This window comes from Syngnathus leptorhynchus, chromosome 21, assembly GCF_054491065.1.
Source record: "Syngnathus leptorhynchus isolate UIUO chromosome 21, UIUO_Slep, whole genome shotgun sequence".
NCBI classification, from domain to species: domain Eukaryota; kingdom Metazoa; phylum Chordata; class Actinopteri; order Syngnathiformes; family Syngnathidae; genus Syngnathus; species Syngnathus leptorhynchus.
This window is the reverse complement of record NC_141215.1, coordinates 5838316-5982494: the sequence shown is the minus strand read 5'-3', so window position 1 is coordinate 5982494 and position 144179 is coordinate 5838316. Positions and strand designations below refer to the sequence as shown.

Sequence of the window (144179 nt, the reverse complement as noted above, 5' to 3'; positions counted from 1 at the left end):
AGCAGGGGGTGAAATGGCTTGCGTTATAAGGGTGGTCGTGTGTGTGCGGCGAAAAGTAAATGGAGCCCTGGTGGGGATGGAGGGCGGAGTTGAGGTCTGATGATGAGGTGCCGTGTAACCATGTGAACACCTGAAGTTTCCAGTCATAGGTTAGGTTTTAATTTGGATTACATCGACGGTTTTTGGTTTGGGTTAGGTTAGGGTTTGGTTTGGCCACGTTAAAAAAAAAAGAAAATATCTGTCTATATGGTTTGCGCTCCCGTTTGTGTTCAGATGTACATTGTTTCTAGATGTGGGACTGTTGATGCTAACTGTTAGCATGTTGATGTTCTTTGTTAGCAAGTGAAATTCCCTAAGCTATGAGGTTTTGTTTTGAAACACGGAAGTTGAAATTATTTACAAATGTTGAGAAAGAAAAGTCAAAATGCACAACTATTCATTTTCACAGGGTTAAAAAGGGGCGCCAACAGCAGCCTTTTGACAGTCAACATTGCAGATATATTTTTTTTCACGCCTCCTCAGAGCCGCAGAGATTGGGAGGGGTGCCGGCAGATCTAAAAACTGTGCCGGTGACAGGAGGATTGAGCTGTAACTCGGCGGCCCTAACCGCGACTATTCGGAGGCCCGCAGAGAGAGCGAGCGCCAGCTAGCTAGCGAGGGCGTGTACGAAGAGACAAGATACACATCCTAATGACAAGTCCAAACACAGGCGAGGCTTTGTCGCAGCACCGCCAAACACTTTTCGCCGGGACAGATTTGGCCTCGCAATCAAACACTTCAAACGCGGCCTCCGACGAGAGACGGCAAGCCGGATAGGTGCGCGTCTCCTGCTAATAGCTGCTAGCGCCGGCGTGTTAAGCAGCTTATTTCTGACATAAATAATGCATCCGGGCAGATGCGCTCCGACTTTGGCGGAATACGAATCGCCGGCGTGATTGACGCGGGGGTTTTGCCGAGCTCCGGCTCCGATTCCGCCGCCTCACCTTTGCAACAAGGCCCCTTCTCATTTAATATCCCTTATGTTAACATAATTATGACAACCTGCACTGATTCATGCGTGCGACTGTGTAATATCCGTGACAAAATTAGGCTACTACTTTTTCTTTGAAACGGGCGGGGTGGCGGGTTAGCGTATCAAAGGCAACTTAGCGCGTCTGCCTGTTCTACAGCTAAAGCAAATAAGAGGATATGACTTTAAATCGGGATACCTTGACAAGACTCCCACCCCCGAACCCTGCCCCCTCTTAGCGCCCCTTTTCATTGATTCCGATCAATCAACCCTAATTAGACAGGCTCCTATCCACATATATGTCACATGTTAATAGGGTAATGATATGGGCATTTAGTTGCTTCTTTAATCTGGCTACTTGCAGCTAATGACACTCTTGCAGCCAGCCATGGGAATATTTATAAGGGCGGGCGCTGGGAGCCAGCGCACCGCACAAATTGGCACTTCACACCGCATGGCCGCGTTCAAGCTTATTTACAAGCTGCAAATGTTAGCCATTTGCCGACGAAAAAACGTATTAGGTCCGGACGGGCCGTCGGTCGAGTAATCCGCCACAATAAATTTCTAATTTGTGTCAATCTCACGGGCGAAAAAAAGAAGCACGCGTAGCTCATCTGCAAACAGATGAACATGTCTGAAGATACAAGACGTCCCCCCCCCCCCTCGCCCATGCTATTCACACCTCCATGAATCAAGGAGGAAATATTTCTCTATTTTTAATCCAACCTCTCTAATGGTTAAAGGGAATATCATACTGCTGAAACATTTCACTATTTGTCCTTAAAACGTAAAACCCCTGAGATTCATTTAGTCCTCCTGCTTGACCCAAAGTTGCTCCTGTACAGTTCTCCACCCCCCCCCCCCCCCCCGAAAAAATAAAAAAAATCTGGATTTAGATTCAAGTCGCTCATTCCCCCCAGTGAGCCAGCAGGCCCCAGCGCTGTATTATTTATTTTATTTTGGATTCCATGACAACATTGTGGAGTGGTTCTGGAGGGAAAAGTGAAGAACTGGCTGTGTTCCAGCAGGAAGCACTCCACTGACTTTGCCTGAGTTGTTATGACGGAGCGCGGCCGTGTCCGTGCCACAAAAATTTTGACGGACAAGATTTACCCCATCCAAATTAGGAAACTTGGAATTCCTGCCTGGTAGAAAAACCAACAACAAACTCATCTTGCCCTTCCCCAACGACCTGCCTCCTTCCGTCCCCCTCGTGTTGTGCCGAAAGAAGCTCGCCGCTGTTTCTACGCCTCTCTCGCTCTGGCTCGCTCTCTTTTGCGACTCCCAAGTGATGATTATTTGATCTTGTTTGCTTCATTATTCATCTGGAGGGAGCTGTGCTTGTGACTTGTGGATAAATGCCATATGAAAGGCATTGTGCATCCTGGCTTTTATCTTCATTCCCACAACAGATCAATTAGTCCGACTAAACAGTAAATTATTAATCACGTTGCTTTGTGTCCCCGTTCCATCACCGGAAGCAAACAGTTCATTAGAGAGAAGGGGAGAGCATAGCAGGTGGGGATGAAGGGAGGGGGGGGGGGGGCTGCATGATTGAGAGGGGCTTTAAAGTGATCTGATGCTATGTGAACATTTGGAAAAAAGGAGAGGGGGGGGGGGAATTATCAAGCGTGTCCATCATTCCAGGTAACTTGCAATCCTCTACCGCCCCGCCCCTCGAGGTCTTCTTCCAAAATGACATAAAATGAGGTCAAGCAGTGGAGGGAGTTCAATGTCAGCATTGCCCGTCGGGAACGAGATTAAAATAACATTTCATGTCGTGGCTAGAAATCAGACCATATTTGCAAAAAAAAAAAATTCAGAGCAGATGAATTTTAATGAGGCGTACACTAGAGGGGGATAGCGGCCGCCGGTTGGGAGGGGGCGAGAAGGTCTGTCACCTTATTTGCCAGAAGATACAAGGTACATAAATTAAAAAAAAAATAAAAAAAAAAATCACAGGTTCACCGTGTGTCAGATTGCTTTGCTGTTCCGAGTTGGGCAATTTGAATAAATTAGCGAGGATAAGGGGGAAAAAAAGTCAGTGGGATCTTCTTTTTTGTTGCAGGAAAGGTTAATTTTGAAGCGAGCTAGGATGGTCGGGATCTCCGGGAACGGAGGCATCCAAAGAGGGGATGGAGGGATGGCGGGATGGCGTGGCAGTTATTAAAAACGATTGCATTGCCTCCCGGATGTCTCGGGAGAGCCGAATCAGTGGAGATGTTAAACCTTGCTTGACACCCCACTTGGATAATTGTGGGTGTGGGAGCTAATCAGCGGAAGATGTCTCCTCAATTTATATCTTGTCACTTAGCCAAGATTACCCCCCCCCTATCCACCTCACCTCCCCCGTCCCGGCCACCATTAGCTTTGTTGCATGTCAATGCGCCGGTGAGTGTGTCCGCCTGGTCCGACTGCACCGCTAAGGAATCATAATAATAATAATATCTTCTTCTTTTTTTTTTTTTTTTTTGCATGATAGAAACTGATATTTATTCCAGTACGCCATTTTTGAAAATGCATTTGTTACTAGTGACCTAACAGGGGAGGCTCTGTGGAATAAGAAATGCAGAGCTGGGATCAGCGCCACATTTTTTTTTTTGCAGTATGATGCAAGGCGGACTGGGAAGCCGATTTAAAAACAAAACAAAAAAACACGCATTTATGGGAAATGATTCAATTAGGTCACGGAGGAAGTCGATTTAATAGCTTCATCTGGGGAAGGTGTCGGAATTGGTCTGATTTGTCGGACCTCTGCCTTTTCTCGATGGAAAACGTTCACGGCAGTTGTGTAAACACTCTTTAAAAAGCTAAAGCTCCAAACCTGATTGATTCGGATCTGAAATAGCAAATCAATCATGACAACTTTACATGAAAGAGATTTGAATCTAAATAGTGGTCATTTTGCACATGAGGATAACTGCGCCGCTGTGGGAGTGGACAAAAGCAACCTCCCAATACTTGAATTCCCTTTAAACATCAGATGGTTATTTTATTATTATTTTTAATGATTGATTTTTGATTTATATGAAGTGCAAACTCCCCCTTAAACAAAATCAATGACTGATTCATGTCCCATACTTTTTTTTTTTGTTGACATAAAAGGAACTAATAATCATCTGTCGTTATACATTAAATTACATTCAAAAAGGGGGTCGGGCGGGTTGTGAGGCGGTCGACATTCCGTCCCCCTGGTGGCAAATATTTCCCGCCTTCCCCCCCCCGTAGGACAATGGCTCCTTTCAGCCAGCATGCGGGGCGTGTACAAGCTCATACGGCGAACGCGAGGGTCAGGCCAAATAAACAAGGCGGTCGTGCCAATGTGAGGGCTGCTCGGCGGGACCTCGGTGTAGCGGGCCTCCCTTTACACCCCCCCCCCCCCGCCCTCCCCTCTTGAGTGCTGACAGATGTTTCAAGCCCTCCCAGCAAAGCAGCAATTCTTACCTCAAGTCGGAGGGCAGGGCCTGTCAGCCTCCCACGCACCTTCAGAACCTGCAACAAAAATCATGAAAGGAAATCCTCATCAGGACTATGTTGAAAAAAAAAATTGTGGTCAACAACCTCTGAGTGATTCTTGAAACGAGCCTTCGCAAAATATTAGCTCTGGCTAGGCAAATCTGCAAAAATATATTCTTTGCACTGCCAAAGAGTTGATGAATACAAATAAATGTCGAAATTAAATTACTCTCATTAACACGCCGAGCTCAGTTTAAAGTATCAAAGTGGAGAAGACGAGAGACTGGCGTTCCATCTAATCTACGTTCTAATAGTTGGAGGGACATTAATTATTGATAAGGCTGGCAATGGATTGGTTAATAAGATAATGTAATTGAGAAATGAAAATTGTCAGTGTGTGCATGTGTGTGCGTGTAAATGGGGGTGTGTAGAGGGGGGGGGGGTCGTCTTAGGGGATTGCCCCGACATAGGCCTCCATCATTACTGCCACACTATGAAAGCAGAGTGGTGATTAAAAGGACTTGATTGATTTGACTCTCATTGGGATAAGTTGTCCTCATTCCGTCACTGGGCTCCGCCAGCACGTTAAAAAAAAATAATAAAAAATTACGTGTTTTTTCGTGCATGTATGAGCTATAATACAATCGCCGGTCATAATATTAGGGACACATGTAAAGTCTAATATTATATCCAAATGAGTACAAATCAAATTCATGGTCCATTTGTAAATATAAATATAAGAACGTTTGTGTGTGCGTAAGCTCGACGAAAGGAGAGAAGTGTGCGTCAGAGGGTGTGCGATTGTGTGTCCATGTCGTCAAGAGGTGGCCCCACTCCCTCAGTTTTCACTCGCCTTTTGTCTGCACCGATGCTCACACACACACACACACACACACACACCGCTGGCGCCGCAACCCACCCAGAGAGAGCGCCCGCCTGCCCGCCCCGAACACAAAAGCTATCGATTTTACTATCAGCCGCAACGAATGATCTTCCTCAGCCAATTTTGGAATTTAGAAATGAGTTCAATACTAAATATGATCTTGGAGGAGGGGGGGGGGGGGGGGTCTTTAAACTTTTCTTGCCATGAGTGAGATTAAATAAAGATGCCACAGATGGTTTTAAAACTACGAATGACGACTGCTCACGTTTGGTGCTTCGATTTGAATTTTTTGTGGCGGTTTTCCCAATTTTTTTTTAATGCACGCTTTCTCTGGTGCTTTTTACGACCTTCATTTATGACATGCGCCATAAAGGCGTAAGGATTTCTCTTTCTGTTGTGCGCCACAAAAACCTTTCATAAAAACACAATTGAAGGGAGAGAGGCTAAAAACAGACATAAATATTTATCACGCTTTTTGACAAAATTTGACGTCAAATGTTTCCTTTTTTTTTGCAGCTTTAGTGGCGTTTAAGTAGAAAGAAAACAAAAGCGAGTCCAGTGTTTGACAAGCGCGGGGGAGTGTTTGGTGAGGCAGCCGGTGTGTTGCCTCCCCCCGTTACCTTACGCCCTGGCGAGGTGTTAATTCAAAGCCTTGTTAGAGGGAGGTGAAGATGAACAGATAAGGAAGGTCTGAGCGAGGGTCAGCGCCGCCCGTGTCGGCCCGGCTTGTCAGACACCTGCCTGAGATTAAGCCGCCGCTCCCTTGCCCCCCCCCCCTCACGTTTTCTCTCTTGTGTGCAGGTGAGAGGTCAAGCACTTACCCAGTTCACCGGGTGCGACGTGGTTCTGCATAAAAGGTCCCGGCACCTGCGGGCGGAGGTGCTGGGTGAGGTGGAGGTGGGAGGGAGGGGGGCGGGGGGGTTCTCCATGCAGCCGTGATTACATACTGAAAGGCAAGATGTGAAGAAGAGTTAAAAAAATTTTTAGATCCAGGAACAGACACTTTTGTTTGTTGCATGTATTATTAGAGTTTTTGCATAATTTGGTAGACTGTATTAAACCACATTACATCAATACAGTAGAATTATAATATTTGCAAGATTTTGAAAATAAATAAATCATCAAATAATTGTGTGTATTTTAATTGTGTTGAATTTCAGGAATTTCCCAGAAGTCAAAAAGGCGGGAAATAATGCTTTGGATGTTAACAAAAAAATATAATAAAAAGAAAGACGTGGAACTCTGCAAATTTGATTCTACCAAGCAAAATGACACCCCGTTGTCATTGGAATTACGGCTGCCCTCTATAAAGGTGTCTTTTAGGTGCATTAATTGAATTTCCACTATTTCCCCAATAATGGTCTCCAAAGTTCAGCCGTCCATCCTTCAGGAGCTCCCCGCCGCGCGGCCCACCACTCTCCATTTCAGCGGCTTAATTTATTTTCATGATTCGCCCCATAATGACGGCCATGCAGGCTGTACATCAGAATTAACCTTCATGGCGGCGAGGTATATTACGATGACAGTCGCCGACACATTTCACCTACACAAAGGGCATCCTCCCCCTCGCCCCCCCCACTCGCCGCATAATCAGCCCAAGACAGTGCCAGATTGTTTGATAGCCGATTAATTTTCATAGGAAATCAAGTGGCCACCTCTTTGGCTCTTTTTCTTCGTGCGAGCTCTCCCTCGACAACAATGCCTAATTTTTTTTCTTTTTGCCTCGTCAATTAGGTGTTTTATTTAATCTCATCTTTATAATAAATTGCAACCCCTCCTCGCCTCCCTGTTCCTGATATCTCCACTGCGGTTAATTTATTTTTGGGTGACGCCAATGTAACAAAAGTGCTGTAAATTAATCAGGGGACATCAAGCGAAAGGCGTGGGGGGGGGGCATGATGGCCTCCTTGTGTGTCATTTCTATGCAAAGCATTAAGTGTCAGATATAGATTCCACCATTTGCTATGGTCGCACTCAAAAGATTTCATTAGGGGGGGCCTGACGTCACGTTTATGAAGGCAGCGCCGGATCATTTCTGTCCTATTTTCTCCCTCATGAGCTCTTTTGTTCTTTCCCGTGCCCCGATCCCGCCACAAAAAGGACCCCCCCCCCCTTTACCCATCCATGCAAATGGCAATAATAATAGATTTCACCGAGCGTCACCGCCAAACCATGATAGCCTATTTAGTAAAGGGAGGGGGGAGCATTCAATTTGTGGCCACAACTAGGCTGGCAAAAAAGTAATTAAGAAATTACAGAATTGGTCGCCCCCTTCTTGAAGTCCCCCAACCCCCGCCGCTCTCCGGTGGACACGGCATCCATAATGAGGAGGGCTGGTAATTAGAATATTCTGGAGAGGTGAGCCCGGCTGGAGCTGGCAGCTAAAAGAATGATCGTTCTCCGTCCCTTTCTACTCTCCAACTATTATTTCTTGGCTTTGTCAGAAGGGCCGGGACAGCTGTCTACTTGAGTGTAGTAGGTGTGTGTGTGTGCCTGCGCCTGAATGTGTGTGCCTGCGCCTGTGTCACTCACAGACAGCAAATAAATATAATCAATCTGCCATTTACATACAAATAGGCTTCTCCTCTTCATCCCCATCATCGAGCCGGCATCCTCCGAGAGGGGAAATAATATTCACTCCACATACCAATTTCATATTTATCATTAGATGCCTTTATTGATTGTTTTTTTTTCTTCCCCACCCTCTCCAGTTTCTTCTTTAGATCATTCTATTGGCCCTCCACTTCATTTTACGAGAGGATATTGAAGGCTTGTAGGACTGACACGTAGCGCACGCTTCATTATTTCCCGTGCCGAGGGACGATTACCGTCGCTCCGGCTCGTCATCCGTCCAAGACGGCGGTCGGGGACGTTATCACGAGCGTTTAACGGCGATTGCGCATGTTGCTAATGCGCTTGATTCCACGCCGTGTCATGTATACGCCGTTGGTGTCAATCCTACTTTAGGGCAAATAAGCATCACTTTGATTACCGACGGTCATTCATAACGAGAACAAAATACGGGAAAGGAAATTATACGGCGAGTTATTGCATGTTAGTATTGTTCTAACTTGAGTTGTATTTTTTTCCCAGATTTTTTTTTTACATGAATAGGTTTCACATTATGTTAATCATTTGAAGAGAATTTCTTCGTATCACATGATATCCTGGTATTGCTATTCAACTTTTTTTTTCATGAATTTTTTTTATAGCAAAGTGCAAATAAATAACTCCATTCACACCTTTTAGGATCCTCACAAATACTCGAGCGGGAATCACTTGGATGTCGAGTGTATTTGTGTCAACTCGTTAACTAACGAAGCAACACCGTCGTCTCACTTTCACACTTTTTGCTGCGCTGAGAATGTTTTGCTTCTATCAAAAAACTTTTTCATTCCATCCCTGCAGACATTGCAAATGCTAAAATGCTCAACTTTTTATTAGCATTAACATTTCCTTTGAAAATGTTGCATGAATAATCACCTTTTTTTTTTTCCCACCATTCAAATTGCTCGATAATCAGCAGACAACAGGTCGCAAGTATTCCCCACCAGACAAAGCGTTTCATGCGTTGCTCTCGGACCGGGTCGGCCTCTTGCGCAACATCCGCTAGCGCCTGGGCCTTTGATCGCCATTAAGATCATTTGCTTAAACTTTTCAAATGTGCTTCCGTGTGTTTAATTAACATCTTGGGGAATTATTTAGCCAAGTGGAGATTAGCCCAGACTTTTGGATGGGCTAATGATGGAATTGTGATTGCCCAAACGCATCACTTGGGAGCCAATGAGAATCAGGGAGGGGGGGGGGGTAATATTTCATTTGATCTGCAATATTACTGTTGCGCATATTGGACAGTTCATGAAACTCTGTGTATTAACTTAGCCCGTGCATTCAAATATGCACTTATAAGCCCTGGGTATTAATATTCACATTGGGTAGATTTGAGCGTACGTTTCAGAGCGCTGCGTGCTCCACATTGTAATTTCTTAGCTTATCTAATCAATTCTGCAAGCTCCACGGGCCTCATGAAAGAAATCAGCTCGGTAGCACCTTCAGAACACTTATAAATAATGAAAAACAGCATTTAAAAAAAAAGAAAGAAGCGCTTGAGGAGAAAAAAAAAAAAAACGTTGATTAGAAAAAGTGCCTTTTATCCGGGGCCTTCAAATCTTTCACATTACGAAGATGCAGAAGACTTTGGGCAAAAGTGCGGCGCCGAGAAGTAGCTCTATCTGACCAGAAAAGTAGTCTTTTTTTTTTTTTTTTTTTTTAGATAAAAAGTGCTGACAGCACAAAAATGATCCAGGTTGCTTTTCGGAGAGATGAGAACTATCAACTTTCATCTTGTCCTTGAAAACTTCTCCCCTAAAAAAAGCTGCCATGTTTGGCAGGGCGGCCATTTTGACAAACACGTTGGAATTTAATATGACAAATTCATTTGAAAGTTTGAGTAGATTGTAACTAGTTTATGCCGACTATGCTGAATTGTAATTTGATTTGATCAGATAATAATAATATATATATATACTTAGAAAAAAAAAAAAACCACAACAAATAATTTTATGTATTATAGTGTCCTATAAAGGCTTTAAGTAGTTTCTTGGAAAATGTTCACTCTTTCTTTCCAAGTGTGGAGAACCTAGCACAGTTAACAGCTTGTGTCTTATTTTGTGGCGCTGGTGCGACGCAGGCGAAGGCGAGAGAAGAAAAAAAAAAATCACGGTATTTTTATGCCCCTCTATAAATTAGAGGCGGTGGGTTGATGAGCAGTGAAGGAGAGTCGCGTCTTCGCCCAGAGACAAAAGGGGAAGTGCCACATTTCACATGCCTTCTCGGCGTGATGCATCAAGGCGGTGATGAGAGTTTTATAGAGAACACACACATACACACACACACACACTTGGAATGGGAAGGATTTGCATTCTGCTCCTGGCAGGTCGAGTGACAAATTACCCAAGCGTCCACGGGAGGCTTGAAAATCAAACCTCAGAGGCACGACCAGTGTGCTGAGATGTTTACGGAGATCGGAAGGGGGTCGGCGAAGGACCTGGGCTGGACCTTGCCTCCCCCAGCGACGGGCTCCCCGGCCGGAGTCCCGGCGCCAGCCCGCCTCGGGCCATCAGCCCCGAGGCAAGCGTTCACCAATCGGGCCCAATCAAAGACTCAAAGCGGGCGAGAAAGAAGTGGCCCAAAGTGCTGCTTAGCGCCTTGAATAATTCAACCAACCAGAGGGGAGCAGAAGCGCAACCTGACCATGCTCGTTGCGCAAACATCTATTAGCACGGACGGGCTGACTTGCAAAGATGAGCAAATACGGAACTGCAAGCGAGCAGATGATCAAAAAAAAAAAAGTATCTAATTTTTATATGATTAATGATTGAGGTCCAGAGAAATGTTGAAACCGGTGGTAATTTGCTTCATGTGCAATTTTCTCTAAAAAGGCGTAAGAGAAGACTCAGACCAAATTGATAATTAGGATTTCTAACCACTACAGTTCACTTTTAAATGGTCTTGAGCAGACCATAACAGGGAAAATAACAAATCTGAGCGTAATTGGTTGGGAAAGATTTAAAATCGGTGCCACTTGGCAATGTGATTGCGAGCGTTGTTACCCTCCGCAACTCCTCTTAATGAGGTTGGACGCATGGCTGCTTCCGCACCTGCCGTGGGTGGCCACAGGGTTAATCCCACCTGGCTGGGCTACGTTCTGCCTCTGGGCTGCTGACGGCAGCAGAGACGGCGGGCCTGGATGAGGAGGGAGGGGAAGGTGACAGGAGGCGCGCTATACCCCGGGGTTCCTTTTACTCGCCACCCTCCAGCGTAGCGGAATGAGTCGGAGCAGACGCCGCTGGATACCTGACGAGCGGACGCCGACATAAATTAGCCGACGAAGATTGATAGCCTCCCTCGACTTAAAGATATACAGAAAATAGCGACGAAAAGATGTTGATGTCGTTCTTCCAAGGGGACATCTTGTAAGTTGCTTACTCAACAGACCTTGTTACGGCGCAGGCGCTTTACTGCCGCCGAGGAAAAGGTCAACTCTCGTCGCAGCCGTTCCGACGACCGGCTCGAAGGACCGCGGTTCTGCTCTTTATGAGGCGGCCCATTTTCATAAGTGGTGCAGTAAAGGATGATGGGAAGGGGCCATGGGGTGCAAAAGGTAGGATGGCGTCCGTGTCGGACATATCCTGTCTACGGAAAACCAAATTGGCTGATGGACAGCGAGGAATCCCTCCTTAAAGAAGTCTTTCTTACACGTGTAGATACACTAGAATGACTTGAGGGGCTGTCAGCGTGAGGCTGGGAAAAGTCAAATAAATCTGACTGATGCCCTCTCCCATCGGTGGGCTAAAATGCCAGATGAAGCGTAAATCACGACGCTCCGGCAGTCCATCCCCGGCCTGGCTGACATTACCCCAGCAGCTCGGCTATTTGGCCAGTCATCTGATCCGCCGGCGTAGGCGTAGATTGATGTTTATTCAGAAGCGGTGGACATATTTCAGCTGTACAATGAGGCCCTCAAACATTAGTCGGGCCCTCTGAACTCAAGCCAGACTAATTGAATGCGTCCACGGATGTCAATGGATCCATTCACGGCGGAGGGAAAAAGTTCACGCTCGCTAAAGCCTCGACTTCATATTCCACTCAAATATTAACACTGTTTGATTATCGCGCAGCTGCTCCAACGCGACATGAAGGGCGCCCAGTCAGGCCTCACTGGTTCTGTGTGTGGGGCGGCTCGGACAGGGTTGTCAAACTCATTTTTGTCACGGGCCGCATTGGAGTTATGATTGTCAATGTCTTTATTATACAGTATAGGCTACAAAACAAACGGATGAATAACTCGTTTTGAAGTCAGAGACTAGTAAAAACTGACTGTTCAAATATTGTAAAATTCAATGCAACATAAAATGATGTGGCGTGCCGTATCTGGCCCTCGGGCCTTGAGTTTGACACCCATAGTCAAGTCAACCAGTGCCACATTTCATCAACTGAATTGAGGAAATCGTAGTATTATAAGTCTATGCACACACCTACATACAAAAATATAAACATAGATATATATGCATAGATTGGATTATCCCGACGTCATGTTACATATCGAAATAAACTTAAACTCCTCCCGGTAGAAATAAGCGAGCGCTTTAAATAATAGCGAGCGAGCGGCTCGGCCAATAAATTCCCGCGCAGAGGTTAATTTAGTGAGGGGAAACCCCAGCGCAATTACCTTGTTCGATGCCGAGCCTCCGCATGCCCTCGGGGCCCCGTCGCAAATGTCACCCAGGAGGAGGCGTGCGGCGTTGAAGCTTTGGCAGGATGGCGAATCCGAGTGGAAAACAAGGTCATCAGGAGAGGCTAAACGTTAACAACAATGGAGGCCTATTAGCGTCCATCACCCGAGTTGGACAGGATCAACCTCTCCCCTATAATCTGATTCACGAATTTAATAAATAAAAATACAATATTTTCATAAATTAATTTAATTTACAAATTTTTACAGTATGTATAATTAATATAAAATATAATTATATCTATTATGAATTAGCAAAAAGGATGTAAATAAGACAATAAATTCTTTTTTAAAATTCATTTTAAATCTATGGCTGTGGTATATTTCTGGGGGTGAGTCACCTGGAATCCCGTTTTATGTGATTTTGTGCATCGCCGTCTTCGCCGCTCCCTTCATTATCGGCGGCGCTCGGCTGCCAATACTTTATCGCCTCCCACAACGGCGCCGAACTGGACGCTCTGGCTATATCTGCGGCGGTGATCGGGGATGTCTGTAATTACCGCGCCGTCCTCATCTACTCAAATCATTCCGATCCAAATCTTTTATTTCCCCAGGGGCCCTCCTAGCCGTCGCTCTTACCTCCCAGGAAGAGGCGACCCCGGTGTTTGTGCTTTTTTTTTTTTTTTTTAATCAGACCTCGACTCAAGCTGTTCCAACTGAGCGGGAGGAAAAAGCCCGGTCAAGCTGTGCCGGCGCCTTTCAGAAGGTGTACGCTTCCAAGTAAAGTTACGGCCAAACACAAACATTGGCGGGCTTTTAATTCAAACGTCGCACAGTGTGCAAGTCGCCTTGGACAGCGGGGAGGGAACTAGCTAATTTGAATTAGCTCCTGTTGCCCAACTCTGTCACTTTGTAGTTAGTTTGCCGGTCATTAGTGAGCTCGCCTTCTTGGCATCATCTTCTCGAGCTACATATGAAGTAATTACGCCATCATCTAAGTGAATTCTGCACATGTGCTTCCTAATATAAACTGAAATAAACATCTCAACCAACATAGAGAGGAAGCGGCTCATTTGCACATCAGAGCTTCACATTTAATAATCTCTGCAGGCTTTTGCTTATTTGCCCGTATGCCGCTCCCCCCCCTCTCGCCCCCTCGCCCCCTCCCTCGCCCTCTTCGCCATGAAATGCTAACAAACCCAAAACTGCAGGAGTCAAAAGGCGGCCGCATTAGACTTTATAAACAGTTTATAAAAGACACACAAACGTTTACACAAACAGCATCAATATTTCACATCGGCTAACGTTCGCCTTTTCATGTACGTTTAAACGCTCGTCGGGAAGTAAATGGCGCTTTCAAACGAGCCGCTCGACTAATTGATTGTGACTTTTTGTAAAGTGCAAAGACGCCCCCTCCTCATCCGCAGGGAGAGCGAGAGAGGAAAAAAAGATTTCCACTGAGCTGTTTTGCAATTGCGATGTGTGTGTACTAACAAAAATGTGCTCGTTTAATCCGACTTCAGAACCACGTGGTGATAATCTATTAGCAAGCCACGGATGCTAACTAGGAAAGATTTTCAAAGCCGCCATCTTTTACAATAAATAAATAAAAAATAAAAAAATTATATATTACAGGAGAAGCCTCCGTATTTTGCAATAAAAAAAAATATATGAATAAATATTAAAGTAAATATTAGTAAATATATTGATGCAACAATAAATAAAGAAACAAATATATGATATATTAGTAAATATGACAACACAAGCCTCTGTCTTTTAAAATAAATAAAAATAAATAAATAAAAGCGTGGGGTGAGCGCCAGACGGGGTTCACGTAAAGATGTGTACCTCCCGCTTTGCCAACATCTTCCCCAGCGTGTCCGCCGTGTGATCGCATTGCTCATCAAAGTCAAAAACGCTTGAGCCGAGAAATAAGGCCTTCACATCTTTCAACACAGGTGGGAGCGTTGAAGTATTAAAAAAAAGAAATGCTTGCTTCGGCTCCTCGGGCCGTCACTTCTTTTTTTTCTTTCAGGTGGAACGCTCATTAAAAGACGGCCGTACAGCAGGTGTTTGGTCACGCGGCGCTGGAGGAGCTGCTGCTTCAAGGAGCGGGAAAAAAAAAAAATCACAAAAGCGAATCGGCGTGCCGCTGCGGCGTGCCAAGAGCCCAATGCTCACACAATCGAGCCTGCATAAAGATTAGAAACACCGGAAGCACAAATATAGAATTAACCCCGAATATTTCTCCAATGACTGACAAACAGATGAGGACAAGAGTCGGAGATAAAGGGATGAATCAAGTTTGCAAGAAACAAGAATGGAAAAGGAGTCCGAGAAAGACTTCACGCTCCCTCGACACATTATGATAATGCAATAAAGCCGCTAGAAAGTCACAATAGTTGTCATTTCCTCTCTCCTGCTCCAACTTCATGCCAATCCGTGAGGGGAGGGGCGGGGTGGCGGGGGTGTGCAGCCGCCTACACTCATATAATAGCAAATGTGTTTGCAGGGGGTTACTATTTTTACCCAGGGATGCCACGTCCCCTTTCCTTGGGCACATTCAATTTCTCTTCCGCTCAGGACTTTTTTTTTTTTATACCTGATTATTTCCTCGCCCGCCGTCGCAAGCCCGCTTGATTCAATTAATATTCAGGAAAAGTAGAAAAATCAATTCATCATGCCGCAGAACACAGTTGACGCGCTCCGGTAAAACGGCTCGTCTCGGCCTCGTCTTTTCCGACGCGGTCCGACTCCCGCGGAGGATGTCGGCGCCGGGCCGTGCTGGCTTGTTATTCCCCGGGTTAGAGCTCACCTCGGCCCGCATCTTTATGTGTTTACAGCTCTGGGGCCTTTGTTGCCTCCCTGACTACAAGCGAGCTTGATGAATAAATAACATCTCTACCGGCTTCCTTTCACTCGCTCCACAGGCCTTGAAGTTTGTGTGTGCAAATGCGAGTTCCAGGCCGGGGTGTGTTGTTTGTGCGCCTTGTGTTTGTGACCGCCGCCAAGCGCACCCCCCTAAAAAAAAATAAAAAATGTTTGTGTCTCCGGTATCTCTCAGCGGACCGAGACTCGCCTTCATCTGGCGGATTCCCCACCCCCCCGTTGGCTAGGAAGCCGTCAGAGTATTCCGAACACACCGACAGAGGGGAAGCATTCTCTTTATCTTCCACATCAGTTGGAATATGCTGGGGGACTACGCAAACTCTACAAACAAACGGGGAGCAGAGAGCGGGATGCCTTTCGAGTCCCCCCCCCCCCCAACACCCCATGGGGGTTCTTCATTAACTTAATTCAAGAGCCCAAAGTAGCCTTAATGGGAAACAAGCAAGAAATAAAATGATTCCCGCATCGGCAATGAACGACTCTCCAGTTGGTACTATAGTGTTCATTTGTCTCTGGCGGCTGCTTAGAAGGGGGTGGAGGGCTTGGTTTTATTTACACGGCATTATGCTCCATCAAGTGGTTGTGCTCAATTAAGGAAGCTGCCACCATGGTTTTAAGTCGACTAATTCAGCCCCGCTGAAAGGGAGCATGACTTGCTAATGGGGTGTAATTCCTTTTGTATCTGTAGCCATGTGCAGCGGTAGGGAGGAACCAGACGAAGGGGGGGAAATCTGTATCATCAGTAAAAACAATGCATCAATTAAGCAATTAGCCAGGAACAAACTGGGCAGTGTTCCAAGCCTGCCAACGAGGAGGCACCGTGCCAAGGGGGCTTGTCGCCTTCATTACAGACCAGAGAGGGGAGGCTTGCCTTTTCATTTGTGAAGTGGAGGCATTTGACTGCCAGCGTGGAGACGTTTTGTTGGGCCAGATGTGCTTTTTAGTGAGGCCACATGTTCGGTCAGGGTGGCGGCGGAGGCGGCGGAGGCGGCGGAGGAGGTGTGCACGAATGCCAGCTGCCGCCAGCAAAGAGCTGGTGGGTGGGGGGGGTTGTAGGGGGCATCGAACGGCCTCTTCGCTGCCATCTGATTAATTAAGACTTGAAAGGGGCCCAGTGGCAGCAGGGTTTTAATTGTGGTAATTGGGGTTAATAAGGTGCCATTACACGCACTGATCACAAGTATTGTTTCATCCAGACGGGCAAATTGAGCGAGGTTAAACACTGAGGATGAAGGAGGGGGGGGGTGACTTGGCAGTCATGTGCCACTTGTTTCTGCATGTTAACACCGTGTTCGCCCTGTTGGGAACTGCACGTGATGAATAGCAGAAAGATGGCGGGGGGTCATAAAGACCCGGACCCCTCGGAAAAAAAGGTGAGGAAAGTCAATGGACACCATATGGGACTGAAAATTACGAGCCGCTTCGGCAATGTGTTTCCAAAGATTCAATTGTCGACTAGTATGGCGGAGCTGCAAATTTCTTAACGCGACTTGAATTCAATGGTGGCATTGAAAACAATGCGCCATCTGTCACTGTAAGAGTGCTTGAGTGATTTGAGCAGACCTGGCAAAGCTCTGTGGAGTGTGTCTTCTTCACCTGCTGACAGTCAGCAAGGAAGCAGGGAGGGTGGGAGCAAAAGCAGACAAAAAAAGGAAGCCCCACCCCCCCCTCGTCCCCCACCACCACCCCACCTAGCCTCATTCCTCGTGATGTCCTACAGTCTAGCTTCCTGTCAAGTCACCCGATGGTGAGACGGAGGGATGCCAGGCCAATTAATCAAAGTCAGATGTGGATGAATGCCTGGGGTCTGTCATGACACACACACGTACACACCCATCGCTAGCTTGCGCACACAAAATGTAGCAAGACTAGTATTCCACTTTGGGGAACTTTATTTGCCCATTGCAACTGACTATAAAGTCAGGCATTTACCCTCAAATTTCCGCCACACTCCTCACCAGGGAAACGTATTTCTATTCTTTCATGCAAAAGTGCCCTGGAAATGCACAGATCATCTCCCTGGCCTCTCCTTAAATCTGTCATTTTTTTGCTTCAAAGGACAATTTAAAGGTTTCCCAGGCATCCTGTCGCCTCTTGATGTATTGCCAGACCAAGTTGCTAACCTCCACACTTTTCCTCACAACTGGGGTCTGACTGCCACTTCACTCATTGAATCCTCCAGAAGGATAATTGAAAGGGTTAAGGGTTACAGCCGTACTGATAAGTCCAGAGAGGAGCTGTGACAAAAAAAAATTCGGATGCTCAGAATGTACGACAGAAGAACTGGGGAATAAAGTGAGGTATAACAACCTTTCAAAGGTCAAAAAGACATTTAGTGCTTTTAAAGAGTGCCATGAATACTTTGCCATCAATCCTTCCCATTGCCTACTGTTTTTTAATGCTCTCTGGCGCCCCCTACCTCCCCTGACGAAAGAGTGTATTTAGCATATCTGAGGGCAGACAGGCATTTCCTTTCTGGCTTCTGTCCCACCGAGGGCCTCCCCCTATAGGCCCTCCAACACCCCTAAGTCCACATCCGTGGGATAAAGCAACCCCCCACCCCCGCGTCTGGCTCTGATGTTTGCCAGTGTTCGACAAGCTCCCATCTTTTGTCAAAGCCTTTGCGAGAGAACTGACAGCAGCTCGTGCCCGGCTGGCTGCGAAAAATGTTGACGTCCCTTCCCTGTTGCATCCCGAGTGGTAAAAAACTATTCCTCTTTCGTCCATCCCCTTGAGCTCAAGCGGCGGAACAATAGCGAGCTATTCCGACTGCGGCCTCCTCTAGATAGAGTGGGGTCGTGCTAAACAGACAATGACCTTTAAAAGACAATATGCTAATAAATAGCCGCGGCGAGGGCCGAGGCACTCGACACAAAGGGACCTTGGGAAAGCGGCGGGGTTTTAATCAGGTGCGGGTCTTTTTTTTAAAAAGAGCCTGTGGCCACATAATTGATCCCAAAAGGTAGGTCCTCCCGCAGAACCTTGGGATGGCGTTCCATTACTATAAAGAACTAATGGTGTTCTTTGTTTTGCTCTCTAGGAGGATGGAAGGGGGCGGTGGAGAAGGGTGAGGGGATTTAAATCTACTATAGGTTCTCATTCTCCAAAGGCCACAAATGGTGAGCATTTTAATGATGTAAATGTTTTGATGTCTGACACCTACTGAATATGGAAAAAAAAAAAAAGAAGGGTTAGTGTGTATTTAGCCCCTCCAGTGACGATGCATAGGCAAACAGCCCGGGACAAGATAAAAAGACAAAGACGGGAGGGGAAAAAAAAAAAAAAGTCATTGAATCAGTGTTAATAATGACACGGCTGGAAACAATCGTGTGCGCTCTCTTTGGTTAAATCTGCCTGGAGATGTGAGGGAGAAGCCCATGTGTTAAAACGATATTATACTCAGCCCTTCCAATTACTGCAGTGGTAGTAGGGCCCACTTGTTGGATTTGGAAGGAGTGAGGAAAACAAATGGATCCTATCGACTGAAGACCAAGACTTTTGGAGGACAAGACACAGAGTAGTTTCATGATCAGATCTAAAAAAACAACAACAGAACTACCTTGGGTTATAGCCAGAGACCAAAATCTTGGTAAACTAGCTTGTTCACCTTCTGGTTGAGAAGAAGCACCTGTGGCTAAAACCGATCTGTATCAGGGCTTTTACTTTTGGCCCTGGATTTCCCATCTCTGGGTATACCAAAGTTTCACAAAGTAAAACGCCTTGTCCATCCAGAAATGTTTTATTTCCCCTTCCAGGACTACCAACGATTCCAAGATAGGGATGAGATAAACCAGCGAGGACTTCGCCAGCGGTTACGATGCCTGCCAAGGTGCCGCTCTGGACGGCATTTGTCAAAGCGACCGCAACGTATACACATATAAAGCGGAAAACACAGCTCGGCTAAACTGCGGTCTGCGCTGATTACAGGACTGCAGATGCTGCCGATTCGGTCGGAGGAAAAACATGACAAGGAGGCGGGATCGTCTGACTCGCAGCTGTCAGGTGAAACCGCAAAAGAGCGCTCCTGGAACGCTGGCCTCTGGTTTATTTTGGATCTGGTGAACAGTGAAGTCAGTCTGCTTTATAGTACTTAGCATCAAAGTCCAAACAAAAGAGCTTCTCGAGTTCCCGACTCCGATACGAGCGTCTTGCTGCGACTGACTTAGGTAAACTCGGAGGGGGGAAAAAAACAATTATGTACTGCGGTTTTAAATGTCTCCAACCGAGGGAGTGGAAAATAAATCAAGTAATTGCGTTACACTTTCCAATGCTGCATGGAGATCATCTTTCCCCAGCTGGGTAAACACATCACACCCGGCACAAACATCCAGTTATATGTGAAATATTACACCGACGATGGTGAGATAGTCACGTTGGCTCCCGAAGCGAGAGCGGCATCGACACAAAGAAAGTAAGACATGAGGACACTTGAGACTGATGTGTACGATACAACTTCAAGTCCTGCCTTATGGATGTCTCATCAGCTGACAGGAATGAAACCAAAAATCCAAGTGGCGGCACCATTAAAAGACAACACAATATTCTGCGGGTCGATGCTATAAAATGGCTGCCACGGGGTTACGATCATTGCAAATGGCTTGCCGTTGAATTAGTTAAGTCCGACGACATTAACGTGCGATGTTTTTACCAAGGTTGTCGTTAATTGTTAAATTGAAAATCCAAAGATAGAGCACGCGTCGGCTACGCTCACCTTGCCTGCAAAGCGTCCCATAAAATCCCATCACTACACTTAATTGTTCAATATGAAGCCAAAGCATCGGAGGTAATTCAAATGTCTTTCCGCGACGGATATGCGCAATTGTTCTCTTTCCCGATTCTAATTTAATGCCACGCGGGGAAGGTGATTGGCTCTGTGTTGCCACCGCCACCAAGCGGGGTCAGCCGCGCCATCAAGCGCTGTAATTGAGTAGTTAGCAGCAATTTTCTCCCCTAATTTCCATCTGCGGGATCCGGGGCCGGCATGGCAAATAGCACATTACGCCGCCACCATTGTGGCAAAGTGTAATAACATTGTTTCCACAGTTTGAAAACTTCCCCTGAACAAATGAGAATCATTCACGACTTCCCATCTTTGATCACACGCGTGAGGACGCACGCGAGCTAGCTAACTCGCGCGCGGCATCTCGGCTTTGGCGGAGTAACCGACGCGGGGGACGTGCTATTAACATATAGATAATTAGCTGCTCCGATGGCGCCCCGCCCTCCGACACCCTAATCCTCCCGACAAAGCCCTTTGACGAGCGCTATCACAAACACCATGTTGACGCCGCCGACGCCGCTCTTTGGAGGCCATCTTGTTTGGCTTATTCCCCGTGACACGCTTCGACGGGAGGAAGATGAAGGAGGCCGAGGATTTACGAGGGCGTAATCCGCGAGCGGCGCCGCTCCTTGTGTATGTTCTGGGAGAGGAGGCCCGGGCGGAGCCGTAAACTAATGGAGCGGGCGGCGTTCTAACTCCAACCGGGAGAATTATGACCATCTTAAAGCTGTTTCAGGGACAAAGACGAATATAAAATTAGGATTCGGACCACTAATAGCTGCTTTATTGCACGACGGGAGCTCATATGTCAAGGCAACTCTCCCCAAAATTAAAAAAATGCTTTTCTGGCCTTCATGTAACATAACTGTAATTTCATAACCGTTGTCTGCCCCTCTGCCTTACTTTCTTTTTTAATTACGTGCAGGCAGTACATCAAAAAATGGAAGTAATAATAGGTGTAATTTAATCACTTTTTCCCGCCTCGGCCATCTTAATGTGTGTTTCATTCATTATTGATGGCACGCTGATGATGTGCTCATGACAAGCGTCAGCGCGGGGCGCTTGGTGATTCAAGGTTTTCATTTCTGAGCGTCCAAACAAAAGATAATTAACGTGAGGCGGGACGTTCACCGTACCCGCCAGCCTGACGTCACTTCCATCCACTCAAGCTTCAGTGCATCCTGCGCCATGCCGCCGGTCAAACAACATAATTACTCAAGACCAGATAGAGGAGAGGAGGAGGAGGAGGAGGGATTTAATTTATCCACCTATATCTCATTTCTCTTCTTTCAAACTATCGTCTCATATCAGGCTTCATGTAGTCTGTCTGCAGATGAACACGGACACGCGACCACAATCACAGCCTCCGGGGTCGAAGGTTCTTCAAATGAGACGGAAAACATGACAAAATCATTTCATTGTATGCGCCGATCGAGCGGATCAACATCAGGAACCGCCTCGGCCAAATGTAAATATTTGACACATTACGAGGCTGATAAGAATTTTAAAAAATGGAATTGCCATTTTTCTTTCCTACCTCAATAATGTGATTGACTTGGACAAATACTACCAAACAAGTCTGCAAGTCATAAATCAGATATATGATTTGCTAGCTAGCTATGGGCAGCAAGCTAGCAAGAAGTAAGCAAGTCTGCAAGTCGTAAATCGGACGAACGATTAGCTAGCTAGTGATGGACAGCAATCTAACTAGAAGTAAACAAGTCACAAGTCGGATGAATGATTAGCTATCTGCTAGCTAGCAAGTATTTATCGTCGACAGCCCTCGTCGTCTGCGACTGTCTCCTCGCGAGTAAAAGCCAAGTATTTTTATTAAGGAGTGGGGACAGCATTCATTTTTTAAAACCTCGTCAATAAAATATCATACGGGTCGCTCCACATTCCTCAGAATTATAATGACATGAATATTTAAATTTAAATGCATTCCGAGCACGCTGGTTTTCTCTTCTTCGTGACGGCATCAGATCTCATTTTCTACTTAAGCTCCTCCATCATGTTTATGCATATCCACATGCATGATACATATCTCACTTTTCTTTTTTTCTTTTTAATGCGGACCAGATAATTTTGCTTGACTTTAATGGGGAACGACTCGTTATTGGCACGCTTTTCTCTTTACGACAAAAATAAAAAATATATGATCAAATGACCCTTTCATCTGGAGCAGAAGCTGTTTTTGAAACTTCGCACCGTCGCGGCGTCGCCGCCTTGCTTGCGAGTAAATAGATCAAAAAAGGGCGCCACTTTTGAAGCGCTTGGTAATTGGACACATTTAATTGATATCCTTCAAAACAATCATTTGAATGCAGGGGGAAGACTTCTCTGATGGAAATGGCATTTTTCCGTTTTAAATGAATGAATAGTTGATGAACTAAGCGGCAAATTAAGAGTTCACGGCGTATTTTAACACAAGTGCCGATTGATAATTTGAACGTGTCGTATCACGTTCGATCACTCAGCCCTTGTGAGGCTGCGGCAGACCCTCGCGAGCACGCCGCTACTCTGTGATCCTGACAAGGAGTTATCTCTATCCATCGCTTCCTTCCCCTCGTCGAGCGGCAAAGCTCCGCAGACGCGTCGTTGGCGGCGCATCTTTTGCACTACGCCAGACGTCGCTCGCTTGGACTTTCTGGAAGGAGTTAATCGAGGCGGACGTGAAAAACTCACAGCTGTCAGTCCGAATCTGTGATTTCTGCGCATTGGATTTTTTTTTCCCTCAGATCCCATGATGGGCACTGATGATGCAGATGGAAAATGAATGTGAGTATTTGGAGAGGGACTTAATTTTAGATGCATCGATATGATCAAATGAAGACTAATGTCGGAGTAGATTGTAATCAGCTGCTGTGCGTACAACTAATATCCGCCATATTCCAAGGCCGGGATGATGGATACACATGCTAAACATGTTATTAAACCGAATACTTCCATATTCTTGACTAGCAACCTGTGGAGGGACACTACGGCGCTCTCCGGACCACCCGCTGAGGAACCCTGAATCGAGCCTATACTTAGTCAGGCTTCTACGGGTCGATTCCCATCCCCTTGATCCCGTGACCCCCGGAGCACCGAGACTCTCCGAGGGAATTCCGGCTTTGAAGTCGGGTCAGGGGAGCTCGCTACCTCCAGACCGGTCGAGTGTGCCGAGGAGTGGGAGGGTTCGAGGTAAACGACATGTGACACTGTCACATGCTAGCGGGGGAAGACGGGAACACTTGGCATTTGCGCGCTTGGTGACGCCTGCTTGTTTGTTGCCTGCCTAACGAGCTCTTGGACTCGGTTAATGAGAGGACTGCATCCATTAGCGTCGTTTCAAAAGGAGGCGATGGCTGGAAACGGCTCCCCCAAGTGCCGTTTGATCAGCACATGCAGTGACGGGGGGTTCCTTCCTTTTTAAACAAATTCGCATTGACACGAAATTCGTCAAAGAATGGGAATACCGAACCGAAGAACCTAACGGATCAAAACGATCTAAATCACTAGCGTACAAACGCAAATAGCAGGGATCGATATCGGGACGATACCAGGTATATAAACTTTAAGGTATGGGTATGGTCTTAAGGCAAATTTAATTTCAATTGCTTGTATTTTATTTTTGCAATTTTAAGGAAAATTCCCAAATTTGGGATATATTAATTTCTCAATGGTATCAGTATCAGTGTCTATATTTAAAAATAAATTATGAAAGCGTGAAGGCCTTTCCCTCAGATGAACATGCTGGAAAAAAAAAAGGTGAAAGATAGAGAGAAACGTCCGGCAGCATGAAAAGAAAATGCATAATAGGCGACACCTTCCATTTTCATTACCTTCGACACCTTTTGCGACGCCATCAAAGGACCAATTAAGGTGCCAGTGAGGCTGGCCGTCAAGGTTGCGGCGGAGGTCCTGTCAGCGCGTACGCCCTCCGAGTCACAACCACCTCTTGCGTTTTTTCCGACACCATCACTTTTCATATTTCATATAAGATACATTTGTAATATCTACTTTTCCGCTACCTTTATTGATGGAGTACAGGAAGGGCCAAGACAAAATGTCTCCCTTTGGATCCAATTTTTTTAGATGCAATTCGCAGGTATGATGATTTTTTTTTTTTTTGCTTCCTGTGACCTTTTGCATTATCGTCTTTGCCAATACGTGAAGACGGCAACGGTCTTCCTTTTTACTTGGAGAACTTCTTGCTTGCGTCGCTCCGCCTAACATGCCATCGCAGCCATCGACTCGTCGTGTATCTTTGGAATTACTGAAATGTTAACACGCCTTGGCTGCCTTTTGATATTTAAGAAAAGGGTACAGATGCGCGGGGCTACACACACGCCCGCCGTGGTCCGACAAAAAAGGAGCTTTAATCTTATTCTTTGTCAAGCTCCAAAGAGTCCCACCTCGCTGTGTATTTTTTTTTCTTTTTATTTAGGGCGGGGGGGGGCGTCCATTTGGTTCAGCGGCCCGCATGCCCTTTTCTTCCCACATTTATAATGGTGACCATCAAACAGCGGCTGCTTTTTTTTCGGTATTTTTTTTTTTTAAAAACACATTAGAAATTGAAAGAAAGGATCCCGACACTTTTTACAGAGGGATTTGACGCCAGTGTATCGGTGGCACGCGCTTGGCACGCCTCGCACCCAGAGGACAACAATGATAGCGTGACACAAAGACAGCCAGAATATATTTTCTCCCCCGGCGCCACCTCTCGTCCTAATCTCGCCCCCCCCTCCCTAAAAAAAAAAAAAAAAACACCATCTCCCTCTCGCTTGGTATCTTTCGAGAGCAGTGGCCTCCGTTTACCACCCTAACCCAAATTAGCAGGGCAGGCGTTATCCTCACCATCGTGCCGCGCGTTCCGAGGATGGGCGGGCGGGGGGTGCGCAGATGTGGCAGAATTTCCTTTCTGCCTCTGTGACAGCGCTATCTGACAGCATTTTACATCTCCCCTGCTCTCCCTCACTCCACTCCACTGTCAGACAAAGAAATTAATACCCCCAGTGACTGTGTTTTAATTAAGCAATTTCATGCAAATTACACATTTTAGATTGTCAAATAATATACTGCGCAAAATTGTAGGCAGGCTGATCTGATATGCATGGAGTGTTATTCTTCCAGGCACTGTGCATACATGGAAAATGAACAAAAATGCTAATTTCTAATCTATTATGCAAACAGTGGAGATACTTACATAGATTTGCACGCCTTTCTCGGATAAATGCCGCTCTTAAATTCTACGTAGGTAATGACTCGATTTCTCAAACAGTCTTTTTTTTTATTTAGTGAGTTTAGAACGCTTCGATCAGTCTTTGTTGCAATGATATTCTTCTTTCCAAGTATGGGGGGGAACAAATAGCGACGGAATACATCTGCCAGGTGTAGCTACAACACTTCAAGATCTTATTGTCAATGAATAATTAGGAACAAAGAAGTTGACACCTAAAGGGGGAAAAAATTCCGTTTAAATATTCTTTCTTTTAATAATGAAACACAGAAGCCCTAACTAATATTAGTCATCCACACATCTTTTTCCATTAGCACAATGAATTTATTTGGAAGTCATTATATTCCACCAGCCTTTTAGCACACTCCAATCGGTAATGATGACAAAATGAATATAACATTATACTTTATTATAGCTGACTTGATTTAATCTCAGGTTGCCAGCGTATGAGTGTTCACAAAATGCCCCTCTTGGAAACGGCGGGTGTCAAAAGTCAGCATGCCTGCGTCACCGTTCCAAAAAAGAAAACCTTATTAACTGAAATCTCCACCAGGGGGGGTCTGGCCCTTTTCTTTTGTCATTCAAATGCATTTAATCAAAGGTTTGTTGCCTCGCGCCGCCGCCACTTAATCGTGTACATTACGCCGTACAATTGCAAAAGCCATCCAGAAGGAGTTCCACTTTTCCTCTTGAGGAGGAACAAATAGGCAAAGAAATGGCAGGATAAGAGGAGGAGAAGGCGGAGCTAATAGTAGGGTACAGAGGCTTGTTGACGTGCCTGCTGCGTATCCAGAATCCTTTGCCTTTCTTTCACTGGCATACATACAATAACGAAATTATCCCTTTGCCCTTTTGTACGATACAATTGAGCAATCTTATGCCTTGTGGGGGACTTAGTCTCAAACTACATCAAAGTCACTCTTTTCAACTTTTAAATCCCACAATGACACACAAATTCAAAGAATAGTTGACTCTTGGCAACATTGGAGTGGTCGCCGTGGCAAAAGATGTAAATATGTGCGTCCTTTTTTCACCTGCCACACGGAGGCGCTCTTCCCTTCGAGTAACCTGACAGGCAGGACCACTCTGAGATATCTGAGAGATGGCTCTCGAGTCAGAGGGCATCACGTCCAGGACTGGATAAGTCGGCAACTAACTCGGACTGATTCGAGGAAGGCTTGAGGTAATATAATGCAGGGGGGGGGGATGACGCACTGCATAATTAAAATTGTTTTTACATAAGGCCAAAAGACGAAAGAGCGACAAGGTCCTGCCACAAATTCAAAATGGACACAAATGGACTGATGAACATCCCAAGATGCAATTACCATTCTCATTCTCCCGCCATTAATACACGGAAAACAAAACCCGAGCGACATCAAGCAGGCTTCACTGTTGCTCGCTCTCATTAAGTCCGACCGCGAGGTAAGCCGGACGATTGATCTGCGATTCATTCTCGGCAGCGTTAAATCGATGGCGGGCGACGTGAAAGGCCCGAGTTTTTTACGACTTCAGTCAAAGATTCATTGTTTCATTCATTCATCGCTTTGTAACGAGGGGCATAATGGCGATGTGCCTTGTTTGTGACTCGAGGCTCAGCAATCAATGGTTGGGGGGGGGGGAATAAATAAATAGAGGAAGTTCATTGAAATAAAGACAATGGAGCGTTTCTACCTGTTTGCTTGGACTCTTTCTTCTCGGCTGCTTTTTTACGGGCCGAGCGGAGCCACTCGCAATCCACTCCAAGATAAATGACGGCGCTCATAAACCTCATCCACTTAAACGGCGCACACTAATTACAGCCATTCCTCGCCGGTGCCTCGGTCGCACGTGGCAAACAAACGGAGGCTAGCGCTACCAAGACACCTAAGCGATCCATTACGACTCGTATTGATTGACAAAGCAGCAACATAAAGTAATTATAATTGATTCCAGATGAGGCTTACAGCATGCCATACACAGATCCTCCCTGGTCCGCCTCCTCCTCATGGTCCTCTCTCCATCTCGCTTAGCGCATGCCATCTGAATAGGGAGCTCGGGTAATTAGGTCACGCTGTTAAATTTTTAATGATCTCTGAAATCATATTCATGCTCACAGTGTGTCAGGTACACGTACAGCCCGCCCGGAGTGATACATCACCATTCCTATGACACCAACAGAAGGCCCGAGCCATTTAATTGTGTGACCTTTTCAACCAAGAGCCCGAGCGAGAGAGGGGCGGGCTATTTAGCGAGAGGATGAGTGATTGGTCATCGGCGAGACGTCATCATAAAACAGACATTCTTGGGTGGCGGTGGCGTGCCGCCGCGCTACGAGGCTGGCGCCTGGGCCACGGTCAAGTCGAAGGGTTGACGGGTGGAAAAGGTCAGACGCCGAGACAAACGCAGGGAATGAGCGACTCCATAATTTGCCATGACAGGTGATCATCGACGGGGTGATGGAAGAACGAACATGAAACAGATGGGCGCAAACACACCATCCATCCATCCATCCATCCATCTAGTATCTTGTATCTATCTAGTATTTGGTATTTCTTATGCAGTATCTAGTATTTGGGATCTAGTATCTGATATCTATCTGGTATCTAGTATCTATTTAGAATCTATTTTCTGGTATCTATCTGGTATCTAGTATCTATCGAGTATCTGATATCTATCTGGTATCTAGTATCTATCTAGTATCTGATACCTGGTATCTAGTTTCTATCTAGTTAGTGTGAAGGCGAAGGCCTTCACACTATTGTTTTTCTACTTTTTTGACACCTAACTACTCCCACATGCTTTAACCGATTCACCCCATTCCAACTTTCACACGCTCCAAAAATTCACGGCATGTTTGCTACCATTTTTTTTGTTCATAACATTTACCGTTTTTGCGTAATTAACAAATTTGTTCCTTAAAATCCCCCATTCATTCTTAATGGCACATTCAACACGAGCCATTTTCCCGTCTGGGTTCGAATCTCACATTGGCCGTTATTTTTATTCATTCATTTATTTATTTAATTTTAACACATCATTTATTTTATTAATCATCATAAATAATTTACCATTTTTATTTCTTTTAATCATCAATAGTAAGTCACTGTTTAGCTCAGTAGGTAGAGCTTCAGACTTCCACCCTCAATGTCGTGAGTTCGAGTCCCGAGTTCGAGCCATTTTCCCGTGTGGGTTCGAATCTCACATTGACTGTTATTTTTTATACATTCATTTATTTATTTAATTTTAATACATCATTTTAATCATTTATTTTATTCAACATCATCATCATAATTATTTACCATTTTTATTTCTCATTTAATCATTTTATTTCCTCATCATTTAGCATCATCAGACTTCCACCCTCAACGTTGTGAGTTTGAGTCCCACAATAGTGTGGTGTCTTCGCCTTTACATGCAATTTCTCCAGAAATTGCAAATTCTAGTATCTATCTAGTATCTGATATTTGGTATCTATCTGGTATCTAGTATCTATCAAGTATCTGATATTTGGTATCTATCTAGTATCTAGTATCTATCAAGTATCTGATATCTGGCATCTATCTGGTATCTAGTATCTATCTAGTATCTGGTATCTTGTATCTGGTATCCATCTAGTATCTTGTATCTAGTATTTGGGATCTAGTATCTCTAGTATCTCTAGTATCTGGTATGCATCCATCCATCCATCCATCCATCCATCCATCCATCCATCCATCCATCCATCCATCCATCCATCCATCCATCCATCCATCCATCCGAATACATAGATACTACTTAGGCATTAAAAATATACATGTACAAACACACACACACACACACGTTATTGGGACAAGGCAAACCTATGTGTGTTTTTTTGTTTTGTTTGTTTCTCCACGCAAAGTAGGAAATGGAAGTGCTGCATAATAGCAATAGGCGCACGGAGATAGAGCGCAGTGGAATTGAGCAGAAGCACCTTGCTCACCTCAGCCATGTAAAAATCCTTCATTACTGAGCGATTGTCTCATCCCGCTCCAGCATCTGACAGCAACGCGGGCTTTATCCCCCCCATAATTACCCCTTCTTCTGGGAATGATCGCATCTGGAGTTTGCAAACTGACAAGTCTATTTGGACACAAGTAATCCGCTTTCTGCGGCTGCGGCTTGATACCTGAGCATAATCTGCCCAGCGGAGCGACAAGGAACGCCGGCGCACCGACGCCGCCAGAGCCTCCTCGCTCTTGCGCTGGTGTAATTAAGCACATCCCAAAAGTCTGTTTTTCCAACATTTCTTCTTTCATCACCAGGGCTGACGTAGTGTCGCCGCCGGTTTGTCTAAATACCTCGGCGGCGTGCGCTGTGATCTGCAGATTAGCCCGCTCAGGCTAATTCACTAAAAAGTGCTTACTGGATTAGAGCCGATCTCAAACACTGTCACAAATCGGGCTACGTGAGGAGTCCGTTTTATTCCGGCGTGTAGAATAATACATCCCATTTGGCTACTTTTTCTTTTTTTGTGTGGTCAGGTTATATTATATAAACACATCTATAAATTGCAATTGAAAGGAATGATGGAGCAGGGTCGAGAGAACATAAATAACACCTTACTTAAGAAGTTGCTGCTTTCTGCCAATAAGGACAGTCAAGAGATTTACAAGGAGGAAAGTATGGCAGGGTGAAGTGAGGTATAAAAAAAATAAATAAATAAATAAAAAAATGAGGATGCCGAGGCGGCGGATAAATAACAGCGCGTGCCTCTCATTATAAGAGTTTACAGGGCCATTAGCCGCGCCGCAGGCAACGACGGCGAGTAAATACAGTGTAGCCATTTAAATCTCCGCTGCCGGAGATGAAGCGGCCGCGCCATAAACAATTTGCGTTCTCATTTGCAGTCGGAAAATAACATTTCACGCACGTCTCTTGAAGCGGCACTTGGCCGCGAGAGCGTTTTATTTTCATCTGCCGGGGATTGGTGGCAAATCAACAGGGACTAGCGCCACGAGCTTGCCTGTTTATGTATTTATGTATTTATCTATTTACGCCGCCGAGGGAGTCGTGTTTGGCGGATTTGCTAATAAGGCTAAGCCGCTACGTAAGAGGCCGAAAGCTTAGCGCTCGAAGGCGTCAAAAGGAAATCAATTGACTAATAAGAGCGAGTGTCACACCGTCGATATCGGATTTTTATCGGATTAAGACGCCGAGGCGGGTTAGTTGCACTCGACAGGCCCGTCGAGCTTCCAATATGCGGCCAGTGAGACTTTTAAAGATCTTATTTCTTAGGGCACTCAAGGTCACTAATCAAAATGTGTTTATGCGAAGTACGCGAGGATTTTGCCCCGCGTCCTTCTTTTTCACTTTTTAATTATTTACATTATTTGAGGGGGGAGAAATAAGTAGTAGTAGAGCTTTTGGACATTCGTGATGCTATGCTGCACTCTCCCGTCTGAAACATCATGCATATTTAAACTTAATAAAGCATATTCCTTACCTTTTATCTAAGCCTTTTTTTTTTTTTTAATGCCGGGTATAAAGTATACTGAAGTGTGTGTGTGAAATCTACTGGACCGACATTCCTCAAGCAACATTTTTAAAAGACCTGAGAATCACCTAAGTCATGTATCTTGTGAATACGCAACAGGAAATAAAAGATTTGATGAATTCAATGGCAATTTGGGAAACATTCACAATATTTAAGGGCTACGGAGGTCAAGGCGAACCGAGGCAGGCGTGCGGGATGCGGGTCGGTGGGCTTGGCTACAGGACGGAGGACTCGGGATACGGTCTTAAGCGCGGGATCGTCGTAAATCAGCGAGCGAGCGGCTGGATTCTGACAAGTCCGCTGTAGCTTTATCTGCCTCCACTGTTCGCTCATCTCCTGTTTATGCATATCCACTGGATATCCTCCACCGCTTCATCTCAAGCTCTATTTAGAATATCCTTCAGCCTTTTCACCGGCTCACTAACTTTATCAGTACTTTCCCCGAGTACGGGTGCAACCGTGCCACCGCTTTTCCCTTCACTCCTGCTGACAGAGCTCCGATGGATATTTTCCAAAAGCAGAGGGTCAGTACTTTCCTCCTTTGCACACTTAATTGATTCTACTGGGGCAAAAAGAAGACGAGATATATCCCTCATCACTTATTTACGCCGCCCTTTGATATGTGTGATATTTAAGAAGGGTTAATATGTACAGGGTTAATCCTAGAGGAGTGAGCCGGGTGAAATTTTCATGAAGTACTGACCAAAGAGGCAGTGAAGAAAATGATTTCTTTTTTTTTTTTTTTCCCCCAATCGCAGTGTTTGCATACTAAACACTCAAATTTTGTGCAATCGCCAAACTTTAACCGAGGAGAATAAAATAAACCGAGAAGAGGGAGTAGCATTATTTTTATCCCGATCCGGAGCAGGTGTACCATCTATATGTATGTAAACGCCCACGCAACACATATGTATAGTCTCGGGTGCTGACAGAGGGAGGGGAGACGGCGCTGGGAGGACGGTCCCAGCATATTCATAAATCAGCTCTTTCAGGGAGCTGTCAGAAGCTCCATAATGAGGGTCATTACTCAGGCAGGGTGTCAAAGCAACTATCACAGGGACGCGTCCCTGGAAATCACACTCACTCTGCTCCTTGTTAAATAAACAGCGCCGTATACAAAATGGCAAACAAGCTGAGGGTCAATCTGATGCGGCGTCGGGCCAGGCGGGCCTCCAGAGTAATTTACCCTGGGGGAATACCTCTCAGCTGGCGAGATGGATTATAGAGAGCACTCCAACAAAAAAAAAAAGAAAAAGATGAATGTATAAAAAAAATAAATAAAAAAAATCGGAATCAGAAGTCAGTCGGTGAGTGACACTTTGCCGCTTTATCGTCTCGGAGCATTCCTTTGCTTTGGGAAATGTGACGACTACATCCCCGTAATTGTCACAAGTGGTTTTACTGACGTGAGGAAGTGGCGTCTGTCTCCGGTCTGAGCTCACAGAGCTGATGTAACGGCCGAGTAATAACAGCGCGTTATCAAATATTCATCCGTTTAGCGTCTTGCTAATATATAACGCAGAGTTTGATTGGTTTTAGAAAGGAAGGAAGTGGCCTGGTGCACAAAGTCACAAGAAAGCACCACGCTTTAAAAGCGTTTGTGATCTTACTTTTATCTGGCCCGCACATGCATCAGTATGCAGGCAAAACTAGCAAGTATGGAATATTTACTGATTATCCTTGCTCGGCACTACAAGAACACTTCCTATCGGAGCAAAGATGTGCCCTTTTCTCTCTGTTCTCCCCGCTAACCAAACAGCTATGGGGGTGCTTTTTTTTCTTTTCCTTTAAAAAAAAAAAAAAAAAAAAAAGACACCCACTGATTTCCAGCTCACCTACCTGAAGGCAAAAATATTAATCTTTTACATGTGTGAGTTTTTTAGACGGGCACTCATGCTGTGCGAGACGACGCACCAAAGCGGGGCAGCCTTTACGCAATACCAATTAATGATTTTGTCATTATAGTAAAGGAAGAGGTAAAAACAACGTATCATTTGGGGCCATCTGTTTCGGGGAAGAGAAGTGTGATATTATTATTATTATTTTTTTTGGGTGGAGGGTCTGTACGGGGGTGAGGTGTGTGTGTGTGTGGGGGGGAACATATGTTGTTTTAGAGCCCCAGGGCTGACATTGAAGATGAGGAAGGACAGGACTTGAAGGCAAACGGCTTCCAACACTGCGGTGATGATTATTGACAAGCCTCCAGTGCAAGAAGACAAAATACAGGAAATGGAATACATGCCCTAAAAATGGGGTAAAATTATGGGAGGGGGGAGATCATTTAATCAGATTAGCCTGGAGGAGATACATAATCGCGCGTGTTACTCCACACGCACCTGCGGCTGTGCTCGTAGCACTCGGTACCGCTGTGCACAGTTTATGAGGTCACATAATGCTAAAGTCGACATATTCCGCCCCGCCGCAAGTACAAACGCTTGTACTTAGTCGGGTAAAATGGAAGTACTTTAGTGACACTTTGGAATGTTCCTTGGCGGTATTTTTCAATTAGCACCAATCAAAAACGGAGCACTAATATATAGATATAAGTGTGCAGGCTTCATTATTGGTCACTTCTTTTCAATATTAATGGAACCATCCCCAGTGAGTCTAATGAATCATATGACTTTAAGGATTGATTTTAAGTGCAAGACAACTAAAAGCTGAAGAAAAGTTTTGCTAGCACTTTGAAAAGCACTTCTGCCATATTAGTTCAAGCGACGGGGTTAATGTGTATCTTTTTCCTCGCTGAGTTGGACTCTCAGCGCTTCTCCACTCAAATGGAGGGCCCAGCGCCTTGATGGCTGGCTGAGAGCGACATGATAATTGACCCAGCTTAATATCGCTGAGGTGTTTGTAGCAGAACACGAGCGAGGTCCTAATGAAGGCGCCTGGCTCGTGTTCTCGGGCCTAAGTGTCTCACTCGCCTTATCTGGCGCTGAGTCGCATCGGAGCCCATGATGAATGGCGGTAGAGATGGACCGCTGCCGAGGGAGAGCGCCTGACGGGCCCGGGCCAAGCCTTGGATGATGAATAATGACTCGGTAGCCGCGTTCCCCGCAGGAAGCTCCTCGGACTGCTTCTACAACGGAAAGGCGGTTGACAAGCGCTCCTTAACCAGAGAGCCAACCCGATTGCGGGCAGGTGTGGCTGGGGACCGGAGACAGCCCCTGCTTAAGTGATTTGTTCTCATCATTTGCTCATAAATTCAGTTAGAAATCAAGAAAAAAAAACAACTGCATGAAAGGGATAGTCGTTACGATGTCAATCCTAACAATGGCGCAGCGCCAACAACCCTCGATACTTCAAATCCAGTGTGTAAACCTTCACAGATCTGCAATAACTCGATCCTCACAGAAAACCAACAAAAGAATGCAGCAGGTTCTGCAGGACCATCACAATTTGCACCGGGGTGCCACAAGGTTATATGCTCAGCCCACTGCAAGTTCAGCTTCTAGACCACAACTGTCCTACAACCTTATGAAATGTGGACATTACAAAAAACGATGAGGCCGCTTAGAAGACAGAGATCAGGAATGAAATTCAGATGAACTCGGCCTGCTCAACAAGGAATGTGCGCATTTGACAAAGGATGGCGATGATCTGATTTAGCAACACCAGCTGAGAGGCAACACAAATTCAATCATGAGGAAAACCTTACCAGGTCACCACCTTAAATCAATTGCACACAAATGCAACCCGATCTCGCAAAGTGACACGGGGGGAATAAACAGTAGCTTTCAATTTGATTCAGCCCGCCCGGCGCCACGGGAATGGCAAACTTGCATCCATCACTTTCATGTGCCTCGTTCATGTCTCTCTTTGCGTTTGAAGCGCTGACAGTCGGGAATGGTAAATACATCTGGAGGAGCAATTTTGTGCGTAACAGCAATATCATCATTTGGCTAATTAGCACAGCCTTGATTAAAACTAATTCGGATCGTGACGACGGGTGGCAAAAACTATTTTTGACAAAGCCGGAGAAGCCCGTGTGCGGTGGTCTATGCCGAAAGCTGTCTCGGCGTATTGTCTTTAAGAGACGCCGGTTCCTCGCCAAGCTAGCTGAGCGCTAATCCGTGCTGACTGATGATGAGCATTAGCGTACAGCACACAGCCACTAAAATGACGTGTTTGCGCGATGCACAATGCATGAGTGCAACTTTTTACGCCTTCATCACTCACTTCCTGTCATTAGGACACACTCAGGCTTCCGTGTTTTTTTTGTTTTGTTTTGTCAAACCAGTAATAATTGAATTGAGCAGGACTGGTCAGGTTGAGACTGCCATTAGTTTGGAGGAGCTGATTTAAGATTGATGACTTGTGTCCCCTGAGAGCCAAACGCTCGTCTTAGGTGGAGTTTGGACCCGCACTGTGTGTGTGTGTGTGTGTGTGTGTGTGTGTGTGTGTGTGTGTGTGTGTGTGTGTGTGTGTGTGTGTGTGTGTGTGTGTGTGTGTGTGCGTGCGTGTGAGCCCTCCAACGTCCGGGGCTTTTGCGCGAGTCGTCGGGCGAATTAGGCTTCCGAATTGATTTCCTCCAAATTTGAGCTGACTAATGTGACAAGCGGCAGCTGCGAGCGCCCCCGCTGCCACGTGGCCTCGGCTGTCTCCTCCGGGCTCCTCACTGTGACATCGTGTCGAGTTGGAGGTGGCGGCGGCGGGAGCCTTCTCACAGGTGCACATATGGGGACATAGTGGCGGCAAAGTCATCCAGAAGGTGTGTGCGTGTGCTGCCACTCCGCCCCGGTGACACTACGTTGCACGAAACTGCTCACCCATCAAACTCAAGTCAGTGACACAAATTACAGCCGAAGACTGGATGAGGGGAGCGTTGCTCGGCCTTGACACACACACACACACACAGACTCCACTGACAAGGAACAGGTCAACATGATGACACTAGTGAATAATTCAAGAGAAAACAGTGAAAGAGAGCCCGTAGTGAGCTGTAAGGACTGCGAGACAGCTGATATATGAGATGTGTCTCTCTACGTATATAAAATAAAGTGTGGAGGGAAGGCATCAGTCACATGTATACTTTACACGCCGTCTTCTTTATAAATCATCCATCCTGTCACAGTCCATCACATGACTCTTCCTACCCAAGAAGTCATTTATCCAGGACATCAAGGCAACCGGAGGATCTACAAAAGACTCTGCGGCAATGTAAGCAAAAAATAAATCAATTTAACTTATTCACAGCCAACCGTCAATGGCATTGAACGAGTTAAGAACGAGAAAATATATGTTTGAACTCGCTCGCCCGATGAAGTGGGTTTTTGTTACAAATCATCTTTTTAAATCATTTCGGGCTTGGTACTTTTCATCAGGCTGAGCCGGAGCCTCGATGGTCCAAGCGTCAAATCGAAAGCAGGAGGCCCTTATCTCCTCGTACGCATCTTTTTATTCTAAAGCCAACTTGTGAGCGTTCCTCTCGACTGGCCGGCAGGAAAAGCCCAGCTCGGACCGGAGAGTTAATGAAGCCCATCTCTTCCGTGGGCTGCTACGGCGACCGGCTGTGCCGTCCGCCTTTCTGCTCCACGTGTCCGAGGACGTCTGGCGGAACCGGACTTCACTCGCGCATTCGTGTCCGCGGAAGCATTCGCTCATTACGCCGGGAAAAGTGTCAGAAGCCGAGACGGCTCAGGCTCCTCTAAAGTAATCTGGACATTGAATTTTTTTTTTTCATCCTTAATGATCGAATAGCCGGGGCCTTTCGTTTGAACGGGCCCGGAATTGTGGCTGGAATTCTTTGTAGAACTTCAAACAAAAGGTTTGCGACTACCTCCACGCCAGAAACCATCTTCAAACAATTAAAGGCAGACTGACGCAGATTTAAAGCCTAATCTGAGATGTTTCCTCCTCCTTGGGGGGTCGGAAAGGAAAGGTGAAATCAGTTATCCGCCATTATTTGGTTTCAAATATTCCCAGCAGTATCCAACATCTCAACCTATTTGATTCACTTTGAGCATGTCTCTCTCCTGGATGCATTCATCCCTCCCTAAACTCCTGAGTTGGAGTGCTTCGCCTCAGGCAGAGGAAGCAATAATGTGAACCCTGGAGAGCTATTCAGACTGAAGAGGAGTGCGGAGAGAAGCCTCCTCCACTGTTCTCCTCCAGCGGGCCGTTTGGGAGGCTAAATGGAGCCGATATCCCTTATTAAACCATCTGGCTGATGCTAATTAGATTATCAGAGATAAAGAGAAGGAGTTTTCTTTGTACATTTTAATGAGATAATGTGGCAGGCAATTGCACGGAGAAGTGGAGGTGGAAAGACTCTTCAGGTGCGAGCGATGGAAGGGGGAAGATAAATTGTTATCCGGCAGCATCTTGCCTATGCCGTGTGAAAAGTTCATTGTAAATGAGTCGGACGAAAAACTTTCAAGAAACTTGTCAAAACTTGCTGCTAAATTGGACCTCCAAAGCTGTCCAAGCTCGCCGACGGACGTTCATGCAAGCTCTCGGCCCTAATGAGGGCACGGAGGGTGGCTATTGATTAGCCTTGTCACCAGAGAAGAACATACAAGTACACATTCAATAAGGGACTTCATATCTCGTGTAAAGGTTAAGTGCTGGAGAATATCACTGGGATCAATAAACGTCTGCAACTTCACTTTTGTGGTGCGGCGGTTGGACCCTGGAATGAAATGCAAAGCCTTTTCCAAACTGGAGGATGATTTTCACTGAAAAGCTACACGGTCAAATTGTTCATGGGCTTTTTTTGGGAGAATCCGTAACTTAGCAGCCGAGCCCTCGATACATTGTTAAGAGTCCAAATTGGAGTCCATTAAAATTTGATGGTACATAACTGCTTCTGCGTACCGAGCCATTACGATAAATAAACTGAATTTCCCAGTGGTAATGGACAGAGAGAGACAGAGAGCAAACGAGAGAGAGGCTCCTTAAGAAAGACAAATGGACGCTTTGCAGCACTAAGTAATAACATTAACTGGCTAATTAAACAACAATAGAGGATGCAGCTGCCCCCTGCCATAATTACATATTGTGGTTTAATGAAAAAGGCTAACTGCGCAGAAAAGAGTGAGCTATAGCGGCTGAGGACTGCTCGTTTTGTAGCGACCGGACTTGACGACTGGAAGCCATCTTGTGACGGGAAGATGTTGCAACTAGCTTGAACTAGCTGACAGATACTCAAAAAGAGTTGGAATTGATGGTTTCCAGTAGTCAAGTTGCCTCATTGGATCCTACCCGGCGGATGTTTGAAGTTTGATTGCCCCGAGTCCTCCATGTTGTACCTTGGTGTACCGCAGGGCTCAATTTTAGAACCCCGAATGTTCTTTTGCTATCCCTGGATTCTCTCAGATGTCAGTCAATGTCACACTAAACAAAAAAATATGCTTTCAAGGCTACTTATCTCCTGTCTCGTCGTCGAATAATATTTCGCCTGTGTCGCCCGCCATCGCCAAATAGGTTTAAGTCCCAGCATGAAAAAATGATTACACCCATGCTCTTACAATTTATAACGGACAACACAGATGTAGCACCGGTTTTCCCCCTTTTGTGGTCGTGCATTTATTTCAGATCATACAAAAAAAAAAAACGTTTCTCCATTAGATATGCTTGTGATTCTAATTTGACTGGGATAGAGGTCACAACTAAGAGCTGCAGATGGATTTGATTCAATTTCCACATGGCATGAAAAGAAATACAAATATCTATTCAACAGCTCCGATAAGTACAGTAACAGGCTGTGCAACCCTCGCTGCACATAATTCATTCACCACATGTTGTACTAGTGGTAGATTTGAAAAACAACTGTTCTGATCAATAATAAAATTGGTTGACAGAGCATGTTGTGCACATGTTAATTATTCACCAAACAAAATGACAAAAATCCATTAGCAACTCTGAGCACGAGGCCAATCGCGAGACTAATGTTTGATTGGTGCGTTACTTGAATAAATGCATGAAACAAAATGTTTATCCTTCCTTTCCAAAGGGCTCGGGATGCAAATCTCCGACGATGAGCCCTAAATGGATGGCGTCTTTTAAAAAATGTATACACCGCCGCACAAAGCCGTCTCCCAGCATGCAAGCTTGAAAGGCTTTTTTCATGAATTTGTGATGAAATGTTGGTTGACAAATAGGAAAACATGAATATTGAAGACATTTACGACATGAGTTGACACGTGTAATATGCTGACTAAAAGCCCGACTGTTCCAAAAGGACAGCTCGTGGCTACGCTGTGTTGTTTTGTCTGCAGAGGAAAAACTCACTTCAATTAGACTCATTGCTTTCATTAAAACTTGAGTTTGGTTTTCCGACTCTAATCTTAAACAATTCTGAAAATTAAAAAACAGATTTTTTTGACTGTAAGGATAAATTCTCAAAATGTCTGAAAAATTAAAAAATAATCATATTGTCACTAAAATTTGGGAAATTGGGCTCAAAATTCCTAAAAAAATAAAAAAAATTATATGATATATATTATTGTGTTTGCGATAGAACGTGGCAGAAAAAAATATGAGAATTTTATTTTCTACAAGCCGTCCACAGTCATTTAGAAAGCTCGCCACTTTTTATTGGGTAACAAACCTCACTGCGGGGAGTTCCGCTTTTTACTTTTTGACTATTTTAATATTTAGTGTTTGACATTAACCCGGAAAAAAAAAAAAACCCTGCACCGCTTTACTCCAAAAGAAAACTGATAGATTGTCAGAGAAGAGAACGATAAATAGCACTACAACTAGCGTGATTGAACCTTGTTGTGTGAAGATCACAGTCCCGAAATCGCACCTGACAATTCAAACACTAAAAGTTATACACACACACGCACACACACACTTCATGTCTCCCCTGTCTGTCTCTCAGGGGTCCTGCTTTATTAATGAGTTTGACACATAAAAAGCATCCGGGGGACGGGAAGTGTCACTCATCAAAAAAGGCTGGTTTTGAACAGTCTTGGCGCATGTTAAAGAATTATTCTCTTTCATGAGGACAAGAGACAATCACTGATTGCCTTTTTTTTTTTTTTTTTTTTTAACTGATGACCAGATCGTGAATCCTCATTCTCAGACAAGGCATGAATATTGCATGGAAATTGTGCAAAGTTGGCTTGGCAGGTGAGAGCGCTGCCGCTCATGCTCGCTATTTGCAATGTGAGCGTTTGATTAAGTTCATTGACAGAATGCAATGTTTTGGGTAAATACAAATCGGGGTGCAAAGCACAAATGAATTCAACCAATCAATGACATTGATTTTGCTTTGCTTTTTTTTTTTCCAGTGAATAAACTTCCCGTCTGGCTCGATATACATAGATGCTCTGTGATGCTGCCAAGGTTGACAATAACAAGCCACTACCGTATAAATGATGCATAAAAGTCTAACTACAATTTGGACATTAGGGAAAACTTTTATTTTTAATTTATTAATTTTTCTAACTTTAAGGACATTTACATGCGGCTCATATAAGTATAAAACTAAAAAAATCACGGATTTTAGCTGGTGCGGCTTATAGTCCGGTGCGGCTTATATCCCGAAATTTATGGTAACTTTTGTAGTACAATTTTAAGATTGGAGGAAAATACAGTGCCTTTATAAATAAATAAATGAATACATAAGTAAATAATATGCTAATTTCCTCAAAAATGAATTTCCTTAAAAAAAAAATGGGCAGAGTCAAGAACAGATAAAAGCCATTTCCATTCATTTCAATGGGGGGGACAATAATTTGAGATTGGTCACAGTTGACTTTTTGTAGGCGATCCTACAAAATACTTCCAAACACATAGACCCGCAGGAGTATTCTCCATTCACCTGGAATTTTGTTGTCCCAGTCCTCAAAATGTGAAGCAGTGACACACACACACACACACACACACACCTGTGAGATCCCGCCAGTGTCTGGAACAAATAATAGGGGCAAAGTCGACCGTGGGGTTTTGAAGCACTCCCTGTCAGTGACACTGTGTCAGTCCTGCTATCTCTGTCTTCCAAAAACACACACACACCTTTGCTCCCCCTTACTGAAACAGCATTGGAAAAAAGGCCTTTGAATAATAAATACGTCCAAAGTTTCACCGTGGCGCCCCGGCCAGAGATGCCCGTCCGGCAAACAATGTTGATGTTGTAGCCATGGAGCTGAGCCCGGATGAATACAGGATACATGATCACACGCAACACGGGACCTGAGCAGGTAGGGGGAGGGAGGCGGGGGATTTTCGGAAGTGAGTGCTACCTACCTCAAACTTCCAACATTTCTGTGTACACAAAGACATCTAACATGCCTTTGGAGGACGGGCGCAACTGCAGAGTAAGCAAAAAAAAAAAAAAAAAGGTGGAGGAAAAATCCCATAAGACATTGCGAAAAAAGAAGGAAAAAACTACTTTATCTCGACAAAAAAATGAGTGCAAACTTATCACTCTCGCTGTCGGAAAATGTCTCTCGCTCCTGCCTTTACCGGCCAGGAACATGGCTAAGATCCTTCATGGGGGTTGGCTGATGAACGGTGGCCATTGTGTATAGTTGATGCGTTCCACCGTCAGATGGTATTTAATCCCGGGTTCGGCGGCGCCGACCGGAACATGACAGGAAATCATTAGCCGCCGTCGGGCCGTTAACCGTCACATGAGCGATTGAATAGGCACTGAGCCGTGGACGTTTGTATGGCACTTTAACGTCAAACCCTCCCTGAGGTCTTTTGGAGGCGACGAGCCGCCTTGCCGGGGTCGCAAAGTTCAACTTTTTGAGGGACAGACATTCGTAAGCCTAAAAACAGGGGAGTGTAGACTTTGGCAAGCTACATAAGCTCGAGTTTGCCCAAAATGTGGTCGTGGGTGTTCAAAGCAATGAAACAAAGCGTAATTAATGGCGATGATTATTGCGATGGTTATTAAATACATTTTCCTTCTTTTATGAAACATGAAAGAGGTGCAAAATTGTGAAATTATGAATTGAGCCTATTCTCAAGTCATATTTTTGAATGAGGTTAATGATATGGAGGTTAATGACATTCTAATAAAACCAAAGTTTTGTCATCTATTGTTAATAAATGTTTCACAGATCCTCGATAATAATTGCCACCGCCGACTTCTCACCGGATTCGATCTGACTCTCGTCATCGTCAGGTGGGTGGCCAATTTATTTCAGAAAGTGGGGCAGATATCGCGCTGTTGTCAAAAAAGGGCGGGGCCAACCTGTCGGCCGCTTGACGTGGAGCCCCCGGAGGGCGCCATTACAAGACCCCGGGTGATCCTTCACTGGCCTGTTCCATCTCTCTGTCATCTAAGTTATTCTTTTTTTATTTGCCACATGGTAAATCCAATAAATAAAGATGTTTATCTCTTTATGGAGCCCGTCTGTGCTGTTTATCAGACCTCAGACATGTGTTTAGTCCCCCGCGGTGTGTTGCAACAAGCCTGTTACGTTTTTATGCGCAGCTGATAAAGCTTCAGCAGGCGAAGAAAAGCTTTGATTTTTTTTTTGCTTTTAAGAGAAAATAAGTCCGAACAATTGGACTTTCTCCGCTTAACTGATCCAAAATGCTGCCGCTTAGAAACATCTGTCCCCGGAATCACTAAAATGGCTGGATTTTATTGTTTTATACGTTGCTTAGTTGGAGAAAAGCTTCATGGGTGACAAACTGCAAAAGGGGTTTATCTTCTCTTGTTAGAAGGAAGGACACAAGGGAATATTTTTTTTCAGAAAATACCACCACGATGGGCTCGTTTTTACCTTTCATGCTCTTTCCAACCGAGTTCTTATGGAAAGGCACCTTATTAACCATAAAAAAAAAAAAAGGCATCGGAAGACTTCAACAGCACTTGTCTTTACCATAACAGAGGTGTGCCGGCTGTGATGTAGCTCAAGCAGCAGGTAGGCGGCGGTGGATCTATGTTGTTCCCCCACATCAAAAAAAAAAAACCTAGGCAGACATTCAACGACATCACCTGCCGAGCTCTCCAAAGCGATCAAGCCAAACTGCTTCAAATCGCTTGTCCGAGACATTTCCTCCTATTAAGGCGGCTTTGGCGCCTGCTCCAAGGCGAGGCCTGTTAAATAAGCTAAGCGGGCTAAGCGGGCTGTTAGATCACACACGCTGAGAGAACTCTGGCATGCAATTTAAAAACAATAACAACAACAACAAAAATGGCGGTACAAGATGATCTCATGAGATGCAACAGAAAGTTCAGAAAGTTCTTCATATATATATTTTTTTGCATCATACTGAGATGCCTTTAATTTAAAACTTGATATTTGTGAGCTTGTTTTCTGCGTATGCGCATTCTCGAGAAGCCGACCAGCGCTACTGTGTGTGTGTTGTAATCTCAGCAGCGGATCATGTTTTCCAGGCCTCAGATGAGGCAAAGCAGCTTTGGCAGCGGGCCGTTTCATCTCAGGCACTGGGGCCCAAAACAAAGAGAAAATGATTGATTGGATGATGAATTATTTAGAGGTGGAGGGCCGAGGACGAAGCCGCCACACTGGAAAGAGGAGGAGGAGCGGAGGGAGAGAGAGCATCCAGGCAAGTGGAAAAAAAGAGAGAGATGCTTTGCCAAAAAATGGCAATTTGAGTCAGAACTTGCCTGAAATGCACTGCAACAAAGATGGAGAGGCAATGGGGAGGGGGGTGTCACTCCCCACCCCTAAAAAAAACAACAACTTGTCAATGCCCAACACTTGAAAGCTAAAAATGACAACACCACTTCATTAAGCCTGCAACGGTAAAAGGTGGACAAAGCACAAAGCTTTAGACGCTGCAATGTCCAAGTCGACCACAGGGGGCACTGCTGTGTTATGCAGTCTTTAACAGAGGCAAACGGGGCGGAGGGGGGTGGGGGGGGGGGGCAAGATGGATGCAATGAGGCAAGGCTACAAGGGATGGACGGCGAGCATCTCTCCCTCTTTTTTTTTTTTTCAATATCCCCTCCTCATGAAATTTCATTTGGATTGTAAATGTTCGGTAATTTACCATCATAAATGTGTAATGGGCCCCTGAATCCAATGACATTGTGCTGGCTAATCAACTCATTTGAAAATGAATATAGACCTATTAAAAGGAGAACGCCACGGTTCCCATTCGTTGCTGTCAAACATGCCGACGCTTCCTCCCTAAAAGGCATTTTTTTTGGGATCCTCTTTCGTAATCATCGACTCATTGTGTGTTTTGATGTTAAACGGAGATGATGAACGAGATGAAGCGCCGGCTTTCCTGATTTGTTTTGTCATCGGACAATCTGACAGCGCAATCGTCTTAAGAGAAAAGGAGCTCATTTTAAAAAGCTAATTCGGGGGACGGCGAGTTAATGACACTTCATTTTCTCGCAAGGGGGGGAGGAAATAACGGCAAAATTAAATTCTTGCATTTTAAAGCGTTTTTCGGCCCCGTGGCGGGCAGATGCGAGAATCGTACGGAGGGAACGGCACACACACGGCGGGATTACTGCTTATCTATGAGAGACGGGGCCTCGGGCGCTACCTACGAACACTTAATCAAAAAAAAGCAAGTTCAACTTGTAGCAGTCAGTGACTCTTAGAAGCAGAGTGGAATGCAAATTGCAAAATAACCACAGACGAAAAATACGGATTATACTCGCTCGGCACGTAAAAGTATAAATTGACATTTACCGTATTCTTCAGACTATAAGGTGCAGTCGAGACAAATTTGTCTATTTTGGGAATTGTTTATATATTGTGTAGGGCTCACTGTTCCATTTTTGACAACATTTAGTTGCCTTATACTACAAATAAAATACGGTGTGGTTGTCCAAACTTGGATTGATGGGACACTAGACACTAAAATGTAATAATAATAATAATGGAGGGCTGCCAAATGTAAGCGTGAGTTTAGAACAAGATGGCAGCTGAAGTCAATTAAATTGGAAGTCGACTTCAGACTTCTCGTGACGATGCCTGCAGAGTTGACCGTCTCGGTCACTTTGGCTTGTCGGGAGCACCTGATGTTCCAAAGCCAAGTTGTGTGGCCTGACGGCAGCCGAGGACAAATTAGGCTCTGGCAGGGGGTACACGCTTAGCCCGACCGCGGCGTGGCTTTAGGCTATCGCCCTGTTGTAAGGTCGTCGTAATTAAGTCTTGGCTCACAGCGGCCGACCGTGCCTTTGAGGTTCAAATGTCTTTCTTGCTTATCCTCATCACATTCACTTCCTTCACCATTTGCTTAGGAGGTCTCACACACACACACACGCAGCCAAAGTCACTAATGTTAAGCTCATTCTGTGAATATTGATCTGTCTGGGCAGTCAGATGACTTGGAATGAGTTTGATTCCCCAAACTTTGCTGGGTGATTGCTTTGTGGAAATGGAATATTAGAGTTTCTGTGATTGCTATAGATGGGGAAAAGTTGATTAAACACAGGGGATTGAGGATACTAAATTTGCGGTGACCTTAAAGGAAGGATCCCGGAGTCAGACTTAAGACTGGAGTGTTCCGATGCAACACCCAGGCGATGGAAAACACTTAATTGGAGCATTGTCCATCAAATAATACATTGATTGGTTTTCTTATTGATATTGATTAAGTGTCTCATTATAGATATGTAGGTCCTAATTTACCGACAGCATGCTAGCCGTCTGCTCAAATGAGCATAAAGCATCAACTCATCAATACCTGGACGCTCATATGGGGCTCGCTAATGTGACAGTGTGACAATAAGTCTCTGATGATTTGAGAACAAATTAAATACCGGGGCGTCGTGGAAGAAATCACAAATTGCGGGATAATACCAGAGGTCAGGTTTGAGGGTTAGCACGTGCTAACACGCACGTGGCATTTATTGAGGTTTCCATTCTTGGGATTGAAAAGCTGGTTTTTGTACACCTATCAAAGAGAAGCATCTTCTTTGTAAGGTTTCATCTTTGTGACAAAATGAACACAGGCATCCAACATTCTCCCACTTACATAACATGGGGGGGGGGGGGGGGGGATTATCGCCCCCCCGCCCTCGTCCCTTTCCGGCTTCAAAATTCTCCTCGCACGACGTCTGACAGTGAGCCGCGCTTGCATTTCAACTAGCCGTGTAGTGTTGCGTAGCTTTGAACAAGCAAACAAGTCAAGTGAAGTGCCTGCAGTTCTCTAAGCACTTGATCCTCAGAGCGTCATTGGGCAAGAGACAAGTCAAAAAAAACAATACAATGGACGATGCCAAACAACAATAACTGAAGCTCCTCCAGACCACGTTGGGAATTCCATCGTCTTGTTTAGAGAGCTAAGGACGCAGACTCTTGTGTCCTGAAGCAATAAACCCAACCACCGGCCCACCTCGTCCACCCACACCACTTTACGTCCTAATTTTCCATCAGCAAAGCATGAAATCAAGAATCAAGAATGCCACAACAAGCGCTCTTGACGACGAGGACACTTTGCCACCCACCCGAGGATACAAACACGGAAATTCTCAGAATGAATGATTAAGTGGAGTGGATGCCGAGCTAAAGTGACAATCAGGACCTTGTGCAAATGCCACTTTTGAGAGATGATTTACAGCCCATTTTCACTTTTGCTCTGTTCTTTGGTAGAAAGAATGATGAGATTATCTGATGACGCACTTTTGCTATTCAAAGTACTGATGAAGCTTCAAATTTGCTTCATGAACCAGTTGATGTTTTTTTTTTTGCACTTTTAAATGAAAAGTGCCAAAAAATGAAATGCTAATGAGACTGTCAGGAAAAGAAAGGAAAAAGTTGATTTCAGAGGTCACACGGCGCCGAGGAGAGCGTGGGAGAGGCGCGACTGGAGTCGATGGAGCATTGGCGGGAAAAACAAGGCAGTGGAGTTATTAGGACAGCGAGGCTGACAAACACTACAGAGAGCGGCAAAGTCTTTGCGCCGCTTCACACAGACGCACACATACACAAACACAAAAGAGACCAAAAAGATCTCTCAGTGCTGCTGACTGACAAAGATGCGCTGCAATATAGATGACGAGAACAAAGGCGCTCATAACAAACTCCAGTCATATCCAGACGATTTCCTTTTCAATAATGAATCGCCATCAGCATCGGGCGTCAATACCGCCTCGTCTGTTTCTGTGTGTGCGAGGGGGGGGATATATAAAAAACATCTATCCTCAACGAGAACAAAACTTCTATATTTAATCTACGCCGAGAACAAGCAAACCCGCAAAAACAAAAGTGGGCCGCGGCATGCAAATCGCATGCGGACCGACCGAGCTTATCCCCACACGTCGGCGTTGATTGACAGCATTTTTAAAATGTGTAGATTATAAATATTTATAATTGACTTAATATTGACTGCATTCTCTCCTTTTTGGTTGAAAAATAAGGGCGGGAAGAGAAAAAACTTTTACAAAACAGCACAATCCGGTTCATCTTGAGCTTCCCCCCTCCCCTTGACATAAATAATCCCCCTCCCCTTGTGCCCACAATGTGTCTGCATATGAATTCTCAGTATTCCTTTTTCACTGAAGAATATTTGCATGGAATTTTGAGCACTTGTAATGAAATCAAATATATTATTATTATTAATAATAATAGTTATATTATTATTATTATTATTGTTGTTGATAATAATTATATATATATATTTTTTTTTTTAAAACCTCTGAACTCCGGTCGCTGTTCTCAAACTCTCAAACAAACTCGGATTCAGTTCTCTAGCAAACATTCAGGTGAGGCTAACCTGGGAAAAAAAATAATCACTTGGCCTTTGATTGAGTCTGGCCATATGAGCTCCACCCCGACTTCTGTCGACCTCTTTCAGGTCCACATCAAAAAGGTCATCTGCAGTCTAGAGGCCGGCCAACGCGTCCGCCCGTGGGCCCGCCCGCCTCTACCACAGTTTGCTCGCTCTCATCCATGTTCCTCTTTGAAGTCCCACAAAATGGCATTGCAAACTTTGTTTTTCCTCTCTAGAGCGGAGCAAAAAAGTTCCCCCACTATTTAAAAAAAAAAAACACAAACACACGGATTTATTTTACAGTCTCAATAATATGAACTGCTTCCAATCCCACAGAGCATTAGGATTTAAAGTGAGCATGAAACACAACCCCTTCAAGCAGATTAAATTTCAAATCAAGCAGGCCATGTAAATGATGTGGTGACAGGGGGCTCGCTGCAATTAGCATGCCGGGCTAGTGTTAAAGCAATTAGGCAAAACAGACAGCTCCAGAACCGGGCTCTGAGCGCGGCGAGGGGAGGAAGGACAAATATTTCCATATCGTTGGCGTGTACGCACACGTGTGTGTGTGTGTGTGTGCGCGCGTTGCCGCTTGTTGTGTGCTGTTTGTGGATTTCTCTGAGGGAATCAGAGGTTAATGGGAACGGGACTTTGTTTACTGACAGCCGGCAGAGCCTTTTTAGAGGGCAGACGGAAAAAAACGAAATCATTCTCTTTCTGAGAATTAAAAAAAAAAAAAAAAAAAAAGACAGTGCCTCTCAAATTGCTTAAGGGAAATCACAGAAAACACCGAGTGGTAAACAAGCAGACACTCTGGGAACCACTTTGGGGGGGGAAAGCACATGCATTTGGGCAAATCTCTCAGGTGGAGCCATCAAAAAGCCGCGCTGGTGACGTGATCACCTGGAGACGAAGACTGACGTTCGTTTGAGCGTAAATTACTCAAACAAGCATGCCAGGGCGGGAGGGGAAGGGGGGGGGGGGCATTTAATACTTGATGTTTCCCAGCGGGAACGTCGGCACGCGCCTCTAATTCAAACAATGAGTTATGATTTACAAATGCGACTAGAAACAAACACGTGCGAGACGCAAGCCAACGGGGAGGCAAAGTAGGACGGTGAACATTTTGTTGTTACGGAACGACGAGAAACATTTCGTGCCATTTTTCGGTTTTTATACGCCAGGCGTTAGGAAAACAGTCAATAGGGGATGTTTGTGTGTACAACAAGGGGTTGCTCGGAAACGCCGCCCCCGTCGCCAATTGACGTGACACCTAATTACTGAACTAAAAGTGCATTAGGTAAATAATAAACTCGGGAGGAACTTCACGGTTAGCTGGGGGAAAAAAAAAACAACCAATAAGCCACTGTGCCACCTCCGATGATATTCACGCTCTCCTCGATGATTATAAAAGTGAGTTCATAACGGGGAACGTTTCTTTCTTTAATTTACACAAGTCAATTAACTGTAATTTAAATGAAGCTGACTTACCAGAGAGCGTACTAATTAGTTCCTGTTCAAGTCAGCGGTATGAATGTAGGCTATGTTCTACAAGCCGTCGAGACTCGGCAGCGCCATATGGTCGACACGGCCTTTGGGCTTTTGTGCCAATTGCTTCTTTGAGACGGCAAGCAGGTGAAGCAATGTTTTGCTAGTGGTGCGCAAAATGGCCGTTTGGAGACGCAGAGAGTTCAATCCACCAGATGGGGCAGAAAGAATTTTTTTTCTACCAAAAGAGACGTTGTACCGAGGAACGCATCATGGAAACGACGATGACAGTCTCCCCAAAAAAGTTACTCGGCATCTGACCGCTTCCACCTGCCAATTACAGACAGCTCCTAATTTCCAGACTATCATCAACAAGGCGGCGGGCTGAGAAACAAAGGGCCCTCTAACAAAGCTTCCCATGGAGAATTGACTGCGGCCTTGCTTGCTATTTACATACAGATGCACTGGCAAGCATTTGCATAATGTTTTTTTTTGGTAGCTGGGTGCTCAGGGGAGCGGCATTGTAACATATCGGTGCCTAATGAAGTCTGAAAAAAATTTGATTTTCCAGCAAGTAAATTAAGAAATGCATTATAGCTGTTAAAGCAATCTTTGGGGAAATCGGAGGCTTTCACCGCTAAACTACGCTTGATAAGTAATAAATGACATGATACACGAATTAGCTTTAATTCATGCCAAATTAATGGAACGCTGTAGTTGCGAGGCCCGCCGCTGGAGATTCAATTATTTATCAGGTTTTGCTGTATGTGTGTGTGTGTGTGTGTGTGTGTGTGTGTGATGCACGCATAAATAAGTTTGGATAACGGTGAACGTTTGTGACTTCCCGATTGTCAACAGAAGCAAGGTTTCTTTTTGGCAAGCTTCCTCCCTTTCCTTCCTTCTCCCTCCCACGTCAACGGGTGACTCATTGTTTATAAGCCTTCCACTCGGCCGTCCTATCACCCGAGCACTGACGCTACTTTTCCATTTCATCATAGTCTCAGCGTGCCATGGTCACATGACCTTTTTTTTTTGTTCCTACACACCCACTGCATTGTTTTTTTTGTTTTTGTTTTTTTATTATACTAACTTTGGACCTTTTGGGCACTTGACTCTTAACTTCACTCCCATTAGTGTCCATTTGTGTTGCAGTTCTTTAGATGGGTCTTTGAACTACAAAACTGGATCCAATCTACTGATTATTTGACTTGAGAATCCACACAGCTAAATTCAGGACACACAACTGCGAAATTATAAAACTGCTCATTAAATCCTCAAGCATACCTGGAAAAAACATTTCAGCAAGAGTGACATGAAGGTCTGGTTAGCCATTAGCCTCTTCTGTCACGCTGAGTAGGAATTAAAGGGAGTTAGCGTTACTTTGAAGCAACCACTGTGTCTCCTTCCCCATCACAGCGGCAATATTAAAAAAGAAAAAAAAAAAGAACTCAACCCGCCGATGGATTTTTTTCCCAAGTAAATTAGAGAAAACAAAATCTTGCAGATTAGTCAATTAAGTGGCACATTAGCCCGGGACTTAATTAAAAGATAGCGACGGCGGCCGAGTAGTCTTTAAGGATACAAAGAGTGTTTAAACAGCAGATTGAACAAATGGCACTTATTAAAAACTTTACAGCGAGTCACTTGACACCTCTCACATCCTCACCGCACCTTGAACTACATAAACAGAACTGGCGGCTCCTCGGGTTCCCGCTATGCAAATTTTGGGGACGACCCCAAGATAGTTCATAATCAAGATGGAGTCGTCGGAAAAAGGACAGCCGTGTTAGATATGGATCTTGGGACTTTTTAAGAAAGAACATCAAGTTCCACAATACTTAACCAAGTGTGTGCACGGGCATAACATTAACGTAATTATGGGCGGACGCCCTTCATTAAACCTTTTGTTCTAACCCTTACGACACAGAAATCAGAAGCAGGCGAACAGAAGGCTGTTATTGTGTCAGCGGCGGCGAGGATTGAAGAGCAAGGAACGCTAAAACATCACAGTTCACTGCCCGTGTTGCCATCTCGCCGTCACGTTGAATCCAGAACAATGCCGCGGCTGACAGCTCGCACCCAAGAATTATCACGCTAAACTGAATTATTCCTGCCACGTGTTAATTTATTAAAAACCTGTGCATGCTCTAATGTAGCCCGCATTTGCATACACATTTTTAACCTGCAATTGTCTTGGTGGTGTTGGGAGGGGTGGGGGGGGCGGAGAATATTTCAAATTCCCTTCTGCTAAGCTGCACAGTGAAATTTTGACAAATGGAGATGATGAGAAATAAATCTCACGACCTCGGGAGACATCTTATGAGGCGTCCAGTCCATTTTGGAGAAAATTATACGTGCGTTTTATAGTCTGAGGAATACCATGATAGCAATATCTCTACTTTTAAAAAGTGAAGACAATTTGTAATTTTAGTCATGACACAAAGTCGATGCAAAATTTGTCTTCTCGGGCCACATAAAATGATGTGGCGGGCCGTATCTGGCCCCCGGGCTTTGAGTTGGACACCTATGCGGAATACAACAATGAAAGCATCGAGATGTGCTTGGAATACTTTTCAAAGTGGCAAAAAATCTCGTTATAAGATCATTACAGGGTCAGGGAAAAAAAGATCCAGCTATACAATCACACATCCAGTCAATTGACATTTATCACCCGACAGGTAACTGGAATTAGGAAAACGACGGGGGGGGGGGGACGAAGTCACACCTCTGACTCCCACCTTTGCATCAAATGTTGAGGATCGTACGCTCGCTGACACCGACAACCTTCAGAGGCGACGACGTAAAAGGGAAAAACTGAATAAATGAGATGAAAAGAGGAGAGGTGTGATCTGTCTTCCACTTCACCCTCACAGACGCCTGATTGGCTCAATGAGTGAGAGACAAAGACTGACAACACCCCAAAAAAAAGGCTAGCATGAGAGTAGCATGGTACTGCTTCATGCTAGCATTGGCGGCCATGTTGCAGTCTGAGCAATTCATTTCATTTTCCGCACCACGTTTCAGTACGTTATCGTTGACTGGTAACTTTACGGAGTCTTCCAAACTCTTCCGACTTTCCCGTGTGTCAACTTTCCAAAGTGCACCTCGTCCTCTAACGAACAAGTCAACAAAGATGAAGCAAGCACGCGAGCACGACTAAACAACCTGCCAATCACCCCGTGAGATGCAGATGACTGCAGGCCATTGGGAGGCTGGCTTCATTTAAGTGATGTTAAGAGCAAACAATCAAAAGTGCTGCTCAGGAGACGTGTCCAAATGGGCCCGTGACATATAACAATGCTGACATCTAATTTATAGCTCAAGGAGCGTGTACAAGCAAATAAACACCCCCCCCCCCCCCCCCCTCCCGTCCTCCTCAATTTGCCTCGGGCACGCTACGCTGCTTTTCAGACGGCGGCGGGGCTGCGAGGAAAAGTGGTGGAAAGTTGAAAGACATGATGACTTATTTAAGGACGCCGAGGCTTCTGTTACTTCCCTTTCAAAGCCGGCGCAGACTTGGAACGACACGGGAGAAAGTAAAATGTTTTCTGCAAAGTTGCGCCCAAAATGGGGGTGAATGAATCCCCCTCCCTCCCGCTTTCATTTCTTTCTCTTAGGCGGGTGTTTGCGCGCCTTGCCGGCACCCCCGCCGCCGTGTTATCGTTGCATTGCCGTGGCGACGCCTCCAGGTATGGAGGAGATTAGAAGCAGTCAGAGGGCCTTGTACGGCAGCAAAGCTTTAGCAAAAGGGGGTCTTTAAATATTTAAGGTGTGAACGCCATCGCGTATTGTTACTCTAAGAAGACAGGAACAAAGGATACAAGGCTTTCGCTCGGAAAAAAATCATTTACATTTCATCGCCGCCGACACCGATACGACGCCACTGCCGCATTCTGTACATAGGAAAAACATCACGCGAATGTCGCACGACATGAAAATAAAGCGTCTCATCATCTGTCACTACCGATGATATTCCACACAATTTTTTTTTTTTCCAGAGGGGCGTAATATCAAAATAAACACACAAGTAAACAAACAAGAAGCTTGGGCAGCCAGATGTCAAAATCAATTAGCTGTGTCAGGTAATGACCCGATTTGCACGCTAAACTGCGCCAGGCGGCTAATGGGGCCGATACCTGACGAGTCTAATTGAAAGAGACGCGACTGGATTTTCTTCTCGTTTAAGAGTCTCTCATTTGATATCAAGTCCAATAAAAAAACTTAGTCTGACGAGTATTAGCTTTAATGCGTGCCGAACTACATCGGAACAAATTACGTCCACGGTAACGAGCAGGTAATGACGGCTATTACGATTTCATAGACAACTGCGGTGGACGAACAAAAAAAAAAATTGCTTGTATTTATAAAAGTGAATATTCCACCTCTTTGGGCACCAATTAGTAATTTTACGCGTCATTAGAAATCAAAAGCAACAGCTATTTGTTTTTGAGGCTTGCGAAAGAGAAGAAAAGACAGCGGGACGAACGGTCATTTCTTCAATATTGTCGGCTTTGACGTCGGACGGGTGATGATTTAGTCACAACCTGATGGCGACAAAGGAAAAGGTCACCTGAAGTTTTTTGTTCAGCTTGTTTTTGACTGATAAAGTGAAAGAAAAGCAGAGCCCCATTCAAAAGTTGCACGTTGTGAATACACGACTGTTTATTTTAAAATTCAGAAATAATGTACAACAGCAACAAAAAATTGAATTTTAACAAATACATCCAATTGCAAGGCTTGAAAATTAGCAATCTTAAAGGACTTTTGTAGCTAAATTACCTCTTCCAAAAAAAAAATCTTCACATTGTGCTTTCTCAACAGTACAAGTTGGCCAAAAACAACTGGATGAATGAACTAAAGTAAAATCCAAGCAATCTAGTAAGAAGTGGCAGAAAAATATCTTTGTTGACATTAGCTAGTAACAATTTGCTATTGGTTAGCAAGTAGCGCCAATGAGGGCCGGTAATGAGCACGCCTGAGCATCAAAGCCGGCGGCCGAGCTGAGATGAGCTCCAAAAGTGACTCTCGCCTCATTAGTTGCCAAAAACAATACGACGGCGAGCGCCTTGTTGTGAGTCGACGGGCAATTTCAATTCCTGATCAGCCCCTTCCTGAAATTCCATGACAGTAGCTATGGATACATAAACATGAGATGTCACATTTTTACAGTGTTGTAGTACTTGAAGAGCGAGAAACAAAATGGAAGAGACGTCCCTACGAGGGGAAACAGATGCCGCAGCACTCCATGCAGATTTCCAAGCAATCCGACGACTCGCAGCAGGCGTCCATCATGCCGCAGTCCATGTCGCAGGGGCAGTTGCAGTCGTCGCCCATGTCCTCGGCGCAGCAGCAACAGCAGCAGCACCACGACTCGGACGCGCACGGGCCGCACCACGCCGGCGCCACCACCAGGTTGCAAAGCGTTAGGAACTCGCAGAAGAGGCACGCCAGGATGGAGTGCACGCAGCAGTCTGGGCCCGGGATGAAATTTCGGCGACGTCAAACTCAGGCCGGAGGAGACGGGTTGAATTAGTGCGTGGTTGCATGCGTGGCAAGCCAGAAGCGAGAAATAAATACACAGCGACGAATTCCTCGCCATCCGTTTTGATTAGCAAGCTGTTAAATAATTGCAGCATTATCATGCAGAGTGCTAGCTCGATCGCTCAGACGATTAGCAGCCATATCGGGCAAAGACGCCGATTAGCGTTAGCCACGGGGTCGTGACCTCCCAATTAACGTTTAACCTCTCCGGACCCTTTTGATGAGGGCGCATGCAAGTTTTGCAGAATTCTCCATTACAAATTACAAATGTGCTCATTACCCAGCCCAAAGGTGTTTACAGATTAGGCCAAATTAGCCACGCTGTGCTGAAATGGCATGTGGGAATTATTCATGATAAAAATGTCACTTGAGCCACTTTTTAAAGGCGGAAAATGCTGCGTAAGCGATTTTTCAATGGGGAAGGGAATTATAGTGGAATGCCATTCCCGTGATCTGAAGATCCTTAAATCCAGTCGCTTCCTTCCACATGACACCACCCAAATAAAATTTCCACACTCGTGTTATCATTAGCCGTGATCAAATAAGTGTGCTAATTCCATTTTAGAGTCGCACACCATACAAATTCCTACAGTCCTCTGAGTCCATGTCAAAACTCGACTTTTGAAGCAAAATCCAGCGTGGCACTTTGGAGTGCTGATATATGACCAAAAAAAAATAAAAAATTCTTACAAACAGGCTACATTTGCATATCTTTCATCAGCCCATCTTGAGCTGTCGGAGTGGGCTGCTGCTGATTGGGTTCGAGTCGAAGGAGAAAGCAGCGGCAGGACGGCGTGGTGAGGCAAGCAAAGGACTGCTGGATGCTCATGTTTGATTAATCAAAGTCTGTTTTTTTTTTTGATGCTCAGACACGATGCAGAGCTGACCAGGAGCAGCGGCTTGCTGTGATATAAGCAAGTGTGTACTCAACTTTTAATGCATCTGATTATGCTGATCTGAAGACAGAAGCGTCTTTACTATTCAACATATAGTCGCGTACCCCCGAGGTGCCGTAGAGAGCGCCAAACCTCAAAGCCGGTCTAAGAAACTTTGAAGGACCCAGAGGGTAGACCCACCAGCCACGCGAGACTTCTGTATGTAAAAAAACGATAAATAAAAAGACGGTACACAATCATTAAGCGGCGGGCGGGCCTCTCAGCCATTTTTTTTTTTTTTTTTGCCTCTCAGCCATTCACTTGGATGTATAATTGAAGAGAAGCGATTAGTGCGCAAGAGAAGATGGTCGCTCACAACTGGACACATTCCGGCTAACCTCCAGATTGCTATCTTGCACTCAATGCGTAGCATTTTTTCCATGAACTGAACCGATGAAGTCATCTACCTGAACCGATTAATTCAACTATTTGTTTAGAGTCAACAAAGATCTAATATTAGAAGAGAATGACAATATTACAATAGTATAAATGTCACGCAATCCTGAGCGCAAATTCCACATTATAGACAAACAAAGCACTTGGCAGGCGGAAAGCACCTAGAGGCTTATTACGCACAATTAGCCAAAAACACCAGCCAACGCCGACAAAAGGCAAAGAACTCCTTGAAACCCAAAACGTGTGATCGCAGATTGGTTCCGGTGCCGAAGAATACAAGGGCAACCCCCCGGAGGAAGCTCCCTTTTATTTCTTGTTTAGAAGGCTAATTTCACAGGCAAACAGATTATGTTAATCCGTGTAAACACTCAAAGACAACAGCTTGGCTTTTCTTTTTTTTTTTTTTCTCTCCCTCCAGGCCGGGAAATAAACACTCGAGAGCTGGCGACTGCAAAACAGTCAACACAAAAGCCATAATGAGACCGACTTGTTGAGCTGCGGCTGGTTTTTTTTTTTTCATCTTTAATTTCATTTCCGTCCTCTCTACCAATTAAGACTCGCTCAGCGGGATCATTTACAGCAGGGCTGTCAAACTAATCGTAGTCATTGTTTCCTTATGACTGTCAGCGTCTTCTATATACAGTATGGGCTACACAACAAACTGATCAATAACCCGTTTAGGAATCAGAGACGAGTAGAAACTGTTCAAATATTTTAAAAAGATGAATGGTAATAAAAATGGGAGAAAAGACAATTTGTAAATTTTAATTATTGACACAAAGTTGATTCACAACTTTTCTTTGCGGGCCACATAAAATGATGCGGCGGGCCGTATCTGTGCCCCGGGCCTCGGGTTTGATAACAATGATTTACAAAACATGTTCTTCTCCGTATTTTCCACTTGATGCATAATTCACACCCAGCAAATCAACTAAAGCTCACGCCGCCTACTTTTCTCCTTCACGTTAACACACATCTCAATCTGACTCGTTATCAATCAATGTCCTTAGGACGGATGCTTGTGCTAATGCGTCATAAAATCTCGGGACTCCGATGAGGGCGGCCGCGTCCGTCCTGTTAACAAGGCGACTCGAGGTGCGAGAGCCGCTCATGACTTTTAATGGGCACCCCGTCATCACAGACCTTGTTAGGCGGTCACACCTACTCTGTATCTGCGGTGACGGTCTGGCCCGTTCCTGGCAAAGTGGCGGCCGAGGTACACAAAATCAAACGCCTGACATCGGCGATAAACATAAGCGACAGACTCGTACTTGGAATTGTATCCATTATTCTGTTAATTGCGTATATAGGCCGTACCGATACTGGAGATCGGTATCGGGCCGATACCGGCCTCATATCCTGATACCAATAACTTTGACATTGACGAAGTCCTTCTCGCCAGGAGTTAAAGACATCAGAAGATGAAAGGAAGGAAAAAAAAGGTGGGATTGAATATTCCTACATATATGTGATTATTCTTATTTATGTGACATTTTGTCTGAAGGTCCACAAAGCATTTCACCATCATCAATACAGTTTTGACATTGACATGAACACATTTGTATGGCATGATCAAAAGTATACGAAAGAATTGCTACGAATGTTGCTTTGTTGATATTTTATCTTACCAGCAATAATTTGTTGAAAAAAACTTAATTTTAATTTCACATGCATGTATGAGACTTGATTTCTGATTAGTAAAAAGCAGGGTGCGTTGCGTTTAGCAGTTAGTGATTAGTCAATTTTAGTCCTGAATTAATTTGAACTCGGATTTACCTTCCGGTAAAGGTGCTTTTGACGATCCGGTGGAGCTTTGCCGGCTGCCGTCGCTGTTGACCGACAGGCTGGACTTTAACTTTCGTTGCATTTTTTGCGAAACCGGCGTGGACGGCCCCCTGGTGACCGCCGCCGCCGCCATTGCTCTGGTGCCGGCGGTCGGCCCTCCTGCGGCGCCATTGCCGCAGGAGCATTTGCACGTTGTCCCCGCATGGGCGGTGGGCGGCCCGACATCATTTTGTCCTTTTTCAATCTGAGGTTGATCTGAAAGCAAAAAAACAATCCATCAATACCATTCTAACAGTTTCTACCCCCAAAAAATTCCATTAACTCCACTTGATATCGGTATAACTATTTAAACGAGAACTTTGTCAGCACTCTGCCGTCAGGCTCGGTAGGGGAAAAACTTTATTCGCCCCGTCGGTTCTTGGCAAATCTTCCGAGTACGCCGTTGCACGATATTGATCAGATGGCAAACATTTCCACGCCGGGATGACAGAAAAGATGTTAGGGACCTCACATGTGACAGGATGACAAAAAGCCGGCACGCTTGGCGGATGGGAGCAGTACCCAGGTGAGTTGAACGTGAGATTAATAAAAGCGCTTTATAGAAAATAGCTGCTGTCTGCAAGCGTAATGATCTCGTCGACTCCAATGCACAGATGGCCTCAGCAAGTCTTGGAGCCGGAAGACGGCGACCCGTCTGATAAGAAAAGGCGGCAAAATGATGAGAGGGAGCCAAGGATTGGGCGCCTCGCCCAAAGGAGTACCTGCACATTCAGCTCTACTGGGAGTTGCTCCTGTATTGCCCCGCCCCCCTCCCTTTCCTACTCTGGAACACATCAGAGCCTGCTAGTGAAATGTGAAGTTGCGGTTCTAATTGAGCAACTTCGGAATGGAGAACAGACGGGCACATTCCGAGCGGCCCTTTGATTAATACAGCTAAATCGAAGCGAGGTGATTTACGGGCGATTGACTTTCTTGCGATATTGTGCAAGACAATGGCGCAGCGGCTTTGCCCGTTGACGTTGGCCACAAGGGGCTCCCTCGAGCGTAAACACGACAAACGTAAACATTTGCGGAATTGTTAAAGTAAAAAAATAATAATAATTAATGATCCTGCTGAAGGAACCATACAAATGAGTTCAAGTCGTAGCGGCAGGTTCCCTGAATTGTCCTGGCAACTTCTATTTTGATCCCAATGAAGATGAATGGACACGATGCGTCATATAATATGCAAAGCATTGATCACGCTAATGATGATACTGTCAGAGATGGCAATGACAGACGTGTACAGTCGCCACTCTGCAGATGAAAAAATAATGAGACAAAAAATTGGTGTCACATTAAGCTCTTTTGTTTGTAATGCACCGCCGAGGTATCGGATCGGGACTCCGTATCGCCAGATACTTAAACAGACTTGAGTGCAAATTAATGTGATCAGGAAAACCTCTCATATTTTTAATGAATTAATCTGTAATATTAATACTTAACTAGAATTTGCAATTTCTGGAGAAACTGTGAAGGAGAAGACAGTTCACACTATTGTGGGACTCGAACTCATGACGTTGAGGGTGGAAGTCTGATGCTCTACCTACTGAAATAAGATTATTAAATGAAATAAAAATAGTAAATTAGTTATGATGATGATGATGACGTTGAATAAAATAAAAAAGTGGGAGGAATAAATTGTTTAATAAGAAGAAAAAAATAAAATAATAAAGTGGAACTAGAATTTGCAATATATTACGGGACTCGAACTCACGACGTTGAGCGGGGAAGTCTGATGCTCTACCGATTGAACTAAACAGTGACTTACTATTGATGTGGTGGAATGATGCTAAATGATGAGAAATAAAATGATTAAATGAAATTAAAAAAAAAAATGGTAAATTAATTATGATGATGTTGAATAAAATAAATTATTAAAATATGTGTTAAAATTAAATGAATAAATGAATGAATAAAAAATAACGGCCAAGTGAGATTCGAACCCACCCGGGAAAATGGCTTGTGTTGAATGTGCCATTAAGAATGAATGAGGGATTTTAAGGAACAAATGTGTTAATTACGCAAAAACGGTAAATGTTATGAACAAAAAAAATGGTAGCAAACATGCCGTGAATTTTTGGAACGTGTGAAAGTTGGAATGGGGTGAATCGGTTAAAGCATGTGGGAGTAGTTAGGTGTAAGAAATGTGGGAGGAATAAGTTGTTTAATAAGAAAAAACATAAGAAAAAAAAAATCGCCTTCACACTAATTATAAATAATAATAATTAACAGATTAATCAATCGCCAAAATAATCTTTGGTAACACCTTTAATTGTTTATTTGAGCAAACCTCGGATTAAAAAAAACTAAAAACATTGAAAACGGTCGTTTTGCCACACCATTGCAGAGATAACTGAATATACCAAACCTGACAGGATGCATTAAAACCACATGTATCCTGCAAACACACATACACATGTACACACACACACACACAGTGAACCAAATTGGACTTGTAACCACCCTATTTCTAGCACATCAACAACTGTTGAGAGTGTACATTTGTAGTTGAATAAAACATGCTATCCCCGGCACACGCTGTCACACACATCACAGGGGAAACTGCGGGGTGAGTGCTTCTTGACTGTCTAAGCAGCATCCCAATTTGGTCGCCGCTACCAGTAGTTGACAGGCTGGCGATATCTGGGGAGCATTTTTAAAAGGCCAGTGTTTGATGGATTCATGAAGAACATACAAATATAATTGCCATTTGTCACAGAGTCTTCAGCTCCGCCGCCACACAGGGGCCCAGCGCTGGAGAGTCTGCATGGGGGAGGCTCCATATGTAAAAGCAACACTTTTGTCATAGAAAATAGGTCCTACAGGAGAAAGTTGAAAATTGCACCCTGAAGACACAAGAGGAAAGGCGTGTGTGTGTATATAAAGTATACACACACACACACAAGTGAGAATATTCATGCATGCATGCGGCTCGGACTACAGCTGTACAAACAGCAATTCTGAAAAAGGCAAGAACATGAAAGTCTAACAACGAGGTCACAGGGGGCAGTGTGAAGACTGTCATTCACACCTCGCTATGGCGAATAGCCGGGAACCCAATAACAAGCATTTTTAATATTTATGCCATGAAAAGGTTTTGGCCTAGCATAACGCATTCAAACATGCTAGCAACTTTCATGCTTTCATTTACATTATCACCAAAAAAAAAAAAAATTAAGCCAAGCGGACATCATACAAAATCATGTTCTAGCTGCTAGCTCGCAATGCTAATACCCCGGCGTTTTGTTTATCTTTGCGCGACGGCATTAGGAAAATCGTGTATATTTTCCGCTCGGCTGCGCATGTACCTGCATGATTGAAATGCTAATTTGTAAAATGTGCAATGACCTAGCCAGAGTCCTCCTTACCACCATCAGCGCCAAAACAGCCCCAGGTATCATCTCTCCTCCTAACAAATACAGCCCCTGCCTTTCAATCCAAAGGGATATATTTTCTCATTAGAAATTATACATCTTCCCCGTTCATATTTATAGAGGCAAAACCAGGGGAATTATACGAGTGGAAAGAGGGGGGGGGGGATATATAGTACAATGAATGTTATTACAAAAGGGCTCTGATTGAAATGTTCCTTGGGCGTATCAGAGCCGTGTTTACCATTTGACCTTCCAAACTTGAAGACAAGGACTTTCTTTGAGATACGCAACAAAAAACAAAAAGATGCGCTAGCTGGAAAACAAGCTGCATTGCCAGGATGTGACATGAAATCAACCTGGAATTGTGTTTACGGTATCTTGTCATTGAAAACAGGCTACACTAGAATTCAGGTTTCTTGCTAGTCAATAACTTTATTTTTAGAGCATTTTGGAATACTGAGTCGTCGCAGACTGAGCCTCGCCTCCTCCCACCACCCGATTTGTCAACATTATGTGGAATTTAGCAGTTTGCTAAGTTCAGCGCTGAACGCTCGCCTTACTCCTGATGCATTCAAACGAATCTGTGTCACTCTTTCATCCAATTTCTTGTTTCTCGCCATTTGAAGCTCACAATGACCACTGAATGTTTAAATCGAGGCTCTTGTTGCAATAATGTCTTGTGACTCACAAACCGCCAGGCTTCTAAAAACAAGCCCCACCCTCTTCAACTCCAAACAAGAGTGAGTAAGACGAAGCAAAGTTGCTGTGGGAGGGCAGCGAGTTAGAGCAATGACTCAAATATTCCGCTGACTTCCATATCCGAACTTCGACAGGAAGTTCAAGTGTTCTGTGTCACCCGCTAACCGATTCAAGCTAGCTAAAAGACTATCTGAGGTGTGACTGCGGGTCACAGGGAGGATTGGCAGTCTATCAAAACAGCCCCACGCCGAGTTCCTTTATTTGCTCAGTAGCAATCTCAGCATTAACCCTCCGCTAATGGGACAGCTGTGGGTCAGCGCCTCACATCTCGCCGATGCCAATCAAAAGCCCTAAGCTGAGAGAAATCAGCCTTCGGGATGGAGGTGCTCGTCCGCCTCTGAGTGGCTTCTTAAACACGGAGACGCCCGTATCGATTTTAACTCCAGTCTGAAAAGCAGGAGGGGGAGGTCTCAGCCTGAGACGGAGTCTGGACGGCAGCCAGAAACCCCCCCCCCCCCGGTCCCTGGTCACCCTCTGCTGCTCAGGGGTGTCTGACAGAATGACCTCGCAGCGAGGCATTGAACCTACAAACACGAGGGGGCCAAGGAGCTGCAAGCTCAGGGGCTGGCGGGGGCAACACCAGCACAGATCTCAGTAATAGAAAAGGGTTTTAACCTTAATGTTGGAGCCAAAACCCTGTTAGAGGCCACATAATCCCCCCCGCGTCGCTCTCATTTAAACCGACTGGAGTTTTTCTTTTTGTTTTAACCCCATTTTATACCCCCCCCCCCCCCCCCCCCCTGTCCTCACTTCCCTGTCTGTGAGGAGCTCTGGAAAAAATGCCTTCGTGTGTGGCACGGTTGGTAAGTCTGCAATAAACAACTGAAGTAAATAAGATTTTATTTTAGTGCTTCACCTAAATTACTTTTACAAAAAGTCAGAAACAAAGAGTCTTGTGAGGAGAGTTCACAGGCTCTAAAAAAATGTCTGGTAAATTATGAACTAACAATCGGGTCACAGGTCAACTGGAATTAAAATAACTTCAGGACTCGAACAGCAATTATTAAACACTTAATTCACAATCAAAATACTTTCTTGATAATTGTGGTATGCATAATCATGTGGCTTGAGTATCTCGACTAAAAAAAAATAAAAAAAATACACGTGGGCACTTTGGGTAAAATATGCTAATTAAGGCACTTGAAATTTCCCATATGAAATCTATCTGCGGCAAGACAATGAGAAAATAATTACAACAGAGGTAGAATTACAATGGCCGTTTTAATCAACCCCTGTGCTAGCATTTCACCCTATTTATACCGTTTTGGATTCCGTGACCCACTGCTAAGTAATCACTTGAAAAATAACGACGGAAATCATAATGGCTCTGTACTTTCCACATTGTTTCGGCACAGACCAGGGCTCCGAGGACTACAAAGAAGATATGCTTGGCGATCAACAATCGCACAGTTCCTAGCGCTAAAAAGAAAAACTAATAGGAGGTTAAAAAGTCTTTGAGTACTTTGGCAACTCTGAGGGAGTTGGAGAATGTCGAGTTCGCTTTGCGCTAGTTTTGGATGTAAATCACAAAAAGACACTTTCCAATTTGGAAATGTATTTTACTTCAGTTCTTAGAGGTCACAAATTCCTTCCCACAGAAGTCAATCAGGTAATTTGACCTTGAAGGTGTGCTGCTCAAGTCCAATCAGAGAGTCACACAAAAGGTGATCTTTCTTTAAAACCGAGTCGTGTTACTTGACGGGCCTTTTGCGCGACAGATAAAAGTAAGGTCATCTTTATCGGGCATTAAAAAATATTTGACAATCCGTTGAATAATGGCGACGATTAAACTCCTCAATTTATTCAGGGGGGTGAAGCAGAGAGGGTACTGGGTGGAGGAGATATGGACTTTCTTGGGGACCGCCAAGCCCAAAGCTCTCCAGGATGGAGGAGCCACTGAGAAAACCTTCCCTGGCGACAGCCCGGTTTCAGATTTTCTACTTTAACAAAGTCGGACGCTTGACGATCCCCACGGCGGCTGCTTCGTAACCATCCTAAAACTTAAAAATGATGGTCGGCCATTTTGAATCTTTGGTAGAGCACCAAAAACGTCCGTATCATTGGAAATCTAGGGTCTAAGACTAAGAGCTTGTTTATCTTCCTGTTGTAAGGCGATGAGCCCACTTAAAAGGCTAAAAAAGAAGCTGTCAGTACAACAATATAGTCGACTTCCTCGTGTTGTGAGAACGCCATGCCGGCGTTAAATCACACGGTGAGGGGGAAGAGCTCAGGGGCAGGATGCAGCCAAGCAGATGATCTCTTATTGATTTCCTGTTGCTGCGGCCGACGAGGGCTCTCAATTAGCAATGTGGGGCGAGGATCCGATAGGCAAGACCTCAAGACCAATGAAATACCCAACTTTAGATTTCCCCCCCCAAAAAAATTCCTTTTTATTTTATTCATTTTAATTTTACTTTAATTTTTTTTCTATTTTGGATTTTTCCAAAACAGTTTAAGATGTCAAGCCGCACTTCTCTGTTGTAGTAGCGGCGAGCAGCGAGATCAAAAACGACGCAAAACTGTTGTCACGTGGGATTATTTTCCGATAAAAAAGAAGCGAGAGAACAACACTCTCGCACCTGACAAGCGTTAGAAGACCTCTTGACAGAAGAGATTTTTTTTTCCCCTCTGCTTTTTTCAACCAAATTGCTCCCTCGCCACTCCGGTAAACAAGCCCCTGGCAAGTCATTAAACTTAAAAAAAAAAAAAAGGAGACCTGGAAAAGTTAACAAGATCGAAACAAAAGAACCGTTGTGTCAAAATCAAACACGGTTCTTATTATAGCTCACCGACTGTCATGGAAGCAATCAGCTGCTATTAGCCTGCCTTGACACATTTTTCCTTCGCCTTTGTAAACACGCGCATTTGGGAAAAAAAATGTCCGCCGAAATGACACTGATGCTCACTCGACGCGTCTTCAAGTCGGCACGGTTCAGACGTACAAAGAAATTCGACGTAACACTAATCAATCACGATTCTACTGCCTCGGTCCTGATAAATAAACAACTGGACCTTTTTCAGAAAGATAACAGCCGCGTTTGACGGCTTGTGGTTGTCTCGTACCACGAGCGAAGCTAATCGTGAGTCGAACCTTCCGATATCAGATTTGAGAAGCTGTCAGCTGGTCTCTAAAAACTGAATTTGCCCAATTGATGCCCATCAGCTAGCTCCGGGAAAAGACTTGGCGTTGGTGTTAGCTAGCAAACCGAGGCTAGGAGATGTGTTAGCACGCCACTGGGAAAAAAGGAACGCGGTGAGATACAATGAAGCCCGAACAGGATTTCCTCCCGGGTAGGAAGCAGAAGGACAATGGAAACGTGAGATCGAGTCGAGACGGAATAAGACAGTAAACACGTGGGCCGCTGGCTCCGCCCCCACCGTCCAACAAAAGAGCCTCCAGGTGCCATCTTGGTATTATTGCAAGTGGAAACACTGAGGCTGCTATTTCAGTTGGCTTCGAGTCAAAGTGTCAAAACATCCATTCTTGACAGATGATTTTGTTAGGTAAGATATTATTCAACCTCAAACCTGGCTTTAATTATTTCCCAACATGTTACATGACTGTTTGGTTCTACGTACTTCTGATTGGCTCAAAGTGATCCTCCTGGGTCACGTGACCGGACGATGGTCCCGATGCTTCGGCATCTACAATCAGAAACATTTTTTTTAGGGGTTAGCTAAGGAGAAAACAACACAGAAGACTTCAGATTCTGTTTGTCACATGATACCACATGACCGGTCTTGGAATGGAACCAAAAAATAATAAATTCTCGAGGCGGTGGGTCGGTTCTGGAACTCATTTGCGGCACTCCCGACTGGGGCGCTACCTGCTATGAAAGCAGCATTCATGTTCAAGTGGAAAAAAGTACGTAAGCGTCAACAGCTTCCACTCCCTTCGCATCTCGGGAGGAAAACAATCCACTTTATTGGATCGTTCCAGTTTGGAGCCGTGTTTGCTGTTCTGGTTGCAATGATTCTCACAAGTGTGTTTGGCAAAGCTGGAGAGAGTGATATTCCGGGTGATGGATCGAGGCCCAGGAGGGGCGGGGCTAGATAGATGCAGGGCAGTTGGGTGGATGATGTATAGCAGTGACGTTAGCGTCGCTAGTTGGTGATGCATCGCAGTATTTAGTGATCACGGTTAGAAACGAATTGGCCTACTCCCGCTACATCTCCGCTCCCCCGGGAGGGAAAATCCAGTTTTAAGCGCAGAGGCGCCTTTGAAAGGGGGGGGGGGGGGGGCGGCGAAAATCCATTCGCAATCCAGCAGCCTGACTGATTGCTTACTTTGTCCTACTTTGCTATTTTTTGACAGAGCCGTAATGATGCTTGGTATAAATAGGATGGTTAACGCTTCATTGCTTGTTTGAAAAAAAAAAAAAAAAGAAGGAGGGTGTGAAGTGGGGCGGTTGGATTATTTTACATGTGATAATCTAACTAGAAAGTTAATTAAAAATATAATTGGGCTGTGGTTTTCTGTTCATGAGTTCCTGTGGATTTCACAAGACAAAAAAAAACCATGGCCAAGGCGCATAACAACACAAGACAAAGGCAAAAGGGAATCCAGGTTCTTTTTACGCATATATTGACATACTTCCTATTTATATCTGCTGGTCCAATTTTTATGCACAACTTGGCACCATTCAGTAAAAAGTAGCGTCAAGAAGGTTCTAGAAGCGCGTGGCCCTCAAGTTGACTTTGCAACACTTTCCCTCACATGCATCCTTGATGAATGACGTCAGTGGTACAAAAAAAATTAATTGACATGTGTTGGTATTATTAAAAAACAAATAAGCAACGCACCTTGTTGTTTCATAATAACATGCAAAATAATAAATATTGCAAAACTGCTTTCACATTTTGACATCCATCCTTACCGTGAATGAGCGGCTGCAAAGAGGAGCCGGTCTCCGGTTTTGGGCTTCTGTCTGGCCCCCGCGGCGCGTGTCCGGTCTCCGCGGACATGGAACAGTCAAAATTCTTCTTTTCCCAGAGGAGGAAAAAGTCACCTCATTAGGCTTGGAGACACAAAAACAACGGTTAATCGGTGGAAAGAAAAGTTCCGATATTATTCTGACAAACTTATTGAAAGTTGCTGGCCGGCCGGCAAACATTGTTTAGAAAGACGCCACTTACCTTTCACAACATGTCACTTCCTTCGCTTCAAATCTGACGCACTCACTCCCATCCTTATTTTTTTGCAGAAACTGCTCGAAGGTGAAAAGTAAGCACGACTAATAAGTGTAAACTTTTTGAGACGAGTCGTGTGTGTCCAAGCTGCAGTGTCCAAAAGTTTGACTATGCGCAGATGTGTCTGACGCACGTCCCAAACTTTTTTTTTTTCTTCCTTGAGAGGAGAGCCGAGAACTTTTCATCATATCCGGATTCCTTCACAGCTTCTTTCCTGCCTCTCCTCCTTGGAATAGATCACGTTTATTAATTTTATTTTACAAATACTGCACAGTAGATTATGGACAGGAGCGATTAATTGCCGATTAATTGCCGGTGTGATACCTTAAAAGTGGGCGTGTCCAAATCGACCTGAAGCTTTTATTTTTTATTTTTATACATCCCACGCAAACTGGGATTAAAATGACATTATTATTGTTGTTATTCTGCAGTGTAGGTCCCCCCCCCCCCAAATATAATGTTTATGTTTAAAGGCAATTCTTTAAACCGTAACCCTAACCCTAACCCATGAGGTGTGTCGTCCCGACCGACATATTGGCAAACTGTATTGTCACCTTGTAGATACTGTGTCGCTGACTGCTGATACCCGCTGGACCAATTGTCCGCGTCTTTTCTATTTATTTATTTGAATTTTATTTATTTAAATTTGATTATTGTCGTTGTTTATTATTTTTCTTCATTTATTTGAATTTTATTATTGTCTTTGTTTATTATTTTTCTACATTTATTTACACTTCCCATCTTTGTTTGTTATTATGTTTTTTCCTTTTCTTTACACTTTATAGCGATTTTTAAGAATGCTCAAGATGGCGAACCCTACTTGGAAGAAAACGTCATCTCTCGGTAATATCAAAATGGGGCGAATACGCCTTTTTCCCCGCGAGAGGTCAACTTGAAAAGTTGCCCGAAATCAATTTCAAACTTTCTGGGCAAAGTGCAGTCCAAACAGCCAATATGAGCGCTTAATTCTGTCCAATTCATTTCCCCCGTATCATTCACTGGAAATAAATGTCCTCTGCGGAGTCAGTAGGGTATTGTTAGTGCAGTCAGTGTCTTGCTGATTGCCATCATAGCCATTGAACCCTACTGGTAAGAGTGTAAGTGAGATTTAAGCCTTACTAACATGAGAGTGTGGAGGTGATTGATGTGAAATATGCCCTCCCTCATTGACTGGCTGAACTCCATTTTCTGCTCCTAATGCAGAAATCACTCCAGGTCCCCGGCATAATGATTTACGATGAATCTGTGTCAATGTTGAACTCAGCAAACCTCACGTAATCCATCTTGCAGATGTACCTAGCAACCCTGCCCCGCCCCATCTCGGCCACCGCCGTCCCGTGGAATCCTCGGCGCTCTCCCCTCCGTTATAAAAGTGTTGAATCCATTACAGGGCTGATGTGTAATCACAGAAGACCCCCTGTACCCCCCTCAGACTGTAATTACCTGGATGCTCTCTGGCTTCATTCCCCGGAGCTGCTCAAAAAAAAGCCAAGAACTCGGTTAGGGTGGCCGAAATGGGTGGTCGTCGATTTCGGAGAGAAGCCACAAATGGTGGCGACGATTCAATATTTCAATTCTCCGCCGATCTACAACGGCGTGAAATCAACCCCACTTGTTTTTGTTTTTTTTCCCGGTTGGCGGTGACAGCGGCGTTCTCTGCTGACAAACATTATCCGGAGCGTGATCATGCGCTTACGACGGTGTCCCCCAAAACACACACACGCCGCGCTGTCACACTTTGTCAAACGGCGGCGGCGGCGAAGACACGACAGGGAAGCCGGCGTCTCTCGTCGCTCGCTTTGTTTGTTTGGCACGCTGCCTGATTACCGGAGTGTGCCGAGGGTTAGACGTGAAGCTGACAAGGAGAAAATCCGCTTCAATAAGCTGCAAAAAAATCTTTTTGCGGGGACCTTCAATCTTAATGATCTTATTTTCCGTGCCGGCGACAGAAATATAAACGTCGTTCCTTTTATCAAAACCGAGGTGAGAGGCGACATCTGTACCCGATCACATCTTCAAAGTTCTTTGCCGAACGAGCAGAACTTAATGAGTGAGGAATTTTAAAAGCTGACCGTGACACCGGCTGAACCGTGGCAACTCTCGCATGATTAATGGCGTTAACTTCAGTCCTTGTTGTCGCCAGTAAGTCGTTTGATCAAAAATCTGACTTTGCCAGTTGTGGTCACAAAAAAAAGGAAATAAACTGTAGTAATTGATCGATTCAATAAAAGACAAATGCAAATAAACGGACGCATTTTTCACCGGGGCCTGAATAACGACATCTGGTGCGCGAGTCCGCGTAATCGGTAGCAAATGCTGGCACAAAAGCATCATGAATATGTATCCCGGCCGAGAAACAATGGCGGCGTTCTATGATTAATAGTGACATTAAAAAAACAAAAGAGCTCACTGGGAAGGTTATCGTAATAACTCGGGCCAGACGGAATTTCAGGCCGAAGGGGGGGATGGCGACGCCTGATTTCAACCGGCATCCATGATGGTGTCAGATTGAAGTTGACACCCATCTGTTAGCCATCCAAGATTATTGATGGTGACCACGGGGGTGTGACATCATTTTCAGGAAAGAACCCTTAGGCTGCGAAATCTAAACACTTCGATCAAACATTTCACACGGCGTCGAAAGACCACTCGCTACTCGGTATGACAAACACGTCAGTCGGGCGAACAAATACGATGCCATGTTGTGACAGTGCGTAAATTGTAAGAAGTTTTGACAGGAGGGATCCTTGAAGGCGATGAAGGCAAATGCAAATTCAGTGTTTGACACGTAAGATTGCGAATGAAAACTTACAAATACAGATTAGCGACGTGGGTGTCACTCTCCCCCCGAGTCGGCGTTTCTGAGATGTTGAGAAATTAGCAACAATGTATGACAGTAAATCTGTTTATGGAGATTCAATCAAATCTGCTGTGGTTTATGTCTTTGTTGCCACAATTTTCTGATTTACATTGATGTTTTCTTGAGTTTATAGATAGCATTAAACTTAATTTCTTTTACAACCAGTGTTTTAACGTGGCCCGTTTCAGAAAGCGAATTCTCAAATAAATGTGACCATTTATTTTCCCAGAGAAAACTTTAATGTCCCTTTTGTCCTTTTGCCGCCTTTGTTGTCCGACGCGGAACGCTAATCAAAAAATGTCGAGCTGTTTGGATTTCTATGATCCTCCGCAGATTTGTGATTAGCATACCCATAAGCCAAGCTAACGTGACACTAGCTAAAGTCACAGTGGGATCCTTATTTATTAAAGCGTGAGGCCTCATCACATGTATGTCCTTTCTCCCTGTGACATCAGCAGGTTCCCCCGGAGTCTTGTTAGGCCCCCCCCCCACCCCTGGGTTGGGGAAGATGAAAATTTCAATTCTTCTAAAACCAACATCTTAAAAAAAAAAAGCTAATTCTGCGCAAACACGTCGACAAATCCATATATCTTGCACACACCTTGATTGATTGGATGCCCGGCCTGGAAGATTCCCAGATTAGGTTTCGACACGGCTAATAATTAAATAAGACCAATTCAGGAAGTGTTTGAGATCCCTTCATTTCCCCATCAGAAATGTGCGTTTTAATTTACATCATGCCGAGGCGAGCGCCGGTCACCTGCAGAGAGCCAATTCACGGCGCCATTGCTCGATGCGTGATATCTGGATCGGACAAGTCGCGGCGTTAAAAATAGTCCCCCGCCCGCCACCCTCAGTGCCAATTTATGAAACAGCGGTCAAATATTTATCCAGTTGATGAGCTGGCCTGTGCGTTCCTCCCCGACAATAATTAAAGACAAACCCAAAGCTAAAGGTGAGGACCGGCGGTGACACCATACTGACTGTTACTGCAGAGCAATACGCTTTAGCCAACCATCGTAAACCAAAATAAACAACTGTGATTTTTTTTTCCAAGCTAATTTAATATAGCCAACCGATGGCTAATAGTTTAGCATGTCAACATCTGTTGACTCTCATGTCGCTTAACTCGGTACGGCACTAATATTTGTTGACGATAAAGAATAAATGACTGTTGCATCGTCTCCGATAAATAAATCCCGATAAACAACTGCTGCATCCAGCACAGCACCATCTGCTGGATCCGGTGGGGCACTGTTACCACGCGCCCCCCCCCCCCCCCCCCCCAATGCAAAACCGACACTGACAGCGAGACTCCCTCGGCGATGAGACGGGGGCATGACTCCAGGCACCTGTTGCGAGAGCCGAGCATTCCCAGGCAGGGATCACAGCCTCAGGTGGCGCTCATGTCCAATGAACGGCGCTCAGCACGCTGCGATAACAATAAGAGCAGCGCAGTTGGGAAAAATCAATAAAATCACTGCTGGAGCTCTCGGCGGAGAAATAACAGGCTGCCAGAGTCTATCAGCATCTGGCTGCTGCTATCTCTCTCAACCCTTTGCTAGTATTCGATACATAATGCACATTAACGTCTCCTTAATTAAGAGGCCCAACAAACACACTTTGAATTGATTGATTTTTAGTGGCTGTTATATCATCGGTCCAGTCGTTCTACAAGTTGCAATTACCAAATGACCTTCTCCAAACTTGTGAGGGAAATAATAGGAAAACAATCGCATTATACGTATGTGCTGTGCATCTTGTGGTTAAATGCGCCCTTAGAAATGTCACGAGTAATCCTCGCAGAATTAGCCAGCGGATGGCGGGGGAAGACACGCACGGAAACAAGAAAAGCAGGCTTTGGCAAATCTCTCATCAAAGTTGTCTAATTATGTTAATCAAAGAATTCTCAAAATGTCAGAGTTGCTGGAGAGACGAGGGGAAGGGGTGAGATTTGGAGAAGGTGCACATTAAATGATGGATTTTACCCTCGCTCTCGACCCGGGCACAATACTGATAATAATTAATTAAAGTTGGACACGCAGAGTGACTTGAATCACAGGCTGATTATCAAGAATGAGTTTGTTGCCAGATAAATATGACAAAATATATAAATATACTCATTCAGTGCCAGATATTGACTGGGGTCGGTGAATGAGTTAAAAATAGAAAAAGATGTGATATTGCCGTGGATGGGATTAAAAACAATCAAGCTGTTTATTGTGTTTGTGATAATTAGATCTGTAACAACGGGAGCCTCGGCAGCCTCTGATTCCTTAATTTGATACAACGCTGTGCGCTCCGTGCGCTCAGCCTCATGGGGAGGAAGCGTCTATCTATCTAATCTAATTCCAACACTTAATTCAAAACTCCAGGGGACCCGCTCGCTAAGTGTTGACTATTAAATTAATATTGTTGTTTGTTTCTCGATAAACGCCCGAGCGATTGCGGAGGTGTGAACAATTGAAAAGATGCACAGCACAGTGCGCCTTGATTAACATATTTACAATATAAAACTCAGGAGAATTTTTTTTTGTGCAAACCAGTGCAACTTTTTTGATTGTCTAAGCACAAAAACCCTTTAGTTCCAAAATAGTTTCTCGGCCTACGACATGTGACCTCATCAAATCCAGACGTGTGATTAATTCTCGTAACTAAAGAAAACATTACAAACCATTTGCATGTCATTAGCAAAATGTAAAGCCGTGCACACTTCTCCCCCCCCCCTCCCATCCTCAGGGTTTCCAGCCTTATAAATATATTTCAATATATAAATATCATGAATACGTTAATTGGTATCACCCTCAAAAGGCAAGGGCATTCTCTTGGGAGCGCCCACACCTGGATGCCCAAAACGAAAAGCAACTTTGGCCTCTTGTAAAAACTTCACCCGGCACAAAAAAAAAAAAAGCCTCTCGCTAACAATCGTCCGTTTCACATCTCGACGGGCCAAAAGCGATGACATCAGCGTGTTGAAGCAAACAGACGGAGACATTTTTGAAGTGCCTTAAAACGAGCTTTCAACGGCACACTTCCAAAAGTCTCCTCGCCAGTTTTTGACACAGTCGGCCAAATTTGCATTACAAAAAATTGAAAAAAAATGCATGTCACAGAGTGCGCGGGTGTCAAAAAAAAAAAAAAAAAGCTTCAAGCTAATAGAATGTAAATCACTTGCAAAGTTGCTGGTGAGTGACGTGATGACAGCGGGACAAAATGAAGGAACATGTGGAACAAATGGAGAAAGAGAATAAAAGAAGGGGCAAGAAGGGCGGGGGGGGGGGCTGCTTTTTGACCTCACTTTGACCTTTTGGAAGAGCTTAGTCGCCAGCTGGCTTGGATTTGCATTCCATTAGAATAGCTGACTCGTTCGAGTTAGCTCGTCGGATAGAAATTGAGCGTATGGTCCAAAGAAAGATCCCAAAATATGTCATCCGTTCGTAAGCAACTTGTTGCAGCGTCACGCTGAGCCGCGCCGTCCCTCCTAGCCAATTAACAGCCAAATCAACCCAAACAGATTTCCGATTGATAAATCTTTAATGATACGAGGGATTTTACACAAGGCGCATGCTTGACGCCGCTAATTTAAAGCAAATAGCGCTGCCTTGATTAAAAATTCCCAAGGCATGTCGCGGGAGAAGATAAATGTTTGAATAATTTATCATATTTAATTGACACCACTTGGATGTTGTAAACAGAAATGTTTTGATCTTCATAATGAAATTTGACACGAGATTTTTTCTCTTTGCTTCCAAGAAAGGAATTCCAGATAGCGGGAAAGAGGTGATTATTTTTTTTTGTCCAATCAACAATCAACATTCTTATCTACCCAGGGCCTTCTGCTAGCATGCTATATTAGCGCCTGGTCTAAATACTTGGGATCCAAACGTGACAGGCCCGCGCCCACATGAAAGCACAAACATGTAAAGCACACGAGGAGACGTCAGCATAACATAACGGCGGCCCGAGACTGCCGGCAGGAAGGTAATTGCCGGCGTTTGTTTCCGCTAACATCCTTTCCTTTATCCACTGCCATGACAATAAGGCTCAAAGTAGGGGAAAAGCAAAAATAATAATAGGCCGGCATTGCAACGTAAGCGTCGCCGTTGCCTGACAGAGCATCGCTTTCACATCAAAAAGACATTCCGGCATCTCTCGCAATCAATAAACATGCGGCGGCGGCGGCGGCGTAGCGAGGTAATCAGGAAGCGCCGCCATATTGGCCTGACAACATATCAAAGCAAATGCTCCCAGGCAACGGCGCTAACGCTAACAAGCATTTTGTTAGCACGTTACTGACATTAGCGGATGAAGGCCCTTGGCAAAGCACTGCCTGTGAATGTTCCTCTTTGGTGGAACAAAAACGCTGCAGTGATCCATTTTGATGATAGATGGCTACGTTGCTTCCAATTGGATTCAAAGAAACAATAAATCATCGGCAAAATTAAACCCATCTATGCCGACTGTTATTCCCCCCATTTATACCTAGAGTGCATTAGAGGTGATTTTTCAAATCAGTAATCAATCAATAATAATAATGACAATTAAGAAATATTATGATTATTATTTGCGCAGGTTTCACTCAATTGAGATGTTTTGCTGATCTTGAAAGAAGATAACCAGAATGGGTTCTCCAGGTACCAGGTGTACGGCGAAGGAGAAGATAGACGAAAGAAAGGAGGCGATGGACGAGAAGAGGAAAATTTAAAAAAAAAAGAAAAAAATCTCATCCACATAATTTCCAGCCTGCAGGCGCAGAAATGCAAATGACAGATCAAAGAGTTGGGAATGGAAAGGATGGAGATTGGGGACGGGGGTGCGTATGTGGGAGGGGGGGGGGGGCGGTATGATCAAACCGGGGTTATATATGTAGGTTGAGGATGTGATGTTGGAAGCAGGTAATTGAGCTGACCTGGATGTAAACACGGTCAAAAGTATCAATCACCATACAATCGCCATTTTAGCTCAAGTTTGTGAAGTGCGAAACCATTGCGTCCACCCTATTTGTAAATGTTTGGGGACTATTTTGAAGCAATTATTTATTCACGCCGGCGGCCAAGTGGCGAGAGGGTTGAGACGCACTTAAAAAGTCAGCACGGAAGGTGAGGCCTCTCATTAATGGCTAATTAATGTCTGTCTGCCCATTATTGTCTAATCAATCATTGATGTGGCTGTCACGCACCAACTTTGCATTGGGGTGCGACGGACACTTCATTAGGTACACCTATATTTATGACCTGGGGTCAAATTGGATTCAACGCAGTCGAAAAAACCAAATAACAAATGTTAGTTGACACCACACAATGGCATTCCAAGTATTTTCTGTAATCTGTCACAGATATTTGTATTTTATTTCTTTTCTCCCGTTTTCTTTCTTTTTTGGCACCACGCACCTGCTTTGTAATCGTATTGCTCGGCGGCAGAATTAGCATGTATATTTAATGCGGCGCCTTTTCTTCTTTTTTGCTCCTCTCTGTCTTTGCTACTTTTTAAATGTTGATGAGTGATGAGGGGAGGAAGACGAGGAGGTGGGCTGCCTTCTCCTTGCATGTCTGGCGGATATGCCACGGCGGCGCTAATAAATGACAGCTGATTTATGCGTCTGTATTCTTTTATTTATTACAAAAAAATAGCAAGCGGGCTGATTTCTGATATTAATAATACAAGTGGATCCACTTTGATTAGACTCGTGCGGGGAGCTGTGCATATTCAGCATTACAATTAAAGCCTCTGATGTGAAATAGGAATGACACGCTAATGAAGCGAGCTAGCGAGCCTGAACCGCGACTGTCCAACAGCATTACGGCCCATCTCGGATGAAGAGTAATTATACGAGGAACACTGAAACGTCATTAAAAATCTTCAGTAAGTGATTTAACCCACCGTTCCTCGCTAATGCTACATTCCTCTTTTCTTCGTCGCCAAACCGCCGCCAGGATCAACTCCCGGGGTTTAAATAAAGCAAAGCTCTGCTTGAAGAAGTTCTGCCAACACTTGGCTCCTTTAAAACAAACATATTGAGGGTTGAGACAAAGAGCTCATTTAATTGCAGGACCCGGCGTCTGTGCTGGAAGCAGGTAATTGAAATCATCCCATTAAGAAATTCCATTATGAATTGGTGATGAAGGCTACATTGATTAGCGTGGATTAAAGATGGTGGTTGGACATTTATTTTCCCTCTAGTTCCTGCATTACTTCAGACAAGAAGGTGGAGACAAAGTATTGGACTTAAGTAATCATTCAGGTAAAGTACTAATTGGCTACTAGTCCCACAGGGATCAATACTCGGCCTTCTACTGTTTCAACATTCTTCTGCTGATGAATATGTTTATATGTCCTTAGAAATATATAAAATTATATCACTTGTGTAAAATGAAATAATTAATGTGACAAAAACGTGCGTCACTGTCGGAGGGGCGGGGGTGTCGTGGGGGGGGGGGGTCAACTGCCACAAAAAGTCTCCTTCCCCCCAGTGAATCCGAGCGGTAGTGCCTCGGAGCTATGCAATTATTTTTTGCACTGTTTCCAAAATCAACTTGAGAGCATTGAAAATTATTTAAGACGCGCTTCTCAGGCACCGCAATTATAATAATTATGATCTCAATTAGCGTCGCCATTGCCGCTGGACTATTTAGCTGGCAATTTGGTAGCCTGGAGAGGAAGTGGGGGGGGGGAACCGCCACGCATCGTCGGGTCACAATTGGGGATGTGAGCAAAAAAAAAGTCGTCACTCTTTAATCAATAAAGTGCAAAACGAGAGGCGTCTCGCCAAAGGGACGACTCTCGTGTTGACAATCGCTCTTCATTAGACATGAAATGGATTCAATGAGGATTCATTTAGGAGTGCAAACCAGTTCCAACAACGAGTTAAAGAAAAGCTCAAGTATGAAAAGAAATATCGAGCATTCTTTATTCCGCTCTGTGTCTGGCAGTATACTCGACTGCCACAGTACATTACAAGCTCCTTTCTCCAAGCGTGCCGTTCATGTGGAAAAGGCCTGCCTCGCCAACTAGCCTTTCTTTTATTCATCGCACTGTAAATAACTCCACTTTATGAAAAGCAGCCAGTGTGACTCACAGATACCTCTCTAACCACAAGCCATTATTATTTCATGCTCTCTGAGAGGCGGGCCAGGAGCCGCTGGCGCGCTTTCATGCCTCTGATGTTGTGTCGTACACAGGCGGCGGCCCTTGTTGCGCTCCGTATGCCATCCCTCACTTGAATTCACAAACACTTGCCGCTCGCTGCATAAATAGCACGAGGAGACAGGAGGCGCCGCTAATGCCCCGGAACGCCGTTGGCGAGGAGATAACGGGTAGGGGAAGGAAAACTATAGTGTTGTTTTGCAAAGTCTCTCGGGAGATCACATGGGTGGGGAGTGGCGGGGTTACCATGTTCCGGAGCACCCTTTGGAACGCCCGCTAATGGGCGACCCTATTGGTCATGGTGGGTTCCCCTTTGAATGGCAATGAGGGTTCCGTGACCGACAAGGTGCGGCGGGCGCGTTCCTGTTTAGCGCCTTTGACCTCTCAACGGCCATCAATCCCAGCAGCCAATTTGATTTTAGCTGACAAGTCCATGGAAGGAAATTACAAGATGTTTTTTTTTCTTCTTTGGATTTATTCCCAAATGGACATTTTAACTTATTAAAATATACTTTTTTTTTTTAGCACCGCTTCTCATTCTCAGCTATTTTGTTTGTCACTCTTAATTGAAAATTTACCCATTTTTTTTTTCGTAATATCACTTGATTTTCAGGATTTACATTACAAAAAGTGAATTCCAACAAAGAATTATTTTGGGATTAAATTATGAATTTTTGAACATATTCTCATTGAAATATTCTCAACTATATTCCATAAAAAGAAATGCTCACAATATTACAATTTGACCTTTTTTTTGGGTCACTTAACTATCCTTCCTTTCCTCCCTTTACAGAATAAAAACCAATAAATGAAGCAATTATAATGGTGGAGGTAGTCAAGGTTGCTTTTTAAATTCCAACTTTTGGTCCTTTATTTTATTCAGCAGTGAAATGCCATGAAATACAGAAAATAATGACGTTACAATTCTCCACCATGACCTTCTAACGTCAGAGAACCTTTTTATATGGACACAGTACACAGTCATGAAAAGTATCAAAAAAGTAGCTGAATCTCGTCAAGAAAGAAAAAAAAAACAAAAAACTTTTTTTTTTCTTCTTCTCACCAATGACATAAACATGTTCGCTACAGTCCCAATTGACCTTATAAGTAGGCGGATCATACTCCCAATTATTAGAGAAGGATAGCAGTAGAAAGGATACATGACTCAACTGCCGGACATAATGCTTCATAAAGTATGCACAGAGGTATAAGCAATAAATACACACGTTAGGTTTAAAGCCTTACAGCTACGCAAAGCAGATGCAGAAAAAAAAAAAACGAAAAAAAAAACCGCAGGTTCGCTACTCGTAGCCAGCCGTGAGAGTGAAATCGGTACAAATTCCGGTAAAAGAAACACGGATTGAAATCTTTAGAAAAAAGTCAATGTATGGGTCCACCGATTAATTGTTTTTTTTCTTCTTCTTTACATAAGTATGCACAGTTATCAAAATACAGACAAAATCAAACCCCAGAAAATCCAGACAATCCTAAAATCTAGTGGAGGAGCAACTTCTGGAGGTCTTTCTGGTATTATGTGCAAGCAACTATTTTAGACTTTTTTTTTTGTTTGTTTGTTTGAATTTATACAAAACCCATGCAAATCTACAGGTAATATGCATTCTGTGGCTGAGCCTTCCCCAAAGTGTGAGGTAATGCATTCGTCTGCATTGTTTCTATGTATCGCTAGGCCAACCCCTCCGCCATATTCGCACGCTAGTCTCATTCTTAGCTCTTGTTCTGTCCGACAAATGATTCTTTTTTTTTTTTTTTTTTTGACATGCATGTTTAAAACACAATATTCCCTTAAAGGTAATCTATACATCAGCACTCTACAAATGTTTGAGGACAACCTATTACGATGCAAATCTTGAGGGGGGGGTCGACGTGGGGAAAATGCGTTGACGTTGTGATGAGCAGAGGTAGAAGGTTTTTTTTGTTTTTTTCCAAAGCCTTTTTCGTGTTGTTTTGGGGGAAGGAGTGTGGGAGAACCCTTTTTGAAAGACGTAACATGTTTTTTTGTTTTTTTTTATTTGGTGTGGTTAGATTAAGTTAACAGGCCTCTCGCAAAGTGGAACTGGTGCTGAAAGCTAAATAAATGCTCGCTAGCTTGGTTTGCAGCTTGGATCCGCTTTGGTCGTGGCAGGCCGGCACGGTACCGATGTGCCGGATCTTTGACTTTTTTTTTTTTTTCCCACCCTATTGAAATGCTAGCAGATTGCAAACTACAGTTTGATGGCATCTCATGAGAATTTGATTAGAAAAATGGCACGATATTTTTTCACTGGTTCAAAAACAACACTGTAAAAAAACGAAAATAATAAAAAGTTGAGTGAACTAAAAAAATTTTTTGCAATGTTGCCGTAACTCAAATTATTATTTTAGCGTAAAAAATAGACGTGTTTTTTTTTTTACAGTGCAGTTTTACACCTTTTACGTTTGTTTTTTAACAGCGGAGGCAGAATTTTGTGTAACTTTGGTTTTCTGACAACAGCAATGAGCGTTTTTATTAAAGCAATAACACTTTCAACGGGACAAATTGTAAGCAAATCCATCCTACAGAAAAGATCGATAGCAAACATAGGTTCCCTTTCACCTTTCCGACATGGCTATTGTTAGCATTATCATTAATTATTAGTTTGCGTTTGCTCGTAACCAAGCCACATCCACTTGAATACTATTTGGCTTTGCTAGATATTTTTTGTCATGTTTGGTTCGTCTGTGGTTTCCGGTCGTGACGTTAACAGTGCCATTTAGAACGTTTATATATATATATATATATATATATATATATATATATATTTATATATATATATATATATATATATATATATATATATATATATTCACCAGCTTGAATTAAAAAAAAAAAAGAAAAGAAATTGGGACGGGAAACACAATGGGCTCATGATTCTGCACAAATGTTTTGGTTATGATCCACTTTGACATTTAGCTCCTCTCTGGCCTGCAGCTTTTTTTTTTTTTTTTTGTATTAAATTGGTTTGAAACAGACGTGCTAGAATATCTCCATGGAGAGGCCTTGAAAGGAAACAATCCCAGAGGTTAGTCGAAGGTAGTTTTTGCAGAAGGAAAAAAAGCTTCTTCTTGGTCCGAGCAGCTTGAGTTTGGCGTTTTGTGTCAATAAGCTAGCTAGCGTGGGCTTTGGTTTCTAGCTGTTGCCTGTGACTGCTTGCAGGTCGACAAAGCTTTCAGAAAGTCAAAGGAAAGACGGTGAGTGGAATTTTTTTTTCTTTTTCCAAATTTCATCCCTTTTTTTTTTCTGAATGTAACAACTCTCAGTTTTGGCAGTTGTTGCCATCGAGCAAATGGCATTTACAGTTGAAGTGTGGAAATGGATCGGGGGAAAAAAAACGAGATATAGTCGCGACGTACAAGCGGTGACACAACAGACTCGAGTTGAACCAGCAATCGTCTCTAGACATCAACAACTACTGCGGCTCGGCTTATTCACAAACAAAATGGTCCTTTTTTTTTTTATTCTTTTTGGCAGAATATGACGGAATTTGCTCATTTGTGTCCTCCCTCCTTATATCCATCCATCCATCCATCCATCCATGAGTCCTTGTAGTCTAGTGGCCACGCCATCTTGGATTTTTTTTTTTTTCTTGTCCTTTTCCCGGCATCTCATGCCTGACATGTTAGTGTTAGCGATTCCAAAGGGCTTCAGGAAGGAGTTCCTTTGGAGCGTCCGGATGCATGCTCAATAAATAGTCCCAGTGGTGAGAATGAAAGAGAGAGAGAGGAAGAGCGAGGGAGGGCGAAAGAGAGGAAACAGGGAGTGGAGTGGTTCTTTTCCAAGTCTGGCCTTGGAGAGGGGGGGAAAAAGCAAAACAACTCAACGGTAGAAAATAAAAATCACTCCAGGTCTTCCGAAAAGTTCCCTTCCTCCAGCTCCCGATCGTCATCCAGCTCCGGACTGTGATTGGCCGTCGTCACCAGCGACATGGGACCGTCTTCGTCGTCCATGCTGGGAGGTTCCTCCTTGACGTGCACGGGCGGCCTGTGACACAAACAGATTTTATTTTTTATTTTCCGGTAAATGCGGTCGGCATGCATTATCCAGCATGCGAGCGTGTTGTTTTTTCGCCAGACGCTAATTTGACACGATGCCCCCGCGTCGGCCGACGACGGGCTGCGATGCCTCAGACATGTTTGGCATTTAAGAGTTTACTGATGACACCAGGTTGAAATACATGAAAAGGGGAGGGTGGAGTGGAAAGGAGAGGGGTTGGGAAGAAGAAAAAAAAAAAAAAAAACAGGCCACATGATAAATAATGGAGAATTTCTCATCCCTAAGCCCCCCGGAGCAAAAGCAGAGGAGAGGCTTTTTTATCTAGTTAATAGAAAGCGCAGCCGCTCGTTAATATGCAGGGGCTGCGCATGTCGCTCCTCAAGAGGGGAAGGAAAAAAAAAAATAAAACGCAGCGAGGTTCTGCCATTAATCAACTTCAGCCCTGGCAGTTGGCTCGGACGCCATGATACATGTTTTTAACTCCAAATGGACGAACATCTCGGCTCGATAAGCGGTGGAAGGGGCGGAGGGGGGGACGGGGACGAGCGACAAACAGCCCCGGCCAGCGTTGGTCGTCGAACAAGAATAATAATGCTGTCACGCACAAACAAGGCGGAACATGATCTGAGGCCTGAGTCGGTCGGGGAAGAGGGGTTGGTGCCACCATGATAAATCTGACAAAAGCTAATTATTTCTGACACATCGGATGCATCAGAAAATCCCCTCAGACCCCGAGAGAGGAGGTGGAGGTGGGAAAGAGGGGAGGAAGGGGGGAGGACTTGGGCTTATCAAGCAGGAGTACATTAGGACTTGTCTCATGGCTTCTCTCCTGGGCGGCCCTTGTCACATGCAAGGAGGGGGTGTTGCTATTTGAAATTTGAAAAGAATCCTAAAAGGTACAGATGATTGTGGGAATTAATATTGCGACGCCAAAGATGGCTGATGTTGCTGTGATGTCATTGATGGCATGCCAGTTAGATATAAAAAAAAAAAAAAAAGACGGCAACAAAAGTGCTAAGATTCTGCTCATCCAGAAATCGGTACTGCAACTGCTTTTAAAATGAGCCGTTAGCATTTTTGTTTTTCTATTTCTTTAAACATGACCGTTGGCGGCATTTACAAAAAAGGAACCTTGGAGTTAGAAGAGCTCAAATTGCCCGACGTTAAGCGGCGCCGCTTCTTTACGCAAATCCCTCAGGGTGGACGTTGACAGCTAGCATGTCCCGGGGCCATTTTGGTTAGCGGGAGAGCCCATAGCGTGAACCTTTAGGCGCTAAAGGGGAAGACGAGGTTTGTCTAATTGTCCGAGCAGGGTGTCCTCTCCCGAGAAAGGCCTTTAAGAGGCCATGTACGATTTAGTCTAGCGCTGGGGGCCACTCCATTATTTAAAAGAGATCCTGGAAGAGACGGCGGCGAAAAACACATTTCTTCCATTTTGAGGTTCCGGTGGCAGTACACACGGCGGTCGGGGGAGAAAAAAAAATAACATCAATTCCATTCTGTTATTAAAAGTTAAATGACTTGAGGGAGCGGGGCAAGGCGGCAGATTTGGCCCACTTATCACTCCATTTCAGAGCGAGGCTAGTAAACATATTCACGTGTGGACGTCTGGTGGGACGAAACAAGCGCAGAGTGCATCTTTTGTCCATTACATGCGACGAGAATGTCATGTGACTCGGCCAGTGAACACTGATGGACATGCGCGATATGTGTGGCATGTGAATCGGAAAAAATCAAAGTTTTGTTTCTCGCTAGCAGCGCCATTAAAGAGGAGAGAGGTTTGTTGTCAAATATATATATTTTTAACCTGTTGTTGAAGATTAATGCGACGGTGCACACAGTTGAAAAACACCACAGGGTCTAAAATAACCCCACGCAGGGTAAAAAAAAAAAGACTGACCTATCTTTTGTTTTATTATTTTTAATCCAAAAATTGGGTCATGTAAATAACCCACAAAAAATGAAAAGCCTACAAAATATATTTTGTGGGCTATTCACTTTGGGCTACAAACATTTTTATTTGACCTAATTTTTGGGTTGCGTGAATGGGTCATTTTTTTTTTTTTTTTTATCCCAATTTGGGTTATTTTTTCTACCCGACTGTTTAAGTCTGTGGCTCACATATGAGAAATGATGGGGATGATGTATGTAAGCTTGTCCCAGGGTCATGACATCATAAAAAAAAGCAGTGGTAGCATACCGTGGGTTAAATATCAAGCAATTAAACCAACAAAGGGCAGAAGGATACAAAGTAGGCGATTGAACACGTCTTGCGTTCCTGAACAGCCTCTCAAACTCGTAAAAAAAGTACGTGCCAAGTATGTGTCATGCAAATTTGACAATAATTGGAGCGTTAAAAGCATGATGGCTGTCAGTCTCCACAGCGGCTGTTACTTTTTGGACTTGGAATTTGAAAGAACCTACATGTGTCCCGGCGGGGAGTAACCCGGGCTGCCGTGTCCGTTGGTGTCCAGGTGATCCAGCGAGCCGTTCAGGTCGTCGTGGACCGACTGCAACAGGGTGTGGGGGCTACAGCTCAGCGTGCCGGGCGGGCTGATGCCCAGCAGGCCCGGCGGACTGCCGCCCAGCAGGCCCGGCGGACTTCCGCCCATCAGTCCTGACGGGTCGCCACCCAGGAGGCCGTGGCAGCCGCCCCCCATGGAGCCGCTGTTCATTAAGCCCGGGGTCCCCAATAGAGGCAGGGTGGTCTCTGCCAAGGCGGCCTATGACCAGAAAGAAAAAAAAAATCATTTTGTATCGTTTTGCACAAAATAAAAGATTGGTCGCTTTGATTAGGTCAGAGGTTAAAAAGGGTCACGATGAATAAATGATGCAGATGCCCTTGAAAACTTCAAGTCCAACACTCTCGGACACTTTCACCTGACCGGCATTAAAGTTAGATGCGGTGATTTAATTTTTAATTATTTTTTTTTGCCATAAGAAACACAATGGAGTCAAATCATTTTTGACAGACTGGATAAATATTAATGCGCACGCTTTTGCATTTGCACACGGATCCTTAGAACTCTGCGTGCAAGTGGAGTCCTGGTTCGGTTCTTACCTGTAGGCTGGCGTTTAGTGCCGATCCATATCCCAGACTGGAGGGCAAGTTCTTGACAAGTGACGGGCTTCTAGGAAGATGACGGACAAATTGCAGTCAATTCAGATGAAAGTCAGCAGAGAGCTAAAATGTATCGGGACATTTCCATTCATGAATTGCTCGTACCCTGTAATCTTCTGCGAGCGGCGTTTTTGGTACTCCACTTCATCCACCGTCCACACGGCGCCTTTCACGTTTTCCACGCGCACAAAGCACTTGTGCAAGCTCAGGTTGTGGCGTACGGCGTTCTGCGGGTCACACAGCGCTCGTTTAAGCCCCGCCATTGCTTTTTTTTTAAAAATTTTTACATTTTCACTATTGGAGCCATTACTGTAAATGACACCGATGATTTTATTCATCACGAAGCACGCCGCGTCAAAATAATTACAAGCGTAATTAAAACATGCTCAAACAATAAGCAAGGCTTTTAATATGCCTGCCTGTAATATTTAGCGTCTCTCTTGCCTTGGTGCTCTTTCGCCATGAAAAAAGGAAAAAGATAAAAAAAACCTCATAAGCAGATCTCGCATCTGACCTGAAAATCCCTGGATTTGATTGATCTTAATGCCCATGGCTCTGAATATGATCATTTTAATATTAATGAGCAAATGAGCAGTTTTATTATGCATGCTATATAGTTAGAACTAATAAGCTTCTGGATGAGAGGAGAAGAGCGGGATGTGTGTGTGTGTGTGTGTGTGTGCAGATATTAAACTACCTTTCATTCCTTTCTTTTTTTTTTTTTTCTTCTTCCCCTAAACAAATTCTCTCTGTCACGCTGGCAAAAAAAGGCAAAAGCGTGCGTGTAAACGGACGACCTCGGTTCCAAGGCGGGAGACGCTCGCCCCCTCCCTCCCTGTCGCGCATGCTCATTTGCATCCCAAATCCAAATTAATTCACTTTTGGCGCCGCGGCCTGCATGCTGATACGGAAAGACACGATTTTTTTTTTTCAATAAAGTTGCAGCGAGTCATTTACAAACTAAATAAAGAGTTCCTCCTCCATGACAGGCCGGACGAGGTTTGACCTCCACTCTGCTCCCCCCCTACCCCCACTCTTCCGCTTAACGGCCATCTTTCTTCTTAATTAATCAATGATATGCAGAGGCGAGGCGGCTCGAGAAGGAGGTGGGAGGGGGTGGAGTGGGTGTCTGGCTCAACAAAAGGTGCTGATGATGGAGTGGCTGCCGTATAATTAGCGCGTCGGAGCCCTCTCCACGCCGAGCCATTAATTGCGCTCGATGGAGAGGAGGGGGAAAATAAATAAATAAAAGATCTGAGAGATGTTGTCGTCGGGATGGAAGAGGAGGAAGTGTGGCGTTTGTTTTATCTTTTTTTTTTCCGTACCTTCCAAGTGGCGGCGTTGCGTCTGAAGTAGGCGAACGTGCGCGTGAACCAGCTGTAGATTTCATTAAGCGTTAACTGCATGTCGGACGAGTCCATGATAGCCTGGAATGAGATGACATCAAATAATGCTTTTGCTAACGACATCGCGAGCGAGAGTGGTGGGGGGGGGGGGGGCGTGATTCATGCCGCAATTAATTTAAATCTAATCAAGCAAAGTTAATTTATTTCCCCACTCACCTGTCTTATAAGGGTTGCATAAGTAAACGGCGGCCTGACGTCGGCGTTCTTATAAAACTCGTAGTTTGGGGCAATCTCTGGAAAAATAAATACTGTGTCACCACCTGAAATAATTGGTAAATTTTTATTCCTCAAGGTATTACATCAGCATTCATCAAATTAAAAGGGTAGGAGTGGGGGGGGGGGGTGAAAAGGGGAGAGGGGGTACATCAAATCAGCATTTTCCATGTCTAACAAAATGCATTTTTAATTAATGTCTCTCACGAGAGATCTTAAACACTAATAAATCCATAAAATGAGATCGGCGCAGTTCGTTAGCCGCACGTTGCATAATTGATGCCACTTAAACACAGCCCGTAAATACAAACATCAAAGGCGGAACATTTCCAATGCAAAAAGTCACAAATGCAATAAATATTCTATTTACTTGGCCGTTATTTGAACTTAATTAACACTAGTGTAATATTTATGGACAGTCTATTTCCATATCAAGTGATTCAACGCCGCTGTGTAGTTGGACCTACCCGACGAAAGCGGCATGGAGTATTTTTCCGAGTGGCGTCGGCGCATGGCTCCCATGCTGGGCACGTTGGCCCCGCCTAGCACCGAAGGGACCTGGGGCATGGCCGCCATTGGGGTGATGGGTGCCGTGGGCGTGGTAGGCGTTTGCGATAAGTTAGGCGGAGACGCCGACGGCAGGTTCTTGGACATGGTGACGCTGGATACCAAGTTGAGCTGGAAGGAAAACACCCATTCTTAGAAAATGTCACTCATTCAGTGCCATTGACGGTTATAGACGTCAAAGATATTAACTGGGTTGACAGTGAATGAGTTCAAATATACACGGCATCAAATATCCAGGATGTCAAAAGTATCAAACATTTTTTTGGCCAACTAAATTCGAACATGTCGAGTCATTCCGTGTCTTTCGGAGATAAGCCGCGCTCCCCCCCCGCCCCCCTCCCTTGACGCAGCTGTGTTTCCTCTGACGAGACTCACGGAGACTCGCCGGGCCATCTCGGCTAATTACGAGCGCCAAATTGTATCACGCGATTTCTAATTAGAGCACGCTGTTCGAGATTAGCCAACGATCAGCCTCCGTGTTATCGGGCGCCATCTCGTTTTATCTCTCTGTTGATCGCTTCTTTACGACAGATGGAAGAATCCACCTGCACGTTTCATGTTTAATCAAAACCACGCCTGGTTGTTCAGGGAAGATCGGGGGGGGGGGGGGGGGGTTGAGTAAAACGGGAGACGCCATCCCATCCCCAAAAGTGACTTCATATGTCAGTCAGCGGTGAGTATAAGGCCACTCTCCCCGGCTTCGCTAATTGTCAATCTTTTGGCTCCAAATCTCATGCGGGAGCCTTCAGCCAAGTGGAAAAACGCCGGAGTGACCTTTCGGTGCTAATTTCAGCCGGCGAATGGTAATGACATCGTTACATATTCAAAGCAAATTGCCTTAATTGTGAGGTGACAAGTGGGGACGTATCGGGAGTTTGGCGTTGACTTTAAAAGATGGCAGGCAGGGAAGGGAGGGGCCGATGGAGCGAGAGGGTATCGCTCGGGCCCATTTGTGTTGATAAATAGGATAAAATGTCAAGTTGGAAATATTCCGGATAGCTGTCGGGACTTGCAGATAATTAAGTAGCCACTTGGCTCTAATGAGCATAGAAGAAAAAAAAAAAAGTTGGAGAGGTTAAAGATTTGTATTGATTCAAAAACTATACTGATGCAAAGTCCACTAAATGAGTTGAAATGTTTTATTATTTCAAGAATTTATTTTTACTGAGGGAAGCCTAAAACGAGGAGGCTCCGAAATGTCGGAACGGACCACTCCTCTCATTCCGAGACCCCCCCCCACCCCACCCCACCCTTTCTTCAACACCATCAAATGCAATTAGCTGCTCTTTCATGTTTCTTTTATGTAACGCAATACTTCATTAACATCATTCATTCAACGCCGATTAGAAGCAGTCAGTTTTTAGAGAAAAGACAGACTCACAAAAAGGGGGCGTTTGATTCTTGACGGAATTATCCCAACCATTATGCTATGGTGCCATTATCTCCATTCAACCAGATTTATTTCAATGTGGAGGCCTGACGATATTTGTCAACTAAATATGTCATTTTAGAAACTGATCGGAATTCAGCGTCGAGCCTCAGCTATCATTTTCCCGCTGTTTGTTGCTAAAATAACAGAGCGAAGGCGGGCTCAATCATCCAGCCAACAGGTTGTTTTGGCCCATTATAGCTATCACGAAGAAATAACCCCCGGCCGAGGTTCGGCCATCTAATACACTTCCAAACTTATCGTCCAGAATCCCATTACATCTTCATCTACGCTCAAATATAAAAAAAAACTCATCGTGTTTACCGAGCAATATGCACTCACTGGTTTGGGAGATGACTTGGGTTCGGAGGGCCGCATGTGCAAGTGGGTCATCATGGCCTGAAGACGCTCGCGTTCTTTCGAAAGCTGTTAAAAGACACAAAGATGAAAGATGGAATTAAATACAAAAGTGAACAAACGTACGGGGATGGTGTCGAGAGGTCAGGCGAGAAAATAAAAAATAGCGTTTGGTTTTCTTTGTCAATAGATTTAGGTCAGGAGTAATGAGGCGGGCTTAAAATTCCGCCGACACTGGCGAGAGGTGAAGGGGTCCTTCCAAACGTGGCGTGAGATGGACCCGCCTCTCCGGGTCCAGTTAGCGGCCCCCGAGCCTTGGTGAACTATCATCAATCTAAACGGAGCTCGGGAGTGACAGGGACCGGACTTCGAGGAAAGCTTCATAAAAATACAAGTCCTCATTAGTAGTGATGGATGTTGAGGAACCCGAACGAAGCTTCCATTTTGTAAACACATGCGTCAATTATTCCGTATTTGAACGTACGGGCTTGTTTTGGGGGAAAAAAAGCCAAAGACGAGCAGATGTCAGCGGCGCCGAGCAATAATGTCGCTCAATCAGCGCTCTCATTATCTCGCCAGCATGACTTCTTAATAAGGTCACGCTCCACCTACTGAAAATAGTTCCCTCCTTTTGAGCGTTCTTCAGGTGCAAAGTGCAGTTAATTAACACGGCAGACTGGGAGAGACGCGCTCGCTATTAATTGGAAAGAAAAAAGCAAAGCGGAAGGGGAAAATAAAGCGCACGCTTAATTCAATTAAAAGAGCCATAATGGTTTTCGCTGCCAGGCCCGAGGATCTCATTGTTTGGTGGCTTTGTTTAACTCGGCAGGTCCCGCTTTTGCGGCGAACCTCGCCGTGGCCTCGTTTGACAAATGGTGACGGCGTAATTAGCGAGGAGTTTCTGGAGAGAACTTACTTGGATTTCCAGCTGCTGTACCACCTGCATCTGGACCCGACACTGGGCTGTGCTCCGATCGTCCAGGGCGTGCTCGTTGTTTAGGTGCCTGCCGATGCACATAAAAATGATTAAAAAAAATTATATAATAAAAAAATGATAAATTACAAATCAAAATTTAAATTGTAATAAAAAAAATTCTAGCATTTTTTAAAATGATAATTTGTCATTTTAGTATTAGTAGGGCCACATAAAATGATTTAGCGGGCCATATCTGGCCCCCGGGCCTCCGGTTTGACGGTTATTATCTGGAGGAACCCGTCAGGGCGGTATTGTTCGGCGCCAAAATGAGGTCGTTAGAAGCGACGTGAAGGCGTGTGGCGCCATGTTTAACATGACAATAGGCCGCTTGAGATGGCGAACTTGAGCCGGAGAAAAAAGGCGCCGACTCAGCGCGTGGCATTTTGTCTCCTGGCAAAACAATAGCGTCCATTTAACGGCGGCGACATTTTGATGCACAAAAGCATCTCCTCCAACTGGCACTAAAGCCATCTGCTGTGTTCGCCTCATTAGAAGAAAGAGATTTTGCCGGGCGGCCAGAACAGTCAATGAGGGTTTTTGTCTCTGGGATTTCATCCACAAAAGAGAGATTGAGACTGAAAAACATACAGGAAGGTGATTTTTTTTTTTTAACAATTCGCACAATAAAACTTCTAACATGGATTATTTTTTTCTTTTGCCAGACCTTCCATACATAAAATACAGGCTACTGATGAGACTAGAAAAAAAAAGAATGGTAATAAAAATTGCAAGCATTATCTGTATTTTTTTAAAAGTGAAGACAATTTGTAATTTTTCGGAACGATACAAAGCCACATAAAATGTTTCTGGCCCCCGGTCCTCAGGTTTGACACCAATGTTGTAAACTGAGTGAGCCATTTTATTTGGTCACGTTGCCGTAATGATGGATTCACTTTCCGTATTATTTCGAGTCCAAACTCAGTTTGTCATGAACTTGCTTGCGCAAAGCGATCCATCCTGTTCACAAATGTTTCATTAGCAAGCAAGAATCAAGGAAGCATTTGGGAGATGAGCGAGCGAGGGGTGGGGAAAAAGCGGCGTGTTTCTGCAGCCCGCCGCCTAATTGCTGTTTCGGGATGTGCATGCAGAAGACGAGACCTTCCATTCATCATTTAATCACGTCCCTCGCAGGATGAGGAAACTAATGTTGCAAATACCCTTTTCATTTCACTGGCCATAATGCTATCTTATGCACTTGATGTATAGCGCGTGTCATGAATTACAGCTGCTTCAAAAGCACAGCGCACAATTCTCGCTGTCCCCAAAGATACCTCATTACAAAAAAAAATGTCGCCGGCAGGAGGGGGTAGGGGCTGATCTCCATTAAATTTTGTTTTTTTCAGCTGGTACGTACATTTCGCCAGTGATTCAAAACGCACCTTCTGCTACTGGCCAGTTAGTGAGGCGATTACAGGGAAGATTACTACATTTATGAAATATTCAAATGGCAGCATGTCCTACTGTGCATTAATAATTCCACAAGACGGAGAGAATAATGATGGGGTGGTGGGGGGGTGGGTGCAGGCAAGGCAGATAGAAACAATCATTAAAGAATGCACCTTATTTACTAGCAGTAAGTACTGCGCCCCAAAAAAATCTCATAGAACTGACACCCATTTTAAATGCATCAGAAAATATATATGTATTTATTTTTATAATAATTGTAATTTTAATTAATTAATTTTATATTTGAATTTTATAATTTTATTATTTTTTTATATATATATTATATACACCTTAAAGCCCCCCGCCCCCTTCACAGAATGACTATGTATGTGGGCCATCAGCGTCCACTCAGGGCTCGGTAATAAATCTACACGATGAAACCGTTGGGTTAATTGTGGTTGTGTATTATCATGGGCCGCGGGTTTCGCACCCAGACGACACACTTTGCTGTACACAGATGCGGAACACGGAATATGTACATGCGCACATTGGGCCCACAGACGCTGTCCGTGGTGCTGATGCATAAGTAATGCCCTCCGTTTTAAAGGTCTTGTCACAGTGCGGCAGACATGTGGAAGGGTAGAGGGGAAGCTCAACTATCAAGGGGCTGCGGGGGCGTGCGTATGTATATGTGTGCGTGTCCAGACACTTGGCCGCAGTCTTGTGGGTTTAATTAGCGGCGGGTTAGAGACACCAGGTTAGCGGGCCGAGCGTGCCGTTTCAACGTCGGCGCCAGTAATAAGGCGGCCCAGCCAGAGCATCGTTGGCCAAACTAGCACGTGACTAACAATCCGAGGAACCCATCTCCTTTCGTCGACAACTTGCAGCTCCCTTTTTTTTTTTTTTGCAGGTGAGAGCATTTTCAAAGAAGACAGAGTCGCTTTTAAACGCCAATAGCGACAAGTCCCCCCCCCCGCCAGCCCCACCGCCGCAACACAACAAAAGATGACTAAACGCGTCGCAGGCGCCAACAGCTAGCGATTACCCTCCTGGAGCTCCTCCCCCCTCCTCACACCCGTAACCCACACCCATCTCGCGACATGGAAACTGTCACGCAAATCTGACACCCGCTTTATGTAACCCTGTTTAAACGTCGCCGGCGTGTCGTCGACTGGCATCTCCGGCAACATGAAAGGCCTCGGCGTGACACCGACAATCACCGCTCGGAGGCACGCCGCCGTTCCAGCAGCCATCTTTGTTCCGCTGACGAGCCCGCCTCCTTTGTTGGCGTCTGTTTTTTCATGTGGCGGCTGGGTTAGGGTAGAAGAGCCAGCCTCCGACTCGTTGCGGTGAAGCCGAGCGAGACGTTGTTCTGTTTTGTCGGAGGCGATGTTGTGGAAAGCATCGAAAAAAAAACTGTCAGCCAACCTTTCAACTTCCTGCCTCGCTTTCCTTCTCGCATCACTTTGCGAGCTTATTTCAGTGTCTGACCTGTCGATTTTTTTTTTTTGGGCAGTGTCTCCTAAATAACCCACTAAGCTACTTCCACAATATCCTCAGAGCATACAGAGCATCTTTAAGTAAGCGGACCGAGGTGATGCAAAGATATCGAGGGGGGGGGATAATCCGACACAAGCTTGCCTCCTCATGCGTGCTCGGTCCCCAAGATGGAAGGCAAACTCGTCTACCTGCACCAGACCACAAAAACAGGCTCAAGCGATACATGATGCCTATGGATGTGAGCAAAATGACTATTTCCCGTAAGATGCCGGATTTTGGATTTTTTTTTTTTCACTTAAGCTAGAGTTTATTTTGTTTTGACTTTGTTTTATTTCATTAGTTTGTTTTTAGAGAAAGTTTGTTGGGTTTTATTTTTTCAAAAAATACTTCGATTTTAATTCCAATATTTTTTGGGGGTTGACAAAATGATGTAAAAACTTGCTTTAAAAACGAATCACAATTGAGTGAATAAAAAAAAAAAAAAAAAAGTCAAAATGAAATAAAAAAAATTAACTAGAACAATGACAAAATTAAATTGACATTTCTTGTATCAATGAAATTTCAATTAAATTTTTGAGAATGGATTTTTTTTCTCAACTTGACCTTTTGTTAACTTTATTCGCACGGGAATAAGCAAACACTCGGGCTGCTGCTGTCATTTACTTTTCACCTCTGATTCATTCCCATGCTTTGGTGTCAATTAAGGTTCACAATATGAGTTGATAGTGCGTGAAAATGCGGCTTAATATACTGTCTGGCTGTTTCGCCCAATAACCACCGAGCTTATTACGCTTAATTCATAAACCCGATGAGTTTTTGGCTCGCAACCGGAAAAAAACAAATGGCAACTCCGGACTCCATCCGCGTGGACGTTTATGGAAAACACACACCAGATCGTTATTTCACAGTTAATTACAAATCTAATTAGAATATTCAAATGAAAGGCTTTTCTTCTCCGAGCGGGTGAGTGGCGGCGTGATAACCTGTAATCGTTGGCGCCGCAAACACCTTCCCTCTTTTGATGTCCCCTCGCTGACATCCCGGCAACAAAGCCGGCCAATTACAAATGAGCTAATTAACTAAATTGTTGATGGAGCATGAAGAGTTCATTGGCTCGGCTGCCGCGCGCCGTGACAACAACTGAATGGCGGCCCTTTGTTGTGGAGGCGAGTGTGCGGCCGTGCGAGTTGCCATTAGCCTTTTGACGACTTCCTCCACAAGCCTATCAGGCGCTTCCACGCCGCCGAGGAGATTTGTTATGGATCACGACTGGCTGAGTCCGGGGGTCGTCGGCAAGGTCAAAGAAGCGACGGTGAATTTCCCGCCGTATTAGTCATTTTACTGCAGATTTGGATTTTTGGTGGATTCTCTTTTTTACATTTGAACTCATTCACTGCCAACCCAGTGAATATCTTTGACGTCTATGATCGTCAACGGTACTGAATGACTTCAAGTGGACCGATACGGTATTCTTTGCAGAGGATAAATACATATACATATTGTCGTCCTAATCTTACTTCAAAAACTGTCCGAAGTCCTCGCAGATGCTTTCGCAGCCGGGCCACTTGCACACGCCGTGACCGTACAAGGGATGGGAGCCGCCGTTTTCTTCATGCTGTGAACTGTAGAGAATAAAAAGTCCGTGTCACGAGCTTTTGAAAATGGTTTTGTTGTCCAGATTTTTATTCTAAATTTATTCTATCGACGATGACAGTTTAACCTTTGCGCTCACGTCGGCTTTTTTTCAGCGGGGCTTACCCCGCATCGATCGGCGGCGTGTTGGTAAGCAGCGCTCCTGACAATACTCCTCGTTCGATCATTACCACCCGGCCCTCGGGACACGGGCAGATAAAGTCTTTTTTTTTTTTCCCGCCTTCTGGTGTCACGATAGCATCTACTGTAAACCAATTACACAGCACTTCCACCTCGGAGCGGCGCGTAGCATAAGGCCTTATTATAATATCGCCCAAGTAAAGCCTTTGAATAATGCATGGCTGCCGATATGTGAAGAGTCGGTGTTTTGGTGCAGAGGGTGCATTCATAAAACACGCCATCACAAGGATAAACATCCTGGAAACGCCACTCAAGGCATCATGTATTCTGTTTACATGACAAGCAAGCAAGGAAGGTAATTTTCCAAAGCGCCACAAAGCACTAAATACTTAATGTTATCTCGTCTTGGCGTGCCTTTGCCTGCCGCGTCTTTTGATATCGGCACGGCGGCGGCGGCGGCGGCTAAGTTCTCCCGCGTTCCTCTGGGAGAACAAAGCTTTTGTTTTGTGATCAACTATGAAACAAATAAACATCTTGTTTTCCGTGTAGTTAACAAGCTGTTGTTTTTTTTCATCTTTTTTTTTTTTTTTTCCCACTGATGTTTACCTTTCCCGCTCCCGTTCCCGCTCCCGTCTGTGGTTGAGTACGGGAGACTGTCCGTTGGCGATGGAATGATGCGAGATAGGCGGTGACGATTTGGGGCCGTTGGAGGTAGTTGATGACGAGTTGTTGCTGCTGTGGTTGTTGTTGTTGTTGTGGTGGTTGTTGTTGTTGGTGGAGAGGTCCAAGCCGCCGGTTCCGCCCGTGTTGTTCATGCCATGTTTGATGCCGTTGTCCTCCAAGGCGTGACCTCCTCCGCCGCCGCCTCCGCCGCCGCCGCCGCTTCCGGTCACGTCCTTCCACAATTGCTGGAGCTCCGCCGGGCTCAGGCCTGCTGGAGTGGATGACGTAAACATTTTGTTTAGGATGTTGAGATTGTATGCAAACGAGAAGAAGAAGAAGATGCCGGGGAAAGGTGACGGTAAATACGGAAATGAGGTATGGAAGGTTTGGACGCGATCATGTGGCAAGTTAGCGGCTGGCGGCTAGCGGAGGAGCATAGCAATGAGGCCAATGTAAACACGTACGACGAGATAAGGCGGGGAGGGCCACGGGTGCATAGCGATGAGAAAAATAAAGCCAGACGGCGCCGGAGGGAGAAATCCGGCAAATATTTACACCTTGTGGTTTTTACCTTGCGGGGGCAGAGCCTGGCCCGGCAGGGCGGCCTGACCGGGGGCGGGACCGGGCAGCGAGAGCAGGCCCTGCCGCTGCATGTTGAGCAGGTGTTGCTGCTGTTGGAGCTGCTGCATCTGCAGGAGCTGCTGCTGGAAGACCAGCTGCTGGGCGGCCAGCTGCTGCTGCTGCTGTTGCTGCTATTGTGGAGGAGAGGGCGACAATTAAGGACTTGAGAAAGCGTGGCAAGGGAATGGGACATCAACAAATACTTGACTTAAATAAACCATGAGGTCATTTAAAATGACGGCAATTTTCATTATTATTATTATTGTATGATTTATTTATGTATATATTTTACCTTAAAGTTCCAATTATTTTTATTTTATTTCATGTACAGCCTAAACCATAAGCCCATTTAAAATGACGGCAATAGTTTTTTTTATTATTATTGTCTGATTTTCCTTTTTCAGCATATAACGAAATGCCATGTGACATTTTATCAAGTTTATTTTTTATTTGGTGTCCTCAAATATCCGCAAAGACACCTTGAGAGTGACACTGACTTTCAGTTGTAATATATTCCAACGTAAAGTTCAATGTAATCCACTCAGATCCATAAATAATGGGACAGAGATATCGTTTTGGGCTCTCACTTTAAAATTGAAGGTAGTGAGCGAAAGTAATGGGACGATTGGCTGCTCAGCTGTTCCACGGCCAGGTGGGCATTTATGGTGAGCGTACAGTCAAATCAAATCCATGAGCCAAAAAGATGAGTATTGTTTGTATCGTGATAAAAAGAGCGCCGCGAGTTAGCCAAGCGCTCACTGGAACACAAGCTGCTGCATAATGGAGTGATGCAGGGAGGTGATGCCCATCCCATCCCGGCTCCTCTGGAGAAATAACCGAGCAATTTCTATTCCATATTCCACGGCGGCAAAAAATAAAACAATTTACAAATCCAAACAGAAACAAAGCCGCCGGGAGGTCGCGCGTGGTTTCCTGTCGGGGAGACGTAATGGCCTACTTGAGGAGACAAAGAAATGTCGGTTTTCTGATCAATTGGACTTGAGGCTGTCAAGGCGGGCCCTTCTCTCGTATGATAGCCAGCTGATGAGACGCTGCCGACTATTTGTGTTGACCGGCTGCCCGTCAATGTGATTTATGAGTGCAACTTTGCCAGCGTGTGCGTCGAAACAATTCACTAATGAGTGGCACCCAGTCGCCTTTGGTTTTCTTTTCTATCAATTGTTGTTGTTGCTCAAAAACACTTCATTAGCCGAGCAAGTCGCGGCATCCTTTGCATTAAGTAGCTGGGATTGAAGAGGACGGGGGGGAAAAGAAAATTGAAAATGACCTCTTTAGCTTGTTTGCCAGGATGTTGCTGCTGCAGAAGCTGGAGATGAAGCTGCTCCTGCTGTTTTTTATAAAACTCCTGCAGGTGTTGCTGCGCGTAAACAAAAACACATGTTAATCTGCGTATCCAAATACAAAAAATAAAAAAATGCATATAGCCTTCATTGCAACGCGAGGGAAGCATTTGAATAAATTTACAAGCTCTTCCATAGAATGCGACAAGCTTTTTCTTCAAATATACAACTCTGAGTTATGCATTGATTATGCAAAAAAAAAAAAAAACGCCAAGCATTATCAGTAATGTTTTGACAGCTTTTGGAATTTGCATCTGTAAAAAAAAAACAAAAAAAAAACCTACCACAGTTGAGAAAACTTAATACTTGACAATAAAGTACAGGACCAAAAATCGAATTCTCCCAATTAATAATTGAAGCGCCTTGAAGTCGCCCGCACTTCCCATCATAATAAAGAGGAACAATGGTGATAAGTGACAATCTTAATTAAACCATTCTCCTCGCCTTAATCAAAGCCACAAATTACAAATGCACTTCAACTCTGACACCGGCGCGCTCCTAAATGTTACATCATCCGTCACCTACAGTATCACTCAGCACCACGTGGCGGGCCTGCCGTCCCAGATGAGGGAATTGAACCGGCGACACGTGGGAGATGCTTAATTAGATGCGACGTGGAACAAGCCAAGCAATTTCACATCGGTAAAAGCGTGTCAAGGACGTACGGAGCCAACCACGGCTAGCGCGCTCATTTTGGTTCGCCGTGATCTGGTTTTGTTACCTGCTGCAGCATGACCGCCTGCTGCTGCTGGAGGAGAGCTTGGAGCTGCTGGGGGGAAAGAACCTGCTGCTGGAGGATCTGCTGCATCTGTTGTGGTGTGATCACCTGGGGACTCATCATGGCCACAGAGACTGGAACCTGGCAGAAGATTGAAATGGGTTGAAATCTTTCCCCAGGTCGGGTCAAGGTGGTATTTCCGGACTGGAGCTGGTAAGCAAGAAGAGACGCTGAAGGACTTATTTTTTACTTCCTCCTCATTCCCATTGGGAAAAGGAAGCCATTTAAATAGACATGGACCTTAATTAGCAGGTCCCCTACTTTAGCTTTTCCTATCAGTAAAGCTAATGTGAAACGGCCAGGAAGTGGATTTAAAAAAAAAATGTCCTTGTTTATTGATTTCCCTCGACTTCAACACAAATGAACTCTCCAAGTCGGTTTCCGGCAAGTTGTCAACAAAACGAGAATATGCTAATTGCAGCGGTATTTGTCGCGTGGGCGGCCATGACGGTTGGCGGCGTGGTGTCAAGGGGCCAATAAGACATCCCCGTCCTCATCGCCGGCTAATCAAGCCACCTTGATTACTTTGCACGCATGTCTCTCCTCCCTCCTTTCTTTCCTGTCAGGCCTTGACACGTCCTTGTTTAGCTCCTCTCCCCTTCCCGGCCCAGGTCCTCCCCCCATCCCCCTCTTTGATTAGCTGAGACATTTGCATGGTCACTACACATTTTTCATTTTAGAAGTCATTATGCATTAGTGGCTCCTGATCGCCCGCCTTGACTAATCCTGATGAACTGAAAATCACAGCTGAAGGTCAACCGGCAGCCGGCCCCTGCTGCACATTCATATTCATATTCAAACAAATCCTGCCTCCATTGTTCATTAGGGTCTTAGCCGAGAAGCCACTCTGGTGCGAGAGGACACGGTGGAGGGAGGACGTGGCTCCGCCCCCTTTTGCATGCACAACAAGCAAAAGGAGGCTGAACAAAAGCCTTCGGAAAAAGAAAAAAAAAGTTGCAAATTAAACGGCTCGTGTGTAATTATGCAAATGCCGTGCTTACACCTTCGACGTTATTAACCCTTCAAGGTACGTTTCTGGAGGTAAGTAATTACCCCCGCAGTCACGACTGCTTTTGCCCGCCGTGACGGTGGAAACAACATTAAAGATGCACTCATTAAGAGCATTAATTGGACGCCGAGATGTTTTCCGTGCACAAAAGCGGACCGGGCTTAGGATTTAACATATGCGCATGCATACATCAAGTGAAATTGCATTTCAAATTCCAGCCTGTACTTCAAAGTGCTTTTGTGTTGTCTAAGTGGAGAAATAAAGGCATTCATGGTCAAATACCTATAAGATGAATAATGCAGTGAATTTATAAAAATGGATTTTAACAAGGGAAGCGGAATGACAATACAAAACCAAAAACAAGTTCAAGACACCTGCGAGTCACGTATTGATTTATTTATTTTTTTTTATGCCCGGAAAGAAAAGATGAAAACGAGGCCAGGGTCCATTGTGAAGTGCGCCTGGATGCTAATTTGGCGCATTTAACGGCGGCCGTGCTTTTCCGCTTGACGTATCGGAGGCTAGCAGATGAAAGCGGATAAGTAATTGCTCTCCTGGTTGGCATTCTTCACTGACAAGCCATAAATTTAATTTTACACACACGTTCATTTACATTTTCGAGTATATGACATGATAATTGCGGGAATATAACACCTCCATTGGGCGAGATGCCGCGACGCCGCTTGATTGACGTGAGCGGCCAATTGAAAGGAACAGGGGGCTGAATTGCTTTGGCGAGAAATGATTTTGCCACGCAGGGGTGAAATTAATGAGCATTTACTCAGTGATGATGGCAATGGCGCAAACATCGGAAGAAGAGGGGACAGGAGATCCGATTGGAAAATGCCTTTGTTGCAAAGATGCAATTTTCAAATGGAGCTTAAAGTGTCTTCGAGGAGCAGAACTGACAGTGGCTGAATTGAGTAGGATGCACCATTAGTATAAAGTAGGCGGGACACAAAAATTAAATCGATTGACCGATTAGTTATCCTTGTATCTGCTGGAGCCTTTTTGTTTTTTTTATTAAAATGTGTTTCATAGTATCTCTTTAGTCTTGTTCCTCTGTGCGTAACTGCTCACCCCTCCCCTCTCTAAAACCAACATCATACTTGGGAGTCTTTGCAGTACCTCCTCTTTGCGTAAGTGCTCACCCCTCTCCTCTCTAAAACCAACTTTTTTTGCAGCACGAACGCAAGCCAGTCTTTTGAAAATTGGTCGAAAATTTCTCGAATCACACGAAATGATCGGTCGAATCTTGCAGCCATTCCTCCGATCGGCATTATGTGGTGGAGATGAATGGAATTTTCGTCTGACTTCAGCAATTAGTGGACAACTGGCCATGTGTGGCAGGAAGCGGTGATTAGATGTCAGCCATAAACATGGCGGGGGCGTCGGAGAGGTGCGGGGATGCTTATCAAGGACAAGAGCTCGGTCCCGCGGTGTCGGACAAGCTGAGTTGCGCCACGCTGAGAAACGGAAGGCTTGGAGTTGGTAATTACTGTGGCTCCTTGGCAGGGAGAGCCGCCGCTAATTAAGCCAAGAGCTTGTACACATGGAAACCAGACAGAAAGACAATGAATACCCCACAATCAGCAAACCCGATTCCATCGTCCCCGAGGGGGGGGGGACTCAAGACAACCCTCCTCCATCGTGGACTTGTGACCTCCCGGTTCCCTCGAGCTGACACTGCTCATTTACTATCCAATTACTGCCAAACGCAGCAACACAATTATTGATGGACGCCACTTTGGGCGTGAGGGGGTGCGCCGTGTCTCTCCCCGCCGCAACCAGCGTGCGACTCTGAAGTTCAAGTGCGCTCTTGGAGTGCTAAACCATGGCAGGCCTCAAGGCGTATTGGCTTTAAAGTAGAGATCAATACTGTAGATTGTCAGGACTCGGGCTAAGTAGATTACGCAATGTTTTCCCAAATCAATTTCCATAATATGGGAAGCTTCATTTATCACAACGTAAAGACGTATCATGTAAAAGCTTCGAATAAAAAAAATAAAAGAGCCAGAGGAGATCGGCTTAGCGCAGTTTCCGCCATATTGATTTATCTCGACATGCAGATCGACATTGATTAGGCCTTTTTGAAGGTTGTTTGTCAAGCTATCAGCACAAATAGTTTGATCGCTAAAAGTGGTGCGCTTTCGCTCGCAATGGATGGCGCCCCGCGGGGTTTTTGTGGGAAAACTGCTGAAGTAGAGAAGATGCTGAAATGGAGTGAGGAGGGCGGACTAGGGAGAGGGGGGGTCGACAGTGGCACTTGCTTCTGATCTTGCAGGTAAATCGGCCTTCCACTGGATCAGCCTCTTCATCAGTGACACACAGTAAATTACAAGTGCTTCAAGCAGCTCACTGAATTACAGTTCATCACTCGGAAAGGCTTCCAACAACTCCCCCTACCCCCCCCTCCACACACAGCCGTCACCAGCGGCGTATCAGATCTGGCGGTTAGGATCCAATTAACACCCTGGCCAGAATCATCTGATTGCATGTGTAAGTGCTGGTATAACTCGTTTATTGCGGCCATGTATCTTCTGTCACAAGGTAAATTTGTTGCCGCTACATCAAAGGTCTGAGATACTTTTTTTTTCCACCCCCCCCCTCCCTTTCCTCCCTCTCGCCAAACTCAGCGACACAGCGCCTTGGGGTTGCATTTCAACTCCTTTTGCATCACAATGATGAACCTGCGCTGTCCTCGCAATTTACCAAACTTGTCCTGTAGCTACTAAAAGAAAAAAGGGAGGGGGGGAGGAAAAAAAAAATCTTGTTTTCTAGTTATAAAAGCAGTTGTGTTTGACTTGAAATGTGCTGACGCTTCCCACTCGCTCGCTTACCCGCTCTTAGAGTCAACACAAGTTTTGCTCATGAATACATCATATTTTCCGCACGGCCTTGAGCTGTGATCACTATTTTCAGACGCAACCCGGGGGCTATTCATACATGTAAATGTACGCTAACAAGTTTTTGGGGGGGTGGGCGGGGCCACGCTGATGTCAGCTAACCTGCTCTCATCAACACATTTTTTATTTTTTTTTTTTAAATCACACGTGCAGGTTCTAGAGGTGTCAAGCTCATTTTTGTCACGGGCCGCATAGTAATCATAGTTATGATTGTCGATGTCTTCTATTTAAGGCTTAGGCTACAAAAAATGATGAATAATGAGTTTTGAAAACAGAGACGAATAAAAACTGTTCAAATATTTTGAAAAGACAAAAGGTAATAAACATTAAAAAGTGCAGACAATTTTTAGTAATGACACAAAGTCGATGGAAAATTTGTCTTCACGGGGCCACATAACATGATGTGGCGGGTCGTATCTGGTCCCCGGGCCTTGAGTTTGACACCTGTTTATTTTATTGGGCTACAAATTGGGTTACTTCCAAATCCCTATAAAGTTTAACCAAGCTACTTCGTCTCCAGCGGTCATGGCTGGGCTTCCATCCACGTGAGGATGCATTACAACGAAACTGTCACCCCGCGCCAAGCTGCGTAATCCTCCCTGCCTTCTCGTTGTTTCTTTATTTGCGTTTCAAATGTCAGAGTAAAAAAAAAAAAAAAAAACGGACGAGTGGAAGAAGAAGAGCGGGGCCTTAAAAGCAGCATGGCAACGGCAGGCGAGGGATTTACGGGGAGAAATAGGTGTTTATTGAGCGTTCCCGTGGGCTTACTGAGTAATAATAGACCTGTCACATTACGCAAATGTGCACAAGCCGAGGTTGGCGTGTTTGTATGTGTGTTTGTTTCTTTGTGCGCCGCCGACGCCAGAGCGCCATCATCAACTCCTGCCAGCGAGCGGATAGAATTAGTCAGGCGAGAGCGACTTTAGCCGCTAATACGGGTAATTAAAACCGCAAGCCGAGGCACTTAGATGCTTGTGTAGTAAATAATTTACATGTCGTGATCTATGGATCATTTCCCTCACTTAAATACTAAAGATTGGCCAACAAGAAGAAGGAAGACGGCAGAGGATTTATCAGTAAAGCGGCGTGTCATGCTAATATTAATCCATTTCCTACTTTCTGCTGTGTTAATCATACACGGGGATCAACGCGCGTGCTGAAAAACACGTTGGCGTTGGAAAAGAAGAAGCTAATAAAATATTGCACTGTCGAACACGCCGTCGTATAATCCCGTATATGGGAACAAATGAGGGCTGAACATTTTGGAAAAATTCTTTAGTTTCCCCTTGATACTTCAGTTATGATTTGATAGTCGACTAATCTAAAATCTGTATTGAAAAATAATAATATAATAAATACATTTCATAAAATAAATCATATTTTTAAATATTGTTTTGCTTTTATTTATATTTGTTACTTGCAGCCATACTAGACAAGATCCAGTTGTGTGAAAAAAAAAAAAAAAAATGTGAAAACAACAAACATGCTGCTGTTTCAAACGCAATAAAAGTATTACCGATATAAAATGTCACCAGGATTGCGTCCCAATTCAAATGGCTCTTGCCACAATGTTCTTAATGGAGACTTTTTGGAGACGGGAGATGGCAATGTTAATAAAGGCAGGATCAACAGTTGGATTAGTGACGGCCGAGGACAAACCCACGATTCATATTGATTCTTATCGCCAACACCAGGCAAGGATGGAGTAAGCAAATGTAAATATTCAATATTTACCTTCTCGGGCTGTTATTAGAGGCTCGGACAGGTCCCGGCTGTTATCATGCACCCACAACACTCCCTTTCAATATTGTCTCTTCACTATATGTGTGTCTATTTGTAGACTTGTATCCACCAATCCTAACAATAAATTCAAGTGCAACAATAAGACATCTGTTTCCAAATCATAACGAGGTTAGCACTCCCGATATGCATGACTGAGAAGTATCTTCTCGTAATTAAGAACGCGGGGGTGTGACGCCAAAGGTGTTGCCATTGGTAGACTGTGAAAATATCATTCATTGATGCTAACGCTAATTAGCTCCTCAATGAACCTCTAGGCTACATTCAAATTTGGTTCATGAAGGTAGACTATTGTGAAAAACTAGAAATTGCAATTCCTGGAGAAATTACGTGTGAAGGCGAAGACACTGCACACTATTGTTATTCTACTTTTTACGTCAAATGAAAAAAGGGAAACATGAAAAATGGCAAATTAATGATGAGAAATCATGTTGAATAAATAAATGGGTAAAATGATGTGTTAAAATGAAAAGCGGGAAAAATTACTTTGGGAAAAAATGATGTTAAATGATGATAAAGAAAATAAATGAGTAAAATGATGTGTTAAAATGAAAAGCGGGAAAAATGAGTTTGGGAAAAAAATGATGTTAAATGATGAGAAATAAAATGAATAAATGAATGAATAAAAAATGCTGAGGTTGCCCAATGTGGGGCTCGAACCCCCGACGTTGAGAGTCTGATGCTCTACCAACTGAGCAATGTCTTACCGTTGAAGTGGTGGAATTTGCTAAATGTGGGGCAAAATAGTAGCAAGCGCGCTAATTTGTGTAATGACAAGACGCCCAATGTGAGAATCAAACCCACTCCGGAAAAATGGCTCGTTAAGAATGAATGGGGGATTTTAAGGCGCAAATTTGCTCATTACGGAAAAACGGTAAATGTTATGAACAAACATGAGGTGAATTTTTGGAACTTGTGAAAGTTGGAATGGGGTGAATCGGTTAAAGCATGCGGGACTAGTTAGGTGTCAAAAAAGTGGGAGGAATAAGTTGTTTAATAATAATAATAAAAATAAATAATAACAATAAAGTAGAATAACCATTCGCCTTCACACTAATGATATCGAAAATAGCAAGCACATTGAAGTTCCTTGAGCGCAATGAGGACTGCGCTAACGCTAGCTAAGGTACCGGTAGGTGTCGATGCGACGTGTTAATGTGCACATAAGTGTGACAGGAGTGGAAGCAAGTGTGACCTTTTCCAAATCACTGACAACCGGAATACACGGCTCAGAGTCAACAAGGTAAATTAGTCTTGACAAGTGAAAATGACGCCCGGGTAAAATTAGCAGGCTGCAAACCGCTAGCATGGCTAGCAAGGTGTCTTTTCTTGAGTGTCACCTTTGACCACAATTAGTCAGTTCAAATTCAACAAAGCGTAATCGTTTTTTTTTGTTTTTTTGCTAAACTGCTTCAGTGTAGCACCGATATCGACAGCTCGACGGAAACCACAATACCTGATTTTAGTTTTACACTTAAAATCTGCTCCGATCTGTGACGAATGACTCAAATGTCGCCTCGGTGTGTTTTTCATATGCCGACGGCGAGCTTACTGCAGAACGTCACTAGTCGGGCTTTTGGATTCTGTGACAGATCCGAGGGATTGCGTGGGCCAAATCAAACACACTTGTGGAAGGGAGGGAATCTTTTGGGAAAGGGAGTTGGGGGGGGGGGGGGGGTATGTATTATGGATAGACTTAAGGAGATTAGACAGGGAGCTGCTTTACCTGCAGTGGACGATGCTTGTCCTGGCTCTTTGGAGATTTCAGGCCACAGCCTGGCTGCTGCAAGAGTAATTGCCTCGCTGCTTGTAGGGCCTGCAAAAAACAAATAGACAAAAAACATGACGGAACGAAGAAAAAAAAATATTTCTCTGATGAAGAGGATACGGGGGCGGCGGTTTAAATAAACAAGGAGGCATCAGTCGAATTGACCCGTCTAGTGCGCTCTCGACTGAAATGCCCACTTCTCTCTCGCCGTGTTACTGCCTCATTTGCATATTCATAATAGCAACTTGAAATAGAGGTAGCGCCACGTGAAGTGTCCCCGGGAGCTGTAATTAAAGTTGACAAAAATCAACATTGGATTGGTAAGGAATTAAGGAGCAGGCCTGGTTCTATTCCACGCGCGTTAAAGCGACGTTCATTTTACTTGGCTCTATTAGCGAGTGTGTATCAACATTAACGTGATTATTTTGAGACTTAATGGGCCTTAAAGTTTTTGTTAGAGGATGTCATTCATTATTGTACGATGATTATTCATAGAATGAAGGAAAATGAACGTTCTGAGGACATGCAAACATCAATGTTACAGCTTGTGAGGACACGAAGGAAAAGTTCTTGGGAAATATACAGTAGCTAGCTGCGTGCCGGTATCCATGACGACGGCTGCATATGACGCGGCTTCGCCAGCAGTTGGGAACGGTGTTTGAACAAGAACATTGAGATCCAGAGCAAATACAACCAGGAAGAGGAGAAGAAAAAAAAAAAGTTGCCATGCTTATGGCCCCTCGAGGGAATGTAGACAGCATGATCAATTCTGGAAGGACAGAGTTGGGTGTCTGCACAAGAGGAGCCAGACTCAAGTAAACAAACACTTTAGTCAGGAACTGGGTCCTAAATGCATTGATCAGTCTCCTTGCCAGGAGTAATGTGGAGCCTCTTAAAAATGGACTACAAAACAAAAACAAAAATATGCAAAGAGAGAGAAACCAAAACAAAAAATATTATTATTATTATTGAATTCTTAATATTATGATTAAATTAAAGAATATTCAATACTACCTTTTGTCATTGTCACCATTTTGTGTCACTCCACAGAGGAAAAAAATAAATAATATAAAATCACACAACAGGACAAAAATGCATAAAGAGAAGTCATCCAAAAAGTTTGCTGAAAAGCAGCAGAAGTGGACAAAAACATACCTGCCGTCTATTTAAACCAGGTTGCTATGCACAAAAAAATTGACAACGGCCTTTTATTAATGCACACATTGTATAAACAGCACAATGAGACACATTCTTGAGAATGACAACGTGAGCTCGGCAGACAGAGTGAGAGGGAGGGAGGGAGGGAAACTGAAGAGGCTGCCGCTATATAAATAACAAAGCACTCAGAGGCATATTTGATGTTGATATCTATCACTGAGGTTGGAAAAATAAATAAGAGGAGGGGAAAATAACAGGGCGACCGAGAGCGTGACACGGGGATCCTAATGAAAATAAGATTCGGCCCAAATGGAACTGCTGTAATTGGTTTCAGATAGTGAGGTCGAGAGAAAGGCGATACAGGCGAGTATTATGCGAGGGGAAAAAAAAAAAAAAAAGAGGGGGGGAACGGAGAAACAAGAATGTTTACACAGACATTCCAGGGCTACATTAATAGGCATGCACAGATCACCGGAGAGGCAAAACACCGGCAGAGCAGTGAGGAAAGGAGGCGGGTGGGGTGCTTTAAAAAAAAAAAAAAAAAAAATAATACATCATCTCTCTATTCTGTTTAGAGTCCATAGAGAGCAAGGTAATAAGGAGCGCCGATCACAATGCACCTTTGTAAAGGAGCATGCAAAGACCTTAAACAAGCATGAAAGACATTAGCAGAGCAGGCAGGACCGAGCCCAGAAAGCATTACAAATCTGAAGATTGCTTTGCTTATTGTGTGTGGAGGATCAGCCAGGCGAGCCGTGCGTGGAGGTGTTTGCGCGTGTGTACACAAGGAATAAGCCATCCGCTAAGAATGTCACTCTTTCAAATCCACCTGGAGACCCGGGCGCGTTATGCAGCCGTGACATCCGAATTGGATATGTCTGAAGAGCTGTGACATTGTGTTTGGACAGCGGAGATCACTTCCTGCCCCGCCGCCACGGTGGGACTTGGCGTTATGAGCGGGGATGCGCCGGGCGGAGATATTGGAGCCGTCACGCAGGTGGGCTCGGCGGAACCGCCATGGCGGCACCACGGAACAGATGTTTCGTGTGCGTGACTCGTGTTTGGTGGAGGGAGTAAAAGGGGCGCTGTTCGAACGACTGCAGTCGGGCCAACGGCGTTGACAGGGATCCAGTTCGTGATATTCTTAAAAATATAGATCTATTTTGGAACGTCATTTCTGAGGCCAAAATGAAAAACAATTGCTTTTCTTGGGCAAGTTTGGGCCCTCGCCCCTTATATTTGAGACCGGCCCCATTTTCAAGCGTTAATCCACAGCGAACAGCTGAAAGATGCTCGACTGGAAAATAAACATATCATCTGCGTGCGGGTAAGAGGTCGTTCCCGACTCCCTCAACTTGCCCCTCACCCCCTCCACCTCACCCTTCCCCCCCCCCCCCTTATATCCACATCTCACCTTATTCATTTCTTCCACTCATCTCCTCTGCCACTCTGCTTCTGCTGCTTGTTTATTGATTCTCTAGATTAAGAATTCCTTGGGTGGAGGATTGTAACACACAAGCATCAAATTATTTTGGGCTGTGCTTATTTGCCTTTGCCTTGCATCTATTTGGCCTGCGTCTGTAGACAATTATGCCTACCCAGACCCCAGACTCAGGTGCTAATAATGAAGGACAAATAGAATCATATGTGTAAACTTCCCCCACTGATGAAAATTTATATTAACTTTCTGCCACAGTAAACAGAGCCGCATAGCTACACACTCCCGGGAGGATTGACAAGATGAATTTGCTCGCTTCAAATACCGGGAAGAAAGCGAAGTACCGTATAGGCGGAGGAGTGAGGGGGGGGGGGAGCATCGTCGTGCAACCCGTACTTCATTTTTCACCGCAAAACAAGGGTCTACTTTGTCCATCTGTCGGTAATGTTATTAAAACTATATAAAAGTCGACACTATTTTTTATAATTATTTAATTTAATAATAAGAATAAGAATACATTTATATTTTATTTTATGAAATAATTGTAATTTTTTTATATAATTATAAAAGCCTCTTGTTTTTTTTTTTTTCTCCTCGGCATATGGCTTTAGCAAAAGTCTTTACTTTCACCTGGGCTCTATCACTATTCCTACAGATAAGGTGACAGCAAGCCCTTTCAGCGGCGCGCTTTATCTACCGCCACTCTTAGGGAAAGTCCTTTTCGGAGGCCCCGACAGCTGAGAGCTTCCACAATTGTGCTATCACAAAGAGACAGGCAGGAAGTAAAATGGAGAGTGAGGCAGAATAGAATAGAATAGAATAGAATAGAGCTGCTTGTGTTGTATCGTGTGAGTGATGGACAGTGTGGAAGGTCAAGTGTTGCTCTCTTTTGTACTCATGTTGGTGTATAAATTGAGATGTTGTAGTCATAGGAACTCCAAAAAGTTGTCCAGCTGTGGTACCAATAAACCTATAACTCAAAATTAGCTCAGCGTTGGAGCACCCACAATCTTGCATCTTTGGAAGACTCAAAAGTTGTTTTACCAAGGACAATTTACGGGTCAATAGTACGAGTCTGTCTGGTCCTGGAGAGCTCGGGTTAAGTGGCGGGTGTAAAGTGTCACCTGATTGGAGGGGTCGATTAAAATTGTCTGACCTCGAACTGAAAGCGAGCTCACTGCAAAGTAAAAACAAGCTAGCCAACTGAGCAGTAGCGCTCAAGCTAGCCAAATGAGCATTAACGCTTGTTTTCATTTTCCAAGAAAGCACTAAGCTCATATTCCTTTCTCCCGCTAGCTAATCTCATTTCTAATCTTTTTTTTTTTTTTTTGCCCCAATCTATTTCTTTCCATCCTACCTGGCTGCCGGATATTCCAATTACAACGGCGTGCGTTTGACCTTTAAGTGAGAACGTAGAAGCTAGCGTTATCTACCTTCCACTCTGACACCCAACGTCTATCCATCATCAGAGAAAGGGAGTCGTCGTGGTTACAGAGTGTGACCAAGAGACTTTTTTTTTTTTTTTTTCGGTGATGAAAATGTAACAATGTATAGGTGTGGGAATACATCCAAGCGAAGAACAAATGCTTTCATGCGCCGCCAGACCGACTGAGTCCTAAACAGCCCTTTTCCCAAAAGCTGAACGAGAACGAGCAAGAGTGAGCACAGTCCCACTTCTCTTGTTCCATCCCCATCGGGCCGCCCTTTTCCAAAGGGCTAATCTGCATCTTTCATTGAATCAAGAATGGAAATTTGCAAGAAATGCTTCTTTTTCAATTTCATGCTGAAGTAGCTCAAGTTAGTGGATGTAATTTCGCCTAACAAGAAAACGTATCACTCGGTTGCACACTGCGCAAGGAACAGGCTTCCTTTCTGATTTTTTTTTTTTTTATCCTCCCCATTTCTCGAGCTTTGATGAATGTGCCAAAAGCATGATCGCTCCATCATAGCACCCCATGCAAAGACAGAACAATTATATTAAGAAGTAAAACCACTGGGTAAAAGTTGTATGAAAAGCCTTCTCGGAAGACTGGTTTCAAGTAAGAAACAACTCGACCTGACTTCTTCTGCGCTCAAATTCTGATCTGAGAACAGAAACAAGCAACACGTTGGCTAAGTTTTCCTCTAAATCAAATTAATAAAACGAATTTGAAGGGGTGGTAAGCAATAGCGCTAAAAGAATAGCATCTAAGCTAATGTATATTTATCATGTAAAGCTCTGATAACAACGCACACGCAGAGACAATCAAAGCTCGCGGAGATACGACAGCACAGACTCGGTATCAGCTTAGTCAAGCTTGAAGTGCGGCCCCGAGTCCCCGCAAAGCGCCTTTCTGCATATGCTCACTTTTATCGAGGCGGAACAAGCAAGCCCGGTTAAGTTTCCCTGGGTTGATAAATAAGCAATGGTTAAGGTGGTCGAAACTTAAATTTGATTCTGCTTCAATGAAGCTGGGAAAGAAACAACAGCAAGCCATTTTGGTAAATAGAGCTGCCGTATGAATAAATATGTTCAACATTACAAAAAAAATGGCCGCCGTTATTCCAACGAGAAGAGCCAAAGCCGGCCCTAAGTAACACGTCAGTCAGTCGCCTTGAATTCCCCGTGGCGTGACGCTTATTTACTGCATTTGGATGAGAGGTTGTACTCCATATGTACGCACACATCCGCCGCTTGGAAGCAATGCATAACAAAAAAGAGCAGCCCGGTGGTCGTATTACAAGTACAAACATCTTGGTAGAAAGCTCTTTATCTATTCAAGAAATGGCTCAGGGGATGAAAGTAAGCAGAAAGTGTTAAGTAAAAACAAAAAAAAAACCTTGATACCTGGAATCTGATACCTGGGCGAATTAGATCAAGAGGACTGCAATGTCATGAACGATGCTCCTATTTTCCCTTGCATGTCGCCTTCTTAGCCAGATTTGAAGTCATATTTGGAGCCAGGAGAAGAGAGGCGGGAGGTAGCTAGGGCGGGGGGGGGGGGTATACACAACAAACCGTCGGTTTCGGAGACTGATTTGTTACTATTCATGGCTAAAGCGGAGAGGAACTGTAATACTAGACATGCTTGTTAAATTCACAACACTCCAAAGCTGCCTTCTAGCAAATCCTGTCTTTTGCTTGTCAGCTTAAGACACTCGGCTATATGCATATGTTGGATTTTTTTTTTTTTTTAAGCTCTGTTAAATGGATAGTGGTGCCGTGGCCTATCAAATGACTGTAAGCCATTTAGGGTGAGGGAGGGGTGAAGAAGGGAATCATTTCAGGAAAAAAAAAGCAAGCAACGCATCATATGCATCACAAGATGTTTTTGCTATTTTACGTACAAATATCGATGAAGAAAATTGACGTATGTGGGGGGGGGGGGGGGGGAACAAACCACTCCATCCTGCCGTATTACCGGAATGGCAACAAACAATGACAGAATGCCTGTTTTGAAGATAATCCATTCACCACCTAGGGCAAATAAATTATCGTGGAGGCTATTGAGCTTCGATTATTGGCTCAGTCCCTTATGCGAGTGGACTTATAGATCGGCCGGCCATTTATTTCCCAGCGCTAAAGCGGAGCAGTTAGGGAGGCGTAAAAGGAAATGAGTTGTGAAGTGACCATTGATCCCGCCCGGCGTGCAGGTTGGTCAGCAGTGTGACGGCTGGATGGCTGCCTTTTATTTACACTCAGGTGGTTAACCCTGGCCAAGTTCATTTGTCAAGAGTAAGAACTACTGAAACCGTTTTCTGGACTGTGTTGACGTCCCCAGTAGTGTTGTAAACAAAGGAGTGGTTTCGTAAAAAAAAAAAAAAATTGTCCTGTCTTCTGCATACAAAACCATCTGTGCAGTGGGCGCAGACTAATGACTGGAAGTCTAATGTATCCTACTGGGATTCAATTACTGCATTTGCTATTGTCTTTGGAACTGCAGGTAGGTTCGCTGGGATTACCTCGGGGTTTAAAAAAAAAAAAAAAGTATTTGCTTCCAGATGTTTCAATCCTAACCAAATACACTCTCGCTACAATAAAAGATAATACCACACATATCTCGATACGGTTGGAGGGCGATTCGTTTGAAAGTGGAATGATTTGATTCGACTCAGCGGGATTACGATTCGATACGTTACGGCGGATGGCGATGATTTTTCTTCTCATTTTACAAGACGAAGAAACTCGGTTACTGTAAATCTGGAAGTGATGATTCCTAACTCGATATATTTTCAAGTGCAACGATTTGATTCGGTTTGATTCGATTTGCTTTGATTCGGTTTGCTGCCCGAGCTTGCGTACAAGTGGGGACCTTGGGCAAAATAAAACAAAACTTTTCTTCCCGTTATGTTCTCCCGTTTTCTGAAGTCACGGTCTTCAAAACTCAACGAACATCTACGTCCGTCCCGAGCGATATTTACGAGGAACTCGTATCTGCCGCACCTTTTTGCAGCAGTCCCTGACTGCTTGAGCAGAAAAATCCCATAAGTGTTTATTTCCAGCAGATTTCACTCCATCTCTCCTGCTTTTAATGCCCTCTTCTCCATTCCTCCCTTGTCTCCCTTTCAAGCCTCAATGCCTGACATTTCGCCACGCTCTCCAGAGACTCCCGTACCAAATGGAGTTACTGGGAGAGCGCCACTGTAAATTTCAGGAGGCCACGAGTAATATGCCTTAAACAGAGATGGACAGGCCAGGTTGGAGAATAAAAAAATAGACGACGGGCATCTTTGGAGATAGTCGAATAATGCCGTGTTTTGTCTGGGGAAGGCGGTGCAAACAGTCGCCTTGCTGTCATTCACATTCACAATATATCTTTAGTGTCATCGCAAAGGCAGGGGAGGGGAAGGGGGGGGGGGGGGGGTTGTACAGGCGTATATGTCAGCGGCCTGTATGTACTCTCCTGTGGGGACTGTCTAGCGATAGCTCGCCCGGAAAGAAAAATGGCTTCCATTGTAAATACGTCGGACATAGAAAGTGTCCGGGGCAATAATTTTACAAAGACGTATGTGGCTTGCCTTTTCAGTGCTTTTTGAAGACGCCTGCTTATGAAATGGAACATATTTCAGGTGGAGGTCTTTCTCCTGTCCCGAGAACTGATTGATGTACCAAAGCCGGGGCCAACGGTGTCTTATTTACACAGTGGAGTGAGGCAATCTCAGGCCTTAAAGATAAACCTAATGAGCTTCTTTGTGTAAGGGTGCAAATGAGACGCCAGGTCCTCCTCCTCTCCCCCTTTGCGTTCCTTTTCGCATCCAAAGGGGACAGTCTGGGTGATTAGGCCTTTAAATTATGCTCAAGGGCAAAGCACAGATTTGCATCTTATGTGTGTGTTCTGGTAAAAAAGAGAATGAGAAAGAAAGGCAGGTGAAGGGCAGAAAGGGAAAGATGCTTGAGGCTTATTTGTAAGAGGTGACAAGACTGAAACAATGCTTGTCAGCAGTTTTCTCTACCCTCAGATTTACCCTACAAAAAAAAAAAAAGTTATATGAAGCTAAAGTAATTATGTTACATATCAGGGGGGCAGATTTGAATCTGCCCCCAAAACCTGACAAATTAGCCGTCACCTGCTGTCAAAATTTCTCCTCCTGACCATTTCCCGCTAGCTAAACAATTTGGAAGGCAGGTTAATTGCCGTCACCGCCAACTTGGACCTCGCGGTGGTTAAAAATCGGAAAGTAGCACTTATTGTCAAATAGATGAATGGTAAACAAGTAGCAGCTGAGTTCTACCAGCTGTTAAGTAGGACGCTGACTCAAATGACTGACCACAATATAGGCCAAGACCCAGATGGAGGAGGGTCAGTATTCCCCGATCCGGGATCGGCTCATCAATCCTGATTACCAAAGTAATCAACTAACAGCCTCTTCATCTTGATCTCCAAATTCCAAGATCAATGCTCGCATATTCATAATGGGGCCCCCCCGTTGCATTATGACAACGTTCGTGGTCAATGAATCGATCTGGGGGATTACATTATTGCAATTTTTTTTTTTTTTTCGAGTGGCAATTAATGCCGGGCAACATTCATCATTTGCGTCCGTGCGTTTCCGCGGCTGGCAAATTGCAATCAGATAAAGTAGGAATCTAATCGCTGATCTGAAATCAAATTAGATCTATTTAGGCGGGAGGCGGATGGTGACCCCACCCCCCCGGCAAATAGCGGACACCGTGTTTATTATTCATACACACACACACACACACACATATATATATATATATTTTTTTTTTTAGTAGTATTATTTAAATATTCCCCAGATTGCAAAAATTGTTGTTGGTGTGCGAAATCATTCAACTGATAAATATTCCAAGTTGGTGATCTGTGTCCTACAAGGCGTTTGGTCCAATCTGAGGCGTGAGACCTTAAGATGCTGCTTTTCTAATTATAGCTGCAGGTGGTATTTGGGAAGCTGCTAGGTAATGGCGCAACCCAGAGGGACAGGGAAGGGGAGAATTCATCAGTGCTTATTATTAATCATCCCTCCAGCAGCGTGATGAGAGACTGCAGCTTCCTATACCCAGCGGACCACTCAATGTCATGGTAAATCCGGGAGGGAAAATTACAGCCTTCCTTTAAAACAGACTCAAGGATATGGGAGTTTTGTTTTTTTTTTCCCATCCTGACAAACACTTGAACGCTTGCGTGCATGCTGTCATTCACTCACGTGTGAATTCCTTCCAAGGAAACAGCGCAAGAACGCAAGCACGACGCCTCCGTCTTTTTGTCTGAAGCGCTGGACCTCGTTGTGTATATGTGTGTGTGAGGATTTTAAAAAGCCTCCAGAGACCTGTTAGCTGGACTGCTCATTTTAATGTGTCTGTTTCTGGCTTGGAAGAAGGCCTCGCCTCTTTTTTTTTTTTTTCTTTGTCACACACACGCATCCACCGGAACAATCTCTTAGTCTATCGCTGAGACTTAACATTTAAAGCCTTTGTTACTAAAACTTTGCTCGACCTCAACCAGGTGTGTGTACCGACGGCGTGGTGAGAAATGACGGCCACCGGCAATGGCCGCTGGGGTGTTGTGGCAGGCGTGGAGGATGGGGTCACGGGTGGGAGAGTGAGAGGGGGAAGCCTGCTGGACATGCTTCATTTTGCTAGACTGACCCCCCCAGCAGCCTGCAAACATACACCACCATGGGGCTTCAGCTGCTTCCAACAACATATTTACCCACAACTGCTATGAAAATGACCAGCAAAGCAAAAGAGGACACACCAGGATGAAACCTACGGCATTGCCCCACCACTTCATCACCCGCTGCTCTTTTTGGCAAACTGTCAAAGCCATCATTCACCATGAAGAGACACAAGAGGCACTTGACTCTTTTACTCCGCCGGCGCCTGACTTTCAAAAATACCCCCCCCCCCCATCATACACAAACTCTGCTTGTTCATGCACTCGCAAAAAATGACGTGGAGGACAATGAAGCACAACTAAAAATAAAAATGTAAAAAAATATGGATATAATTTGTATTTTTATTATTTATATATATATATATATATATATATATATATATATATATATATATATATATATATATATATATAAATTTTTATTTTATTATATATATATATATATATATATATATATATAATAAAATAAAAATAAATTAATATCTATATATATACACATACTATACATATACATTTATACATATACAGACTTAGTTTATGCCTACATGAACAGTTTAAAGGCGTCACTGCTACTCTGTCGAGGCACGATGCCCTCTAGTGGTCACTAAGCAGCCATGACACACTCGCAAGACTCTCTGTGGTGCTCCGACACACACCGGCTCCCTATCTCCATACGCATCCCCCCCCCCAAATACTCTTTTTAAATCAAATCGGACTCATAACAAGTTTGAGAATCCCGTCAAAAGCGAGCGTAAAGTGTATGAAAGAAGTCCGAAAGGAGACGCGGAGGTGATGGAGAGGAGGGGGGGTAAAAAGCAGAACGAGCAAGCAAGCGGGAGGGGAGGAGGAGGAGGTAGAAGGGGGGGGGGGGTGCGAAACAACTTACCTGCTGTTGTTGCAGATGCAGCAGCTCGACTGTGCTTACTTCGCTGCTGCTGGTGTCACCAGCGCTTGATCTCCCATCTCTACTGCCAGCCTCTAATTGGCTGCTGCTTAGGGTGCTCATTCCATTTTGACTCATTGAACTGTTGCTTATTGTCTGTGTAGCCGACTCCTGCATCATCACGATTTAAAACCTAGAAGTGATTAAGAGGCACCGGTTAGGGCTCTTTTACATTTCGAACCCATCCAACCCCCCTTTTTTTTTTTTTTGCATCCTATATATATTTTTTTTAATGCAGCCATTATTCTCAGCGCCCCTCTGCAAATTAAAGCATTTAAAGAAGAGGGAGGGAGGGAGGGAGGGAGGGATGCAGGAGACGCAATTATGCATTCATTGTGTAAATGAAGCAGTACAAAAGATGCACGTCCTGGTTCTATTTGACAAGGGAGCGAGGGGGGGGGGGGTTTATATGCACTCAAATCCAGACATAAATTAAAGATTCAAGAAGTTGCATGACCAACGGCACACTAAATAAAAAAAGAATCATTTGTGGAAATAAAGACATGCTCGGGATAATTATGCCACGATTAAAACACATCGTCTTTACGACAGGCACTCTGGAAAATATTTTCCATCTTGACCCGACAGGATTATTTTTTTTTTGTGGCATGTGAAGGAGTGAAGTGGTCTAATGACGCAAAAGCTCATCATGTCCAATAACAATTTAGGGAGGAAGAAGAGGAGGCGGAGCCAAACCACAACATGCCGAACTACTTTAGCCCAAATATGAGCCCAAATCTTTCCTTCATTAAACCTCATCTAATTTCACAAAATAAAATGTTCACAATTAGACTTGCCCCTAAGAGACTTTTGCTAATTTAAAAAAATAATAATAATACTACAATTAAGTTGAGCTTTTCAAGGGATTCCATCTATCTAAAATGCAGGAAGGAGCGAAAGAAAGGAAATGAATTTATCAGGACGATCATTAATGATTGTGCTAAAAACAGCATAAATTATGCATATTAGCTCCTCTCCCTCTCTAGTAATAAATGTTTTATCATTCCCCCCCCCCCCGCTCGCTACCTTCGCAGAGGACATCACTCAACACTCTCACTGTCAAGAAATATTTGCACAAATGTGCACACCTAAACATGTCACCATTGGAATAGAACCTATTTCAATTCACTTTCAAACGAAACAAAAGGAGGAATGAGTGCTGCCATTGCTTGTGTCATGATCTTCTCTGGCCTAGTAAATTCACTTTTAATGGCGCTGTGCAAATGTCCTTTAGTATGTGTGTGTGTGTGTGTGTGTTTGACGAGTGGCTGATAGAGGACAGGTCTTAAAGGATGTCCACAGCCAGGATAAACAGGATCCGGGCGGAAAAGAACAAACAGGACTGAGCTGTTACACAGAGCAGGGCGACAGCTGCCTGGGACACAAGCAAACAGGGAAGAGGCCCGCTTGTGAACAAACAGGCCCCTGTTTAACACGGATGGAGGGAAGAAAGACGCCGTGGGAGGGGCGGAGGAGGGGGGGGGGGTACAATGTGACATCCAATCCGGAGATGAATCTCAGACTAAGAAAGTCAAGGCTGCAGCCGAGATCAGCCGGCTAATAAGTATTCAAATTAGGCATAAATTTTACATGGCCGATGTTTAAAATATTCAGAGAAAGACTGTCTGATTGCCTTTACTACCATTTTATGAACATTCTAATGGAGAATGCGTCTCTGCTTTTTTTTTTTTATCCTTCTCGGACTGCAGGAAAACAGACAAAGAAATGAGAGCCGGAAAAAAAAAAAAGTCAAAACAAACAACTACCACTCCCCCACACCTTCCCCCCCCCAAAAAAATCTGCGTAATGACAATGCAGATATATGCAAAGTGTATTCGCGGAGATCAGATGCCGCTTTAACCTTAATGACAGCGGCGAGATAAATTAATTAGCCGTCTAAAAGGCGGCATTCAAAACTGCCAATTAAAGTGTCAATTAGAAACACAGCCGAGCTGCAATGACGAGCGGGCTGGCTGGCTAGACACACACACACACACACACACACACACACACACACACACACACACACACACACACACACACACACACACACACACACACACACACACGAGGGTGAGTGAAAGTTTACACAACACCAACAGGTCATCCTGCACACTTGACCGAAAAAACGATTACAAAAAACTCTTTCCAAAATTTAGCTTCTTGCTAAATAGTGACAACTTCACTCAAATGGCAATTTTTTTTTTCTATTCTAGACCTCACTACTATACCGCCCTGAGCAAACATTGACTGTTGATCTCCTCTGTAAGGAATCTGTAGGGAAGCACCTGGGGAGGGGGGGGGGGGGGGGCGATGGCGGTAGAAGTGACTCAATCCGGACGGGCAAAGCAATTCAGCTCCTCCATCTTTGTTTGCGAGCTCTAAAAGCCCTTAATGTAGCCTCATTACCTGCCCTGTCTGCCGCTCTATCATGTGCGGTAAACACACACCATGACACCGAGCCATCCATCTCGCAGGCACGCACAGCTGTCTTCTGTCGACCGCTGACACACACATACACACACACACACACACACACACACACACACACACACACACACACACACACACACACACACACACACACACACACACACACACATGCACAACAAGGCCCGACACCGGTTCGGTTCAAAATTCATCATCGTCGCATCTCTATCGGGAAGTTTCAAAAAATATTTTCCCAGATCGATTTTCACATTCCAGGTGGTATTTTTTTTTTCTCTCTCCCCCCACCGCCTCCCAAAAAAATAAAAAAATTAAGAAATATAATAGAAATTACATTTCACACTCTGGTGGCTCCTCATCAAGCGGAGATACGGTTACCATTTGAAATCATCACGCATTGTGTGCTTGAGTGAAATTAATTCATCATTGCCATAAGTTACTACGCATAGCAAATAAAGTAGGCAAGGGCAAAAGGCGTCTATATTCAATAATTTAGATTGCCTAATAAATCAAAATGCCACATCGGTGCAGACGGGCAAATAAAGTCGTGACGATGGATTAAATCTACAAATCAAAAAAAGAGCACAAAAAAAGTTGTAAATTGATGTCTTGGACAAATCCTACATAATGATCCAACCTAGGCTTGTATTTTTTTTTTTTTTTAACAAGCGGACACCAGCATCGGAAAAAAAAAAAAAGCCCCAGATGAAGTCAGGCACACCAGGCAGGCAGGCAGCCGTCCCTTAAAAGCTTCCTTTTTGGCACTACGGGGCCACCATAAAAGAGCATTAATGACTCCCTCTTATAAACCTGTGTATGCTAATGGCTTCTGCTCTCAGATAGAGGAATTTCAAAAGTGCTTTAGATTGAGAATTAAAAAAAAAAAAAAAAGTGTGAAGGGGAGGAGGAGAAGGCGTGAGGAAAATCATATTTACAAAATCAGAAATGAGGCCAAATGAAAAGAGATGAATATGAATAATGGACTTTTCCCGGGATTAACATTATTCAAAGCAACAGAATCAAATGTGCTTATCTGCTGTCCAATGAGCCCCCACGTTGACAAAAAGGCGCCGTTCACGTTTCAATTCTTCATTTGAGCTGGCAATAAATTGTCGCTCGGTGATAGCAGACATTCACTCAAGAGTCTCCCCAACTTAATTCTCGTCTATTTACAATAAGAAGATGAGACGGAAGAAGATAAAAGGACGACTTTCTTTGCTACTGTGTCCATGAATGGACCGCCCGTGTATGAATATGAGTGTGTGTTTGTGGGAAGAAAAGACGAGCAGAGGGAATTGTGTAAAGAACACAATGTCTCCTTACAATTCAATGTATGAGGGAGATGTATTTAAAAAAATAAAAAAAAAATGCTTTTTCATACTTGCTATCCAATTACAGGTCAGCGAAAAAAAAATCTTAAAGGGACCGCGAAGGAATTTATTAAAATACGCTTTCATTTTTTTCAAGAGGTCGTCAAGTATGGACAACCCCTGCCTGCCTGCCTGCGCCGTAGTGGGGACGAGCGAGACAAGTGACGAAAGCCCATCAGTCAGCTCTCATTTGCATATTTGCCAATTGCATTAATTAACTCGGCCCACCTAATCAGGGCTAATTGACCTATAAAAAAAAAGGAGGGGGGGGAGCACTCATTGTCTGGTCCAATCATCTTTACCACGAGTAGAGGAGGTGCGGCGGAGAGAGCCGAGCGCTTCCGTTTAAAAGTCCCGATTCCACCGGAGCTGCGGGACGGACTTTTCCGCGGCGACGCAGCCGGCTGGAGACATATCTCATTGTGACGTTTGCAGTTATTTCTGCTTGATTAGGGCCATTATGCCCCCCCCCCCCCACCCCCGCCTCTGATTGATGTCGTCATTCCCCCTCAGCAGTCCTGCATCGATAGATCTTAATGAATTGGTAAATAAGGGTGAAGATTGCGCTTGACAACGCCGAAATACTCCTCATTCATAGCAGATAAGATTTATGTAAGCAATTAGGGACGTAAAAAGGGGCTGGGTATCAGGGGGGAGGGGGGGGTTGATTTTATCCGAGCAAAAAAAGTCCCATCCAAATAGGACATGGGCATTCCTCGACTTAACACCGGCTTAGTCACACTTCTTTCATGCTCGGCTGGGGACTTTGGAAGCGCTCAGGGGGAGACGCGAGAAATGAATTTTTTAGCAAAATAATAATCATAAAATACACACAAGCAGACAGAAAATCGATTGACAAGTTGGTGATTTAAAAAAAAAATATATATTGTAACCTTTTTTTTTTTTTTTAAAAAGCTGTCAATAACCAGAGACAGGCTCGGAGTGAGCAAGAGTGAGCAGAGGTGGAAAAATGGAAGCGGGAGTGATACGGGAGGTTTTCAAACCCCCCCCCCCCCCCCTCCACCACCCCGCCCCTTCCAACAAGCATATGCAAATGAGGCCCATGCTGCTTAACTGCATCATTTATGTGGATAATAGCGGCATCATCATTACGGCAACTCAAATTAAATTACATCACAATTAGCATAACAAAGTGATTGGCTCAACTTTCAAAACAAATACGGCGGCTCGGCATAATGAACGCCGTTAATTGGCCGATGCTAAATAAAACACTGAGGTAAACACGTGCTCTAGTTAAATCATCGCCAAACGTATATTTTGGAACAAATAAACGCAGCCGGCCGGGCCGGGTCGGGCCGGGCCGGGCCGGGCGGCGGGAAAAGTGAATATCGCCGGGGGGATTTGTGACTCCGAATGTGTAGCATTTAATTTTATTGCGGCGGAGAAGCTATTACAGGCGAGACTCTGGAGAACAATGTAAATTATCTGCCTTCAAAATAGACTTTGGCCAATTCTCCATGTGAACTAATCACATAGCTCATTATGCATTAGGGTATTAAATTATGAAGAGGAGCCCCCTTTCGCATTCCTGCACAATGAAATGTTAATCTGGTGCCCACCGTCGCCCAATCGCGCGCCTCGCCTGCCTGCCTGCCTGCGCTCGCTCGGCCTCATCAATATTTTAGTCAACAAATTATCCGACACTTGTCTTTGATAACAATAATTAGCGCCTCGCCCCGTGATCAGTCTTGTGACCTCTTCAGATTAAACATCTGCTCCTCAAGAGTTGGCTTATTTTCTTTGTCCACATCTGATTAATATTGCACTACCATCATGTGTGTGTGTGTGTGTGTGTGTGTGCCCTTTAATTGTCTTGTGGCGTCTCGTTGGATTAAAAGTAGCACATCTGGAAGTGAACCCCCCCCGGCCTCCTCCCCTCACGGACCCCAACTCCCTCCCGCCCCCCTCCGTCAATTAGCAGAATTATAAAATCAACACCCATGCAGCAATTGGTCAGAACTAATTAAGCAGCAAAGTTACACAGCCAGCAGCAAGTTGATGATGGATGACAGCAGATGGATGGATGGATGGATGGATGGATGGATGGATGGATGGATGGATGGATGGATGGATGGATGGATGGATGGATGGATGGATGGATGGATGGATGGATGGATGGATGGATGACTTTTTTTTTGTGTGTACCTTCAAAGTGAGAAGAGCAGAGGTCTCGCCTCGGCCGCCACCGCCGCCGCCGAGGGCTCAAAAGCGAGTCGAACGGTGTCACCGCGTGCGGAGAGGCAACACTATCTGTGTCATCACTCCAGCCGTGTTTATGGGGGGGAGATGGCATCATAAACAAGCCAGCTCCAACTCCCCCCCCCCCCACCACCACCCTCCCCAACCACAAACCAGCTCCCGCCCCAACTCCTCCACTCTCTTTCTCTCTCTCTCTCTCTTGCCACCTCACCAGCAATATGCCATTCATGTAAATCACCATTCGGGAAAAAAAAAAAAAAAAAAATCAGAACAGACCTCTCTTCTCCTGGCAATCATTTCATCATTTCCTGTTGTCACCGCGGCAATTACTAACCAGACCCCCCAACACATGATAGGGGGGCAAGTGTGTGACTGGGAATTTTTAAATTTAAATGCCTTGCCCACACTTGGAAATAATTACACCATCATTTATTTTGATTATTATTAAACACGCTGATAAAATATAGTTCTTAGAAAAAAAAATGAACTTTTCTTTTTGGACTAGGGACCAAATGGTGTGAAAGGGGGTCGGTCGGCGGCTCTTCCCCCTTTCGCCAGCCGACTCGCTCTCGCTCTAATCGCACACTCTCTCACCGCGGCTCCGACAACCATTGTGCGTGCACACACGCATCTGCAAGCGGACCGGCGCGCAGCTCGCCGCTCCAAAACCCCGACCGGGAGATGAGGACAACCCCCGTAAAACCGCTTTTATTTCCCCACACAGGTACGTGTTATCTTTCTTTTCTTCTGGGATGTCAAAAAAAAGGGGGGACGAGCAATTAGGCAAGCCGCGCTCCGATCCTGGCGACCACAAAGCGTCGCTTACTGTGACACTTTGTGCACAAGAGAAGATAGAGAGGCTGTGACCTTACCTTTTAAGACAAGAGTGCCGGAGAAATCCACTCCCCCCGATAGGGAAACATTTGTCGACGCAAAAATAGAAGGCGGGGGTGGAAAAAAAAAAAAAAGCCACGAGGAAAAAAAAAAAAAAAAAAAGTAGTAATAATAAAAATAAAAAGTCGTGGAAACTAGCTGAGATGTCCTGTGAGGAGCATCATAGGTGAGGTATTTACAGTAAAAGTGGAGAGCGGAGAACCTCACGTCGGAGAGACACTTGCCGTTTGAGTGCCGTCTAATTAAAACAAGTCAGGCAGCCCCACTGGATTGTTTTGACGCCCGAGGACCAATAGTACACAAAAACCAGCGGCTTGATCGTGCAGGGGGGTGGGGGGCGTAGCGACCGATAGGGGCGGGGGGTGACAGGAGTTGGCAGAGGAATTGTTTGGGACAAGAAGGGGGGGCGAGGAAGGCGTCCTCTGCTCATTGACGGCTCTTTTACTTTTTTTTTTTTTTTTCCCCCTCACAATGAACCCTGACACTGATATGTTATCACGTCCAAATAGCACAAAACAAAAGCTGTCAAGGAAAACACAAGCGTGTCATTTATCCAAAAAGCATGATGATGAAATCCAAATACTTTTCAGAAAAGTAAAAAAAAAAAAAAAGATAAAATGGAATATTTCCGGTTTAGGATGTAACCACTTTTTTTTTTTTTTTTCCTAATTCATACTCTTTGTCTTTTGCTATCTTCTTCTGCATGGTGCAGATGTTTTTCTTGTAGTTGCTCCGGGAATCTACTGGAGGAAAAAGCCAGCCCGGCCGGGTCTCCCCCAAGAGAACCGAGCACAAAGCCCCCCAGTCTGCTCGCAGCAGATGCAGAACGACCGTCCATCTGCCACCGGCTCGCTGAGAGATTTCATTTTCACACTCAAGCCGCGCATAATCCAATCTGATTCAAAAATTACAACGGAACTGTTTTATTTATTTTTTTCAAAACAGCCCCCCCCCGGGTGGATTTATTTAGGGGAAGACGTAGCGGGGTGAAGACCACTTGAACTCGCAGCGCATTAGCTCGGCTGGAGCATATTTCAACCGTATGATATCATTATTATGATGCTAACTATGAATCTCAATTTCTCCGTCTCGACTTCAGGCTCCTTCGGGCTACTTTGAAACGAATTTGCAGAAAAAAAAAAAAAAACAAAGACAAACAAGAGGCCCGAGAAATGTCAACTTGACTAGGGGAATGCTATGCAGAGTTGTAGAGATTTGTGACAATTGTGCCTCCTCCCCGCAGTTATTTATTCCCTTTGTCTCTTCTTGCAGTGCTTTTCTGCTGCCAAGGTCAACAGAGACAAACAGGCCCACCAGCGTCTTGATGTGGTGGCAGCGGAGTAGGGAGAGGAAAAAGACAGTTTATAAAAAAAAAAAAAAAAAGGGGGGGGGGGGTGCAGACATGTGTAAGTGGGTGCAGTTGGAGGTGGGGGTTGGGGGGGGGGGGGGGGGTCTTGGCAGCAGCTGGCTACAAAGCCCGCCAAGAGCAACAGCAGTGCGATGACGCCTCCCATCTATTGCTGTTTTCTATGGTTCCCAATGGGTGCAAATAGAGTGCAGTACTGGGTTGGGACCAGCAGGGGCGCTGTTGGTTCACAACTTCGGTTGAGCGCTTTGGAAGAAAAATAATCTAATTGCAATTTTGTTTCTTTCCCCCACTCTCAGTATTGTGATTTAATATGCAATCAGTTTTTCAGGGTATTTTTCATTTTTTAAAATGAATTATTTTACTTATTATTTTATATATGATTTTTAATTATTTCATTAATTATATTATTTAAGTTTTTTTTTTAAATCCCCCAAAATCAAACCATATCATATTTTTTTAATAATTTTAGCTTTGGGCTTACATTTAAATAAAGACAAATAAATGAGACAGAATGGGTGTTTTGTCTCCACCCTCATATTTTTAAAAAGTGTGTTGAAGTGGTCTGTTTAAATACACTCAACAGCTTTTGGGCAACTCGCACAAAATTATAGCAAGATGTTTTCAACGACACACACACATAAAAATAAAAAAAAACATATTCATCAACCACGTTCATTCATTGTCACATAAATGTTCCACAAAGCACAATTCAGGGACCACTTAGTCCCGAGCCAAATAATGCATAATGAGGGGGCGGGGCTATTCAAATCCCGGCCAGTGTTGATCACATGATATGTTGCTTATGGCCAGAGAGCACAGACCATTAAAGAGCGATGATTATATAAGTGCTCGTCAGGCTGCAGTGTTTTAATTTACTGTACTTAAAGCAGCCACGTATCCATGGCAACTCGCTTTGCCCTATTCAGAAATCCCCTAATGAAATGCCTATTAAGTGGCTGATAATGACAGCATCCAAATATATTTGCATATGTATTTCACAGGGGAGGAGCCCCCCCCCCCCCTAACCTACCCCCGCCCCCCTCCCTGAAAGAGAGCAATGAAGTGAAGAAAGCAGGGCGTGATTTTGACTGACTGTTTTGTTGACGGCAAAATTAGTATTGAATGACCACACTGTTCTTTTTGGAGATGAAAAAATGTGACGATGCTGCTTTTTCCTCTGAGAGCCTTCGCACGTAACTTCCATTTGCGGACTTTGGCCCCGAGCCCAACAGGACATCCCTGAGAGACTGTTTTTCGTGACTGAATATCAACAGAAGACCGAGGGGCGGGCGGGAATTCAAATATACATTACAGCTAACAAATTTCAAACTAAAAATTGAAACGACGCGAGTCAGACAGTTCAAGCTGACCGCTCTCTTGAAACGACACTCGAGGTTAAATTAGATGTACATAAAGCATCGCTTGGAACGCGCATTTGAATTTCAGAACTCGCTTGAAATCAAACTCAACTGGGAAAAATTTACATAAGCAAGTGAAGCTCACAGCAGTTTACCTGCTCGGCGGCACACTGGAATTAGATGAAAGACAGCGGCTTGGCAGACAACATCCCGCCCTTTCCCCACCACCATAGATATTATCATAAACGCAGAGATGACTTCCGACGTTGTTTTGTTTCCCCGCGCTGAAACGGTCCCGTGGTGGGATCTGAGAGACGTTTGTGATGTGTTACGCTCCAGTGGCGGTCAAAAGAGAACAACACCTGCGGATTCCGACCAAAAACTGTTCTCACAAGACAGCGGGGTCAAACTCATTTTTAAAGATTTTAAAAAGATGAATGGTAATTTTATAAACATTGAGGGACAATGTCTTTGTGGGCCACGTAAAATGATGTGTCGGGTCGTATCCGGCCCCCAAGCCTTATGTTTAACACCTATGGTTTAATGCGATATATCTCTTACGCAAGATCTTTGATACATTAAATGCATAATTTGGAATGACTGGAAGTCGCCACGAAATTGATTGTGTGAAATATTCCGCCGCTACTTATCGGACGGACAGCAGATTCCGAACACAGCAATGCAAATGAAACTAGTGTCGAGCATGTGCAGTTGCTGATCATGCTGTCAGCATAGAATCAATGAATTCGAATGCAGATAACTAATTCCATATGCCAGACATTAAAATAATGTTAATAAATCAACAGGCACTAAATAACTTGCTGTGGCAGTCTTTGCAAAAGGGGGAGGGGTTGCCGACAGCGTGGCAATCCATTCATGGTGACAGACTAGACTGAAAAAAAAAATTCATTCATAAAAAAATAAAATAAAATCCAGAAGATTAAACTGATTATTCGGCTGTTTTTACCGCTAGCGTTTGGACGGCCGCAGCTAATCCAAAGCTAATTTTTACGAGATTTACATCTGGATGTCATTGATGGCGTGGAACCAAGCCCACTGGAGGCCACGATAACCCTCCAAGTCCATCCCTTCAACTTTTTTAGGACTTCCGCTGAAATGACACACATCAAAATGTTTTCATCGTGCTGTCACCCAGACACGAGGAGAAGATATAAGTGTTGCAGACACAGACGGAGTGATGGCGATAAATAAGACGGCACAGCTGCACGGCTCAGGGACAAGGAAGCTGACTTTTTTTGTGTGAGGTTCATTCTTGACACCAGCGTGGGAGTTTATGGGCACCTCTCAAGTGACCAGCTACATCTGGCCCGTCTAAGTGGGCTGTCTAATAAATGGCACACTTTCCCGATGATCGGCCGTTTCAAAGCGCTAGCCACATGTGTCCGTTTACACCGTAGAACAGTTATTTTCCGAAAAAGAAGGAAGTTAAAGTTTTTTCTTCTTCGCAAAGAATTTGTTCAGATTATTGCTGATGATGCTGCTTGACTTCCGAATTTTAAAACAAGTAGTAGCTCGTTTGTAACACAAATGTTGGCCCACAACAAAAACATCAACAAGAATAAAAATTGAACCAAAAACAACTACCAGCTACCAGCCATTTGCGGCAATCCCACAAAAACTACGCAAAATACTTTGAATCTTTCATTTGACTTGTAAGGCAAAATGTTCAGTTCAGTCTAAATTTCCAAAGTTGCTTGCATCGGTTCAACAGCGCCCCAACCCCCACGCCGCTCGCTTCTAACTCCAAATGTATTTTCCAAATGAAAATAAACGGACTCCGACCGGTTCCAGGCAGTCTTATGAGATCAAATAAAGGCTTCCGTGGAGGCTGAAAAGGAGAAATGAAATGGCTTCTGAGGAGACATGTAGCCAGTAATAAAATTACTCCTTTACATCTTCCTAAACAGCATGGAGTAGGCGAGTGTGGGAGGGGCTACACTTTGGTTAAAGACAAGTACGCAAGTGGCAATTTCTCCTTCAGGCCCAGATTCCCTGATACAATTGTGGGCTGCAATTTTCCTCCAGCAACGATTTCGGCAACAAGTTAAGCGAAAGTTTCACTTTGACCACGCGCCGCTGAAAAGGTTCGCCAAAGTGGAACGGCGAAAAACGATTTCTAAGCTTTTTCAACGAGGTTGAAATGAAAGCTTGGGAAGCCGGCGCAGTTGACCACCCTGTTACACAAACAGACGACCATCTTGGGATGGAAAAATGGCAGCGGTTTGAAAATTGCTTTGCCGTCGCGGCTATTCCATTAGCGAGGTATTTACAACAAAAAATCCCCTTTTGCTTAAATTCAAGTATTTGATTTGTATGCTTAAATAGACGGTCACAGCAGTACTCACGTGGACTATACTGTATTAAAGAGAATTTTCAATTGGAGGGAATACATTATAATTCATTTTACAGTGGCTATTAAACCTTCGGGGGAAAAAAAAAAAAGAAAAAAGATTGAGCCACTTATCAGAGCTACTCACTGCCATTAAAAGTTCAATGCGCTGAGTGGCAAAAAAGCAATCGCTGATGACTTTGAAAATAGGACTAAATGTACAATTTAGCAACAAAAAAAAAAAGGTTCAAGGCGAGCGGTTTCAGCATACAAAAATATCTTCAAGGCATTATAATTGAAAAATAAATAGAAAACTTTCTCATATGCTCCTTTTAGACATTTTGCATGAGCTTTTTTATTAAATGTATTTATTATTATTATTATATTATCCTGATTTATTATTATCATGAATATTACTATAATATTTATTATTATTCCAAATCCTCAGAACTTTTTACAAAAACATAGTTGCTTTAAACCAAAAACAGTGTGTCAATCTTTCACGACAAACTCCCCCAACTCCACCTTTAATAAATACACATAACCCAATGCAGCTTGGCTCACTGGAAACAACTCGAAGAAGTTACGAGCTATATGGAAACGTCATTAACTTTCCCTCCACGCTGGTTTCTGACCCCTCATCAAAGTGCGTCGGCATGTATACGGGAAGACAGATGGCAAAGAGGATGTTTCCGGCGGCTTAAAAGTACCCTGCAAATATCTTACATAGCCCAACTATTCTCCTCTATTGTTCTAACTTCTACCTCCAGGCTTCACCTTTAGCTGCCATTTGAATTTGAGTCATTTTTTGTTTTTGTTGACAGAATTACCAGAATGTCGGGGGGGGGGGGGGGGGTGGTTGAGTGGCGACACAAGGGTTCTTTGTTTCGGGACAAAGCTGAAGTTTCCTTTTTGGATATTTAATATCCAGCAAATAGAGTTACAGTAGTCTAGTGTCTGGGTTTCATGTGGTGGGGGGTGGGGGGGCTTAGCTAGTGTTGCAACTGCTGTGGAGCTCACGGGAGGCGCTCCCAACAAAAAGCTGGGGAATCAATCAATCCGTACAGAAAATACCTCTTGTGCCAGATGTGTCGACTTGAACAAAAAAAAAATCTTTAAGGAGACTTTGCCGTGCTTTCCCAAAGTCCAAAACAGTGTCAAAGTATGCGGAAAATAAACACTCATTAAATGTGAAACAGGGGGGGCGCTGTCAAAAATACTTGGACTTATTTACAGTGTCTTCAAATGCTTTTGGGAGAAATGAAAAACAAATGTGATATCAGCAGGTGATTGTATTTTTCATTTTACACAACTCGACTCGTTCCTCTCCTTGTAATTATAAATGCGAGGCTCGCTAAAGGGAGCTGAACTTTTCACACCTTCCAAAGCCACAAAATTGGATGATTTTGTGGTTGCGCAGCTGCCGCGCCACGCTAATGCAAGGCGGTGTCATATGAAAAATATTCCTCTCCCCCCCAAAACCACAGGGCCGGTCATTAATGAAACACAGGCGGCGCAGTGAGGTCATACAGAGTCTAGATTTCAGCAGCCACACTTAAAAAACGCTCATCCAGAATAAAGGAACATGAACACAAATCAGATTCCTGCTCCAAGGACGGGAGGGGAGGGGGGGGGGAAATAAATAAATAGAGAAAAGGCACTGGCCCCTCTCACATTTTCCCCCAGCCAGCGCTCTGCAAACAAGCGTCAACTGCAGCTCACAATGAGCGCAGACTAAACAATCTGCTGCGGGCCAAGGAAAATGCTAAGCAACTCGGCACACAGGATGTCTCAGCCTAATTGCCAAACGATCCAATCGCACAATGGAATCCGTCCATTTGGCGACATCTTCAAACTTGGAGCCCGTCGACGCTCTCACCTTTAAAACTGTCAGCTTTTTTTTTGTGGGGACCGGGGCGAGATGAAAAGGACGAAACGTAGAGGCATATTCTGGTGTTTTTTTTCTTTTTTTTCTTTTTTTTTTTTTAGTGGAACTTACGGGAAAACTGGAAGGGGTGGGAGAGGGGGCAGCTTGTAAACGTCCGACTACGATCCAAAACAGCTCCCCTGAAGAGTGGTGTACACTCGGGCTGGGCGATTATGGAAAACAAAATATAATTATTCTTGGACTGATATTGAAATACTAATGAAGAAAAAGCAGATTTCAAAAAAGAACCTATGAGGTTATTTGAAGAAATATGACTCCACCACGCTAATTTCTTGTTAGCATGTCAATGAGATTTTTCATTGACTTTAATTAGCATCAGCGATGCTAACTACGCATGTCATTCGTTTTGTTGTGTGATTAGTTTTGTTTATGAAATCAAGAGAAGCCAAAAACAACGATTAATTTTCGATTAATTACCCAGCCCTGGCGTACACTGGAAATTTGAGATGGGGGGGCCCGAGAACAAAGACCAGACGGGACCCCCTGTGCGACGTGGCCTCGTGTTTTGCGGCCACGCTCGCCTGCGACTTCAAACGGCCAAAATAGCAGCACATTGACGAAACACAACACAACTACTGAGGGATTAAAGAAGGCAGGCCGGGGAGTCGTAGGGAGGGAGGGGGAATCGGGCGAACACGAACGCACAAGGTAGCAGGACTCCAGAGCAGATGGTAAAATTAACATTTCAACAGTTCCTTCCTTTCATGTATGTCTCGGCAGAACTTTTTTTTTTTTTTTGGTAAGATACAGCGGTGCAGAAGGCATCTGGAAAAAAGGGGAAGAGGGATATCGGTTTATTGCTCCTCGTGGTCCAACTCCATAAAAAATTAAGTAGGCCTGTTTTGCAGGATGCCCCTCTCTGGAGTGCACCAAGTTATCATTCGCATCATTATATGCCAAAAAAAACACCTGCTAATAATTTTTTTTTCCTTGAGGTTTGTGTTTCGGCTTCCAAATCCTCCAAATTGTCGCTTGATGAAGACTGCAATGTCCACCAGAGCGCCATCCGTTAATTTGGACACAGTCCTGGCTAAATTACATGTGTTCCACCTCTGTGACATTTTAAATGCAATTAAAAGGCGGTTATGGAAGCGTGCGCGGCGACTGGCCTGTGATGAAGGCAAATCGGCGGCGTGATTAACATGCAAACGAGCTCACGCTGGCAGTGGAGATTGGGGTTTGAAAACCTCAATTACTTTTGTGTGATTATCTATTTACCAGTACACAGATTTCCATTTCTCATCTCCAGCCGAGGTTCTCCGCGCCAGAGCCTCAATTATGAGCGCCGCACCTTTTATTTATGATGCGCTTAATGCTGTAATACAAGCGCGGGTATTTGTCGCCGTGATGCATTGCGTCTTTACTGGCACGGCCAACCGACCAACATTTCCTCGTTTGTTTCGTGAGGACTTATTAACGCATCCATCCGAGCCTAATTTACACTCACTTTAATCCTTTAGCCTCTCACGCGCTCTCTCCATTAGACAAGAGTGAGTGCCATGGATGGAGGAAAACACATTCTTCAAAAAAATTATATATATTTAATATATATAAATTATTATTATAAATATATGTGTGTGTGTATATATATATATATATAAATATTTTTCTAAGAAAGTGTTTTTCCCCATCCATATATATATTTTATTTTTTACATTATATTTTATTATTTTTTTCATATTTTCAAATGTCATCAATATCTCACGAGATTTATGCGGAATTTCGTGAACACCAGAAAAGTTGACTTGCTTCGTTTGTGCATGCAACGGCCATTTGATAAACCAAAAACTCGGTTTCACAAATTTATAGCAGGAAAAAAAAAAAAAAATCAATGCAATTGGACATGATGCTTAAGAAACTAAGAAACAAAGCAAATCATTATGATGTGAACTCTTCGTCACCAGGGCCTCTACCTAGCGAGCGAACGAGACGGCGGTGATGGCGAGGATGACGAGCGAGATAGAATAAAAGACAGGAGCCGGGGAGAGAGCTCAGATAATGGCAGATAATGGACAATTAACTCTGGCTAGTAGCGCCGGCTGCGGTGAATAGCGGCTTGGTGCTGCTGCAAGTCCCCAATCACCACTCAACCATATTCACATTGGGGAATAGGGGGCAATATCAAGCTGCGGGCCTCCGAGGTGTACACGCTGCATTAGCAATCTCCACAATGCCTTCAAACAAAGCTCCGGAGCAACAAAGTGCTAACGCTAGCACTCTTGCCGCTGGCTGGTAAGTGGGTGGTGTCCTAACCTTGCCTATTGTTTCACGTCCTTTCACCATCCGAATAAACCCGAGAGCCATAAATCTCTTCAAAAAAAGAAAAAGTGGAATAACAACAATCTCGAGATACAGATAAACCCGACTTGATATGGAAATGAGCGAGCGCGTCACAATGGAGGGGCGACTCCGAAGTGTCGTTAGCGGCCACCCAGGCCGTATCCACCTTCAATCGATTGATCTGTGAAACACGGCGGCCCAGGGGAGCCGATTCACTTAAGATCATACGTCTAACGATGAGATGAATCACGATAACGCCGCTCGCTAATTAAACGTGGTACAAAGCGTTTAACTGACTGTTTGTCAGGAGGGTTCATCGGGGGTCGCCGCGTTTGTTTTTCCATTTCTGGCTGGCCTACCAAAACAAGAGCGCATGACACAATGGTGAAAACACACTAATGATTGTGAACAGCTATGGCACGAATCCCGAATGCTGTCAAGACTTTGAAGGGAAAACAATTCAGTGTGGGGGGGCGGGGTAAAAAGCAGGAAGACAAACATCTTGACTTCTATGCTTTGGCACACATTTGTTGATATTATGAGATGGTATGAAGTATAAATACATGAAAAAGGGGCGGCCGTTCTGTCTCTGCGAGAATGTGTCTGATCCACGTAAAGTGTGTTGAACATACAGTCGGAGAGCCAATTTAGCGTCAACTTCCAAAACACTAATCCCTACTTAGCGTTAATAACTCCCCAACAGTGACATGCCGCTGTGTTGTGGTACCTGAGACAAGTACCGGAATTTCCCCCGAAGGTTTTTTTTTTTTTTTTAAAGATCCGAAATCCACGGGGAGTTTACGTACTTTCATTCAATGTCTGCAATTAGACTACGGCGTGATCCGTTAGCTCGCTAGCATGAGCCGTTCAATCATCTGTCGGTTTTTTTGCTATTCGATGTGTTTTGAGACAGACAAGAGATGCAAATTAGGATTGACACTAAAGTATTCCAGAATTATGGTTTCTTTTGTGGTCCTTTTGAATGAAATAATGGTAAACACCATCAAATAAAAAAGAGATATGATTCAAGCGAGCCGTCCATTGAAGAGACTTGGAACAAAGTATCACAAAAGGTCCAACGTCTACCGCAATGAATATGTGTGAGATTATAAACCATGTCATCATTTCCATAATGTAAAACACCCGCTGACTATTCACTAAATAAATGGAGGAAAAACTATCATCGTCGCAAAAATATTGAACAAAAGGCAGAGGGGAGTTTTCAATGACCCCTTTTGACAATAAAGGAAAAAAAAAAAAAAGGGCCGTCCGAACACATTGGGAAGCAGCCGAGTGGGAACGAAGCACTTGAGTATTTATTAGCGGGTACAAAGCAAAACGTATTACCATGTCACCTGGACCGCTTAACCGTACGGGTCGAAGCGGAGCTTTATATAATGCCTGGTGAAAATATCACCGCGGGTTTCTTAGGATCTCGGCACAGAGTCACACTAAAAAGGATCATTCCACCGATGCCCGGAATTGTACCGATACGCTGAATAAGTCTTTGGGAACAAAAAAAACAAAAAAATGGTCAAGAATAAAATGTTGGAAGCAATTTAGCAAAAGGCGAGTTTAATGTCATACCGTCATTGACGGAATGTACAAATGCGATATGCTTGCGCAACAGAGATTCCTCAGAGCTTTTATTTACTCCATCTACAATATAATGCTTCGGTGAGCATTAGCAACTTAGCGCCACGGGGTTTCAATCAACCGTTGAGAAACGTTCAGCCAGGTGGAGAGACGAGATGAACCGACGTCGCTTTAAACGGAGGCCGTAACAAAGAGGTCAGGGTGCAAACAGATGGAGAGAATATTCCAAAATAATACAAATAGAAGCAACTCTGCTTTAGGGGGAAAACAAGGGCCAGATGGTGGTATTTTTTTGAATTTTTCTTATGAATGTATTTTATAGTTAATACACAACAGGGATTCAACTGTGACTAAGTTTGCTACTTGCTTGCTGTATCTGTGACTGGCTGAATGCGTGTCAGGTTTGTAAGAAGTGCAAGGGAGTGGGGGGGGGGGGATAGTGTCCCCCGAGTAGCGCAGAACGTGTTTTATTCGATAAATACAGGTGAGCAGCTCGACATCGCAGTTGACTGACAAGCGAGCGCTCTCACTGACCTCCATGCTTTTGCGTTACATGACAGAAAGGAGCTCGCTCGGACTGCCAAAAAAAACCATTTGGTGCGCCAGCCGGGAGAATTTCGGCCAGTTCGGAGTTGCCTTCACAGGTGAGCGGCGGGAGGGAACACCCATCGGGGGAGAAAGCCCGGAGCTGCGAGGGGGAGGGGGCAGGGGGAATATATGCAGTGCGCCGACTGAATCTTTTCCACATGACGGGCCTCGGGCTGTTTTTGTCAACTGCACTCTTGAGTAGCAAGGAGTCAGGTAGTGTGACCACATGATTGCCCAAGAGGCACTACAGTGAGAGATGGAGAAATGGGAGGTAAGGGAGAAAGATGGGAGGGGGGGGGGGGGGGAGGCCCATGCAGCAAGCATGATGAGGTGTAATCACAAACCCCATTCAGAGTGCAGTGGAGTTTGTCAACATACACACATTCCACTGTCTGTCAGCTCCATGACCCGAATCTAGTGTACACACACATACATGGATGACCATTTTGCTTCCAAGCAGTCTGTCCAAATAATGGATTCAAACAATTGTCCAAAAAACATGTCTTTTTTTTAAGTAACTCGAAATACCGCGGCACGGTGAACTAAGTCCGACTCATCAGCAGGTAAAAATAGTGTACGTTTAAGATGAGGTCACGCCGACGTCCCGGCGGTACACTGAACTGTGAAGGGCTTACATAAAGGCTGAAAAACGAGGCGGCGTGACACTTTAGTGATAACACAGCAGTTCAATCTGTCAGGACAATCAGCATTTAGACCTTGGGAGAAGAATGTGAAACTGCGTGCGACCGATTCATTGGACAGCATCGGCCCGGCGAAGCCACTCGTAATTCTTCCCACCTGAAATGGCGAGTTCAAACTAATGTCAGGCCGCTCTGATGTCATGCCTGTCTCAGGTTGAGTTTCATAATAATCTAGGGGCTGGGAGGCCGGCTTCCGCACCCCAAAAATGTCTCCAATTAAGTTGTGTGGAAAGAATAACACGTGAAAGATGAGACCCTGCGAAATTATTGGACATAACCAACCCACGTCAGTCCTATTCGGTAATAAACGAAAAATTGAGGTAGGAAATCTGCAATCAATTGCTAATACTCACAACTTGATGGCTTACATATGGTTTGATGATACTATTTGGCAAAACATTTCAAAATAATGTGGGCCATTTAAAAAAAAAAAACAGGATAGCCCTCAATCTTGAGATCAGCTTGGGATGGTTCATCAACTCCAATTTGCTCTGACTTTATTATGGAACTTTCCAGAAGTTCTTTTGCTAAAAAGTGTGAACAGCGGACCGTAGAGACGAGGCGGTCGGAGCCGAGGGAAGACGAGAGAGCGAAACCTTTGATGAGTAAGAGTTTTTTGTTAAGCGAGGGAGCTTAGCTTTAAAATATTCCATGTGGCGGTGAATGGGGGATTGACCAGTGGTCCTGATCTGAGCCACACACTGGGGGCACTGGGGTTAATGGTGGATAAAGATAAAAAAAATAAATGGGGTGGGGGGGTTGGGGAGCTTGGCCTGATCTCCATCCTCCCCCTCCAGCGTCAATCCCAAATCAGCCAGACAATGGCGGCCGCCAATGGGGAATCACGGGAGTCCCTTTTTTTTTGATTTCTCCCTCTACCCCGTCGATGGGTCTGAGTGGCCGGGGTAAAGATCCGCCGAGGTTGGCCCGCTGAGAGGTCCGCCACTTAGCGGTAGGGGAACTGTTTGAGGATTGGAAATGAAATGACAAGAGCTCTCTGATCTATGACAAGAAATCAATTTCAGACTGGAAATGTGAGCTGCTCGCTCTGAACCGCACACTTGCTTTAAAGTAGCCAAGTTAGACTTAATTGCTGGAGATTTTCTTATTTCGCTCTAAGTACGGCAATTGGGGATTTTTTTTTTTTTTCCCGGAATGATTAAAAAGAAGTTTGTCGGCCCGCTGGCCGAAAAGTGAGAGTTCAGCTTTGAAGATATAACCGAGTACTTGGCAAATTAAGAACTGGTTTCAAATCTGTTTAAGGCTGATGTGAATCTGGTCTGTCCAGATACGACTCTGACAAGTCCGGTAACCAAAATTAAAGTGAGAGTTCAGCTTGGCAAGATATAACCGAGTACTTGGCAAATTAAGAACTGGTTTCAAATCTGTTTAAGGCTGATGTGAATCTGATCTGTCCGAATACGACTCAAACCAAAATGAAAGTCACTGCATTAGATAAGTCTTTCTATCCATTACTACATTCTCTCAAATAAGCTAACATGTTCCCGACTGTGTAAACTTGCAAAAAAAATATATATATATTGTTTTTCCAGCTATAACTCGCCGCTTTTGTGGTTTCAGCAGCCTGGACCGGGCCAAAGCCGTCACATGACTGATGTGCCTCATTATATCGTACACGCTAAAACACAACACACGTCGGTCGGCATGCCGTGACAATAAAATTCCACTTACCACTTTGGATTTCACAGTGCGTCTTTTCAGGTTGTTTCTATAGGCGCAGAGTCGGCATATTTCAGCCTAAAAAAAAAACACAAGCGGTTGAGAAAAAAAAATAGATGTTTGGATTCAAAGCAAGACGGAATCGTGTGATTTACCGGAATATCACTTAAAACTCGTATAATCCCGTTCCGCTACAAATCTCAATCCGGACGTCAGGAAAATAAATAAAAAGACGACAAAGCGCGCCGGCATTTGTCGGCGTATCGTAACTTGCGAGCGAAAGTAGATTGAAAAGCTTTGGGGTGTGAAACAGGCGCAACTGGAGGGGCAATTCTATCAAGGTGGACAAGATTTGTTACATTTCAGGAAGGGTAATAATAGGTTCCTCTTGACCTCGACGAGCCACTACAATCACTCTAGCGCTCCGACATCCGAGTGGACATTACAAAGTTCATTTTTGAAGACAGACAGACAGACAGACAGGAAAGCGGACTTACTTGCAAGCGAGAGAACTTGTCCCGTCACAAAGGTGGAGCGAGTCCCGCCGTGGCAGCAATCTGCGACAGCAAGTATATCGTTAGTTATTGAACCGCATCTTTAGCGCGGCTGCCGGCGTGTGCGGGCTCGATCCGGGGTCTTGCGTAACTGTTTTTCTTTTCTGAAGGCAATAAACAAGAAAAGTGCACCTGGATTTTGCTGTGAAACAGGAGAATGCATGTGTGACACACTCTCTGAAGTTAAAAGGTACAATGCCTGAAGGGACGTGATGTCAACACCAAATAAATCACGCCCATAGACTGACAGACAATTGATCCCTCATTCATTTTTATTCTGTTGAGTCCTGTATCAAACTCGAGGCCCGGGGCCCAGATACGGCCCGCCACATCAATTCATGTGGCCCGCGACAACAAATTGTGTAATTGCTAAAAACTACACATTGTCTTCAATTTGGAAAAAAAATAGCTTTTAACTTTTGGTAAATTGCTGGCAATTTTTATGACCATTCATCTATTTCAAATATTTGCATAGTTTTGACAAATCTCTGATTTCGAAACAGTTATTCAACAACTTCTTTTGTAGCCTATAATATATATAGAAGATGGTGATGGGACCCAAAATCGTACAAATACATTGAATGTATGTGATGGAAGCATGCCAGAGGTGGCACGAGGGGTAGAGGATAGCCCGGATGTTCCTCTCTAAGATTCTTTCTTAATCTCCCAGAATTCCAATGACCCCTACAGGCAACCGGCAACTGCTGAATCCCGAGGAATGTGCTCTGTGAACTGTACCCAACAAAAAATAAAAAATAAAAAAGGGGGAAAAAAAAATATATAAAAAAGCCTGGAGCTCAAAGAGCACAGCTGAAAACAAAACATGCCAACTGCTATAATTTCTCACTGTTTTGAGTTTGCGGAAAATGCTGCACAGATTGCTCGTGCGTGCATGTGGGAAGAAAAATAAAAGGCTTGAAGTTGAGAAAAAAAATCAAATCCCTGATGAATGTTTTGTGTCTCGCAGTAAAATTTTGACAAGTAATCAATTTGTAGACTTTGATGATAAAAACTGGCACGTGCTACTAACTTGATTTGCCGTTAAGTTGACTTTAATGCGGCTACACCGCGTATCGTATTTTATTTCATCAAAAAAAAAAAAAAAAAAATTGTCTTCATGACCTCTGAAAAATCGTACATATCTGAATCCCCCAAAACATTACAACATAAACATTGAAGTGCATGAAAGTATTGCCAGATTACAATAAGTTGATTTGAAAAGTAAATAGAATATTGGGAGGAAATATTTCCGCAGGGACCAAACGCGCCTTATCAGCAGCACTCGTGGAGCGATTCCGGGGGCCGCTCGAGGAAAGATGAGTCCTGGAACTGATTCTATTCATGGTCAGACGTGTAATTACCCTCAGCTCACAGTCTAGACGCGGGCCGCTTTCATCGTATTTAAGACCCCCGTGTGCAACGTGCCCACGCCGGCTCACCGCGCGTTAAATCTGCGGCCAGATAAATTAGTAAAGAATGCAATAAAATGGACACAATGAGGGGGAACTTTATCCTCGCCCGCTTTTAAATGAGATTTCTTTGAAATGCAGATCAGCTGCTCCAGATTAGCCAATTTTAGCCGCTGTCAACATCATAACAAAATACAAATGCGATTGTTCGCCGGGGCGCCTTATCTCCTTGCTTCCATCTGCTGGTTGGTTATTTACTCCCCCCCACCCCTCCCTGATTTACTATGCAGATCTAAATAAGTCGCATCAAAAGGAGGGCTTACTGCACAATGGCTTCTTAAGCTTCTACATCAAGGTATTTGAGGAACCGGTAGTCACATGAAAAGGCTGCCCATCAAAGGCCCATCTCTAATGAACTCTCCCCGTATCAGAGGGGGCTTGTGGGGCTTTAAGGCAAAAGGGTTGGGGGTACAAATCACTGGAGGGGAGGGCGGGGACTGGCGGCGGCGGTCGGTTATCAAGCCAGATTAGTTCGGCCGACTCTTGTCACGTCGCTAATAACGAGCTAATGGCTACATGCTAGCTTTGAAATCCAAAATCGTTCCGTACACCTGCACAATGGATTCAATGAATCATACCAAAGAGATTTTTCCAATTCTCAGTGCAAGTGTTCCTAATATTGTGGCCAGTGTCAATCTTCGACTGGCTATCGGTGTTTCGCTGCAGGTTTGCAAGCGCCTTTAATTTCATGGTGTATTTGTTGCATTCACTACACAAGCCGGATTACAAGGTGACAATCTCCAGACGTGATTGCGATTCGCTCCACCCAACCCAACCTCCTCCTCTTCATCATCATCATCATCATCATCGACACCATCCAGGCCCCCGCCAACCAACGAACAATTAGCCCCGGAGCAAAAGCAAGGGCCCCGGTGCCGGCACATGTGGTTAAGAGGCGAGCGCTGCAGGAGAGCGCCAAATGATGAAGGGATGAGGATGGGCGGAGCAGCAGGAGGACGAGGAGGAGGGAGCGAGTCGTGTGCCAGACACGTGTGCCATTTTTTTTTTTTTGGGCTACTTCCTGCAACTCCAAGAGGGAAGATGCTAATCACGTAAGAGTGTTCATAATTAGCCACATTTTAGGAAGCAAGCCAGATTGAACCACGAGGGCATCTCCTGGCTGAGTCACCCCCGACATCCCCTCCCGCACTTTTCCTTCCACTTCTCCTCACCCCCGCCTCGGGCGTCTGGCATGCCAACTGGGCTCGGTGCCAGTCGCGTTCGCAACCACGAGGGACCCGTGTCGTGGCGCCTTGTTTAATGAAATGACAAAACAACAGATTTGCATATGCAGAAACAGGTGTTGTAACAGGTTTGACTTGACGCCAAAGAGAAAAAAAAAAAATCAAACAGGGGCTGAAAAAAAACAAAAGTTTTTTTCAACAGCTGCTTGGAGGTATTTCGGCTCGGGTGGGCGCTCAAGACGGCACCATCTGCCCCGCTGTTCGCCAGAAGTGACGATCGAAATAAAATAGACTCATCACGGAAATCAAAAACATTGTTTTAAAGCTCCCTTTGCCAAAAAGCGTGTCCGAAAAGCCCAAAGCTGTGATCCCGCCGCTAGCCTGTAATTAGCCGCCGCCTTCAAAACCAGAACGGTGCGTCATCTTCAACTTTAAACGCTCCTCGCGTGGATGAAGCCAGCAAAGCCGCTGTGGTGGAAACACGGCCATTGTTTAGAGTAGGATTAGGCCTCGTCGTCCAAGATCCCTTCGAATGGTGAAACATCAAATCCCTCCACTACGGCGCCTGTTGGAGAGAGCCAACGACAGCTCAAAACGTTTGTGACAATGTCAAATGTCCCCCCCCCCCCCCCCTTCACTTCCTGTCGACAAAAATCTTGGCCAAGAGGGTCTCCGAACATCCCTTTTGTCCTTTCCCCAAAGACACCCATCGTACGGCAGCAGACAAATAGCCGCATCATCCCCCCCCCCCCATTTTTTTATTTGGCCCGGGTGAGACAGAAGGAACAAACCTGAGACAGTCGTGACCCTGCACGAGCGTTCTAACTTGGTCTGGAGCGACGCCGGCAGAAGGCGGCACCATATGCCCTCAGCCCCGAGCTGGATGCTCTTTCTGCGGCCTAATGTGCCTGTCAAAAAGTGTTACTGTCACAAAGCAGCCCCCCCCCGTGCACCCTCGACCACTCTCGCAACATACTTTTAGGTCCCAAGTGGAAAGGTACCAGTAAACGCCGTTTGTTTACAAGCCATCCCAAATTGGATCGGCTCGGATAACGAACCGTTTGACAGTCGTCCGTCTCGAATAACTAAACTGAAGCCGGTATCAAAACAGATGAGGTAAAAAGGACTAGCGCGATAGCGTTAGCCTCGAGTGCAAGCGACGACCCCCGCTCGTCCGTCACATGTGGTTAGGAGCTCTGAGATGACCTTGCCTTTTGCCACGAGTGACCTCTTATCTTTAATTCGGAACAAACACCTCAAAACCAACACTAAGCTCCGCCCCCCCCCCACCACCGGCAGCACCCCTGATGAGAAAGCCACGCATCAGACCGTGACCGCGGCACGTAAACAAGTGATTGTTAAAAGGAATGGACGATAACAGCCCTTTATATCGGTTTTATCAGGTCGACAAGAAAACGATGGTTTTGACTACCTGGATCCAAGAATTTCTTATTAATATTCAAGATACAGACCAGCTTTGCTCTGATTGGCTGTTCTCGTTCATTTAAATATCCAATATCACTGTCCTCTGATTGGTCGTTGCAAGCCTTTTGCGGCTGCCATTTTGTTGTCGGATTTTTTTCTGGCAAAAGAACACCGGCGCCAAAATTTCAAGTCCAAACATTACAAGAAACAAATATTTTATAGATGAGTGTTCCGCTCACACATGTTCTTTCTCCAAGTCACATGTTTGCCAATAGCGACACGTTCGCGTGCGTTCAAACAGTCAGCGTGACAACATCAAAAAACATAACGCACCAACGAGTCCAAGACCTAATCCTCCTCGTACCCTGACCTAAGTCTCGGTCCTCCCCTAACGACTTTGGCTTAGGTGACCCGGAGCAGAAGTTATAAAAAAAAAAAAAAAAAAAAGTCTGAGCTGTCCCAAGACCCTTAGCAACTGGGCACACAAAACATCATTACAGTGATGTGGGCAATTACGGTGCAAAAGCGTAGCCTCTTAAGCGCGTAATACACTCTTTTATCTTGAGGAGTAAATCTTTCCGAGGCTGACAGCTTGGAGCGTATGATCCCGGTAAACAAATACTTTGCTGCGCTACAAAAGTGCCATTAAAGGCCAAAACTGTCAACACAAATTCCATTCTGACTTTGGATTGGGGGCGGCGGACTCAACGTGATCACTTCTGGTTGCCTTAACATGCAGGGAGGTTGTCATGGAAACATTGCTGGGAAGTTAAAAGGGATCAAACCTGAAGATTTTTTTGCAGTTATATGCCAGGGTTGAATTTTTTTTAAGGTACATATGATGGATGTGAACAGAACATAAAGAAATATCCTAAAAACAAAAAAAAGGCCTCATTTTCTAGTATGGACATTTTAATTATTTTTGTAATTTAAGAAGAAAAAAAAAAACTGGGATGTGTATGTGATTTTTGGCCACATTCCCGCTGTTCAATCTGATCTCCTTCCATTGTCCGTTTCAGCGTGTAAAGTTTCCAGGAATGACAAATAAATTGCAAGGCTCGTTTCACAACCACTGATTTCCACATTTAAAGATGAAAACGCACACACGCGCACACGGCTGCGTTCACAAAGCTGAAAATCTTGATTTTGATGAATGATTGAAACTTATGACAGGTTACACACATTAATCCAGTGGAGGACATTCATTTTCCTATTAGCATAATGTAGAGCACGAGCGCTCCATGATGAATGCAGCAATCAAAAAATGGATGCCGGGCCGGCCGGGAGAGAGAGTGGCTTTAATAAGTGCTCCTTACAACGGTCAACAGACTGATGGAAAATCTTTTTTTTCCTCTCTCTCCATATATATATATATATATATATATATATATATATATAAAATGAAGTGACCTTTCTTATGGCACATAATAATAAACAAGGTCCGTTTTGAACCTGCTTTACGAAATGATTACAGGGCCACTCCAACAAAGAGGCTGATTGTGCACTGTGGAGCGACATATTTCATGAGGGCCGTTTATTGCCGCCTGCGCCTTTGAAGCGCCGGAGCTGCTGAGTGAGGCGGGAACGCGGGGCTGCACACCTGCATAACTCGGGAGGCAACACCTGTGCACCCTGCGGCTCCCCACGAGGAGGGTCGCCGCGGTTAATCTCCAGGCGGCCGGCTCGTCAAAGAAAAATGTTGAGTATTTGTTAGAGAGTATCGATACGCGGTATCGGCACAATGGGATCATACTTGTGTGTTGGATTTAAATGGACATACCAGACTTCTATCAGTACACTCAATTATTGTAGATCTTAATTTGTGCACGACAAGCTTGTAGATTTTCCCTTTCACTGTCCATCATTGGAAGAAAAATTGCAATTTTATTTTAGTGTCAGTTACTCAAACCCAGGAGTTTCAGATCAACAGGATCTTTGCTATTATTTATGACATTCATAGATTATGAATATAATGTCCATTTTTTTTTTACTGAGAATGCTTACAGACGATTCCACATAAATGAGAACACCTCAAAAGATTTCTTATAAAACTTTTGAGTTTCCTGTCATAATCAATATTTTCTACAAAAGCAGTTCAAATAAATATTCACTCAAAACGAGCCAGTGATTGCAAATGGAACTTGTCAAGGCACACGTAAAAATGTCACTTTGCTGTAAAACATTTTTTGTACACACCGCAATGGCAACTGTAATTTACAAGTGTGATTAAAACTGTGACAATTGCGAGGAAAAATGCTTTAAATTGATTTTGCAAAAAAATATAAAACGCACTCTAATAATTAGGTTTAAATCATCCTGATTGGATTTCTTTGCCAAACTAAATAAAATACATTTGAGTCTGTATTTTGGAAACTACAATTCAATACAATGATCTCGAGTTAGTTTACGTCATTTAATGCACACGGAGTAATAAAAACGATGACAAAGACACAAATGTTGCAAATAAATACAACCGCGCGACAAAAGTGCGAGTTCAGCATCCACACAGCGAATTGCACTTTAATGCACGTACAAAAAAAAGTACTGCAACTTACCTTTAAAAAGTCTCAGGTGAATTTGCACGGTGAAGTTGCTCAAACAAAACAAGAAGAAAAAAAAAAAGAGGACAAGTTGGTGAAGAGGAAGTCCTGGGTTTTTTTTTTTCTTGGTTTTTTTGTGTGGGGTCAAGTCTTCAAATGTGACAGCCCATGACGCAAAGTGACAACAAGCTGCAGAAGAGTAAATAAGCACAAATATTCCTCCGCTGGGCACCAGTGTCACCCTCCCACCAACCAAGCTGTTTTTAGGCTTACGAGTGCAACCCAGAGGAGTAAGCCAGCAGTCCCGTTTGAATGACGCGCAATGCGGGAAGAGGAGAAAAAAAAAAAAAAAAAAAAAGGCTGCTTGTGTGCGTGTGTGTTTTCTTCGTTTCCATTCAAACACACACACACACATCAAGATGTATCCACGCCACGCACTTTGGAACTAGAACACACATACACACTAAACCACCTCCTCATCATCATCATCATCATCGTCTTTCTTCATCCCTCAGCGCGGAGGGTGAGCCTTGTTATTTTTGGGTGTACTGCGACCCCGTGTGACGTCACGGGCCACCTGCTCCGCAAACAAATTCATTAAAATAAACTTCTTTTTTTTTTTAATTCAAATTGTGATTTAAAATGATGGTTCCTCACAACTTAACCCTAACCCTCACAAACCTAACCTTAACCTTAACCCTAAACGTTGATGGTTCCTCACAACCTAACCCTAACCCTAACCCTAACCCTAACCCTCACAACCTAACCTTAACCCTAAACCTAACCTTCACAAA

The 144179-nt window shown here is 44.4% G+C and overlaps 2 protein-coding genes across 6 annotated transcripts; both read right to left on the bottom strand.

Annotated features, from left to right (window-relative positions):
* Window positions 1–53729: 53729 nt before the first annotated feature.
* Window positions 53730–67439, bottom strand: mdfic (MyoD family inhibitor domain containing). Its single transcript, XM_085902434.1, has 5 exons — window positions 67037–67439; window positions 66778–66918; window positions 65480–65545; window positions 57717–57980; window positions 53730–54539 (listed from the first exon to the last, which is right to left on the bottom strand). Exons 2-5 carry the CDS (start codon window positions 66863–66865, stop codon window positions 54283–54285), a joined length of 675 nt encoding a protein of 224 aa, XP_085758560.1. The 5' UTR covers window positions 66866–66918; window positions 67037–67439; the 3' UTR covers window positions 53730–54282.
* Window positions 67440–77954: 10515 nt separating this feature from the next.
* Window positions 77955–143918, bottom strand: foxp2 (forkhead box P2). 5 transcript variants are annotated; one of them, XM_085902553.1, is made up of 19 exons: window positions 143401–143918; window positions 136711–136770; window positions 136226–136291; window positions 115355–115544; window positions 104716–104805; window positions 97218–97355; window positions 96424–96513; window positions 95086–95266; window positions 94458–94785; window positions 93596–93700; window positions 89133–89220; window positions 88184–88285; window positions 86331–86541; window positions 85807–85883; window positions 85570–85671; window positions 84350–84471; window positions 84185–84254; window positions 83548–83846; window positions 77955–81111 (listed from the first exon to the last, which is right to left on the bottom strand). In XM_085902553.1, the coding sequence occupies exons 4-19, from the start codon at window positions 115529–115531 to the stop codon at window positions 80967–80969; spliced, it is 2325 nt and encodes a 774-aa protein (XP_085758679.1). In that variant the 5' UTR covers window positions 115532–115544; window positions 136226–136291; window positions 136711–136770; window positions 143401–143918; the 3' UTR covers window positions 77955–80966. The 5 variants fall into 5 exon arrangements, with proteins under 5 accessions (XP_085758679.1, XP_085758677.1, XP_085758680.1 ...); XM_085902551.1 differs by having other exon boundaries at window positions 85807–85910; window positions 143401–143917; XM_085902554.1 differs by having other exon boundaries at window positions 88202–88285; window positions 143401–143916.
* Between the last annotated feature and the right edge of the window lie 261 nt (window positions 143919–144179).

Excerpts from the sequence above, each read along its gene's own strand:
- mdfic (XM_085902434.1), bottom strand. The coding sequence starts at position 66,865 with ATGTCCGCGGAGACCGGACACGCGCCGCGGGGGCCAGACAGAAGCCCA. Across the intron at positions 65,546-66,777 it reads TTTGCAGCCGCTCATTCACG|ATGCCGAAGCATCGGGACCA; the intron begins GTAAGGATGGAT and ends TTCTGATTGTAG. Across the intron at positions 54,540-57,716 it reads AAAAGCACCTTTACCGGAAG|ACTGCTGCGTGCACTCCATC; the intron begins GTAAATCCGAGT and ends TCCCGGGCCCAG.
- foxp2 (XM_085902551.1), bottom strand. The coding sequence starts at position 115,531 with ATGATGCAGGAGTCGGCTACACAGACAATAAGCAACAGTTCAATGAGT. Across the intron at positions 97,356-104,715 it reads ACAAGCATCGTCCACTGCAG|GTTCCAGTCTCTGTGGCCAT; the intron begins GTAAAGCAGCTC and ends ATCTTCTGCCAG. Across the intron at positions 84,255-84,349 it reads CGCTCGCAGAAGATTACAGG|AAGCCCGTCACTTGTCAAGA; the intron begins GTACGAGCAATT and ends TCATCTTCCTAG.